At 40.1% G+C, this 144,179-nt stretch overlaps 3 protein-coding genes across 5 annotated transcripts; 1 reads left to right on the top strand and 2 right to left on the bottom strand.

Moving 5' to 3' along the window:
• Positions 1-45,118: 45,118 nt before the first annotated feature.
• GCNT3 (glucosaminyl (N-acetyl) transferase 3, mucin type) lies at positions 45,119-46,450 on the top strand (the record flags this gene model as incomplete). Its single annotated transcript, XM_080674233.1, has 1 exon — positions 45,119-46,450. One exon carries the CDS (start codon positions 45,119-45,121, stop codon positions 46,448-46,450), a length of 1,332 nt encoding a protein of 443 aa, XP_080530359.1.
• A 9,067-nt stretch (positions 46,451-55,517) lies between these two features.
• On the bottom strand, positions 55,518-73,571 carry GTF2A2 (general transcription factor IIA subunit 2). Of its 2 annotated transcripts, XM_080645184.1 has the most exons (5): positions 73,416-73,571; positions 60,628-60,746; positions 59,444-59,548; positions 58,402-58,528; positions 55,518-55,813 (listed from the first exon to the last, which is right to left on the bottom strand). In XM_080645184.1, the coding sequence occupies exons 2-5, from the start codon at positions 60,697-60,699 to the stop codon at positions 55,788-55,790; spliced, it is 330 nt and encodes a 109-aa protein (XP_080501310.1). In that variant the 5' UTR covers positions 60,700-60,746; positions 73,416-73,571; the 3' UTR covers positions 55,518-55,787. The 2 variants fall into 2 exon arrangements, with proteins under 2 accessions (XP_080501310.1, XP_080501309.1); XM_080645183.1 differs by lacking the exon at positions 55,518-55,813 and having other exon boundaries at positions 58,219-58,528.
• A 1,264-nt stretch (positions 73,572-74,835) lies between these two features.
• BNIP2 (BCL2 interacting protein 2) lies at positions 74,836-97,275 on the bottom strand. 2 transcript variants are annotated; one of them, XM_080645161.1, is made up of 11 exons: positions 97,078-97,238; positions 92,698-92,804; positions 91,557-91,624; positions 90,959-91,135; positions 89,130-89,306; positions 85,724-85,826; positions 84,793-84,924; positions 83,573-83,659; positions 83,354-83,452; positions 82,246-82,281; positions 76,811-79,538 (listed from the first exon to the last, which is right to left on the bottom strand). In XM_080645161.1, exons 2-11 carry the CDS (start codon positions 92,745-92,747, stop codon positions 79,487-79,489), a joined length of 981 nt encoding a protein of 326 aa, XP_080501287.1. In that variant the 5' UTR covers positions 92,748-92,804; positions 97,078-97,238; the 3' UTR covers positions 76,811-79,486. The 2 variants fall into 2 exon arrangements, with proteins under 2 accessions (XP_080501286.1, XP_080501287.1); XM_080645160.1 differs by lacking the exon at positions 82,246-82,281 and having other exon boundaries at positions 74,836-79,538; positions 97,078-97,275.
• Between the last annotated feature and the right edge of the window lie 46,904 nt (positions 97,276-144,179).

Below are 144,179 nucleotides of genomic sequence, written 5' to 3'. Positions count from 1 at the left end.
TTGTAAAACCATCACCACAATCAAGATTATGAACATATTCACCATCCCCTGAGTTTTCTTCCTGTTCCTTTGTATTCCCTTCCTCCTTTCCCCCTCACCCCTCATCTCCCCGCCCTAAGCAGCCAAGGATCTGTTTTCTGTCACTATAGATTAGCTGGCATTTTCTATTTGTTTATCCACTTACCTGTTGATAGACACTTGGGTTTCCAGTTTGTTTGTTTTTCACACTGTTAGAAAGACTATTATACACATTCACACACAAGTCATTTTATGGACATGTATTTCCCTTTCTCTTGGGTAAATACCTAGGAGTAAAATGGCTACATTACATTGTAGGTGTATAACTTTTTAAGAAAAACGCCAAATTGTTTTTCAAAGTAGTTGTACTATTTTTTATTCCCACTAGCAGAGTATGAAAATTCCAATTTCTCCACATTCTTAGCAATACCTGGTATGGCCAATCTTTTTAATTTTGGCCATTTTATTAGGTGTGTAGTGGTATCTTGTGGTTTTAATTTACATTTCTCTAATGACTAATGATGTTGATCATCTTTTCATGTGCTTTATTTTTGCTACTCATATATCTTTTTTTTCATGAAGTGTCTATTTGAATTTTTAACCCACTTTTAAATTGTATTGTTTATTTTCTAATTGCTGAGTTTTGCGACTTTTTTATATTTCCTGAATATAAGTTCTTTTCAAATATAATCTTCGTAAAGATTTCTGTCTGGTCTGTGGCTTGTCTTCTCATTCTCTTAACAGTGTCTTGTAAAAAGCAGGAATATTTAATTTTTATGAAGTCCAATTTATCTTTTTTTAAAATTTATACATTGTGTTTTCAATGCCATATTTAAGAAGTTATTGTGTTAGGCAAGGTGACAAAGATTTTCTTTCATGATTTGCTCTGAACATGATAGTTTTAGATTATTCTTTTAGTTCTATGATTGATTTTTTGAGTTAATTTGAGGTAGGTGTTCAAGTTTTTGTGTTTTTTCTTTATATGGATCTTTAATTGTCTCAGGACCATTAATTTAAAAGATGTTCCTTTCTTCAGTGCATTGGCTTGGCACATTGTATTTTTTAAAATCAGTTTGTATGTATGTTGGTTTTTCTGGACTCTATCCTGTTCCATTGATCTTCTTGTCTATCTTTATGCCATATTATGCTGTTCTGACTAGTTTCATAAGTCTTGAAATAAGATAGTGTTAGCACTTCAACTTTGTTCTTCTTTTTCAAAGTTGTTTTGGCTAATATGAGTCTATTGCATGAATTTTAGAATCAGTTTGATAATTTCTACAAAAAAGGCAGTTACAATTTAGGTTAGGATTGATTGCATTGATTCTACATATCAATTTGGAAAGCTAATGTTAATTGGTGCTTTTATTCTTTTGCTGATAATCTTAGGACCTTGAGGTTCTTTGAGTTCATTTACATTCCACCTGTTTAACTGCAATTGTTATCAAATAATTTAGTTCCATGTGTATTTTAACCCCCACAAGGCATTGCTGTTATGTGTTTTATATTCTTAGACTTATTGTTTTGTTTTTGTTCTTTCCTTCATATCTGCACTTCTACATGGGGCCCGTTTCTCCAGCCTGAAGACCACTCTTTAATGTTTCCTTTAGTGCAGTTGGCCAGTAACATTCTTAGTTTTCGTCTAAAAATTGTTTTACTTTCATTCTTGAAGGTAATTTCACTAGTTATAGAATTCTAGGTTGGCAGTTGATTCTTTCAGAAGTATGATGATATCTTTTCATCATCTTCTGGTTTCTATTATTTAGGTTGAAATGTTAGCTCTTAGTCTAATTGTTGTTTGAAAATTGTTGTCTTCTTGCTGCTTCTGGATTTTAGGATTTCTCCTTACCTTTAGTCCTCTGCAGTTTTCCTACCATATGTCTAGGAAAGGTGTCTCTTTACTTATTCTGCTTAGGGTTGACAAGACTTCTCAAATCTGTAGATTAATGTCTTTTATCAGTTTTGGAGGATTTCAGGTAATTTCTTGGTGAAGTTTGCTTCAACCCCATTGTCTCTCTCCTCTCCCTCTGGGATTACAATTAAAAATATGAGACCTTTTCACTGTATCCTTTTTTCTCTTATCTCTCATCTGCATTTTTCATCTTCTGTCTCTGTACTTCAATGCAGACATTTTCTTCAGAATTGGTGGTGTTCTGGAGCCTGCTCACACCACTTACAAGAACCTATTACATTTTGTGTAAAGAAAATTTGTGAGCTGATTGTTAAACCATCGATAAGTTTAAATGGGCTATGATAGGAGTATTTATACCAGGAAAATTGGCAAGCTCTATTGGAAGTTATCCTATTAATTTCTACTTGGTGTATAGCATTGTTAATACAGTAATCTCTTTATACAAAAAGGTTAGAAAACCAGATGTTCTATTTTTTTATATATTTTATTGATATTTTACAGAGAGGAAAGGAGAGGGATAGAGAGCTAGAAACATCAATGAGAGAGAAACATCGATCAGCTGCCTCCTGCACACCTCCCACTGAGGATGTGCCCGCAACCAAGGTACATGCCCTTGACCGGAATCGAACCCGGGACTCTTCAGTCCGCAGGCTGACGCTCTATCCACTGAGCCAAACTGGTTTTGGCCAGATGTTCTATTTAATGGAAATTTTCTATGTTTACTACACATAGATTATTTATTTTTTTCAATTATAGTTGACATACAGCCAAACTAGTTTGGCTCAGTGGATAGAGCGTCGGCCTGCAGACTGAAAGGTCCCGGGTTCGATTCCGGTCAAGGGCATGTACCTTGGTTGCGGACACATCCCCGGTGGGGGGTGTGCAGGAGGCAGCTGATCGATGTTTCTCTCTCATCGATGTTTCTAACTCTCTATCCCTCTCCCTTCCTCTCTGTGAAATATCAATAAAATATATTTAAAAAAAATAGTTGACATACAATATTATATTAGTTTCAGGTGTACAACACAGTGATTAGACATTATATAACTTACTAAGTGATCATCCTGATAAATCTAATAACCATCTGACATCAAACATAGTTATTAGAATATTATTGACTATATTCCTTATGCTGTACTTTACATCCCCATGACTATTCTGTAACTACCAATTTGTACCTTTTATTTATTTATTTATTTATTTATTTATTTATTTATTTATATTTAATCTTTATTGTTCAGATTATTACAATTGTTCCTCTTTTTCCCCCCTATAGCTCCCCTCCACCCGGTTCCCACCCCACCCTCTGCCCTTACCTGCCCACCCCCAACTGTCCCCATTCATAGGTGTACGATTTTTGTCCAGTCTCTTCCCACACCCCCCACACGCCTTTCCTCCCCCAGTCCATTCCCTTTCTATGCCCCTGATTCTATTGTATTCACCAGTTTATTCTGTTCATCAGATTTTTTATTCACTTGATTTTTAGATTCACTTGTTGATAGATATGTATTCGTTGTTCATAATTTTTATCTTTACCTTTTTCTTCTTCTTCCTCTTCTTAAAGAATACCTTTCAGCATTTCATATAATACTGGTTTGGTGGTGATGAACTCCTTTAGCTTTTTCTTATCTGTGAAGCTCTTTATCTGACCTTCAATTCTGAATGATAGCTTTGCTGGGTAGAGTAATCTTGGTTGTAGGTTCTTGCTATTCATCACTTTGAATATTTCTTGCCACTCCCGTCTGGCCTGCATAGTTTCTGTTGAGAAATCAGCTGACAATCATATGGGTGCTCCTTTGTAGGTAACTAACTGTTTTTCTCTTGCTGCTTTTAATATTCTCTCTTTGTCTTTTGCTCTTGGCATTTTAATTATGATGTGTCTTGGTGTGGTCCTCTTTGGGTTCCTTTTGTTTGGGGTTCTCTGTGCTTCCTGGACTTGTAAGTCTATTTCTTTCACCAGGTGGGGGAAGTTTTCTGTGGATTATTTCTTCAAATAGGTTTTCAATATTTTGCTCTCTCTCTTCTTCTGGCACCCCCATAATTCGGATGTTGGTACGCTTGAAGTTGTCCCAGAGTCTTCTTACACTATCTTCATATTTTTGGATTCTTTTTTCTTTTGCTTTACCAGTTGGGTGTTTTTTGCTTCTTTGTATTTCAAAACTTTGACTTGATTCTTGTGATCCTCTTGTCTGCTGTTGGATCTCTGTATATTATTTTTTATTTCAGTCAGTGTATGTTTAATTTCTAGTTGGTCCTTTTTTATATCCTCGAGGGTCTCGCTAAATTTATCGGCCTTTTCTAGAAAATTCTTGAAAGACCTTATAACCATGGTTTTGAACTCTATATCCAGTCGTTTGATTTCTTCCATTTCTTTCATTTGTGACCTGTTTTTTTGTCTCTGCATTTTGGCAGCTTCCCTGAGTTGATAGAGTAGCTTTGTGTGCCAGGTGTCCTATAGGGCCCAGTGGCTCAGCCTCCCCAGTTACCTGAGGTAGACACTCTTGGTGCACCCCTTTGTGGGCTGTGTGCACAGTCTTGTTGTAGTTAAGCCTTGATTGTTGTTGATATCACTGGGAGGAATTGACCTCCAGGCCAATTGGCTGTGAGGATCAGCTGTGTCTATGCTGGGAGAACTTCTGTGCTGGAGATACCCTTATGAGACAAGACTTGCAAAAGCCTCTGTGCTCAGCTTGGATGGGGTGGAGTCTCAGGGTGGAGCAGACAGCATTGGCTTCCCATCAACCCTGCCCTAAGAGGCCCCTGGGTCTCAGTGTCCTGCAGTAATCACTGCAAGCACCTCTGAGAGAAAGCCGCCCTCAAGTTCCGCCTGCTGCCAGACAGTGCAGTTTCTCCCCGAATGAGTCTGGGTCCCCAGAGTCTCGCCCGGAACTGGAGTTTAGCGCAGTCGGGAGCTTTTGTCTCCCTCCCGCTTGAGAAAGTCAGCTGTGTACTCAGTTGCCCACCCTCTCCGCGCACGCCTCAGTACCTCTGCCTTCCGCAGCTCCTCTGAGTCTCAAGGTGCTTTTCTCTTTCCTGATAGTCCAGTTTCACCCTGTATGAGTCTGGGTCCCCAGAGTCTCACCTGGAACTGGAGTTCAGAGCAGTCGGGAGCTTGTGTCTCCCTCCGGCTTGAAAAAGCCAGCCGCATACTCAGTTGCCAGCCCTCTTCAAGCACATGTCTCCATACCTCTGCCTTCTGCAGCTCTTCTGAGTCTCAGTGTGCTTTTCTCTTTTCTTCTAGTGGTAGAATTTCCACTCAGCCAGCCTTCCTGTGGTCCTGGATGATGTCCGTTTTGTCTTTTAGTTGTAGTTTTGAAATTGTTGTGCGAGGCAGCAGTTTAGGTGTTTACCTATGCCGCCATCTTGATTCCCCCCCCCGCCGCCAATTTGTACCTTTTAATCCTTTCACTTTCACCTTCCCTGCACCCCCCTTCCATTTGGCAATCATCAAATGGATAATTAAGCAATAAACTCATATCTATGGAATAAAATTACACTAAAATTACATGTCATATAACTTATCTTTCTTTGAGCTTGATTATGTGCCATAATCTTGATGATTAGCATCATTGTAAAAGCTGTAGTATATGGAAATGGTGTAGGAAATTGGGTGAATGAATTTTGACCTAATAACATAACTGGATTTTTAAAAAATGTATAGAAAAGTTCCTATGTCACCTTCCCATTTGTTGTAGCTTGAAAAAAGGAAGAAAGAATATGTTTAAGATTGAAAATGCAGTGGGGGGAGGAAATGTTACCTTTAATTTTATTCTAGATAAATGAGACTGTGCCAACTTAAATCAATATTATATTGCTACTGAGTTGATAATGACTCTCATAATAATAAAAAGCTGATTATTGCCATGCTACGGGTATCACTGATGGAAAATTAACTCCAGATGTTGTAATAAACCTCAAACTGGACAATTGCAAGAAGTTAGAAAATAAATCATTTGCTTTATGTATTGGCAACATTTCAAATCAAATGAATATCTTTGGGAAGTAACTTATCCTGATTCAATAAAAACAGGCATAGGACTTTTCCCCCCACTTAATTTTTATTTATTTTTTGCTCTCTAAGGACTCTTTCAATTGTCTGAACTTATTAAAAAGTGCCAACCTTATTTAACATTCTTACTGTTTGTTAAAAATATAAAAATCACTCAAGCCCGGCTGGTGTGGCTCAGTGGTTGAGCATTGAATCATGAACCAGGAGGTCATAGTTTGATTTCTGGTCAAGGCATATTTCTGGTTTGTGGCCTCCATCCCCAGTAGGAGGCATTCAGGAGGCACACCAGGTAATTGATGTTTCTATCTCTTTCTCCCTCTTCCTTCATCTCTCTGAAATCAATAAAAACATGTTTTAAAAAATCAAATCACTCAAAAGTCACCTGCCATTGTTTAGTAATATTTTTTTTACTGATTAGATGTATGTGTGCACAAATGTGCATAAGTACACTGATATGCTTGCATGGGCCTAGTGCTTGCACATTAAATGTACCTATTCTAAATAGTAGCATACACTTACTTGTATAATTACAAGTCTAAGGTTTTTAAATAGTCAGAGCCTAAAGATGCTTCTAATTCATGTTCAGCCATTCACAGCCTACCAGGGGTGGGCAAACTTTTTGACTCGAGGGCCACAATGGGTTCTTAAACTGGACCGGAGGGCCGGAACAAAAGCATGGATGGAGTGTTTGTGTGAACTAATATAAATTCAAAGTAAAGGAGCAGAGGGGAGAGCAAGAGAACCGGATAGAACAGCTGGATCCGGCCCGCGGGCCGTAGTTTGCCCACAGCTGGTAGGCTGTCACATCTCCCCACCCCGAACATGTGCTTGCAATCTCTATCTTTTTAACACCTTTATGAATTGAAAGTATAATTCTAAGGAACATAGAAAAGCATTTTCTATTTGATTTAACTCATAGATCTGGTTTTTATCCCTAGCTGAGTTATATAATGCTAGAAATTAAATGTATTCTCTTGGAAGTCTCCCAGATCCTTTGAACTGAGTGACAAGCCCTTCAAAATCCCTGAGTAGTCTTTCCAACTCCTCCAGTCTGAGAAGAATAGGCAATTTCTACTGTTTGCATTGCTGGGTAACCTTTTGTGTATCCAACAGATTTTCATTTTAAAACAGTATCATTACCGAGCAGAGCACACCCTCACTTTTGTGCTCCTAATGCAACACCTGATGTGCATCCAAATGATGAGGAGACTTCAGACATAATCCAAGGTAAGGGACATTCTACAAAATTCCGCCAGCCTCTCCCAACATAATCAGTGTCATTAAATGCAGAGACTGAGGAAATGTTTAAGATTGAAGGGGGATGAAAGAGCTGTGGCAACTAAATGCAGTGCATAATCTAGAATTTTCTTTTGCTAAGGACTTAATTAGGACAACTGGCAAAATGTAAATAAGATCTATAGATTAGATCATAAACATTTGAATCTTGACTTGTTCTCTTTTCGGATTGGTTGGTGGGGGTGCATTTTACCTGCACACAGACCAAGCCCTTTCTCCTCACTGAGCCCATCTCCATACTAGACCTCAGCCACATCAGACCCCACTCTGGGAGGGGCTGGACTGGGCCACAGCCAGCGTTATGTGTTACCCTGTCTACCCCTGGAGCTTGTGTCCTCACACCATGACACAGTAGCCTCTTGACGGTGTTGCCTGTTGACAGTGTAATACTCTGCTTAGCCACCAACTTTTGTATCCAAAATATAGAGTTGAGCAAACTTCCGAGAAACACCATCCGAAGGATGTAAAGTTCCAGTACGGTGATAAACGTGTCCGTGTATTCTAAAACAGTATGGCCCATATCCTGATGGCGATGCAATATTTGCACCCATTGAAGCAAAAGCAAAATAACTATTTATGGATCGAATATTTTCCCTGAAATTTTTACTGTCAGAATCTTCGTTTGTCATTAATCTTTTTAAATATGCCGGGTAATCGGGAAAATGTATATCATTTGGACAGACTTTCCTTTTGCTACAACATTGAGTAAATTTCCCATCGGATGGTTTTTCATCAGAGAAATTCAGTGATAGGCAAAATTGACATCTAACAGTCATTCCACCAGAACTATATTTGAGAATTGCATCCTCATGTGCTCCATTTTCACTGAGAAGGCAGTTCCTACCAGTATTGCTAGTACTTGTTGATGACTGTTCTCTAGGCATATTCTGTCTTCGCCACCGCCTTCTTTCAACTTCAAAGGCACGTTGGTCTTTAGACATTTTCTGTCGATGATGCCTGTGTTTTTCGGCTTCAGAGCAACGTTTTTCCAATAGCTGCTCTTCAGGTACATTCTGTCGCAGGCGTTGCCTTCTTTCAAGATCAGACGCACGTTGCTCTTCGGACATTTTCTGTTGATAATGTCGGCATCTTTCTGCTGCAGAGCTACATTGTATCAACAGTTTTTCTTTAGACATAGTCCCACCTCTCTACTGTCACGGTCTGAGATACAGGTGAATGAGAGTCCTGGCTGTCAGGCCTTTGAGAGCTGTGTGACCAATGGCTGATTCTGTGGGGGTGGGACTTCCTCCTACCTGTTGTCAGTTTCCACAGCTGGGATGAGGAAGCTGGGGCTCCAGAGGGAGCAATGCCCTCTAAGCCGCCAGCTTTCTCACTCTGCTGGACCCCACGGGCGGGCCTTGGCAGGCGTTGCCCGGGTCCCTGCAGCTTGGACCTGGCCGGTGGCATCGGGCACTGCCCCTGCCGCCTGCCCGGGTCCAAGCCACGATTGCCCCCGCCGCCTGCCCAGGTCCCCAATAGCGGCTTGGATCCAGCCGGCGGGTGGGGAGCTGCCTGCGCCGCCTGTGTATGCAAATTTACCCACCATCTTTGTTGGGTTAATTTGCATATCACTCCTAATTGGCTGTGGGCATAGCGGAGGTATGGTCAATTAGCATCTTTCTCTTTTATTAGTGTAGATACTTAATAATTACTATTATTTTAAAATACGAAGTTATTTGATATATAACCATATATAATTAAAACCGGTTTTTAGCTTCTTCCTTTGTATATTAGCACAGACTGGTCAGCTAGCTCCAGAAATAGGAAGAGTATGATATCCACATTGACAATGGCTGTAGTCCAACAATAAGTGGTACCAGGAGCAACAAAGTAGGAGGGCAATGCAGTTTTGAATCTAGTCCCAGGAAAAAAATGGATTAATCAGGGTAACTCTTAAAAGGAACAGTGTCAATAAATTGGTGGACTTAAGCACCAGATTTCAGAAAGTCTTAAGAAGGAATAGAAGGTGGAGAAATGGAGACAGTGGATGAAGAAAACATGCTGGAGAAGTTTAGTGAAGAAAGGAAGAAGAGAGGATGGCCAGAAGCTAGAGGGGAAGCTGAAGAGGAAATCCTGAGGAGAGAAATATCTGAGGCCACTGCCTCTCAGAACGGAGGCCTGGTGCCTGGGCAGGAAGGAGGGTGAACCGAATGGTGGTTGGTGCACAGGTAATGAAAACCAGGCAGCAGGCAATTGTGGTAGACTTTACAAATCTTAGTCATAAGGACAAAATAGGGGTGGCTAAGTTGACTCTTCCGTCCATTGGAGAAATGTGTTTGTAGGGAAACTATCTTTCAGTTTTCATATGCAAGAAAGAGGAAACCAAATTTCTCAGTCTCTCTAATGTCCATGACTAGATTAGTGCATCCCTGGAGAAGGGCATGGGCGTGCATTCATTCGTTCATCCATTCACTCAATAAACATTCCCTGAGGACCTGCTATATGATACATACACATCTATAGTAATAAAAGGCCTGTGGCTGTGACACCATAACACGGGACGACCAAAGACTGGTCACCAGGAGGCTGTGTGTGCGGTGAGGTGCACACAGGCGGGCAGAGCTGTGTGCATGGGTGGGCGGGGACTTGACTCTGGGTCCCGCATCCCACCCAGCACAGCGGGAGTCAGTCTGGGTCTCGCCTCCCACCTGGTGCGGTGGGAGTCAGTTTGGGTCCCACTGGCGTGGGGGGTCTGGGTCTCGCGTGATATCACGCACTGGGCCTCTAGTATATGTATAATATGTTTATGTGTGTAGAATATTTTAATATTAACAGTACTGATGCTAATGTGGTTAGTATCAGGAATAATACCTAATATTTACTAAACACTTACCATATGCCAGGCTCTGAAACCACATTTCACTTAATAGCTACAAAACCCTATATGAAGTAAATGGTATTATCATCCTGTTTTAGAGGTGCAGGTACTGGAACTTACAGAAATGATGTGATTTACTGGGGAGCTGGGAAGTGATGGAGCTAGGACCAGTGCAGAGTTGCATTGGAGACTCAAACTGCTTATAAACACTACTCAACATGGCCTCCTTGCAGCCTGTTAGGATGGGGTGGGTGGGTGAGGGGGAGTAATCCTATATAATAAAGACAGAATATGCAAATTGACTGTCACTCCGCCACAAAGATGGAGGCGACCATAGCCACAAGATGGCAGCGCCAAGTCCCCTCAGCCTCGCCGGAGTCATCCTTTTAGCCCTTGCCGCAGTGAGGGGCAAGCAGGCCCCTGCAGAGAGCAGACACCAGGGCCCTGCTTGCCCCTGGCCGAGAGCAGACACCAGGGCCCTGCTTGCCCCTGGCCACAGCGGCAAGCCAGAGAGCAGACAGGCAGGCAGGTCCACAGAGAGCAGAGAACCATGGGGAGCAGGCCTTAGCCATCAGCAGGACATCCTCTGAGGGCTCCCAGATTGGAGAGGGTGCAGGTCGGGCTGAGAGACTCACCCCTCACCCCCCCATCCCCTCACCCCCATGCACGAATTTCGTGCACCGGACCTCTAGTAAGGAAGTAAAAGGAAGAAAAATGAATGAGTTGCTTGAGAATAACTGGTTTTTAGATTCTTTCCTTATGAGAATTTTTCCTCACCAACATTTCCCTGTTAGTAGTTAATTTACCAAGAACCTCTGCCCAGCCAAGGGGCCACCTATCATGTAGCAATTGTCCAGGTATGCCCAATTATTACCTCGGGGGAGACCATTCCTTATTGGACACCTGTTATTACTTGAAAGATCTTCTATAGAGTTCAAACCTGTTATTTTAACCCAGAAAGTGAGCATTGGAGGACCTTTGGGCAAAGAGAACGATGCCACCACTGAAATCCCGTAACTTGAGAAAAACTTCAAGAGGAAACCTCAGGTTGACGTTTCAGGTAGGAGAGGGGGGTGCTATGAGGCTCAGAGGTGTTCAAGGCTCAGGGGAGCGCCTTTGCTTGAGCAGCCTGACTCCCTCACCCAACCTGACTCCCACCCCTTGCACTGGGAAGTCCTTGCTGTTATCATTGTCCTCACTCTTTCTTGTGGGCTCAGCCTTTTTTTTTTTTTCTTTGTAACATCCCTTCCCACAGCCTCACAGTTCCTGCATGCTGGTGCCAGGAGAATGTACCACCTCTCTACTCTCCATTTCTGCTTGCAGACAGTGATTGGGTTGCCCCCTCGTAAGCCTTCACCAGCCAGCCACACTGCCTGCTGTGTATATCTCCAGATGCCTTGAGCATCTTGGCCCCTGAATCTGAGGCTTGCCTAGCACTCTGTCCCTGGTGGTCATCTGGGTTGTCTCCAGTGTCCAGATGAGTTACTTCTCCAGCATCTGGCCTCACTGTGTCTTCCTCCTCTCCACTTCAGCAACCCACTTGGACAGGTCCTGTTGCAGAACTGAAATTACAAACCCTGAAGTTCTTTTCTCTGACAGTGACTTTTTACCTTTGTTTTCTATCCTCTTTCCTTGTACACCTGCTCTGCAATAGCATTTCAATTTCTGGTTCCTCAACTCTTCCTTATTCTCTCAATGCCTTGGTCCATACTGGCTTCATTGTTTCTCTAACCAGTGTGGACCTCGTGTTCAACCATTTCTCTGCTCTCATAAATTTCCTCCCTTCTTCTCACCCTTGATTTTCTTTTCAGGAGCTTAGTCTATTTCCCATCTCAAGTTAATCTAGCTCTAAATTTCCTGTACATGTGCCCACACACTGTGTAAATAGTGCTGGAAAACAAAAACATTGAACCAGGTTGCTTGACTTTTTTACAAAGTTGTATAATCAGTCTTTGGCTGAACCCTAAATGCTATTTGATGGTGTGTTTTTTTAATTTACCCTCACTATTTTATTCTTTTCAGCTGTGTGGAATTATTTTTATTTGCACCCTCATTCTTACAAACTCATTCTTCCCTGCACCACCTATTCTTCTATTTCTCTGGGAAGACTGTGACATCAATTTTCCTGTCTGCTGGAAGCTACCCATTGTCTACACCAGTGGTCAGCAAACTGCGGCTCGCGAGCCACATGCAACCGACACCCCCACTTCTTCTAACGCCACTTCTTCAAAATAGACTCGCTCAGGCTGAAAACCGACTTCTGCACATGAGCCATGAAGTTTCAATCGCACTGTACGTGCGCGCCTGCACGTGGTATTTTGTGGAAGAGCCACACTCAAGGAGCCAAAGAGCTGCATGTGGCTCGCGAGCTGTGGCTTGCCACCACTGGTCTACACTATCATGAAAGTGCAGCAGGGAACACAGAAGGCTGATGGACCTTGGGCTTTAGCAAGGGCTAAAAGCTATGCACCAATTGTTCTGTCAAGACATTGGTGGCTCAAGGCAATCCCCTAACCTGATCATCTTTTTCTGTTTTACCAAACCTTACCTTTGATATGCATGTTTGCTTTGCTAAAGGGCAAATGTATATTCTAGTAAATAAAAAGCTATGGGTCTGGACATTCAGGGAGCCACTCCACTAGAAAGTTGGTCTCCGCCTGGTTCCCCCATGCCTTCTAAATTTATATTTCTTGTCTAGTATATCCATTTGTGCACAGCCCCTTCTCCAGATCCTGAATCCTCACTGCAAAAGGTTGCGGCACCTGTCCCTCAGTAAGATGTCACCACATCCGCCTGCATTCTCTTCAGCTCATACCTCCATGTCTCAAAGGAGGATGTCGTCTCTCCTTTTGCCTGAGACTGCCCTGTCCACCCAAGACCTCGCTACCATCCTTTTCACCAGTAATCGTGCCTTTTCTATTGTATCTTCCATTCCTTTCACACCCCTTGGTCTATCACAGTTTAATCCAAGCATCCTTATCCTTAAACACAAACCAATAAAACCAATGGTCCTCTCCTCTCAATGTACCTTTCCACAACACATTGCTTGGACTTCCATTGAGCATCTATTTCCTTCTGACTTATCATAAGCTGGTTTTATGATTTGAATCTCCTACTATAACTTATTGGGTGCAAGGATTTTTAATCAGTTTTGTCTATTTCTCTCCCCCTGCCCTGGACTAGATGACGGAAATAGCAGTTATCCTTCTTTCTGAATCACTGGCCCATGTAGTGTGGCCCCGAGGTAAAACCATCAGGTCACTGTGTCCTGCTGGAACCTGCTGAACTTCCTTTTGAGACCTGCCCATTGTGTTATGACAGGGTGGCAGGACAGCTTCATGTTTCAGTGGAAATCATCGCAGGAAACTTCAATGAAGTGCCACTTTCGCCCTGAATCATCACAGGACAGGAATGCTGAGGCGTGACTCGCTAACAGTTGTCAAATTGCTAGAGTTTCTGTACTGACTGCTTTTATCATCCATTAACCAGGAGAAAGAGGAATAAATGTGTTGCCATAGTATTTGGTGCAAATGCTCGCTGCACAAGAGTTGTTGAGACAGAGGAGTCTTAGTGGTGGGAATAATCAATTTTAGCACATTGGGAAAGGATGAATCTTTAAATGCTTCTGGGAGGCAGGTGTACCGAGCTGGTGGAATGGAAATATATATCACAGGGCATGTATTTCACCAAATCAAGAAATGTAGATATCCTGGATAAACAGTTGTATTTATTGTGAGAATCAAATGGAGTAATTAATCCTCTGATTCAACAGATTATTACTTGAGTTCCTATTATGGGTAGGGTGCTGTTCTGGGCATTTTGCAAAAGCAAAACAGAGTCCTTGCCCTTACGGTCAATGAAGGCCTGGCTGAGGCAGGACATTGGAGGAGAGATCTGAATGACACAGGGGATCAAGTGTGAGGGCATATGTGGGTCAAGGGCATCCAAAGGAAGGAAATGCATGTGCAAGTGTGCCGCATCCAGCATGGCTAGGGTTCAGGATCTGAAGAAGGGGCCGTGCACAAATGAAAACACTAGACACGAAATATGAATTTAGAAGGCATGAGGAGACAGGTGAAAACCTCTCTCTAGAGAAGAAGCTCACTGAAATCCTGGACCTGTCAGCTTTTATTTAGTTTTAGATACACATCTTGCCCTCGGCAAACAGGTAGCAGACAGACTATCTCAAAGGTCAGTAAAAGATCGGTAAAGATTTACTTTGAGGCTATTAGGTCAGGAAATTGCTTTGAGCCATCGCTATCTCAACACAGAACAATCGGTGCATAGCTTTTAGCCCTGCTAAAGCTCAAGGTTCATCAGCCTTCCGAGTTCCTTGATACTCTCATGATAGCATTGACAGTGGATGTCTTCCTGCACAAGTGTCCTAAGGCAGGAGAGTTGGAGTATTTGAGGAACAGCAAGGAAGCTAGCAAGCAAGGAGCAGGAAGAGGGAGAGAAAGAGAGTTGGTGAGGATACAGTCTGAGAGAGGTAGCTAGAGACCGGACTGAGGGCACCATGGATGTGAAAATGCTTTGAAAGCCCCAGTTATTGCTGAAAGGACTTAAATAGGATTAACATATTAACTTATATAATGATTTAATTAATTTAAATAAAATTGATTTATCTCTCTTACATATCCACTCAAATAAGAGGTTGCTTTCCCACAACCCCTGTACCCACCTGCTGAGCTACTGTGGGCAGGTCATGGGACATATCTCTGCACATTTCAGCAGGACATGACAACCTTTCACTGTCACACAGAAGCACTCTGCTATTAGGAATACTAAGTGAACATTCTCTCTGGATTACTGTTTGCCATTCAAATTTGCTTGTGGTGTCTATTGCCATACTGAAACGTTTTTATACAATTATATCTCAGAGATTTTAAACATTTTATTTATAGCCTCTGTGTTTTTTTATCTTGCTTTAAAAGATCACATTTATCCTTAAGCAATACAGATATTATCCTCCATTTCCTAGTATATTTTTATTTGTACACTCATATTTATAGCATCACTAGGGGCCCAGTGCATGAATTTGTGCACCTTGAAAGGAACTGTGGGCCGTGAGGCTGCCGTGGGCACAGGGGCGAGTCTTGGCCCATCCTCTGTGCCCCCTCCCAGCCCCTCCCACCCTGGCCCCTGCTCCCCTGTCTGCTGGCAGTCCCGCTCCCACCACTGCTGCTCCCTTGTGCTGACAGCGCTGGTCCTGTTCACACCTGCTGATGGCGCGGAGCGATTGGGGCCGGCACCAGCAGCGGGTACGAGCGGGGCTGGCACTGTCAGTGGGTGCGAGCGGTGGGCTGCTGCCACAATCGCCCCTCAGGAGCAGGGGAGGTGGAGAAGCCCTCGGGGGCAATCAGGGCCAGCAGCCGTGGCTCGCACCCGCTGACAGCACCGGGTGATCAGGGCCGGTGTCGGGTGCCGGCAGCTTGTGCAAGTGGTAGCTCAGGTGTTGGCAGTGGGTGTGAGCGGAGCCGGCGCCAGCAGCAGGTGCGAGCACCTGGCAGGACCATGGCATGTGGGAACAAAGAATTTTCAATAACCACCAGAGGCTTGCCCTGATGACAACGACTGGCACCCACCTTGGTCTGGCGCCCCCACTCACCTGCTCCACCATCCCGCTGTGGCCAACACCCACCATGTTCTGCGCACACCCCCAGGTGGTCAGAGCACATCATAGTGACCAGTTGTTCAGTTGTTCTACCGTTCAGTCTATTTGCATATTAGGGTTTTATATATATAGACTATAGACCCGGTGCATGAAATTCGTGCACAGGGGGGGTGTCCCTCAGCCCAGCCTGCACCCTCTCCAATCTGGGACCCCTTGAGGGATGTCCGACTGCCCGTTTAGGCCCAATCCTACCGGGAAGTCGAACATCCCTCTCACAATCCAGGACTGCTGGCTCCCAGCTGCTCACCTGCCTGCCTTCCTGATTGCCCCTAACCGCTTCAGCCTGCCAGCCTGATCACCCCCTAACCACTCCCCTGCCAGCCTGGTTGATGCCTAATTGCTCCCTGCCAGCCTGATTGCCCGTAACTGCCCTCCCCTGCTGGCCTGGTCACCCCTAACTTCCCTCCTCTGCTGGCCTGGTCACCCCTAACTGCCCTCCCTTGCAGGCTTGGTCCCTCCCAACTGCCCTCCCCTGCTGGCCATCTTGTGGCGACCATCTTATGTTCACATGGGGGCAGCCATCTTTGACCACATGGGGGCAGCCATCTTGTATGTTGGAGTGATGGTCAATCTGCATATTACTCTTTTATTAGATAGGATTATTCACGATAGCCAAAAAGTGGAAATAGTCCAAATATCCATCAATAGATGAATAAATAAGCCAAGTGTTGCATATACATACAATGAAATGGTAGTCAGCCTAAAAAGGGAAAGAAATCCTTGGTATAACAGGTCCTCTTTTTGGTCCCTTTGTTCAATATCATTTCTTTATGTCATCGATGAGGGGGGAAACATAGATTCCTGGTCAGGGACATTGTCTGGGTGGAGTTTGCACATTCTCCCTATGTCTGCCTGGGTTCCCTCCTACATCCCAAATTGTCCCAGTCTGTGTGTGTGTGTGTGTGTGTGTGTGTGTGTGTGTGTGTGTCTGTGATGGAAGGGTGTCCTGTCCAGGGTGGGTTCCCACCTTGCACCCTGAGCTGCCAGGATAGGCTCTGGCCCCCTGCAGCCCCAAACTAGAATAAGCAGGTCTGGAAAGATTTATCTTACTTGTTTTTATTAATCTTTCTTAGATGTATGTATAGCTCACATTTATTTCAATGTTTAATATTAGAAGTGTTTTAGGTCTTTATTTAGAAATTTGGTGATCTTTGTGTGACTGGAAATATATTTTCCTAATATTTTCAAATTTTAGCCCTGGCTGGATAGCTCAGTTGGTTAGAGCCTCATCCTGATAATGCCAAGGTTGCAGGTTTAATCCCAGGTCAGGGCATATACAAGAATCAACCAATGAATGCATAACTGGGAGAAACAACAAATCAATGATGTCTATCTCTCTAAAGTCAATCAACTAAAAATGTTTAAAAGCCAAATTTTAATTGATATGAAATTTATTTTCTATATGGCATGAGGTACAGATCTAACTTTATTTCTTCCAAGTGGATAGCCAATTATGCTACAACTATTAAATAAGTCTCTTACTAGATATATCAATGTGTGTTATTCAGAAACAAAAATAATAAAGTTTGGGTTTTCTTAAATGTCAAATTATCTGCACACTAATAAACCAATCACTCCAGAAATACTTCTGAGAGCTTACTAACTACCAAGCTCTGTGAATGACACCAACAGGAATTCAGCATGCTGCTGGAGGCTAATTCCAGCAGGTCATAAATGCAAGAAGTTTCATCAAAAGTTTGATGGAATCTTGGGACTTCAGCAGATCTGAATACTTATTACCTGCTGCTGGAATAGCATTTCCCCAAACCTGAAAATCTACATGTTATTGCCTGCTACTGAGACAACTGAAGGCAGTTTCTCCCAAAACTGACAATGCCTACTGTATACTAAATCTTACCTTTGATAGGGCAAAATGTGGGAATAAAAAGAGCCTTGGGTCCAGAGATAGAGAGACCTTAGCTACTACAGCTAAGCTTCCTCTGGCTCCCCCATGGATTACAAATTTTTATTATACTAGGAGCCCAGCGCACAATTCGAAATCGCACGGCGCCGCCCACCCACCTGCAGTCCTGCCTTGACACCTGAATCTGTCCATGCAGAGCTCCAGCGCACCTGGCCCAGTCCCAAACCCTCTGGCCTTCTCTGGCCGCTTCAAGCCCCGCCCTCAGTCCCTCAAGTCGCCTCGGGCTGGTCCCACCTTCTCCGGTTGCCTCCCGGCTTCTGCCCGTCTCCAGAGCAATTCGGCTGCCCCATCAGGGTGCCAGAGGAGAGCGCAGAAGCCTCCTGCCATCAGAAAACACAGATATTTACATTACAATTCATAACAGTAGCAAAATTACAGTTATGAAGTAGCAACGAAAATAATTTTATGGTTGGGGGTCACCACAACATGAGGAACTGTATTAAAGGGTCATGACATTAGGAAGGTTGAGAACCACTGGTCTACACTATCATGAAAGTGCAGCAGGGAACACAGAAGGCTGATGGACCTTGGGCTTTAGCAAGGGCTAAAAGCTATGCACTGATTGTTCTGTCGAGACAATGGTGGCTCAAGGCAAACCCCTAACCTGATAATCTTTTAGTGTTTACCAAACCTTACTTTTTGATATGTGTGTTTGCTTTGCTAAAGGGCAAATGTGTATTCTAGTAAATAAAAAGCTGATAGGTCCAGAGATTTGGGGAACCTTTCCGCTAGAGAGTAAGGTCTCCGCCTGGCTCCCCCCATGCCTTCTAAATTTATATTTTTTGTCTAGTATATCTGTTTGTGCACAGCCCCTTCTCCAGACCTTGAACCCCTAGCCATGCCGGTCACGGTGGTCACATCAAATTCCTTAATTCTCTATTGAACCTACCTGAGTTACCTGTAGTCAACTTTACCTTTTTCATAGTCTCTCCTGTCACAATGTAGGAGCTATTCAGGGCTGTCACATCAACAAAACCAAAACTCTTCTTCATGTTACATATCTTTCCCTCCTCCACGACACAGCCAACCTTTTCTATGGAGTTTTCTACACACACTCTCTCTACTTCTCTATGTTGCTTCAACCCCTTAACCTACTCCCAATAATTCACTGCATCTGCTCTTCTTAAGATCAACCATAGACCTTTCAGACTTTCTCTACTGTGACTTCCCAGCAGCATTTGCCAGTATTGATCATCTCCTCCTTCCTGAAATGCCCTCTTTGGGCTTCCATTACATCACATTATGTTGACTTTCTTACCTTCTCAGAAGTTTCTTCCAAATGCCTTTTGAAGTTCTCTTTTTCAACCCTTCTTCAAATGTTAGCATTCCTCAGGGTTCTACCTAATGACTTTATCGCTATTCTCACTCACACTCTCCCTGGGCATTCTTACCCAGTGGCTCCTGTTTCTGTCATTCCTGTCCAAGTCTGTCACCTGGACTCTGAAACTGAATGCTCAGCTGCTTACTGAACATCTCCACTAGTATTTTCTAGTCATCTTAGATGCATGTCCAAAGCTGCTCATTGTCTCCCTCCACAGATGTTGACTGTCTTCTACACATCTTTGCTCAGTGAAAGGCATTATCATCTAACCTTTACCCAAGCTAGAAATTTGGGAGTCATTCTTGACTCTTCCCTTTCTCATACCCAATTGACCACAAAAATTCTATTAATTTTGCCTAGAAACTGTCTCTGAAATCTGTTGCCCATTTTTTTTTCTATCTTCAGGAGAGGACATGTAATGGTTAAGAACACAGTGAGTGAATTCTGACTCTGTCTTTGCTGCTATATGGACAAGTTGTCCAACTTCTCTCTGCCTCAAATGTAAAATGAAAATAGTAATCGCATTTTTCTCACGGGCTCCCTGTGGGGGGCGTAAATGATTAATAGGTGTGGAGTGCTTGGAGCTATGCACGTGTCAGTGTCAGGCCAGTGCTGACACTGTTGCTCTCCCAGGTCATTTTCTCTCCCTGTGAGCTAGTCTAAGACACTCCTGCCTGGTTCCCTTGTCTCTAGTCTTACTCTAGTCTAGACCCTACCCAGCCAACAGGCAGATGTCCTAAAGCTTACAGTGTATTACTCTCCTCCTAAATGTACTCAGCAGGTAGCTGAGGGGAGGAGGGGGATGGGGAGATGTGAAGGGAGGATGGGGGGCAGGGTCCAAACTCCTTATTTTAGCTTATAAAGGTTCTTCATAAACTGGCCAGTATTCACCTTTCCATCTTATGTGTTGTCTCAAGTTGAGATCTGCAATTTCCTGTAATCTGTCTTATTGGAAGCTCCACTTTCTCTTCTCACCTTCAAAGCTTTCCATGTGCTGTCCCTCTGTCTAGAAAACTCTTCCCCTTTTCTCCTTTACCCAGTCAATGCTTCAGGTCTCTGCTTAGGTCATTTTCCTTCGAAAGTCTTCCCAGACCTCCCCATTCTTCCAAATAAAAGCTGAGTTGCCTATAAAGCTTGAGTGGGCAACACAGGTTCTTGTCTGTCCAGGGGAACACCACCTTCTCACCTCAGTCAATGTTGTACCTGAAAGGGTGAGAATAGAACAGATATGTGCTGGAGAGCTACTTTAGGGATGATTTTAACCTTCTTGCTCTTTGTTTGTTCTTTTCTGTTTTCTTCTAGAACTTTTCAACAGGACCAGATTATTTCTTGCAATTAACTGGACACTCCTTAGAGACTCACTCTCTTATGGGAGTCTGTTTGGGGTTTCCTCCCAACAGTCCAGCATATTTATCAGTCTTATACTGCTACATGAGGTCCACTCACCAGCTGGCTTGGTGGTCAAGTCTAAAGCTGAAGCTCAGACACCCTGGAGATGCCTCTTCCTTCTGTCAGTTTCTTGAGCCCAAACTCAGCTTGGCTTAGGGGTTATCCTAGGGATGTCTATCTCTTCCAAGTATAGGGGTAGATCTGCTTACTTGGGTTACGTTTTTGTTGCCTTCTCTGAGTTAGAGATTGTGTGCATTAGATCAATTGATGGAGGCCAGTCAAGGGAGACTAAGTTATGGTAGCCAAATATGCATATCAAGCCCAAGATCTGTAATGGGGCCAGTGCCTCTCTCCTATACCCTAGAAACACATGGCCTGAAGCTGGTGCTCAGTCCCTGATTTAGACATTGGGGAGGGTCAAGGTTGGGCAACAAAGGCAGCACTAATGATGTCATTGAGTCCCTGCTTGTTCTAAAGGTAGTACTCCCAGGTCAAAGGGAGCATCTGTATTAGAGTCATTGGCAGGAAATAGGACTAGAGAATGGACCTGCTGATGCAGAAAGAGAGCATGCAAGTGCATCTCCTGGCCGGTGCTCTCTGAGTTGGGGTTGGTACTTGCAAGCTCTGTGGACAGGTCTCAAAGATGTTTCCAAGATAGGAGAAGCAGCCAGAATTAGGGCCCAACCTTGCTCTCTCCCATCTTACTACCACCCTCATCCTCAATCAAGTAGTTAAATTAGGTAAAAACAAAAAAATTAATTGCTTGCAGAATAGTGTCTGCATTTATTATATTGCCATGTAAAGTTAACATTCAAAGTTTGGCTGTAAGTTACTTAATTGATTTATAAAAAACAAACAAACCATCCCACAAAATGATTTTGTTATTGCTAATGTTCTTGAATATGCCCTTTTTTTCCCCCATTGGAAGAAGGAGTACAAAGAGTTTTATTATTCTTTTCTCTCTCCCAACTTAGATCAAGTAGGGTTATGTAATGAGAAAAACTCAATATTATATTAACATCTTAAAAAAGGTTCAGAGCAAGAGAATAATATTGCCTCTTAGCATAATTATACCAGGCTCCTGAAAGGGTGAAATCGTGTATTACAGAGATTGCTGTATGTTAGGTTGCTGAAGGAGGAACGCATGAGACCAAAGGGATTATAAACTTATTAGTTCATCTGGATACCAGTTGGGCTGAGCCCCAAAATGGCACCAGCACCCAGGGATGGGGAGTCAGTGGTTTTAAAGAACTCTAGGTAGGCTTTTTCTGGGCAGAGAACCTCTGGGCAGGTCTGGATCCTGGAAAGGTCCTGAGGGGAAGGATAATGATTTTAGCAAGTGGAATGTGGTCTTGTAACTGGACAATCTATAGGTCCATGCTGCCTGTCACTACTTGAGCCAATTAAGCAGAGACAGGGTTGAATCACATGAGCATTTATTCTAATACTGCTGGCAGTATGGGAGAGCAGCAGTTCATCCACAAAAATCTGCTCTGCAGCCCCCCATAAACCAGCTGCTCATATAGGACTAGGGGCCCAGTGCACAAATTTTTGCACAGGTGGGGTCCAGCTGGCCCGGCCCCAATCAGGGTGGATTGGGGACGGGCCTATCGGGAGGAGGAGATGGCAAGAGATTGGCCGGCCAGCCCACCCTGATTGGGGCCCGATCAGGGCCTGGCTGGCTGGGGGTAGAGGCTGAGGGCGATTGGCCGGTGGGCCCTGCCCCTGATTGGGGTGGGGGGGCCAATTGGGGATGGGGCCAGCTGTGATGAGGGGCTGCAGGAGGTGGGCCAGCCTGCCCACCCCTGATGGGCCCCTACCACCCCGATCGGCCTGCAGCCCTCCCCTGGCCCCACCCCTGATTGCCCCCCCAATAGGGGGCAGGGCCGGCTGGCCCACTGCCCACAGCCCCTCCCCATGGCCTGCCCCACCCCCAATCAGCCCCCACCACCCTGATGGGCATGTGGCTCCTCCCCCAAGCCAGCTCCGCCCCTCTATCGCCCCCCCCCCCACCAATCGGGGGTGGGGCTGGCCGGCCAACCTCCCACAGCCCTTCCCCTGGCCACTGGCCCCTGCTCAGCCCCTCCACCCCATTCAGGGTAGGGTGGGGGTGATCAGGGGTATGGCCAGTCAGGGGGAGGGGCTGCAGGCCGATCAGGGTGGTGGGGGCCCATCGGGGGCAGGGCCGGATGGATGGGGCTGAAAGAGGTTGTCCGGCCAGCCCCACCCCAAATTGGGGTGGGGGGGCAATCAGGGGCCGCAGGAGGTTGGCTGGCTGGCCTGACCCCCGGATCGGGCCAGTTTGCTGGGCGTCATAGCAACTGGTTGTTCTGGCCGTTCTGGCATTCCGTTGGCTTTTTATATATATATAGACCAGTAGCCCAGTGCATGAAATTCGTGCACGGGGGTGGGGGGTGTCCCTTAGCCCAGCCTGCACCCTCCCCAATCTGGGACCCCGCGGGGGATGTCTGACTGCCGATTTAGGCCCGATCCCACAGGGACATCCTAAACCAGCAGTTGGACATCCCTCTCACAATCCGGGACCGCTGGCTCCTAACCGCTCACCTGCCTGCCTGCCTGATTGCCCCTAACCACTCTGCCTGGTGGCCTGATCATCCCCAACTGCCCTCTCCTGTGGGCCCGGTTGCCCCCAACTGCTCCCCAGCTGGCCTGATTGTCCCCAACTGCCCCACCCTGATGGCCTGCTCACTCCCAACTGCCCCCCACTGGCCTGCTCGCCCCCAACTGGCCCCCTGCCAGCCTGCTCACTCCAAACTGCCCCCCCCCCCCGCCGGCCTGCTCACCCCAAACTGCCCCCCCGCCAGCCTGCTTGCCCCCAACTGCCCCCGCCCTGCTGGCCTGCTTGCCCCTAACTGCCTCTGCCTCAGCCCCACCACCATGGCTTTGTCCGGAAGGATGTCTGGAGGTCTCCTGGAAGTTCTCCTGGTCTAATTAGCATATTACCCTTTTATTAGTATAGATAGGACAAGGATTACATGGGGAAGTAGGAATTACAGGCATGGGGAAGTAAAAGGCTAGGGTGAGACTCCATTGTTTGGGCAAAAAGGTTGTTAATCTTTCCATGATAATAGGTAGTTCTTGAATGAGAATGGTTCCAAGGTTGATTCCCAGGTCCAAGTTTGACTCCCAGGTCCTGGGTTGACTCCCAGGTCCTGGGGGCATACAACTCCCAGCCAGGTCAGAATGTCCTTTCTTTAAGCAACAAAAGGCAATCATGGTTAACAGAGCATCTATACCAGCTGTGGGCAAACTACGGCCCTCGGGCCGGATCCGGCCCGTTTGGCTGTTCTATCCGGCCCGCGGAGCCGAAAGAGCGGAGGGTTCTCTTGCTCTCCCCTCCGCTCCTTTACTTTGAATTTATATTAGTTCACACAAACACTCCATCCATGCTTTTGTTCCGGCCCTCCGGTCCAGTTTAAGAACCCCTTGTGGCCCTCGAGTCAAAAAGTTTGCCCACCCCTGATCTATACTAATAAAAGGGTAATATGCTAATTAGACTGGATAGACCGGATGTCTTCTGGACATCATTCTGGACATCCTTCCTGACAAAGTTGGGGCCTGGGCGAAGCCGCCCAGGGTCCCGGGTGCCTACAGCTGGCCCAGGCGAAGCCGGCCCGGGTCCTGGGTGCCTGTGGCCGGCCAAAGAGAGGGAAGCCCGGGTCCCAGTTTCCTACAGTGGGCCTGAGGAGGGAAGCCTGGGTCCCAGGTGCAGGGGCCACGGCAGAGGTGGATAGGGGTGATCAAACAGGCAGGTGAGCAGTTAGGGGCCATCAGGCAGGCAGGCGAGCAGTTAGAGACATCGGGCAGGCAGGCAGAGTGGTTAGGGGTGATCAGGCAGGCAGGCAGGCGAGCAGTTAGGAGCCAGCGGTGCCGGATTGTGAGAGGGTGCAGGCCGGGCTGAGGGACCCCCCGCCTTCTGTACATGAATTTCATGCAACGGGCCTCTAGTCCTATATAATAAAAGCCTAATATGCAAATAGTGTCCTGGACCAGGAGTTCAAGCGTGAGTTCGACCGCTCACTATGATGTGCACTGACCACCAGGGGGGCAGCGTGGAACATGGTGGGCATTGGCGATGCAGCACTGGTGATGCAGCGCTGGCAGCAGGTGGCAGTGGAGGCACTGCCAGCCTCAATGGGCCCCGACGGGAGCGGGACCGTGGCTGGATGTGGAGCAGGTGAGCAGGTGGTGCCAGACCAAGGTGGGTGCAAACAGGGGCCCAATTGCCCCGCTGATTGTCCCGCAGACAGCAACCAGTGGCAGCGGCGGGGAGTGGGGCCACCACCTGGCTCCCAGGCCCTGAGGCCTTGATTGATCACTCTATAGGCGGGATGGTGGAGCAGGTGAGGGGGTGGTGCCAGGCCAAGGTGGTGCCAGGCGGGGCTGCAGGGTTGCAAGGCTGGGGTTGCAACCTGGGGCCCGATCCCCGCAGGCCACCCCGAGGGATCCCACCTGTGCACAAATTCATGCACTGGGCCTGTAGAGATTAATATTTCCCATTACCAAAGCTAGTTCCCAATATTCTATTTTTGCCCCTAACAGTCTTAGCAATTGGAATGTGGTCTATGTGAAAGGGAATGTGGGCTGTGAAGTGGTCTAAAGGTCAGTCCCCAGGGAGGGATTATGAATTCAAATATTTGATCAGACCTAACACTGTACCCTTACCCTGGGAGACATTTTTGTATCTGATGATGAACTGGGTAGTTAATGACTGCGATGCTACCGTGTTTCCCCGAAAATAAGACAGTGTCTTATATTAATTTTTGCCCCCAAAGACACGCTAGGTCTTATTTTCAGGGGATGTCTTATTTTTCCATGAAGAAGAACATGGTACACATTTATTGTTAAATGAAAATAAAGGAAATTTATTACCTGTATACGGTACGGTAGTATGGTAGTTGTCAACACAAACTAGACAAACTGTGAATCCTACAGTATCAAGAATTTACTCATTTATTCAATGACAATCATGTCATCATCTTCTGGAACATCATCATAACAATCCAATTCATGAATTTCCTGGTGAATTCCTTGTGACTCCATTTCTTTCAGAATCAGTGGACCAAATCTCTCATGTTTAGCAATAGCACTGTCTTTAAATGAGTACTTCTTGTCAAGGTAGCCTGCTCGCAGTGCATTTGCAATGCAACTGTCAGTGATTTTCTCCCATGAATTCTTCACCCAAGTCACAACTTCTTGCAGTTTAGGTTTCACAAAGTTTCCACGCTGATTTCTCTCCATTCTATTTTCAATGTAGTCATTAATTTCCATGCGCAAATTGTCTTTGAATGGCTTGTTTATTGCAATATCAAGAGTCTGGAGATAGGCCGGCATTCCTGTGGGAATCATTATCTGATCTATTTTTCTTTCGTGAAGAAATGTCTTCATGTCTTTAGCGCGGTGAGTGCTGGCTCCATCCCAGACTAGCAGACCTCTTTGACTCCCTCGCATAACAGGCGGCAGCATTAAATCGACCCACTTCCTTATAACTGCTTGTGTGGCCCAGGCTTTTTCAGTTTCAAGAATAAAAACGCCCAAAACACGTTCAATCTTTTCCTTCCTGCCCTTAGAAATGATTAAAGGTGGGATTTTAGCGCCATCCAGACGAATTGCCAAAATACAGGAAACATGTGCACTTTCGTAAGCAGTGGAGGGAATGTATGCTAAGGAGGCACCCCGCTGTTCAATTGTTGTTTGAGATGATTGGCCCATAAACTCTGCAGTTTCATCCATAGCAATCATGTTGGAAAGATTGTATTTAGAGAAGTCAGCATCATCAATAAAGGACTTGAATGCAAGTGCTCGCTTAATAACTTGAGTATCTTCCAACCTAAACAATGTTGTAGATCTTCTTAAAGACAGTTCACTTCGCTGAAGGAAATTATCCAGCCAGTGTTGTGATGCTTTGAAGTCTTCAGGGGCTATGTCAAACTGTGGTGCCATTGCAAGGGCAAATTCTTGAATCTGAGCCCTATTCACAACCAAAGCCTTTGCTCTCCTGTCAACAACCCATTCACAGATCAGGTCTTCCAGCTCGGAAAATAATGGTTGCCGACCTGATCCACACTTGCGCTTTTTAGCATTTCCCTTGTCCACTTGTTCAATGAGGTTACCATACTCTGCTCGCCATTTTCGGACCAATCGGATACTCAACATCTTCTCTTTGCAGAAAGCAGTAAGATTTTGGCCCCAAGAGTCTTCCACGATTCCTTTCTTGTACTCCACGGAGTAGCTTTTTCTTTTTGTGCTCATTTCTAGGGGTAAAAAAAAAGGAATTGGGGTATCAAGGTGGGGGGAGGGGGATCACTCAAAATGACACAGGGGGGATCAGAGGGGAGAATCAAAATGGCACAGGAGAATCAGAGGGGGGATTACCATTTTAGTAACCCCTTTTGATCCTCCTGTGTCATTTTGATTGTCCCCTCTGATCCTCCTGTGTCATTTTGATTGTCCCCTCTGATCCTCCTTTGTCATTTTGATTGCCCCCTCTGATCCTCCTGTGTCATTTTAAGTGATCCCCCTCCCCCCACCCCTGTGCCACTGAACACCTTCACCAGACATTCCCCCTACCCCTTTATCAGACATTTACCCCCTGGGGCCTGCCTGGGGACTGTCACTGGGCTTGCTGGGGCCTGGATCTGGGCTGGAGCAGGGTCTGCCACTGACTGAGAACCTTCAGTCATCATGAAGGTGGCCGCGAGCATCAGGTAGTGTCACCAGAGACAGACCAGCACTCACAACCTTCGCCGCGTCCTGTCCGCTCTAATCCTCCTGTTCTTCTACACACATCTGCGAAAGTCTCCTCCTCTCTCCCGCCCTGTGCTCACCGCTCACTCCGACCTCCGCTCCGCCTCCACACAGCAGTGACGTCAGGACTCCGCGTAACGTCACTGGTTGCTAGACGCCAGTCGGGGCGGCCCTAGCGACCAGTTTACGGTAAATTAATTTTCATTCTGAGACAGAGCCTGGGTGCCTTATTTTCGGGGGATGCCTTATATTTCACTCAGAAGGAAACCTGTAAGTAGGTCTTATTTTCAAAGGATGTTTTATTTTCGGGGAAACACGATAGCTACATGCCTGTACCTTTTGACTTTTATGATTGTATTGTTGTAAAGAATCTGTGTTCGAGCCCTAACCGGTTTGGCTCAGTGGATAGAGCGTTGGCCTGCGGACTGAAAGGTCCCAGGTTCGATTCCAGTCTAAGGGCATGTACCTTGGTTGTGGGCACATCCCCAGTAGGAGGTGTGCAGGAGGCAGCTGATCAATGTTTCTCTCTCACTGATGTTTCTAACTCTCTATCCCTCTCCCTTCCTCTCTGTAAAAAATCAATAAAATATATTAAAAAAAAAAATCTGTGTTCGAAGACCAAGGTGTAGACTGCAATATTGTGTTTTATAAGAAATATATATTTGGTCATTCAGATAACCAAATATATGTTTCTCATATATATTTGGTCTCTGTTCACAATTCCTGACTCACAGCTCCTGGAATTCTTGGAATTTCCTAAGTGTTGAGAGTGAAAAAGGTGTCTTTTGTGATGTTAATGAGGTGACTTTTGAAAGGACCTAAGGACAGGGCTGGTTGCCAGTGGAAACAAGCCAGAAATTAGAAAGTTGGAACTTTGTCCCACTCCCCCAGACACTCCAGGGAAGGGAGAGGGGCTGGAGGGTGGATCAGACACTAAAGGCTAATGATTTCATCCCATCGTGACTACTTAATGAAGTTTCTGTAACACCCAAGAGGATGGGGCTACAAGAGCTTCTGGGTTCATGAACTCCTGGAGATGCATGGAGAGTGGCATACCTGAATCAGACATGGAAACTTTGGGCCCCTTCCCATATATCTTTCCCTGTGCATCTCTTCCATCTAGCTGTTCTGAATTATATCCTTTTACAGCAAACCAGTGACCTAGTAAGTAACATGCTTCTCTGAGTCCTTCCAGCAAATCAATTGAACCCAAGGCGGTTGTGGGAACCTGTGGTTTATAGCCAGTCAGTTAGAAATGCAGGTAATAACCTGGACTTGCAATTGGCATTCTGAGTTGGGGACCTTTGGACCTCCAGTCTGTAGCCAGTTGGTCAGAACAGGCAGCCTGCACTTGCTGCTGAAGTGTGTGTTTTGGGGGATGGGCAGAGGAGGAACAGTCTTGTAGGACTGGACCCCTGAACCTGTGGAATCTAATGGCAGATTAATTCTCAGACACTGCTGCTGTTTGAGAATTGTTTGTGGGAATGGGGAACCCCCCTTCCACGGTGAAATTAGGTCCAGGAACCCAATTTACTTTAAATGTTAAAAAGTCACAAAATTCATTTTCCTAAATGAAAAAGCAATGAAAAACCTATTAAAATTGTGTCACAGAAGGCATGTTGTAGGTGATCATAAATTATCCTCTCATGCTAGAAATACTCATTTTGGAGCCAGTGAATATTGATCTAGCATGACAGATCTATTGATTGCTGCTTTTTGATACCTGCAGATGAGGGAGCTGTCAAAAAATGAACATGCAAGGAGAAAGGACAGGGTCGTGGGAAAGCCTGCCATCTGCCCTGGAAGCGGGAAGGGGGCAGGTGCTTTCCGGGACGAGTTAGCCTGGGAGTTAAGTATGAAGGCGCCTCACTGCAGATCTTGTCTGTAGAGATGCAAATGTTTCTGCCCAGGAGAAGAGCTGTCCCTAAGTGTTATGGCTTTGTATCATCTTGTAGGGCACGAACCAGTTATTTTATCTGACTTGGGAACTTGACTAACATTCCTTTATAAATGTCTCCACATAGCCAGTTTCTCAAGATGCCCTCTCAGCCAACTTTACCATCTTACTGCTTTCTCTCCTTGAATAGTGAGTCAATAAATTTTCCACACGTGTTCAGTGTATTTTGTGGAGAGATGCTTCCTAATGCCCCAGGGACAGAAGGAAGGCACGAAAGGCTGGAAATGAAGAGGCCAGTAGGAGGGATATTGCAGTGGCCCCAGTGCCAATGAGGGCCCCACCAGGTCAGTGACAATAGGGAGAAGAGGGGAGGGCTGTGAGAGACGGGAAGGATTTAAAAGTGATAGGGTTAACTGGAGAACACAAGGCTTGAGCCTTACAAAAATCTAACAAATGTCAAAGGGAAACTCATTTTGCAAGCCTGAGCCTTGTAAAACCATGTTTCCCTTGAGCGTATATCTTACAGGAACTTCTGAGACCACAACTCTTGTACAGCCCAGGTACAGAAGCCACCTGCAGCCCAGCCCAGATATAGTGCAGTTATCAAGAAGCCGCCTGCAGCACAGTCCAGATGGGAGTGTCAGCGGAAGCCTGCAGCTCTCCCTGGGCACATCAAAAGCCTGCTCCCTCCCCATTCGGTGCTGACTTCTTTCTCGAACTCAGCCCATCTGCACTCAGATGCCTTGAATAAATATCATTTTGATAACACTGAGCCTTGAGTCGGTTCTATGTGACCCCGGCCCAACTCGGAACCTTTCAGAAAGCACCACTGGGATAGATTTAAGGAGGCTTGGAAACCAGTCTGAAAGCCAGGAGCCTTCTGACCCAACATTCACCATGGGGACCCCAGACTAGGCCAGCCCAGAAAGGAAAAATCAATCTTGCTAAAGTGTAATTTCCACAAAATTAAAAACACGACTCTCCACAAATGCACGTAAGGATTCTTGAACATGATGCTGGCATGTTGCCTCCCAGGACAAAGACGCCCCACAGCAGGGTCACAGAATTTCTGAACTGAAAAAGCTGTTATTTTTTCCAGATTTAGGGGTAAGGGTTAATAAAGGGCCTCCTATATACTGAAGCCCAGAGAAGCCAAGGAACTTATGGAAGTCACACAGAGTGGGAGTATTTTTTTTTTTTTCAGAGTGGGAGTATTTTTAAAAGACATTGGTAATCAGGTTGAATGTACCCTGAACAAGGACTCTGTACATAAATCCCGAATATTATCCTGTTCCCTCCTCATTTCCATGGCAAAGTGCAGGGCAGAAAACATTTCCATTAATAGGCACGGAGAAGGGAATGCCAATTCATTCAAGCTTTTCTGGCTTCATTCAACACATTCCCAGAGCAGTCCCCATCTGCTTTCCTTTGGTGTTAGTGTCTTGCCTGCCTTAGCCCCAGAGAGCTCTGGCTTCTGTATTCTGCCATTCATTTGACATGTGGCAGATTTTTCCTCAAACTCTCATAATTAATTCTGTACACTTCCGTCTTCTTTCACAACTAACCCCTCCTTTTTTGGGGGGGTGGGGGTGGGAGGTGGGGGGCTCTAACAGAGCACCAAAAAGTGAGTTAGTCCCTTAATTGAAAAAAATTTCCCCATGTTATAATTGGATCACGTTGGCGTTAAATGCCATTTATCTTTGCAGGCTTGCACAGACCAAAATATGTATTATATCTGATTGTGAACAGGAACCTGTTTAGTTAAATAGCACTCGAGGTAATGGACTCTGCCACTCATAATGTGGCCAAGATTAGAATGTGGCTTTCTAATAGAGGTAATGAAATCTCCTGTGTAATACCAATTAAGATTTGGCTTGTTTTCTCTTCTATGAATTAGGTTCTGGTTGACCCCACAAAATCACTGACTGGTATCTACATATCCAAAATCAAATGTATTTTTGGAACTTAGTGACACGTTTTCTCAGCAGCTGTTCGTTTAGGTTCCGTACCCATTCCCCATTTCCCCCAGTTTTACTGATATTTGGCATTTTCCCAAAGCGCCAAGCTAAAAGGTTAAAAGCTTTTTTTTCAAAGCACAGCTGTTTGATCCTAGCAAAAGCATTGGCTTCCTACTTCATTCTTTACATCAAAATATATTCCAGGTGGATCCAAAATTTAAATGTAAAAAAAAAAAAACCCATAAAATTTTACCAATCTCAGGAGCTAAAGGAAAAATATAGATAAATTTGATCACATCAAATAGTTGCAAACTTTTATATAGTAGCATTAAGCCTAGGGAAAAAACAAACCATAAAACCTATTCAAAGTCAAACAACAGACTAGGATAAAATATCTACGCCAGAATGAAGGGCAAATAACTGATAAATTCAAAAGGCTCTTATGAATTAAAAACAACAACGAATAATCCCATAAAAATAGGTAGAAATAATCAACAAAAAGGAAATTTAAGAAGCGCAGATGGCCAAAAACATGAAAAATGGGGCTCAAACTTACTAATCATAAAATAAATGCAGGTGAAAACCATAGTGAGGTATCATTTTCCATCTATTGATTGTGGAAAAGGCAAAAACAAAAGATAATTTTAGGTGATGACAAAGGGGAAACAGGTACTTTTGTAGTGAGCAGGTAAATCCTTGTGGGTAGAGTTGTTGTGGCAGAATGCACGGGAGAACGATTAGCCAGCACTCTGAGGGAGGAAAGCTTAACCTTTATTTCACAGATCTGCTAGTCCAGGGGAATTCCGGATCCAAAGCCTGAACTGAACTCATGGGTAGGCTCTGACCTATATATCTCCTCCTGTGGCGGGCCACTGAGGGTCCCTGCAGCTCCGCCCAAGTCAGCTGTGGTGGGTCCCTGGGGTTAGGTTCTGCAGTTCAGCCCAAGTCAGTCAGAGTGCGGAAGTAAGACTACAGTTTTAACCAGATACTGAACTAGGTTGCAAGCCTACCCCCACCCCCATTTTCCTTCTCAGTGTCAGTGAAAAACTCTAAAGCTGCATAATTTGTGACCGAGAAATTATACTTCTAATAATCTATACTAATAAAAGCCAAGGTGGCCCTCATGCCCTCACGTCATCACAAGGTGGCTGCCACAAGATGGCTGCCCCACGTTATCACAAGATGGCCACCACAAGATGGCCACCCCCACATTGTCACAAGATGGCCACCCCCATGCTGTCACAGGATGGCTGGCAGGGGAGGGCAGTTGTGGGTGATCAGGCCAGCAGGGGAGGGCAGTTAGGGGTGACTAGGCCAGCAGAGGAGGGTAGTTGGGGAAGACCGGGCCAGCAGAGGAGGGCAGTTGGGGGAGACCGGGCCAGCAGGGGCGGGGGCAGTTGGGGGCCATCGGACTGGCAGGGGAGGGCAGTTGGGGGTGACTAGGCAGGCAGGGGAGAGCAGTTGGGGGCAACTGGGCTGGGAGGGGGGACAGTGGGGGCCATTGGGCCGGCAGGGGAGAGCAGTTGGGGGCGACTGGGCCAGTAGGGGAGGGCAGTTGGGGGCTATTGGGCTGGCAGGGGAGCAGTTAGGAGGTGATCAGGCTGGCAGGCAGAAGCGGTTAGGGGCAATCAGGCAGGCAGTCAGGTGAGTGGCTAGGAGCCAGCAGTCCCAGATTGTGAGAGGGATCCCAGATTGGAGAGGGTGCAGGCTGGGCTGAGGGACAACCTCCACACACACCCAGTGCATGAATTTCATGCACCGGGCCTCTAGTTTATTCTATAAAAAACAGTTACACAAATGCACAAAGATATATGTAGTTTTTAAAATGTAGCATTTTTATAATTAAAACTAGTGGCCCAGTGCACATTAAAAGTGGATTAATTAGAGGAAATATTTTAATATTGCTATTTGCCCTTTCTCTATAATAGAAGTGTCAGAGATGAAAGAAAATTATTAAAATGTATATGAAAATCTTCCTCCTGCCAGAGTCTGGGGTGCACCATGGGACCCAGAGTCAAGTCCCTGCCCATCCACATGCGCTTCAAAATTGCACAAGACCCAGACCCGGTCAGCCCCCCTCCCATTGGGCTAGATCCAGACCCAGCTGGTCTCACCCTTGTCAAGCCCCACTGGGCGGGGGGTGCAGCCTCAGGTCCCCTGGCCTGGCGCCAGGAGGAGGGCCCAGCCTCAGGTCCCCTGTCAAGCCCCATTGGGTGGGGGGCATCGCCTGAGGTCCCCTGGCTGCGAGGGGAGCAGCCTGAGGTCCCTTGGCCTGGTGCCGGGGCAGGGGCGTGGCCTGAGGTCCCCCGGCCCAGCACTGGGGCAGGGGGCACACCTTGAGGTCCCCCATCAAGCCCCACAGGGGCAGGGAGGGGTGCAGCTTCAGGTCCCTGTTGACTGCTTGTTAAGGCTCGTTACGGGAGCTCGGCCTCCACTGTGGGCACAGCCATCTTGTGTTACGGAAACCCCCTGCCTCCCCTATGGGCGCTGCCATCTTTGTGGCATAGTGATGGTCAATTTGCATATTTCCTCTTTATTATATAGGATGCATTGGAGAGAACTTGTTTTACATTCATAAAAATGTACTAAGTGTGAATGGCTTTCAATATATATTGTAAAGAGGAAAAGCAAGTTTCAAAAGGGCAGGTAAAATATCTAATTTTTTAAAAAAATATTTTTATTGTTGTCAGGAAGGGAGGAGAGGGAGATAGAAACATCAATGATGAGGGAGAATCATTGATTGGCTGCATCCTGCATATCCCCTTCTGGGGATCGAGCCTGCAACCCGGGCATGTGCCCTGACTGGGAATTGAACCATGACTTCCTGGTTCATAGGTTGACGTTCAACCACTGAGCCAACCACCAGGCTATTTAATTTTTTGCAAAATAATATTTGTTGACCCACCATTGATATATGTTCTGGAAATTTTCTAGGAGGATACATAGGTAGACAGATTAATATTTTAGAATTGAGTGATTCTCCTTTTCTCCAGGGCTGGGGAGGGTTCATCCATTCATCCACTTGCTCACTCACTCCACAAACACTGTGTACCCCAGACGATGAGTGTGAGGTTAAACAAACTGACTCTGAACCGGGGTTGCCTGAGGTGAGCACATCGCATGGCACTCTTACACTTGATCTGCTCTATCTCCCATTTTGGGTGGAGAAAGGCCCAGTGAAGAAACAGGCTGCATCCTAGGTGGCTTTCCAGCCAGGAAGAAGCCAAAGCAGACCTAGAATTGTGCCAGGAGAGTTGGCCTGTCAAGGAAAGTACTCCAATTGTGCCAGGACAGGCCACCTCTCCTGGCACAATTGGACAGTTGGAGTGGTGTGGACAGTTGGAGTGGTGTGGACAGTTGGAGTGGAGTGGACAGTTGGAGTGGAGTGGACAGTTGGAGTGGAGTGGAGTGAACAGGGAGTGCGAGTGGAGCCAGACCGCCAGGGTATAGATTGTGTCCCTATCAGAATTTAAGTAAGTTACTTCTAGGAGTTGTTGTGAGGATTCAATGTAAAGGGCTTAAGACAGTGCCTGACACACAATGAGTCTTAGTGTATGCTATTATTTGTGAAGCACTAAAGATTAATAAGTGGACAAGAAAGCACAGTCCTTGTCCTGATGAAGGAGCTTATAACATAGTGGAGAATAGAGTGTGGGAACGTTCAGGAGGTTATGAAAGCTAGGAAAAGGGCGTCTGGCAGACTGTCCAGGGGAAATCAGAGCCGAGCCGAGACCTGGAGGAGGCAGGCTGGGCATCACCTCTGGGCAGATGGGATAGCCTGAGTCCGAGTCCAGAAGTGAGGGAGAGCCCTCTTGTTTCCTGGCCTTTCCCTCTAACCGTATTATTTGCCTGACCGACTGTTCATCTATAAGGTATTGGCCTAAATGCCACCGCCTGCAGGATGTCTTCCAGGAACCCCACCTTCAGGTCTACTTGCTATAGGTCCCCTTGGAACTTTTCACACATGATTGTTACTGCTTGTTTGTTGCTCTTCCCTACCAACCCGTGAGCTCCTACATGGCTGCATTTGCATGGTTCCAGTTATGGATGAAATAACAGAGACAGGAAGAGGACCCCAGAGCTTCCCAAGGATAAAGGGAGCTAGAATTTTCACCCGGGCCCTTGAATTCCACAACCGTTTCATCATGGGCTCTAGTCCACTATCGATTATCTGAAGCAGATACATACCCAGGCTCGATCCGGGCTATAGCTGCAGAACGCCCCTGGCCACGGCCACAGACAGGAAATATGCTCAGAGATATAGCCCCCTCTGATGAGCTGAAACTGCAGTATTTGAGGACTGAAAGGTCCTGGGGGCCAAGTTCAGTCGGTGAGGCCTCCCACCTGCTCAGGACTCCACTCTCTGGTTCCTACAGTCCTGCACTCACCCGCCTCACCTTTGCTCTGCTCCCCACCAGGGAAGGCAGTCTCTCTCAGCCCAGGGCCCAGCACATTGCCTCACTGCTCTAGGCCTGAAAGACGGCAGTGACCCCATAACTACACACATAAAACTTTTGGGGTCCAGAGTATGCACAGTTCATAAGACCTTATGGGTGAGGACAGCACAGAGAGGGCCCCAGAAATACTTTCCTCATTTGCTACCCAAAAAGGATAGCATGAAGAGCCTGCAGTTATTTTTGTTTTGTTTTTTAAGATTAAGAAAATAGAACTGAAATGTGTTGTGTATTGTCATTTAATGCATGTTTGTGTTTTCCTATATTGGCATGTGGTCTATTCCTTGAAAAGATGAGTGGATGAAGTGACATTCTGTGAGTGTTAGGTGATGCCAATGTTATTTAGATTAAGTTGCTGTCATTATAACATCCAACTTTACATTCATAAAAAGTTATTTCCACTAGTATCCGGTTAGACATAAATGTACACCACACACACACACATACACACACACACACACACACACACACACAATCTACTTTCTCCAATAAAATAAAGACCAGATCTGTTCACACAGGTCTGCAAAGAGGCGAAAAAGAAAAAGCATAGTTAACTTCTGAAGTCAAAGAGAGCTTTCTTTATTTTGTTTCTTCAGATGATTCTAAGATAACTTTTTTTAAAAAGCATATGCATTTTAGATAAATTATAAAACTGAGGAGATAAAAAGGGGAAACTGAAGACCAGGAGCAATCACACAACCCTGAATACTGTGCTTAATGTTTTAGTGCATTTCTTTACTCACTTTCCCCTGAAATGTGTTTTTAAATCACAAGCAAAACATGGTGGTGTGGAGATGGGAGAGGTGGCGGTGGAGAGAAGGGAAGTAGAGCTCCAAGCTGAGCTCCAAGCTGTCTTCATAGCAGTGTTTCTTTACTCCCCTCAAACATGTGCCTTTTTCATACTTATGATTCTTTGATTTTTTTAAAGATATTTAAATGGTTTTTAGAGAGAGAGCAAGGGAGAAGGAGAAGGGAGAGAGAGAGATAGAAACATTGCTGTAAGAGAAAAACATCGATTGGCTGCCTCCTGCAGACCCCCTACCAGAGACCAAGCCCGAAATCTGGGCATGTGCCCTGACTGGGAATTGAACCATGACTTCCTGGTTCATACGTGGATGCTCAACCCTTGAGCCAGGCTGGGGACATTTTTTTTTAAAAATATATTTTATTGATATTTTACAGAGAGGAAGGGAGAGGGATAGAGAGCTAGAAACATCTATGAGAGAGAAACATCGATCAGCTGCCTCCTGCACACCTCCCACTGGGGATGTGCCCGCAACCAAGGTACATGCCCTTGACCGGAATCGAACCTGGGACCCCTCAGTCCGCAGGCTGACGCTCTATCCACTGAGCCAAACCGGTTTCGGCTAGGCTGGGGACATTTTTTAAAAAATTGGTATTTGTTCCTCTTGTAACCACTAGCTAAGACCCTTCTCCTTTGTTGGCACTTGTATTTCTAACCATTCCCTTTATAGTTTCAACTTCTGGGCTTCCATTACATCCAATGCATACCTCTTTTTGCACTGATGGCATTATTATAATCTATTTTCAAATATTTCTCCCACACAAGACTGTGAGCACCCTGAGAGTAGGGACTGTCTTAGTCAACTTTGTATCTCTAGCTTTTAAAACTTAGCAGCTTCCTCCATCAACACTTGCTAAATGGAATGAATGCATAAAATGCTGCCAAGTTACATACCATTTGTTATTGGTTCCATTTAGAAAGTTACTTCCTAGTGACACCATGGGAGGCACCTTAATCTCATTATTGACAGGCTTCCAAATCTCATTCTTGGGAGGTTCCTTCTGAGGAAGTTTCCGAAGCAAAATTAATCCCTTTAGTGCTGTTTGGATTTCAATTAGCTTCAACTCTTGTCATTGTATTTTCACCTCAGGGAGCCTCTAGGCGTTTCTTCCAGTAAATATTATTAGCTGTGGTTCCAAGACTCCAGGACGCAGAGGACCCTCCCGGGAACTGAGGCAGCTGATCATTCAGGAAATATTCCTGGTGAATCTACCACCTTCAAGTTCTCATCTAGCTCCTGTGGAAGGCAAAGCAGAGTCAGACACGGGCTTTGCCCTCGTGACACAATGAGGACAAATGCATTTCCGCCAGTCTGTGAGGTGGTACAAATACATGGCTGTTGTTGCCCTCTCTGCTGTAGAACAAGTTGCATGACTTCATCTGTAAAGATTGTTGCCTTGCCTGCTTTCAGAATTTTCCTTTGTAATAATTACTTATACCGTGAATTGAGTTCTGTGGGGTTTCTTTCTGTTTTCTCTGCTTCTTTGAATATCTTCTCTTTTACTCCAGGTCACTCGGAGTGTGTCCGGGGGAGGGAGAGCGCTGGGTGCACAGAGCGAGTGGAGTTCTGAGGAGGGGCTGCAGAGCACCCCTTCCAGCCAGAAACCACAGCTGACCATGAGCTTCATCTTATCACCTGATTGGAAACAAAGTTGATCATGTTGGATTTTTTAAATCCTTACCTAAGGATATTTTTTCCATTGATTTTCAGACAGAATGGAAGGGAAGGAGGAATGGGGGAGAGAGAGAGAAAAAAAACACACAAACATCGTTGTGAGAGAGACACATCAATTGGTTGCCTCCTGCACATGCCCTGGCTGGGGCCAGGGATCAAACCTACAACTGAGGTACATGTCCTTGACCAGGTGTTGAACCTGTAATCCTTTGATCCGAGGGCCAACACTCTAACCACGGAGAAATACCAGCCAGGGCATATTAGATCTTTTCTTTTTTAAAATTTAAATTCTTTATTGTTGAAAGTATTACATATGTCTTCTTTTTTCCCCCATTGATCTCTCCCCAGCCGCTCCCACCTCCCGGCACATGCCCTCGCTCCCTTAGTGTCTGTGTCCATTGGTTATGCTTATATGCATCCATACAGGTCCTTTGGTTGATCTCTTACCCACTCTCCCCACCCTGCCCCGCCTTCCCTCTGAGGTTTGACAGTCTGTTCGATGTTTCTCTGTCTCTGGAACTATTTTTGTTCATCAGTTTATGTTGTTCATTATATTCCACAAATGAGTGAGATCATGTGATATTTATCTTTCTCTGCCTGGCTTACTCCGCTTAGTGTAATGCTCTCCATGTCCATCCATGCTGTTGCGAATGGTAAGAGTTCTTTCTTTTTTACATCAGCATAGTGTTCCATTGTATGATGTGTCACAGTTTTTAATCCACTCATCTGCTGATGGGCACTTAGGCTGTTTCCAAATCTTAGCTATTGTAAATTGTGCTGCTATGAACATAGGGGTGCATATGTCCTTTCTGATTGGTGTTTCTGATTTCTTGGGATATATTCCTAGAAGGGGGATTACTGGGTCATATGGGAGTTCCATTTTTAATTTTTTGAAGAAACTCCATACTGTTTTCCACAGTGGCTGCACCAGTCTGCATTCCCACCAGCAGAGCACGAAGGTTCCTTTTTCTCCACATCCTCACCAGCACTTGTCTTTTGTTGATTTGTTGATGATAGCCATTCTGACAGGTGTGAGATGGTACCTCATTGTTGTTTTGATTTGCATCTCTCGGATGATTAGTGTTTGAGCATGTTTTCATATGTCTCTTGGCCTTGTGTATGTTTACTTTCGAGAAGTGTCTATTTAGGTCCTTTGCCCATTTTTTATTAGATTGTTTATCTTCCTTTTGTTAAGTTGTGTGAGTTCCCTATAAATTTTGGAGATTAAACCCTTATCAGATGTCACATTGGCAAATATGTTCTCCCACGCAGTGGACTTTCTTGTTATTTTGTTGATGGTTTCTTTTATGGTACAGAAGCTTTTTATTTTGATGTAGTCCCATTTGTTTATTTTTTCCTTAGTTTCCATTGTCCTAGGTCAGTGGTCGGCAAACTCATTAGTCAACAGAGCCAAATATCAACAGTACAACGATTGAAATTTCTTTTGAGAGCCAAATTTTTTAAACTTAAACTTCTTCTAATGCCACTTCTTAAAAATAGACTCACCCAGGCTGTGGTATTTTGTGGAAGAGCCACACTCAAGGGGCCAAAGAGCCGCATGTGGCTCGCGAGCTGCAGTTTGCCGACCACGGTCCTAGGAGCTGTGCCAGTAAAGATATTCTATGAGAGATGTCTGAGGTTTTGCTGCCTATGGTTTCTTCTAGGATTTTTATGGTTTCCGAGGGCCGAAAGCTCTAACCACTGAGCTACCAACTGGGACATATTAGATCTTTTAACCACTTCTCATAGCCCCATCTTCACTATGAGCTCACTAACAATTATCATTAAATAAAGTTAGGGACTAAAGAACCACCTATTCCTCTTCCTCTTTGGTCTCTTTCAAACCCCAGCTTCAGCCCATTCATTAATACATTAACTTAGTTTGTGCCTGCTTATCTATTTTCACTTCTTGCCTCTCTGAGTCATGTCTCTTTTCTGGTCTGTGGTACTGTCCTTGCTATCCATGACCTTTCTCTTCTGGGAAGCCTTGGAATTCTGCCAATATCTATCCCTGCTGCTGAGATAAAGACAGAGATAAAGACAGCTGAGAGGGCAAAGCTGACACCAGATATAAATGCCTCCAAAGTAAAGTAAGTAAAAGGGTGCATATGTCAATTTGTAAATTCTGCTTACAGTGGTTGGATCCCTGCTATCTGGGCCCTCCTCTGACCCTGTTGTTGGGACTGTAGGGTATCCTATATAATAAACAGGTAATATGCAAATTGACCCTAACGGTGGGACAACCAGGAATGACTGATTGCTATGATACACACTGACCACCAGGGGGGCAGACGCTCAAGAAGGAGCTGCCCCTTGGTGGTCAGTGCACTTCCACAGGGGAAGCACCACTCAGCCAGAAGCCAGCTCATGGCTGGCCAGTGCAGCAGCGGTGGTGGGAGCCTCTCTCACCTCTGTGGAAACACTGAGGATGTCTGACTAATGGCTTAGGCCTGCTCCCTGCAGGGAATGGCCTAAGCCATTAGTCGGACATCCCTCAAAGGCTCCTGGGCTGCCAGAGGGATGTCTGACTGCCAGCTTAGGCCCGATTCCCCAGGGAGCGGGCCTAAGTCGGCAGGTGGACATCTCCCAAGGGGTCCCAGACTGCGAGAGGCTGCAAGTTGGGCTGAGGGCCCCGCCCGAGTGCATGAATTTTCGTGCACTGGGCCGCTAGTGATATTGTGATAGATTAGAGAGTTAATGAACCCCATCGAAGTTAACATTAAACTCCACTGGATTCTTCCAGATCCACCCCAGTGAGCCTGGCTTAGTTTCTCTGTTCTCCACTGCTGGAACTCTTAGACCCTCCAACAAACATACAGGGCTTATAATTCAAAACTCAAGGGATGCAGACAAAGTTATTGGCCTAATGATTTGGAGAAAAGGACTGAGGGATCTGGGCGGGAAGAGTTTGCTGTTTTAAAAACAGCACCATAGTAGTGAGGCAGGAAAAGTGGAACAGGTAAACTGAGACAGATAGCTGAAGGAGCAGGTCAGGCAATTTACAGCCAGATACAGGTCACCTTCCTAGAGATAACATCTAGCCTCAGTTGTATTTCAGCTCCAGGCCCAGAAAAGCAGCAAAACCACTGAGGCACACTAGGACCAGCTGCAATGACTAACCACCCCCACCCAGTCACTGACCAATCAGTAGAGACCAAGACCCTGAAGAAGCACACCTGGAAAACTGATGAATATTCTGTTAAAACCCTCCTCTAAGATCTCTCCTAAGATTACAACCTGCAAGAGAGCGAGAGAATCCTGAAGACAAAGAACCCAGCACACGCTCTCCCTCTGGGGAGCATGCCTACACCATTCCCTTTTCCCTCTTCTTCCCCCACTTCTTCCCAAAAAGACACAAATCTTCTAAACTCTAAGTGACTCCATGAGACTTGCAACCAGGGGAGCAATGGGCAGTGACAGCTCGTCTCAGGTTAACCCCCTGGCCCTGTTCCCAAGGCCCCCTTTTCACTGACTTTCCAATGAGCTAAAGCAGCCCAGCCTAGGCTCTCTCCTTTTGCTTCTTCTGTGCTAAGACCTTTCTTGTTTCACTGTCCCTAGCTTTAATAAACATACCGTCATAGTCACCTGGACTCATGTTGTGAAATCTTTCCTGCACCTCTGTCCTGCCAAAGCCCAGGTGTGCCCCTAATACTACTTACTTGGTGTTACTAACATATAGGTTATCTCAACAAAACATACACCATTTGTTAATGTTATGTTAGCATATTTAGCAATTAAGATGGGATACCTCTTTTGATTACCTTATAAATCAAATATTCAAAATGTTTTCTCTTTATTGAGAGACTCTGTGATGTGTGGTTTTTATGGGAAAGAAGGTGGGACGTTGAAGAGAGCATCAAAGAAAAGTCAGATATAAAGAAATGGGAGAGATTTTTCTATATTCAGATACTGGAGCAGGTGTTTATCCTTGAATCATTTTTGCCTCAGAGATTTTACAGCTCAACAGAAAATTGCTAAGAATTGGAGTGACTGAAGCTGGCAGAGGAGTGGGGCCAATAAAAGTGTGGTACAGATGACTCTATATGGCTCCCTGCCTTGGCCTGTCCTCATCTACAGTTAGAAACACACAAGGGAGATAAAAAAAAAAAAAAAAAAAAGAAAGAAAGAAAGGAAGAAGAAAGAAAGAAAGAAAGAAAGAAAGAAAGAAAGAAAGAAAGAAAGAAAGAAAGAAAGAAAGAAAGAAACCCCCACCCCCTATGCTATATTTGGGTCTGCATAAATAGTTCTTGTAGGAAGACAGCAACACTTGGTCATTAAGCTATTGCCTTCAGAGGAAGTCCAGCCCTGTGGACTAGGTTTGCGGTGCAGAGATGGGGACTCTTGTGCTTTGCTAGCAGCCAACTAATAGGCTCTGCCAACAGGGGGCGCTGGAGGGAGACGGTGAGGCTGAAGGCGGGACTTCCTGTTTACTTCCTATCTACTTCCTGCCTCTGAGCATCACCATGCCTACGCTTTGGAGTGATGGTTTGTGAACTCAGCCAACAGAGACACCAGCCACCTCATAAGAGGTCTGGATCTCAGCCTAGGGGGCCTTCCTCTGAGCTCAGTGCAGCAATAGTAGTACAGTCCCCATCAAAGCTCTGAGTTTCAGCTTGTTGGCACCTTTTTTTCTCAAATTCTAAGTTTAATAATTCCCATTTTTTTCCTTCATTCGTTCAGCCTCGGGTGGTAGCTACTTCCAGCAACTGCTACTTCCCTAATAATTTAGTGCTCTCTCCCTCTCCCACCACACACACCTTTTCAGTTATTAACTTTATACCTAGTTAAGTTCTTTATATTAAATTCGCTATTTCAAATATTTTGGCCAGGATGCTACATTTTTGGAGGGCTGGTTAGGGGGTGAGAAGATGGGGCAAATAGTGACAATGCCAGTGGCTTTGAAAAAGGCATTTTCCATCCCCAAGATCAGCTCATGGGGCTCTCACTGAGGTCCAACTGCCCAGAGTGTTTTCCATTCTTCAGACTATAATGAACCCTAGACTCACAGGTATTAATGAGGGAGATCTACAATCTGGAACCCTGTGGCTATTTCTAGTGCGCAGGTTATTAACAGTCATGAAAAGACAGGCAAATGAATTTTTTCAAGTAGTTGCCATCTGAAGAATACATTCTGGTTTTCATTGACTTTTTTTTTTTTTTTTTTTTTTAAAGTGAAAGCAAAAAACAAAAGAAACAATCCTTGTCTTTTTATTGCTTTACTCTTTTAATGTTCAGGGAACATAAGAGGAGCCACACTTGGACTCCAGGCTACAAGAAAGCAGAGGAAATACCTGTGTGCTTCTATGATTCTTTGTTAGGTGGGGGTGGAGATGGAGGTGGGGAAGCTTTCGAGTTCTTATATGAGCCATTGACAGGTTTTTATGAATTGTTTTCTGGCAGGAGAGCATGGATATAAACTGGGCTGTCCTGGTTGAAATAATTGCTTGCCTTGCCTTCTCAGATAGTGACAGCATTTTTTCCTGCCTTACTCACCTCCCTGAATGACTCGAGACTATGCTCCTGAATGACATATCTGCGAGCAGGAAACTGAAAGGTGAATGATAAAGCCACTTGCTACTCTCTACTCTGCAGAAATTAAGGAGGGTGGAGACAGTTTCTTGGACGCCCTGTGCATATCAGAAAGTATATTTTGGAGGGGTTAAAAGAAGACCAAGGGATATTTGCTTCCATGGAACCCAACCAATCTTCCCTGGGAAACAGAAACAAACTGTGGCAAGAGATCTACCCTAAGTAAGAAAGAAGCTATTAAAGGTGAGAATTTTCTTAATCTTTCATCATGTCTTCCTCTTAGATTCCCAAAAAATCATTACTAAAGAGGACACAAAACTTATGCTTAGAAAGAGGATGCAAAAGGGGGAAAACAATCATTGCTGGATGTGTTACATTTTGTTTCTCTTTCTTTCCTTTTAGGGATTTTTTATCTAGAGTATCTGGTTTTCTTTGAATGGTACTCAGTTCCCTGTATTGTTTTTGAAAAGTAGCTGTGGTTTGGAGGAATAAGTATTAAGCTTATAGACAAAAAAATGAGGGTGTGTGTGTGTGGGGGGGGGGGGGAGAGTGAGGGAGTCCCAGATATGCTTCTTAATATGTTATATTTGCAAGTTATTTAGCGTCTGTTTTCCTGTCTAGAAAAGGCCTAATAATATTTCATTTTAGATATGTTGTGAAGATTAAATGAAACAATGTAAAAAAATATTTCTGGCATATAGAAAGAACTCATTAAATATTTTATATGAATAGCTCTGTGTGTGTCTGTGTGTAAAAACATTTTAAATTTTGATAGATTGTTATCTACATGAATGATTAAATACATATTTGGATTATATACAATTTTGTAAGAACATTTTTATTTAAAAAATAATTTTATCTATTGATTGATTTGAGAGAGATAGGGAGGGATGGGGGAGAGAGCAAAAGTGAGAGAGAGAGAGGGATTGAAGTTGAGATTGATTTGTTTTTACAATTATTTTTGCAATTATTGGTTAATTTTTGTATGTGTCCTGACTGGGGATTGAACTTGCAACCTATCCTCAGCATATTGGGATGGTGCTCTAACCAACTGAGCTACTTGGCCAGGGTAAAGGAATATTTTTATAAAAGGGTGGTTAGATATTACATCTAATCAATGACTTATAGATGGTGAAAGCATCCTAACATATAAATTGCCAAATAACAGCAAGAAATGTACTTGAAAGGACTTTTGAATTTCTACAACTGATACTGAGAGCCTGAAATTCATGGATTTTCTCTCTAGACCTATCAGAAATTCTAGGTCCCAATAAGAGCTATGCTAGAAACAGCGTGGTAAGGGGTGGAGGGAAGAATGGGGAATAAAGGGTAGGGACTTCCTCTTACTAATTCCACCTCTACATCAGCAGGTCCTCAGTTCCATTTCCCTTTCTCCTGGGGTAGAGGTGGAGCTAGGTCCTTACTGTAGCATGAGCAGCTAGTTTGTAGGGTCAGGTTATAGACCTCCATTAGTAACCCAAGCGTAAGAAGTTCCTAGGTAGGTCTTGACTGAGGATATTTGTCTAGAGAAGAAATATATTTTGCCATCACTTTGGAGTTGGACTTGCTGTTCCTGGGAACACATTCAGGGTTAGTTTGTAATCGAAGGCATTTTGTTCTGTCCAAGGATTCCAACCTTCTCTTCCTTTCCTGGGCCCACACTCTATTGATACCATGAAGATGATTTGGTGGAAGAAGAAACTCTGCAGGCAGCATTACCTGTGGGCCCTGGGCTGCTATTTGCTGCTGGCCATTGTTGCTCTGAGATTCTCTTTCAGATTGAAATGTGACTTTGATTCCCTGGATCTGGAGTCCATGGACTTTCGAAGCAAGCACTGTAGGGACATCTTGTACAAGTCCCTGCAGTTGACAGCAAGGAGATCCATAAACTGTTCCAGAATCATCCAAGGGGATAAGGAAGCAGTGATTGAGGCTCTCCTGGACAGGCTGGAGGTCAAGAAGAAGCGGGAGCCTTTCACAGACACTGACTACATCAACATGACCAGAGACTGCGAGTACTTTAAGGCCAAAAGGAAGTTCATACAGTACCCACTCAGCAAGGAGGAGTTAGACTTTCCTATTGCATACTCTATGGTGGTCCATGAGAAGATTGAAAACTTTGAAAGGCTGCTGAGAGCTGTGTATGCCCCTCAGAACATATATTGTGTCCACGTGGATGAGAAGTCCCCAGACACTTTCAAAGAGGCAGTCAGGGCAATTATTTCATGCTTCCCAAATGTCTTCCTGGCCAGTAAGTTGGTTCAGGTGGTTTATGCCTCCTGGTCCAGGGTGCAGGCGGACCTGAATTGTATGGAAGACTTGATCCAGAGCTCAGTGCCCTGGAAATACTTCCTGAATACATGCGGAACAGACTTTCCTATAAAGACCAATGCCGAGATGGTCCTGGCCCTCAAGATGTTGAATGGGAAGAACAGTATGGAGTCCGAGATACCTACTGAGTACAAAAGATCTCGCTGGCAATATCACTATGAGGTAACAGACACAATATACATAACTAACAAGAGGAAAGACCCTCCCCCTAATAATGTACCTGTGTTCACGGGGAATGCCTACATTGTGGCCTCCCGAGGCTTTGTCCAGCAGGTCTTCGAGAACCCCAAAGCCCGGCAACTGATTGAGTGGGCAAAAGATACCTATAGCCCCGATGAACACCTCTGGGCCACACTTCAGCGTACTCCATGGATGCCTGGCTCTGTTCCCTACCACCCCAAGTTTCACATGTCAGACATGGCTGCCATTGCCAGGCTGGTAAAATGGCAGGGTCATGAAGGAGACATCAGCATGGGGGCCCCTTATGCACCTTGCTCTGGAACCCACCAGCGGTCTATCTGTATTTACGGCATTGGGGACCTTCACTGGATTCTTCAGAACCATCACTTGTTGGCCAACAAGTTCGACCCAAAGGTGGATGATAATGTTCTTCAGTGCTTAGAAGAATACTTACGGTATAAGGCCATCTATAGACTGAACTCTGAGATACACTGAGAGAACTGCTACCTCAGATTGAAATGTGGGGCAAGAACATGTGCAAACATGCCCAGATTGTGCTGGGACAGTGTGGGGTGGGAGACCAGGTCTCTGGAATTCACAGCATCCCACGGGGTTAGGGGGCTGCTATTGGAGTGTGGGTAAGTAGATCTGTTGCCTTGCAAATTGCTATCCTGGATGAACACTGACTTAGGTCACCCCACTCCCAGTAGCCCCTGCACTGACTTTCTCACAGAGTGAGCATAAGAACTAGTTATTTGGGAGAGCCAAGGAGGGAAGTGTGACAGGGGACCCTGGACTTTAGTTGAATGCTTGGTGTCCAGCTTTTCCATTCTGTGGAGATGCCATTCCTAATAATTCTAGGCTTGGTAGGGGGAAGGGGGAGTTTGATGGAAATAGGGCCTTCTCTTGTACTATTAACTTAAAAATAAATAGCTCCTAATTCAAACCTCTACCTCCGCTTTCTGTTTGGGAAGCCAGAAATAAGATAAAAGTGTGATACTTTTTTTCATTACTATTGGTGGCATTTAAAATCCCTCGAGGCTGGCCAGAGACTCCCCATTATTCCAAAATGATCATGGCAGGCTGTATAAACAGCAAATTAAAAAAAAAAAAATAGAGGTACAGAGCTGATGCTTTCATTGTTGAAAGCCCTCCTCATGTTGTTTACATTGCCAGATTCGTGACTCTTCTGTATGGGAAAAGGTAGGGTGATTTAACTAATCTGACCACCGTATCTTTATGGGAAAATTACAACCCTAATTTAGCTGGCTTCACAGCCAACATTCCATAACAAAGATAATAGCTAGTTTAGGTAAGGTCACCATATAATTTATTGTCCAAACTGGAACACTTTTACAGGAGGGAGGGTGGCTGTACTATTAAAATTATGTGGGAAAACAAGAATAAACTAGGACTGTTTATATAAACCAGGAAATCGGGTTATTTCACATTTAGGCCTTTTGAGTGAAAACTCTGAAGTATGTGAATGGAAGAGTCACTATTTGGGGTTCTTTGGCTTATACATTTCCTCATGGGGAGACAATTTTGTGTGTGTGTATTTGCCTCCACTTCCCGTAAATGTTACCCAGTGAAACAATGATCTCTGAAGCTCCAGAAATAATTGTCATAGAGTTATGGAAGGCTATTGGCTATTGATCTTCTGCATACAATATACTTTGGAAAAATGATTTAAATACAAATTAATTTGTGTAATTTGAATGATGTTCCCATTAATATGTCATGATATTGTTTCTTCATTTCTGATTATGACTCAATCAAGTGTTTCTCTCATAATCAACTCTCCCTGTAACCCATATACTCTGATGTAGTTATCACTGTCTGACAGTGAACTTTCTATTTATAGTGACTGCTTTTGGTAAAGTTGTACTTTTTGCCACTACCAACTTACCTGCATCATACTATTGAGTCTTCTTCACCTTGACCCCAGTCCCGCCTCCAAGATGGCTGACAGATAGTCATGGGCTCCGCAGATGAGTCTCCATAAGGCCTCTTCCCAGCAGCGGAGCTGACGGACACCCTCAATGCTGTGGGAAGTGGACAGAAAAGCTTCCCGGAATGCACGCATTCTGAGGAAAGAACCTGGCTGGGTCTTTGGCCTCATAGTTGACTTCCTCTGTATATTTTCATGTGAAATAAATTATCTTCTTTATGTAAATAAACTAAATTGTGAACTTGTCATTTTGGGGGAAGAAGTTTCTGGAATTTTCCAAGTACTGACATTTTTTTTTTCCTTGAAATACATTCAAGTGCATAGAAAGTGCTCTTTATTTAATAACATAAGGTCTTCCTATCTGAAGGATCTAATTTCTCCCTCATTTGTGTAGTTTATTTTAGAAATCATATAATTAAGTGAACACATTTGTTGATTTTTTTCTTCCCTCTAAGTAATATTTGTTTTCTTAACCTCTCTCTGGAAAGGAAAAATCTTATAAATGAATCGAGCAACTAGGGCATGTATTACTTCTTAAGGTTTGAATTACTTCTTTAGTTTTGATTTGTGGACTATTGGTAAACTCTGTTTTAATAACTGTTTTGATGCACACTCTGCCTATTATAATTTTTGTTCTCTTGATTGAATGAATTCTTTTTAAGAAAGGAAGAAAAGGCAGTTAATCTTGTTTGGGAACAGACAACATAACTTATTTGGGGAAACTACATATTTGGATTAAAAATGGAAAGAACTGCTAGTTTGGCTCAGTGGATAGAGCATCAGCCTATGGACTGAAGGGTCCCAGGTTCGATTTCAGTCAAGGGCACATGCCCGGGGTTGTGGGCTCGGTCCCCAGTAGGGGCCGCACAGGAGGCAGCCCATCAATGATTCTCTCTCATCATTAATGTTTCTCTCTCTTCTCCTCTCTGAATAAATAAATAAATAAATAAATATATATATATATATATATATATATATATATAGTAATATTTTTTGGTGGAAAGAACCATTAAATACATTATATGCCTTAAGTACCTTATTGAACTGAAGATTTATTCTTCCATTTAGTGAATCATTTATTCATTCCACAACTATTAACTAAGTTCTTACTAGGCATTGTCCTTGACCCTGGGGATATATAGCAATCAACAAAGCAGACAAATATTTCCACTCTCATGTTCTTTACATACTAGCTTGAAATGGACTATAAACTAGTAAATTGTGTGTGTGTTAGAAGACAAGTGCTAGAGAAACTGAAGGAAGTGCCAGAGACGAGTGTGTGTGTGTGTGTGTGTGTGTGTGTGTGTGCGTGTGTTTGTGTTAGAAGACAAGTGCTAGAGAGAAATTGAAGTGCTAGAAACCTTAGGAGAGTGGGGTGGGGAGAGAGGATGCTTAAATTTTTAAATAGTGTGGTCAGGGATGCCATTCATGAAACAGTGACATTTGAGTAAATATCTGAAGGAGACGAAGGAATGATCCATGAGGACCCATGTGGGGAGAGCATTCTAGGCCAAGAGGAGAGACTTGGCAAGGCCCTGAAGCAGGAATACACCTGCCATGTTTGAGGAATAGCAAGGAAGCCAGTGTACATGGAACAGAGTAAAGGGTGGGGGTCGGGGGGGGGGTGTGGGAGGGGAGAGGGAAGAAAAGTACAGAGCACAGGGGAACAGGGCTGCTGGGAAGGCCTCTGTAACCCATTACATGGCCTTCATCTTGTCCAAGTGCCTTAGGCCACTGGAAGGCTTTGAACAGGGGTCTGGCATGATCTGATTAACATTTTCATGCTGCATTGAGTACAGACTGATGGGGAGGTGATGGTGGATACAGGGAGGCCAGTTAGGAGGCTGGGGCAATAATCATGACACTAGCCATAGCAGCTTGGACCAGGATAGCACAGCAGCAATAGAAAGGGATGTAGTCAGATCCTGGAAATGTTTTGGAGGTTCAATTTGAGGATTTGCTAACAGATTGAGTTTATTTATGAGTCAAGAATGACTCCAAATGTTTTATCTTGACGGTGAGTTGGAAGGATAGTTACTATTAACCAAGACAGGAAAACTGTGAAAGTGGATTTTTAGGGGAAGATCAGGAGTTTGATTCCAAACATATAAAAATGGAGATGCCTATTAGACCTCTGAATAGTAGAGATGTGGAGATAAATATGACAGGAATCTGAGGCCAGGAGAGAACTGAAGATGTTTAGCTGGTGTTCGTTAGCTTATGGATTGTGTAAAGCCATGAAACTGGAGAATTCCAACGGAGTGGACAGCCATAGAAAAGAGGCCCCCAGATGAATTCTGGGGGTCTGCAAAACACAGAGCCACTGAGATAAGGAGGAACTACCAAGAGAAAGTTGGAAAGGAGCAGCAGGTGTGGTAGAAGGGAAATGAGGTAGGTAGTGTTCTGGAAGCTTGGATGAGAAAGTGCTTCAGGAAAGAGATTGATGACTGTGTCTAGAGCTGCTGAAAGTCACTGAAGATGTGTGTAACCCAAGAACCAGCTCAGAATCCTATCTGTTGGCTATTTATGTTGTCTTTGGAAAAATGTCAATTCAGGTCTTCTGCCCCTATTTTTTTTTTGCTATTGAGTTATATATACACATATGTTATATGAGTTCTTTATATTTTACTAGAGGCCCAGTGCATGAAATTCATGCACAGGGGGGTGGGGAGTGAGGGGGTGTGTCCCTCAGCCCAGCCTGCACCCTCTCCAATCTGGGACCCCTCGAGGGATGTTGGACTGCCCGTTTAGGCCTGATCCCAGTGGGACATCCCTTGCACAATCCAGGACTGCTGGCTCCCAACCACTTGCCTGCCTAATTGCCCCTAACCACTTCTGCCTGCCAGCCTGATCACCCCCTAACTGCCTTCCCCTGCAGGCCTGGTCCCCCCTGCCCCCAAATGCCCTCCCCTGCCGGTCTGGGTCCCTCCCAAATGCCCTCCCCTGCTGGCCATCTTGTGTCCACATGGGGTGGCCATCTTGTGTGTTGGAGTGATGGTCAATTTGCATATTACTTTTATTAGATAGGATAATATTCACCTCTTACCAGATATGACTTGCAAATGTTCTCTCCCATTCCATAGGTTGCATTTTCATTTTGTTGGTTTCCTTTGCTGTGCTTTTTAGTTAGATGTTGTCTTCCTTACTTTTGCTTTTGTTGTCAAATTCAAAAAATCATTGCCAAGACTGAATGTCAAGGAGCTTACCCCATTTTCTGTTTTATGGTTTCAGGTCTTACCTTCATTTTTAATCCCTTTTGAGTTGATTTTTGTGTATGGTATAAGATAGCAACTTTCACTCAGCAACATGGCTGTCCAGTTTCCCTACCACTGTTTACTGAAGAGGCTATCCTTTCCCCACTATATATCCTTGGCTCCTTTGTTATAAATTTGTCATAAAGTAATTGACCACATAGTGTGGGTTGATTTTTGGCCTCTATTCTGTTTCATTGACCTATGTGTCTGTTTTTATGCCAACATGATGCTGTTTGATTACTGTAGCTTTGTAATAGAGTTTGAAATCAGGAAGCATGATGACCCTGCTTTGTTCCTTCTATTTCAGGATTGCTCTAGCTATTTGGGGTCTTTTGTGGTTCATCTGGGGGAATAAAATGAGTAAAAGCAGAGGGAGAAAAGCACAGAGTATGTGTTCAGTCTCTTAATTCAGAAAAGGGATCAGTGCTGTCCATGCATGTCCAGAAATGGTAAGAACAATCTCAGTTCTCTATCCAGGGGCAAAAGAACCAGTTTTGAAGCCAATTTCTCTTGTAACAGAACTTTAGGAAGTTCACAGAATCAAAAGAATGAGTAGAGCATTCAAGAGAGAATACTGATAGTCTTTCTGCACAATGCTCTTTTAAACTAATCCCACTAAATCTTGGTATGTCAAGGTGAAATGCTTTGCTCCACACCCCATGCAAATTCTACACCTACCTATGCACTAGGAAAATAATAGATTCCATTATTATTATAGCACAGTGAGGGAGGGCGGTCCCCTCAATCCAGCCTGCACTCTCTCCAATCTGGGACCCCTCGGGGGATGTCTGACTGCCGATTTAGGCCCGATCCCTGGCAGTCGGACATCCCTCTCACAATCCTGGACCACTGGCTCCTAACTGCTCACCTGCCTGGGCACCCCTAACTGCCCCCCCCCCCCGCCAGTGTGGTTGCCCCCAACTGCCCCCCCCCCCCCACAGGCCTGGTTGCCCCACACAGCCTGCTGTTTGGTCATCTGGTCACCCCTCACTAACCCCCCTGCCGGCCTGGTCGCCCTACGTAGCCTGTTTGGTTGCGATGGTCGCATAGGCTTTTATATATATAGATATGAAAAAGAGCTGGCCCTGGCAGTGTGGCTCAGTTGGTTAGGTGCTGTCTAGTGCACTGAAAGTTTGCTGGTTCGATTGCTGGCACATGCCTGGTTTGTGGGTTCAATCCCAGGTCGGGAGCATGCACGTGGCAGCCAATCCATGTTTCTTTTCCTTCCTCTCTCTCTCTCTAAAAATTCATTTAAAAATATTAAAATAAAAAAGCTGGATGAACAAATTAGAATACATTTTTAGAATGGATTGATAAAGCAAAGGCTGCACATTCTTCTATATTTGTACCTTCTCTTATCCTGCAGTTTTACTGAGTCCAAATTTTATAACTATGCTACAAATTGCTTCCCCAGTTGAAATATATACTTATATATATTTTAAAATCTCAAAATTTTATTAGTGATTTAATTATGACTCACAAAAAATGATGGTAGCACACCTTATGACACTGTGATTATGTCTACCAAGAAATAAAATTAGCTGAAGATAGCTCACAATAAACAAGCCTAACAATGACCAGTCTGGCATTAAACCCAGAGGCTATTCTTTGCCCACTATTTGGGTGTTAAAATAGCATTTAGTAATGCATGTGGAGAGGACCGCGCTTCATTACAAAAAGCCCAGCTTGTACTTAGTCCTGACAGTAGACAATTGATGGATTTTCTCTTCTTCCACACTAACAGGCAAGTAAGCTTATCACTGGAGCCTGTGGTCAGGTGGGAGAGCACCAAGTGGTGTGAACTCTTGCTGTCACTCTTTTCTGTAATCTTAGTAAAGTCCGAGTGTCACTGTGGGAAATTAGCTCTACATCACAATACAAGTGTCAGCTGTGTGATGTGTACACAAGTAATTAGAACTGACAGGAGGAAATGCCTGGCTAGGACTCTGCACTCCCACCCAGCCCAAAGCAGGGGTGGGTATGGGGCTAACCCGTCTCAGAACCAGTTACATCTGATGGAATGCAGTATAAACCCTGGGCATTACATACCAGTTACCTGTATGAGTACCTGAGTACTGGGACCGACCCAACTTCTTCCTGTCCTTTGTTGTGTTTTCTTTCGTGTATATAAATAATTTCTTCGTATGAGGTCAACAGCAAAGAGATCAATGCGGGGGACAGATACAACTGGGTTTCAGTTTTGAAGCATGGGTAGGGTTTTGATTCTGAAAGGCATGAAAAATGTAGGAAACTGCATAGCCAAAGACAAAAGTAAAACTCAGATCTGACTTTGTTTCTTTTTCAAACTTAACTGGAGCTGACCATGTGATGGCTGGTAAAGAAGGTTAGGATGAGAATACTGGAATAGAGGACACAGAATGAGCTGCAAGGATGAGTTTTAATGTGTCAAGGACTACACTATGATGCTGAGGTAACACCGCAGGAGCGCCCAGAGAATGGCTTAAGTCACTGTTACTATTAGTAGGTCAAGCCAGGCAACCCTATCTTACAAGAAACTCCTCACCCAGGGTCAATGTGCTGCTTCTCCAGCTGAGATTGTCAATAGATTGTAAGCGCAATCTACAAACATCATTCACAGGATTTTAAATCCCCAAACAGGAATACAAACTCCAGCCCTATACTTCTGTAAGATCTCAGTGATTATTTTTTTTTAATATATTTTTTATTGATTTCAGAGAGGAAGGAAGAGGGAGAGAGAGAGACAGAAACATCCATGATGAGAGAGAATCATGGATCAGCTGCCTCCTGCAAGTCCCCCACTGGGGATCGAGCCCACAACCTGGACATGTGCCCCTGACCGGAATCGAACCCGGGACCCTTCAGTTCGCAGGCCAACACTCTATCCACTGAGCCAAACCTGCTAGGGCTCAGTGATTATTAATAACGGAAAAGTTTAAACCATAACTTATTCCTTAAGAAATAGGAATTTTAAGTTTACTATAACATACCTATCTCCTAAATACGATGTTGAGCCTCCAAAGTAAAAGACCTTGATTTTGACCAATTGCAATTAAGAAAATCCTAATTATTGTAACCTTTTGTAACTTAAGTTTCGATTTCAAAATCTGTAAAAAGGGAACAAAGTTCTTTCAGGTTTGTGAGGATTATCCAGGAGAATATATCTAACATTATAGCACTTGGTCTGACCCAAATAATGTAATGTTGGCTACTATCTTATAAGTAAAGAGTCTTATTTCTGTGCTGCTATATGGATCAGATTTGAGCAGTTTGCTTAAAAATACATCTATTGCCCTGGCTGGTGTGGCTCAGGTGGTCATCCCGTACACCAAAAAGTTGGTAGGTTCATTTCCTGGTCAGGCACATACCCAGGTTGCAGGTTCGATCCCCAGTTTGGGGGTGTGCAGGAGACAACCGATAAATGTTTTCCTATCACATCAATGTTTCTCTCTCTGTAATGAATTAATAAATAAATAAAAAATAGAAAAAACGCACATCTATTACAGAGCATGCTTCTACAACTGAAAATAGGGGGACTATGTCTACTATAAAGAACTATTTAACATTTTAACACGTTTATGAAAAGTCATTTTGCTGAAGATTACTGCTATTATTCTCAGCTGGAGAAAAGTGAGTTTTCATCTCTATGTGGTAGCTTCAGCACATTGAAGTAGAGTTGAATTGGGGTTCACTACAGGATGCAGGGCAGTCAAGAGTCTACTCTAAGTATTAAACAGGGCCAGGTCTTTATTAAAAAGTTGATCCAAAAAACAATAAAAAAAAGTTGATCTTGATTCACCTGTAGGCAGCTGCTAAATGCTAGTTGCTCAGCTACCTTGTGCAACATTCTCCCTCTGTGATATTTCAGAAATGCCACAGTCTTCATTTATATAGTCCTAGATTGACAAACAAGAGAAACTTTTCCTCTTCGTATTAAGTCTAATACCTAGCAAAATGTAGATCAGTTAAAAATGTATATAACTTGACCAATATGGCCAGTTCAAGAAATATTTTACATGTCTTGTGGAGACTATTTTATGTTTGGAAATAAGTTTCTTGGTTTTGTTTTGGCTATGGAAGCTGTTTAACGATTATCTAACTCTTCCTAATTCAGTTGTACTTAGTATTTTTTTTTTTACAGTGATTACACTTGGTTTGTACTTTTAGAAAAGAGATTTTCTAAGTAAAATTCCAATTCAGAATTTGGTTTTGCTCCTGCTGATGCTTTTTCAGCTGTTAAAATTGATAAAACTAACCTGACTTTATTGAAATGAATGCATTTCCTAACCTCCTTTGCAAGGAACATGGTGCTCTTTCAAAATGCTTATCTAATATCTTCATATTTCTAGCTTAATAGCTCTACCAGTTATTACCCACATTGAGTTTTAAAATGAATTTATTAAAGAATATTATTAGGAAGGCAACGACGTTTGATTTGTCATTAAAAAAAAGTCTGTTTCTTCATGCTGTAGAATAAAGGTAATGTAAGAGGCTACAGAGTTATAAGCGTCTTGCTACTGGATTCTCTGATAGTATAGCACAGTGTAGTCGTTTCTGCAATGCTAGAATAAATAAAGTCTCTTCTATGCTTCTCTTTAAAAAGTGATGAATAATAACAGAAGATGGCATAAAAGAGCCATTTTTCTATTCATTCTGTAGTATTGGAGCCAGTATCTAGGAAACAGAGGAGAGAAAGAGTAAATTCAAGGAGCAATTTAATTTTTAAAATAATACCTTAAAAATAAAACAAGAACTAATCGTGGTGATGGTTTGAGGGGTAGGGAAGAAGAGGGGAAGCTGACCATGGAAATACCTAGAGGACTTAAAAGAACATTCCCTTTAAGACAGAAGTAAAACAAAATGCTTAGCTCTCCATATTATGCTAGAGAAAAACCACATACTACATTTGATTTATTAACTGCTAATAACCATATTTTTTTTTTTCCAGGTCCTTTACTATACCAAAATTTTATACCACAAGGGCTATAACATATAGTCAGAAGAGAATTATGTAACTTAGCTCCTGGTGAGAAACAGACCAAAATTCTAGCCACCATCACTTTTTTCTGCTGTTCTATTAGGAACTTAACTTTACTTCAGAAAGCTGACTTTTAGGAAAAATGAGCTTATTTCATAGTAGCACCACATATATCTGATACTTAAGGAATGGTATATTTTCTTAATTACTTAAACTTCAACTTCTGAATGCCAAACCATTTGCTTTAATTTTGGAAATAAAATTTCTAAAATTGTATTATTTTCTGCTGACACAGAGTAATGGCACACAATCTAAGCTTCTCTTGAATACTCAACAAGGTTTCCTTGGAAGATTACTACAATGTGTTGTAGAAGGGCAAGCTCCTCAGGAGCCACTGCAATAGTTGAGGCTGATCTGCTTCTTTTCATCCAGTTAAGTTTGAAAAAAACAGATAACTTGTATCTTTAAACAGGAGTAATATACTTGACCACCACAAACTGGGAGCCCCTGTAAGTAAAATACATTTTTACTCAGAGGCCTTCTTTACTGACTTTGTGGTTTGTCCCTATGTTTCTAATGATTTAAAACGACACTTTACTAGTCTACATCTGTGCTGTCCAATATGATAGCCACTGGCTAGCCACCTACAGCTATTCAAATTACTTAAAAGTTAACTAATAAAGTTAAAGAAAAATTAAAGCATTCGATTTCTCAGTTGCCCTAACAAAATTACAGACAATGATCATTTCCATCAGTACAAAAGTTATACAGAACAGTATTGGGCTACCTAATTTTGATAGATCTAGGAGTTATAAATTAATGCCTAAATTCTAGTAAAAACTTAAAAACCTAAAGGTTATGCTATACTATTAGCCTAAATTATATAAAAAAAATGAAAAATATACATTATCTGAAATATAGAAATGTTATCTTGTGATCCAGTAACTATAAAATAATATTGTTCCTTGCTGAAATGACAAAAAAGATGTATTTGATGACTATATTAAAAAGTCATATGCTTTTAAAGTTTGTAATTGGCTAGAAAGGTACAAGTCATTGTAACATTGCTAGTTTCAGAGGCTTTCTGACATCTGGAAGAGACCATTTCTTTCAAAAGGGCTAAAGGTATAATTTCATGCAGCCATTAAAAACCAGGTTTAAGAGAAGAGTTACAAACTATGTTTGAAAATGATTTGCAAATGTGTATACGTACATACGTATATTACTGTAAAAATATAAGACTAGGTTATACAAGAAATCATTAAAAATGTTATCTTCAGATAACATCAAATGTTGTTACAAATGTTTTTCTTCTGCATGCTTTTACTGTCTCTACATTTTTTTTCAGTGATTATTTCTTTAAAAACCCCAAGTATACAGAAAAAACCCCAACCCATAACCTGAGAAATGTAGGGTATTACTTTCTACATATTTATGTTTCTCTTGCTCCCCCCCCCTTTCTTTATTGATTAAGGTATTACATATGTGTCCTTATCTCCCCATTGCCCCCCCCCCCCCCCCGTGCTTGGTGTCTGTGTCCATTGGTTATGCTTATTTGCACACATACGAGTCCTTTGGTTGATCTCTCCCCCTTACCCCCACCCTCCCCTACCTTCCCTCTGAGGTCTCTTGCTTTTTAAAATTCCCCTTCTTGGACAGTTTTCTCTATTTAATTTCAGAAATAGCTGCTTTAAACGAATGGTTCAGATGATAAAGTAAAATTAAGTATATATTTAAAATACAATTAGCCAAAAGGAAAACTAATCATGGAACAGAAAGCAGAGATGTATACTTTTTGAAGCATTGAAGGACCTGAACAAGTCCCTTGGTTGGCTGTGGAAAATACACCAGCACAGATTAGAAATGGATACTTACTATTATAATTGACAAGGTTCTTATCATTAATTAAAATCTTAAATAACCATTTTTTAAATATAAAATGTACAGTTATCCAGCAACACAGAAACCATAGGATAAATTGTCAAAATTAAATGCTTCCTTAAATAGGTGGTGGTGAAAAAGCCTGATAAATACTTCAAATCTGTAGCTGAAATCCCCCCACACCTCCAACTCAATCTTGAAGTAGTCTGTGTGTCACATGAAATATCTATACTAAAGTTAATTTGAAATCTGGAATTCAGAATCTAGCTGAGAAGCCAGGTCTCTTCCTAGGAGTGGATCATTGACAGTTTTCCACCTTAGTTTCAGATGAAGATTTTCTGAAGACTCATAAAAACAAGATTTCAAGTAGCTTTGCTTTCACAGTAATTAGGTGAACACTTACTTTTACCATCACAGGCTACAATTTTCACTTTATCCACTTTAATAAGTTCTGTCACCTCTCTGAATTCAACATCATTCAATACAAAAGTCCACACATTATCGCAGAATCTGTATGTATTTAGAGAGCCCTTTAAAACAAAACATTTAGACATAATATGAAGTCATTTTTCCTCACATTTTCCTCCAAAGCAATTTGAGACTCAGCCACCAAGTACAAAATTCTTAAAATAGTATAATTCTTTAATATTTACCTTGCTTAATATTTTCCTTAATTTTCATCCTAACAATTAAAAAAAAAAAATCCCTAGATAAATTTGCCAAGGGAAGAGTTTAAATTTTCTGTGAGCAGAAAATAGTGAGCAGACTATTTTCAGCACTGTAAGTCTGTAAATTGCTTACCTGAAATCTGAAGATAGCTGTATTGCCTACTTGAACTCTTAAGAAAATTTGAATCTGTATTTCTACTGCCCTCATGTGGCTAAATTTGAAAGTTCATTTGAATTTTTATGTAAACACTGTTTAAAAGAACATATATTATTGTGTATGTTAATTCTCCACAACTATACAAAACATTAATTTTAACTCTGTGACTTAGCTCAGGGAATTACTGTATTAGCCACTACAATAAGACTACAATATTATTAAAATGAGTTTTTTTTTTTTTTTTTTTTTTTAGGAGCAGGAGTTTGATAAACATAACCTTAATGGATTACTCTGTTACTTACCTTCAAACCTGCAGATAATATTTTAGGCATTTGAAATCTCACTAATTCTTCAGGGAAGGTAGCCAAACATACATAGGTTAATTTGTGAAACAATGGAATAAAAAAATCTAAAATAAACTTTGGATCTCACATTAAATGGATGAACTTTAGTATCAAGGTACTAAGTAAAAATATAATTTTGTTATTATAAAACATGCCACAAAATTTGACTGAGCCATTTCTTCCTTTCATGACTAATAAATATGTAGGGGTCCTAAAAAACACTGTTGAAACAACCTTTGGTACAGGCTACTAGGTTTTGGAAAAAAATATCCTTACCCTGAAATTGACTCTGTTCCTGACCCTTTGTGCCAATGCTGAATTTATAGCCTTATCAAATTGAAGTAGAACTTGAAGGGCAAGTTGGGGAGTGATCTGTTGAGACTGAGGAAAAGTAAAGGTCATACATCAGAAGAGCATTAAAGACAAAATAAACAAAAACACGAATTATCATGAAAAAATTTCACTGAGGCTAACCAGAGTCTCTAAGCTCACACCCCTTATTTTCCTTTGCCATAACTGACAATTAGGCAATCAGCCTGACAGTATTTTCTTGCATTATCTTGACACAACATAATTTTTTTTTAAAAAAATGCAATGATGTTACAATGCCGGTACAAAACTTTGACTATCATTCCTTATAGTATCTGGTAAGAGGCATTTGATAAACTGAACCACTTTTCATTTAAATAAAAAACATACGACCAATAATACATTTTAAAAAACCTAATAAATCTCATTAAAGCTCATTAAATATATAAAAGCAAATGGAAATAATGTTCTTAGATGAGAGATTAGTATAAAAATTCTCTTGAAATTAAAATTAAAATTTCTAATTTAAATCTCAAAAAACTTTAAAAAATTGTTCAAATTTATCTTAAAGCTACATAGAATATGTCTTTCTTATATATGTGAGAAGAAAACCAACACATTAATCTTTAACAAAAATATTTGAAAATTCAGATATATGCAAGTATATCATTCAATCATTACATTTTATGATCCACAGTAGGATGGTATAAATGCACAGGAATTTGAGATTATTAATCTGAATACTGATTTACTGGGCCAAATAATCTATGATATTGAACCTCTTTGCCTGGAATCCTATATAATAAAGATGTAATATGCAAATGGTCATTACGCCGTGAAGTGTAATGACCGACTGCATAACCACCAGATCATGGATCAGCAGGAGGGTGGGGCAGCAAGCTACAAGCAGGCAGCGGAGAGCTACAGGAGGGCGGCAGTGAGCTACTGGCTTCAAGCAGGTGGCAGAGAGCTACAGGAGAGGGCAGGGCAGCAAGCTATGAGGGGTGAGGTGAGGGAAGGAGGGCGGGTGGAGCTATAGGGAGGTGGGGCAGCGGGCAGCGAGCTACTGGTGCATGGATTCGTGCACAGGGCTACTAACAAGAATTATTATAGACCCTTTTAAATAAAAATGCTGATTTTTAGTCTCTTACCTGTATGAGTTCATCGAGGCTTTCCTGAAGACTATTTCCCAAAGTGGTATTTCTATATAATTGATATGCCATGGCTTAGAAGGAAGGAACTTTTTCTTATTCAGTCTTGCATTGATGTCCTAAAAATTTAATATAAAAGTATTAAAAAAAGAAAACACTATAAATTATGTATGTAAAGTCTATACATTCTAACATATATGACCAGAACTCTTAGAAATTGAAAATTACTATATAATAATTTTAGAATTACAAGGAATAGTTAAAAATGATTTTCCAAATTATGTTATTTTGACATAGGCATTTATATTCTTTTATACAAAGTATAGATATTACAATTATTAAAATGTACACATTTATCATTTCTTTCAAAAGTTTACCTTTTGACTTAGCCTAGAATTTACCATGTACCATTCTTTCTTCTTACTGTCAAGTCACTGATTCAGACAATATTCAGATCACATTTGCATGCCTTCCCCTTCATTTTCCTGTTCTCTTAAAATCTGATATTTATAGAGCACTTACCAAGAAGAGATAGCACTGTGATAGGTACTAGGGAGAGGAAGATAAATATACATTTCTGACCTTAAAAATTATACTCTAAGAGACATATAAAAAAGTTAAATTCAAAAGAGAGTAAGAACTGTGCTACAGATATACAATGTACTATGGACTGAATGAGTTGGTTCACAAAAGCCTCCTAATTCAAGCTAGTGTTTAGCCAAGCAAAGGAGGAAAGTCATCCCAGGCTAAAAGAATAGAATGGTTAAAGCCAGAGAGGATAAGATAATATTTTGTAAAGAGAACTATAAATTGTTCTGTATTATTAGGGTACAGGTATGAAGTGGTAAAAGATGAGTTAAAAAAAGATGGCATGGATGGATTTGTTCTATCTGGAGAAGTGCAGGGTTTCATAGCGAAGGTAATGGGGAGCTACTAAAGCATTCTAGTCAGGAAAGGTCATGCAAATTGGCAGCCATATGAAGAATGTATTTGAGTGCAAGATTAGAAAGAGAGGCAGGGCCCTGGCCGGTTTGCTCAGTGGTTAGAGCATCAACCCATAGACCTGAGGGTACATGAAGGGCATGTATTTCGGTTGCAGGCTCCATCTCTGGTCCGAGTCAGGGTGCGAACAAGAGGCAACCAATCAACATGTCTCTCTCACATCAATGTTTCTCTTTCTCCCTTTTCTCCATCCTCTCCTTCCTCACCTCCACTCTCTAAGAAAAAAAAAAAAATCAATAAAAAAATATCCCTAGGAGAGAAATTTATTTATTTATTTTTTTTTAAAAAAGGGAAATATACTACTGCCACCTTCTTCCAAGAAGGAAGAAGGTGGCAGTAGTATATAATCAACAAATATTTACTGAGCTTCTGCTGCATGTCTGGTATAAGATCCCTGACCTCATGGCACTTTCAGTTTAGAGAAGGACAGGAGGAGATATAATCAAGGACTAATCATCAGTCAGAACTCAGCAAAAATGGCCAATTATCAATCTTCACATCACACACCTTGTGAGCATTTGATATACTAGGTCATTTCTGCTTCTTGAAGCCTTTTCTTTATTTATTTGGGGGGAGAGGACCCCACAGTCACTTCTCTCCCCCCACTTCACTGGATACTGTGTATTTCAAGTTTTCTTTTGCTGGTTCCTCCTCAGCAACCCAACTTCTAAGTACCTGAAGGCTGCTTAAGTTTTCCCTATACTTATTGCTTTAGTTTCCCCTTGTTGCTATATATAATAAAATTGCCTACTTGACACTGGACGGAATTATCATATACGTTGGTGACTCAAATTAAATTTGTCAAAACCAAATTCCTGATACTACCGCTCCAAACCTTTCTGCCTTCAATTTGCCCACCTCAGTCAACAGTAGACAGCTCCAAAGCCTTATAATCCACTTTAACTTCCCTCTTTCTCTGAATTCCATGTCAGCCAATCCTTTCAGTTCTTCCTTTTACTAGTAAATATAGCCAAACCTGACAACTTTTACCGTCTCCACTGCTAGCACTAAGTCATCATCATCTGTCACTATGATTACTGTCATAGCCCAGTAAGGAGTCTCCCTGTTCCTACCCCACCTCCCACCCCCAGAGCACCCACACTGGGCCTTTTAAGTCATAAATCAAACCACATCACTCATTTATTAAAAAATCCCAATGCTGGTCACTGTCTCTCCATCAGAAGAGGGCAGAGGTCCATCCGGCCCCAGCTTTTCTTTCTATCTCTGTGTCTTGTCTCTTTCTTTTATTTCTCAATCCCCAGCCGCCTCTACGCAGGAATTGGACCCACACTCTAGCCGTGCTGGATGCGGAAAAGAGAGAAAATAGTTACATCTGGCACCCACGTGGTCTAGCTGAGTACAGAGGCAAGAGGCGAGGGGGTCGCTCCAAGAAGTGTGTGCACCACAGAATAAGGACCATGCCATATTGAAGGGGAAAGTGGATATTATCGGAAGCCTGAAAATCTACAACTACAGCACCCACCAAACAGCTGCGAACCCAAGAACACCGGTCCCCAATTGGAGCAAACACGCGGATTCACAGGAGCTCTACACTCCACTATGAAAAGGAGAGCAAGAACTACATAACCAGACACCTGGAGAAGAGAAACCATGGGGAGACAAAGGAACAGCCTGCATATGAAAGAAAAGCAGGCATCACCAGAAAAGGAAGTAAATGAAATGGAGGCAAGCGACCTATCAGAGAAAGAATTCAGAGAAATGGTCATAAGGTGGCTGAAAAGAATGGAAGACAAATTCGACAATGAGTAACAACCAAGAGGAAATGAAGAACCAAGAAGAAATGAAAAATGACATCGCTGCTGTAAAGATCTCAATAGAAAGCATCAAGAGTAGACTAGAAGAAGCAGAGGACTGCATCAGTGAGCTAGAAGACAAGGTAGGAAAAAATACCCAAGTAGAGCAGCTTCTAGAAAAAAAAAATTAAAAAGCAGGAGGAGAGCGTAAGGGAACTTTGGGACAACACCAAACAAAACAACATCCGCATAATAGGAGTTCCAGAAGGAGAGGAAACTGAGCAAGGAATAGAAAACCTGTTTCAAGAAATAATGACAGAAAACTTCCCTGATATAGGGAAGAAAAAACACATACAAATCTAAGAAGCTCACAGAGTCCCAAGCAAAATGAACCCCAAAAGACTGACACCAAGGCACATTATAATTAAATTGGCAAACACCAACGACAAAGTAAGAATCTTAAAAGCGGCAAGAGAGAGACAGAAAGTTACCTACAAAGGAACCCCCATCAGACTAGCGACTGATTTCTCAACAGAAACTCATCAGGCCAGAAGGGAATGGAATGAAATATACAAAGTCATGCAAAGGAAGGGTCTGAATCCAAGAATACTATACCCAGCAAGGCTATCAATCAAAACTGAAGGTGAAATCAGGAGCTTCCAGACAAAAAAGGACTAAGGGAATTTATTACCACCAAACCAGCAATGCAAAAAATGCTAAAGGGTCTGCTGTAAAAAAAAAAAAAAAAAAAAAAAAAAAAAAAAAAAAAAAAAAAAAAAAAAAAAGGAAGCCAAGAAAAAACACAGGGGTAAAGAATAAAAATGGTGCCAAAACCGGTTTGGCTCAGTGGATAGAGCGTCGGCCTGCAGACTGAGGGGTCCCGGGTTCGATTCCGGTCAGGGGCATGTACCTTGGTTGCGGGCAAATCCCCAGTGGGGGTTGTGCAGGAGGCAGCTGATCGATGTTTCTCTCTCATCGATGTTTCCGACTCTATCCCTCTCCCTTTCTCTCTGTAAAATATCAATAAAATATATATATATATAAAAAAAAAGAATAAAAATGGCGACAAATAAGTACCTATCAATAATAACTTTAAATGCAAATGGATTAAATGACCCAATCAAAAGACATAGGGTAACAGATTGGATAAGAAAACATGACCCATATATCTGCTGTCTACAAGAAACTCACCTCAAAAAAAAAAGACACACCCAGACTGAGGGTGAAGGGATGGAAAAAGGTTTTTCAGGTGAATGGAAATGAAAAAAAAAGCTCGGGTAGCAATACTTATATCTGACAAATCAGATCTCAAAGTGAAGGACATAAAAAGAAATAAGGAAGGCCACTTCATAATACTAAAGGGAGCAATCCAACAAGAAGAAATAACTCTGGTAAACATATATGCACCCAATACAGGAGCACCCAAATACATAAAAAAACTCCTGGAGGATATCAAGGGAGAGATTGACAGCAATACAATCATAGTAGGAGACTTTAATACCCCACTATCACCACTGGACAAATCCTCTAAACAAAAAAATCACAAAGAAACATCAATCCTAAATGACTCACTACACCAGATGGAATTGACATCTTCAGAACATTTCACCCCAAAGCCACAGAATAGACATTCTTCTCAAGTGCACATGAGTCATTTTCAAAGACAGACCATATATTGGGTCATAGGCAAAGTCTCTTCAAATTCAAGAAGATAGAAATCATATCAAGTATCTTCTCAGACCACAGTGGCATAAAACTGGAAATCAACTACAATAAAAAAAATCCAAAAAAAAAAATCAAACACATGGAGACTAAACAGCATGCTATTAAACAATGACTGGGTTACCAGAGAGATCAAGGAAGAAATAAAAAACATCATGGCAACAAATGACAATGAAAACACAACAATCCAAAATCTACGGGACACAGCGAAAGCAGTCTTGAGAGGGAAGTTTATAGCTCTACAAGCCTACTGCAAAAAACAAGAAACAATGGTAATAAATTACCTAACCCAACAACTCAAAGAGTTAGAAAAAGAGCAACAAGAAAAGCCCAGTGTAAGCAGAAGGAAGGAAATAATAAAGATCAGAGCAGAGATAAACGACATAGAGACCAAAGAAACAATACAAAAGACCAACAAAACCAAGAGCTGGTTCTTTGAAAGGATAAACAAGATTGATGAACCTCTAGCTAAGCTCACCAAGAAGCAAAGAGAAAGGACCCAAATAAACAAAATCAGAAATGAAAGAGGTGAAATAACAACAGACCCCACCAAAATACAAAGGATTGTTAAAAAATACTATGAACAACTCTATTCCAACAAACTGGACAACCTGGAGGAAATGGACATATTCCTAGAAAAATATAACCTTCCAAAACTCAATCAGGAAGATTCTAAAAATCTCAATAGGCTAATAACTATGGAAGAAATTGAAGCAGTCATCAAAAAGCTCCCAGCAAACAAAAGCCCGGGGCCAGACGGCTTCACAGGGGGAGTTTTACCAAACATTCAAGGAAGAACTAAAACCTATCCTTCTCAGACTATTCCAAAAAATTCAAGAGGAAGGAACACTTCCAAGCTAATTTTATGAAGCCAGTATCACCCTAATACCAAAACCAGATAAAGACAACACAATGAAGGAGAATTACAGGCCAATATCCCTCATGAATGTAGATGCCAAAATCCTCAACAAAATTCTAGCAAATCGGATCCAGCAGTACATCAGAAAGATCATACACCATGACCAAGTAGGGTTTATCCAAGGAATGCAAGGATGGTACAATACCTGCAAATCAATAAACGTGATACATCACATAAACAAATTGAGAGATAAAAATCACATAGTCATATCAATTGATGCAGAAAAAGCATTTGACAAAATCCAACACCCTTTCTTGATAAAAACTCTCAACAAGGTGGGAATAGAAGGATCATACCTCAACATAATAAAAGCCATATATGATAAACCGACAGCTAACATCATACTCAATGGACAAAAACTAAAACCATTTCCCCTAAGAACAGGATCAAGACAGGGATGCCCACTCTCACCACTCCTGTTCGACATAGTACTGGAAGTATTAGCCATTGCAATTAGACAAGAAGAAGAAATAAAAGGCACCCAAATTGGAAAAGAAGTAAAGCTGTCCTTATTTGCAGATGACATGATATTGTACATAAAAAACCTGAAAGACTCCATCAAAAAACTAACAGACTTAATAAATGAATTTGGCAATGTAGCAGGATACAAAATTAATGCCAAGAAATCTATGGCATTTCTATACACCAATAGTGAACTTTCAGAAAGAGAGACTAAAAAAGCCATCCCATTTACCATCGCACCAAAAAAATTAAGATACCTAGGAGTAAACTTAACTAAGGATGTAAAAGACCTGTACACAGAAAACTACAGGACACTGAAAAAAGAGATAGAGGAAGACGTAAACAGATGGAAGAACATACCATGTTCATGGATTGGGAGAATCAACATCATTAAAATGTCCATAATACCCAATGCAATCTATAGATTCAATGCATTCCCCATTAAAATACCAATGGCATATTTCACAGACCTAGAAAGAACTCTCCAAAAATTCATCTGGAATAAAAAAAGACCCCGAATAGCCACAGCAATCCTGAGAAAGAGGAACAAAGTAGGTGGGATCTCAATACCAGATTTCAAGCTGTATTACAAAGCCACTGTTCTCAAAACAGCCTGGTACTGGTACAAGAACAGACATATAGACCAATGAAATAGAATAGAGAACCCAGAAATTGACCCAAAGCACTATGCTCAATTAATATTTGACAAAGGAGGCATGAACATACAATGGAATCAAGACAGTCTCTTCAATAAATGGTGTTGGGAAAATTGGACAGATACATGCAAAAAAATGAAACTAGACCACCAACTTACACCATACACAAAAATAAACTCAAAATGGATACAGGACTTAAACATAAGACGGGAAACCATAAAAATACTAGAGGAATCCACAGGCAGAGAAATCTCTGACATATGCCGAAGCAATTTCTTCACCGATACTGCTCCTAGGGCAATGGAAGCTAAAGAGAAAATAAACAAATGGGCTACATCAAAATAAAAAGCTTTTTCACAGCAAGAGAAACCATCAACAAAACAACCAGAAAGCCCACTGTATGGGAGAACATATTTGCAAATGGTATCACTGATAAAGGTTTAATCTCCAACATCTACAGGGAACTTAAACAACTTAATAAAAAGAAAATAAATGATCCAATAAAAAAATGGGCAACGGACCTAAACAGAATCTTTTCGAAAGAAGACAGAAGGAAGGCCAAGAGACACATGAAAACATGATCAAAGTCACTAATTATTCCAGAGATGCAAATCAAAACGACAATGCGGTACCATCTCACACCTGTCAGAATGGCAATCATCAACAAATCAACAAACGACAAGTGCTGGTGAGGATGCGGAGAAAAAGGAACCCTCGTGCACTGCTGGTGGGAATGCAGACTGGTGCAGCCACTGTGGAGTACAGTATGGAGTTTCCTCAAAAAACTAAAAATGGAACTCCCATTTGACCCAGTAATCCCACTTCTAGGAATATATCCCAAGAAACTAGAAATACCAATCAGAAAGGATATATGCACCCCTATGTTCATGTTCATAGCACCACAATTCACCATAGCTAAGATTTGGAAACAGCCTAAATGCCCATCAGGCAGATGAGTGGATTAGAAAACTATGGTACATCTATACAATGGAATACTACAGTGCTATAAAAAAGAAGGGATTCTTACCATTTGCAGCAGCATGGATGGACCTGGAGAGCATTATGTTAAGTGAAATTAGCTAGGCAATGAAATAAAAATACCACATGATCTCACTCATTTATGGAAAATAAAGAACATTATAACCTGATGAATAAAAAGATAGATACAGAGGCAGTAAAGCACCCAGCAGACTGTCAAATTACAGCGGGAAGGCTGGGGAGTGTTGGGGAGGGGGGGGAAATAGATCAACCAAAGGACTTGTATGCATGCATATAAGCACACCAATGGACACAACACACTGCGGGGGTGGGATGAGGGCATGTAACCGGGGATAGGGGGTAGGGGAGGCTGGGGGAAGGGCAATGGGGAAAATAAAGGAGATATATGTACTAATATATGTAATACTTTAAACAATAAAAATAAAATAAAATCTGAAATAAAAAAGACAAAGATTCTTAAGTGAAAAAAAAAAATCCCAATGCCAGCATCTTATCTCAGAGTAAAAAAGTTCTTTTAATGTATAGCAAAACCTACATGATCTGGGCCCTCTTCCACTAACTCTCTGAACTTTTCTTTTTCCACTTCCTCATTTACTGGCTCCAGGCTGGTCCTTTGTTGTTCTTCAATATAGGAAGATGTTCCTGCTTTAAGACCTCTGCACTGGCTGTTTTCTTTGCTTTGAATGGTATTCTCAGGTTCCTGCATTGTTCACTCCCTCATTTGATTCTGAGTGCTGCCCAAATGTCACTTCATCAGAAAGGACTTCTTTGACCAACCAAAGGATTATCTCCCTGCCTGCTTATGCTATTTTATTCTTATTCATATCATTAATTGAGGCTGACATTTTAAATGTTTATTCTGTTTCCATCCACAAACATAGATTTTCCATGAAGTTTTATTTATATATATATATATATATATATATATATATATATATATATATATATATTTATCATCTAGAACAGTGGTTCTCAACCTTTCTAATGCCGCGACCCTTTAATACAGTTCATGTTGTGGTGACCCCCAACCATAAAATTATTTTTGTTGCTACTTCATAACTGTAATTCTGCTGCTGTTAATGAATCGAAATGTAAATACCTGTGTATGAGAACCGCTGCTGTAGAGCCTAAGACCATCAGAAAACACAGATATTTACATTACGATTCATTAACAGCAGCAGAATTACAGTTGACCCACACGTTGAGAACCGCTGCTGTAGAGCCTAAGACCATCGGAAAACACAGATATTTACATTACGATTCATTAACAGCAGCAGAATTAAAGTTATGAAGTAGCAATGAAAGTAATTTTATGGTTGGTGGTCACCACAACATGAGGAACTGTATTAAAGGGTCGTGGCATTAGAAAGGTTGAGAACCACTGTCTTAGATTGTCAAGTAAAAAAAAACAAAAACAAAAAATGACAACAGTCAACACAATAGCTGTCTGGTGTGAATGAATAAAAATTATACCTGGGGGGAAAAAAGAGGAACAATTGTAATAATCTGAACAATAAATATTAAAAAAAAATTATATCTATTTTTTTGATAGATCAGCAAAAAATATATATATTTTTGGTGTGCTATTGAATTTTACTAATTCGTTTATGTGTGCCATGAGATGAAAAAGGTTGAAAATTGCTGCCACAGATGAAACAGAAATCAAGATTTCAGGAATAAACCCAAACCTATATAGTCAATTAATCTATGACAGGCAAGAATGAATATACAATGGTATAAAGACAGTGTTGTCCGTGAATTTTGGTAAAACTGGACAGATACATGCAAAAGAATGAAACTGGATCACTTTCTTACACCATATATAAGAATACACTCAAAATGAATTAAAGACTTAAATATAAGACCCGAAAACATAAAACTCCTAGAAAAAAAACAGGCAGTAAACTCTTTGGCATCACTCTTAGTAATAAGAGTGTGTGTGTGTGTGTGTGTGTGTGTGTGTGTGTATGATATGTGTCCTTGGCCAAGGGAAATAGAAAATAAAGAAATGGGACTACATCAGCCTAAAGAGTTTTTGCACAGAAAAGGAAACCATCAACAAAATGAAAAAAACAACATGAAAAGGAGAAAATATTTGCCAATTATACATCCTACTAGAGGCCTGATGCATGAAAATTCATGCACTGGAGGGGGGGTCCCTCAGCCTGGCCTGCCCCTTCTCACAGTTCGGGAGCCTACAGGGGCAGGAGGCAACTCAGCAATCAGGGGAAGGCGGTGCCCCCATCACACCTCTGCTGCTGCCACTGCCGGCAGCGCAAGCCTCGGCCAGCCCTGGTTACCTGAGCCTCGGGCAGCCCTGGGAGGCTGGGCAGCCACCATCCGAGGCTTGCCTGCACCTCGGGCTGGCCCTGGGTGGCTGGGGGGCTAAGGGGACTGGGGGACTCCGGAGGCAAGCGCATGGCAAGCCCGGGCCCGCCTGGGTGCTGCCATCTTTGAGGACAGGGCAGTCAATTAGCATATTCCCTCTTTATTAGATAGGATAAGGGGTTAATATAAAAAAAACATAAGGAACTCATGCAACTTAACACCCCAAACCCAAATAATCCAATTAAAAATGAGCAGAGAACCTAAATAAACATTTCTCCAAAGAGGATGTACATATGACCAATAGACATATGCAAAGATGCCCAGCATTACTGATCATCAGGGAAATACAAATTAAAACCACAATGAGGTATTACCTCTCACCTGTGAGAATGGCTATCACCAATAAATCAATAAATAACAAGTGCTGGTGAGGATCTGGAGAAAAGGGAATCCTCACTTACTGTTGGTAGATAGTAAACTGGTGCAGCCACTATGAAAAAAGTGTGCAAGTTCCTAAAAAATTAAATAGAACCACCATATGACCCAGCAATTCCACTTCTGAGTATTTATATAAAAAAATACAAAACACCAATTCCAAAAAAATTTATGCACCCTATGTGCATTGCAGCATTATTTACAATAGCCAAGTTATGGAAGCAACCTAAGTGTTCATCAGTAGGCAAATGGGTAAAGAAGATGTGTATATGTATATGTACAATGGAATATTACTCAGCCATAAAAAATGAAATCTTGCCATTTGTAACAACATGGATTGACCTATAGGGTATTGTGCTAAGTGAAATAAGTCAGACAGAGAAAGACAAATACCATTTAATTTCACTTATATGTGGATTCTAAAAAAACAAATGAACAAAACAGAAACAGACTCATACAGAGAACTGAAAGTTGCCAGATGGAAGAGGGGTTAGAGGGCTGAGTGAAAAAGGGTGAAGGGATTAAAATGTACAGATTACCAGTTATAAAAACAGTCATGGGGATGGATGTAAAGTACAATATATGAAATATAGTCAGTAATATTGTAATAGCAGTGTCTGGTGTCACATGAGCGTTAGACTTTCTGAGGTGATAACTCTGTAAGTTATATAAGTGTCTAATCACTATGTTATAGACCTGAAACTAATATATTATTGTATGTCAACTGTAATTAAAATAAAATTATAAAAACAATCTTGAAAAAGAGTTGAAGGTATCAAGCTTCTTGATCTATATTACAAATCAATTGTAATCAAATTGCACAGTATTGGCATTAGAAAAAACATAACGGCTATTTCTAGTCACAAAACATCACCAGTTCACAGGTGGCAAGAGCCTATCCAGCAGCTTGGGGTGCAAAGTGGGAACCCACCATGGACAGGACACCCTTCCATGTAGGGTGCAATCACACACACACACACACACACACACACACACACACACACTCAGATTGGGACAATGTAGGCAGGCCAATTCACCTAACGTGCACATCTGTGGGATGAGGGAGGAAACCTGAGCACCTGGAGAAACCCATGCAGACATGGGGAGAACATGTTAACTCCACACAAATAGTGGTGTTGGCTTGGAATCAATTTTTTTCATCAACATTATAATCAAACGATTTTATTTGAGGTCCTGAAGTATACACAATAAAATACTTACTATTCAGCCATAACATAAGGCTAAAACCTTGCCATTTGCGACATGATGGACCTTGAGGGCATTATGATAAGTAAGTCAGAGAGAGACATATGATCTCACTTATATATGGAATCTAAAACCCCAAAACAAGCAAACTAAGCTCAGATACACGCAACAGAGTGATGGTTTGGGGGGGGGGGGGGGGGACGGGGGACTCTCCTAAGGTTACAAACTTCCATTTATAAAGTAAGTCCTGGGGATATAATACATAGCAGCGATTTTCAACTCTTTTCATCTCATGGCACACATAAACTAATTACTAAAATTGTGCGGCACACTGGTTGAAAATCATTAATATATAGCATGCTGACTAGTTAAGAATACTGTATTGCATATTTGAAAGTTGCTAAGAGAGATCTTAAAAGTCATCACAAAGAAAAACAAATTTAGCCCTAGCCGGTTTGGCTCGGTGGATAGAGCGTCGGCCTGTGGAATGAAGGGTCCCAAGTTCCATTCCGGTCGGGGGCACATGCCTGGGTTGTGGGCTCGGTCCCCAGTGTGGGGCGTGCAGGAGGCAGCCAATCAGTGATTCTCTCTCATCATTGATGTTTCTATCTCTCTTTCCCTCTTCCTTCCTCTCTGAAATCAATAAAAATATATTTTAAAAAAAGAAAAACAAATTTAAACTATGGTGATGGTGATCATTTCTGTAATATATACCATTACTTGCTTTAATGATTTTAGATCTTAAAAATTCCTTTGCAATGTTGAAATATTTTAGATATGTTATCAGCCATACAAATCTACTACTCTGTCATTTTGCAGTTTAAGGAAAATTAAATTAGAAGGTCCCTCATTTGGAAGTAACTCAAAGTCCTAGTCCTTGATCAAACTATCCAGTTAAATTCACTCCTTTCCCGAAGTTCGCATGAAGTTGGAAGGCGGGCTTCACAAGAATGAGCGAAGCAGCAAAAGAATGAGGGAACCCGTTTCCGGATTTGGCCCTCAACCCCCAAACCCTGGATGCTGTAAGACATTCACCTGGCCACACCAGGCCAAAACTCGGCGCGGGGCTGGGCGCAGGCCTCCCCTAGCACCTTTCGGCGGGCGCCGGGGGGAGAACAAGCCTCCCGCCGCCTTCCTCCCGGGTACCCACCGCAGGGCCATCCCGGCACTGAAGTTGGTAACAGGTCGACCCACGGCTCGGGAGCGAAGGGCCTCACCCTCCATGCAGCCCTCGGAAAAGACCCACACGACCGCAGCCCCGGCAGTGGGAGCGGGGCAGGGAGCGCGGGCACGGCTCACTCGTACCTGTGGGGAAGGCGCTTCCCGCCGCGGAGCAGACAGAATCAGCACCGCCAGGAGCCCAGAAGGAGGCTCTTACCACCTCTTCCCCACCACCTCTTTAGCCGCAGCAGAAACCGCAGAACTAGGCCAACGACCCGGAAGTGCTCGCAGAACCTGGAAGTGGCGTCACGGCGAGGCCAGGAAGGCCCCGCCCACCAACTCCTCCTATGCGCTACTCAAGTTTTGCGAGGGGCGGGCGCAGTTGTGGAGAGAGGAGGGGCGTGAGGGCCCATGGACAGGTAACCGTTTCCAGTAATTCACCAGGTTTACTAAATCGTTCATAAGGGAATTATAACTTTTAAGATTAGTCTTTTCCACTGTAAGATGCACAATTAGGAAATGCAAGGCAGTCATATTTTATGTCTGAGATGTGTTCAGGGTTAACACTGTTTAAAACCTTGCAATGCTAAATTTAAGACAAATTCTTAAAATTATACCAGGAATTTATTTACCATTCAAAATAGGGCTGCAATTAATTTAGCCCAGAAAGCTTTCAGTTTGTGATTCATGAAGAACTTTAGTTTGGGAGAATTTGTATTTAATATTTGTTCCCAATGCAAGACAAATACTCTTATATAGGGTGTCCCCCCAAAATGTATACACTTAACAACTGATAGCTCAATTGATGTTTCTTTTTAGATTTAATCCATTGGAATTAATAATTATTCAAGGTGTGTATACATTTTTGGGGACACCCTGTATTTTGAGTCTATATAATCCTAAATGCTGTCCTATGGAATAAAAGCATCAGTAATGTGCACAGCTGTCTGCCATTAAGTGGCTGACTAGTGATTAAGGAGTAAATGCAAAATAAGTGCTACTAGATGGATCCTCCAAGCAGGTCTATAAGCTATACAGGTTGTCATTTGTACCATGTTTTCAGCCACTTACTGATTTCATCGTTGGATTGCCCACTAACTGAAAGAATTCTAAACTATGAAACACAAAGTTTGGTTATAGTTAAGATAACATTTAACGGGGGAACAATGTGTAAAATAGATGATTATCTAACCACTATACTGTGCACCTGAAACTAATACAAAATAATGTTGGATGCAAACTGTAATTGAAAAATAAAATAAAAAAAACTTCATTACAGAATTATAATACCCACTTGGGATTCAATTTAATCAGATCTTGTCAATCTTTATAAAAGATCTTAAAGAATTTTAATAAAATCTGGGAATTTATTTAAAAAAACAAACACAAAAAAGATAGTATTAAAATTAAAAGCACCCCCGTGGACAATAAATATGAAGCAGCACCAGATTATAGGAAGAGAATCAAGAGTTACGGTCTAAAACGATTTGAAAGACAAGATAACTCAGTGTAAAAATTCAGTAGCATAATGGAAGACGAAAAAAATGTGATGAGACAAAAACAAACTTTCCAATTAATTTATTTAAATTCATTAACGTTGCAAAAATACGATGTGCAACACATCAGGACACAAGTTACTGTATTCCTAAATAAAATATTACATCTCCTTAGTAAATCAATACCAACCCTAGTATTTCTAACAGGGACCACATAAACATCTTGCACACACAACCATCAATCAGAACTGAATTTCTCAAACACTGTAAAATGAAAGCACTAAGCTAGGCAAAAGCATCTGAATAGTAGTAAAATGATCACAGTACATTAATTTAGTTTAAATGGCAACATGTGAACCAATGATAAGAAAAATATTTGAATTTTTGAAATACATGTCAAAGTGTGTTAGTATCGAACAAACCCTGAATTTTGTTCTATTTGAATAATGCCCCAAGGGCTATGCAAATTAGTGGCCTTGAACAGCACCAATATTTACTAGCTAGGTGTATGTAAATAAACTGTTTAAGGGGCAAACTTTAGAAAGTTCATATACAAAAAGTGCAGTGGAGTAGCTAATTTATGTTTTCCAAGTTCCTCCTTATCCACAACGAATATGGAAACAAAATTGTTAAATGCAAATGTCTTAGCTTCTTGTAGAATGTCTTATAAGACAGAATCAGACAGCTATCTGAAATGGACAGCTTACTGTAATTCTTTAATTTGAAAGCATTAAACCTTGATTTTCATCTGGTGTTTGATTTATTAAGTGCTTCATGTGAACTTTTTGTAGCATTTTTTAAAGTAGTTCTCAAAACGTAAGAAATTAAGTAGCTGTCATATACAACAAAGTTACAGTTCTGTTCAAATTTTAGTGTCACTTCTTACTGCTCAACACATTATCTTATTTTCAATTACTATTTAGAACTTTAATGGAAAACTGCTTTACAGGGACTCACCACTGGTCTAACTCGAATTCATTCAGAATCTTTGGACAGGAAGAGGGGAGTTAAAGGCCAGTGGGTAATTCTTCTGTGCTTAGAACATTGAGTAATAGTCTCCTACTTCCCTATCCTGCTGACTTTCTATGCAAGTCTAAATTCTTGACTCACTCAGCAGCTCAAATTACATAATTCCTATTCCCTATGACAAGATAAAATCTAATAGAATTGGTCTATTACTGTAAGTACAGTAATTCCTCTATCCATCCTTCTGAGAATTATCCATTTCTCAAAAATCTGAATATGAAGGGGAAAATATAGGCATGAAAACAAAGAATGGGGTAGCAATCTCTTATTTTTAGTCTAACCCCTCCTCCCTTCTGGTTGAACCATATTAGCAATTTTCCATATGACACAGGAAAAGGGAATGAAGCTGCTGTCACATTATATACAACCTTACCAATCTCATTAGGAAACTGGCCTGTTCTATCCGACATATCCTAATGCTAATTTATCTATCAATTGAAGAAATCTAAAAAGCCACTGCTTGCATTAAATCACTTTCAAATTCCCTGAGCACTCATATAAAAACAGCTAAATAGCAACACTATAGAGCCATTTACAAAGTCTCTATCAAAAACCAGACCTCTTACTTTTTTATTCTGGAGTTACAGTTGAAGAATTCCTATCTAACAAAACATACTTGTCAATCAGCAGATTTCAGTATTCAGTGCAGTTACTAAATAGTGATGTCTATTTTGGAAGACTACATTAATATTTACCAACCATGACATATGATAAATAACCTAGTCCTATACTTTAACTTGCACCCTATAAATTGCTGACCCTCTTTGTTCAAACTTGCTTCTGTATGAAGGGACATAGCAGAAGAAAATATGATTTATCACTATAAGTATTATCAGCCTTTCCCCCCTTCACATATTCTGTGTGTAGCATGCAGGTTTTCCTGCTGGATACACAAAATGGTACCAACAGCTGCCAGTACTTCCTGTAACAGGGACACATTCAGTGGCATCTTAGATAACAGCTAACTCTACCCCTTCATAGTTTTCTTTCTTTTACTTCCTTGTTTTGTTATCTTTTCCAACTACCTGCTGTGCTCTACTTAGAATCATATTTCTTTATTACCTATCCCCCGATTTCCAGAGTTAAAGACTATTAAGCTTAAACTATGGGGTCAATATAGCATCTTTCCTTCGTGGTACTTAGGAATATAACCAAGTAGAACACAAATTACTTTATATGAGAAACTAGTGACTAAAAAAAGGCACTCAGAGCCCAAGTATAACACAAAAAGTGAAAGATTCATCAAATTAAACCAGTTAAGTTAGATCCATAACCCTAGCAGAAAGATAAAATAATATAAATATATGTACTTTGATCTTGATCAGCAGTGTAAAATTAAAATTGAGTGCTTTGGGGGAAATGTTAACATCGCTACAAATTACAAATTTAATAAATGCTTTTCTTCTAACCTACTTAAGTCTTAAGTCTTAAAATTATGAAACATTTATTATGGGGCATGTCCCTATACCAGATTCCATTAAGGTAGAGGTTAGAGCAGGTATCCTTTGAATCTAGTGATTCACAGCACATCCCTTTTTTTATATTCCAGTGTTATCACTGTACCCTCTGAATCTTAAGATAAAGCTGAAACTGAACTGGGTACTTGATGTGGAGGAAAAGCACCCATTTTAATAAAGCTAAGCCCATTTTGAGCCAGATGAAGACTTGTAGATAAAAGACTACTTAAAGCACTCTACAAATATAGACTCTAATCACAATTAAATTCAATGTTATCCTTTATTCATAATCCTTATATAGTGAAGTCAGAAGGAATACCTAAATTAATGTTAATTTGGTGTTTCAGTACAAAGTGTTTCTAACATTTGAGCAAGTAATAAGGGTTTGATTTTATTCACTATAGTGACATTAGTTTGGGATCTGCCTATAGCTGCTGGATCCAAGTCAAGTCAGGAGGCAACTGAGGGCATCTCATCCTGGGAATCCTCCAGCATCCCCCTTAATTGGACTTAAGTTAGCATGCAAGTTTATGACTGAAGAGGACAAAAAAATAAAGAAAAATTCCCTTTTGTAATAGGAACTTTATACTGAAAGTGGAAATGGTAAAAACCCCGTGTCTTCAGTCCAGGACAGAATAAATCTTTAAAGTTTAGCTCTCATCCAATTATGCCACTCCAGGACACTCTTGTAAATTACTTTATAAGAAGGACTGGAATGTGATGTGACCCTCAAATTAGGAGTTTACTAAATGTATGAGTCACACAAGTATATGACAAGAACATTAGACCAATTGGCTCTTTTAGGATGACTTTGTGGGTAAATTTAGTTTTTTTTGGAGACATAAATACAATTGATTTCAATGTAGAGTCAAGGTATTTACCAAATCAAACAAGGAGTTTATATGCTAATTCAAATGTGTCATCCAAAACTGTATAATACAATGATGCTCTAAGATTTAGAAAATAGCTTAACTCAGTGATCGGCAAACTCATTAGTCAACAGAGCCAAATATCAACAGTACAACATTGAAATTTCTTTTGAGAGCCAAATTTTTTAAACTTAAACTTCTTCTAATGCCACTTCTTCAAAACAGACTCGCCCAGGCCATGGTATTTTGTGGAAGAGCCACACTCAAGGGGCCAAAGAGCCGCATGTGGCTCGCGAGCCGCAGTTTGCTGACCACTGGCTTGGCTTATAGGAAATGTGAAAACACACTGTATCTGACTACCTACTAAGTCCAAATAACTGATATGAAAGTATTTTGGTAAAGTGCCCACATTGGGAGCAATTAAAAAAGCAGCTCCTGTTTTCTACAAAAAAGTAGTGACAGTGAATAACTCATCATGTTCTCCGAATAGTACACTGCACCCACACAAATTCATAACAGTGATACCCTGGACACAGCTTATTTCACATTAGTGAACGAATGTAAGATTTTTATAAAGGTCTGTCTTTTGGCCAGAAAATAAAATGTCCCATATATACATATATGTACAAACCTCAATTCTTAGCCTCTTAAATTCTCCAGTTCTAAAACTGGCTTTTAAAGTTGTCTTTAAATTTAAAAAGGAAAAAGTGTGCATTACACTTATAATTGTGCTTCTGAATTAAGGAACAATATATGTTAAGTGATTTAAAAAGCTTAGGATGGTACTAATCTACTTAGATTATATGCATGACCTTTGGGTATTCATGAGAACCAGTTTAACTGTCCCTAACCTTATGAGCCACTTCCTTTTTTTAAGTTACCCAAGAAATGTAGTTAGCCATTTATAAAATACAAAAATTCTAACATGCACTTTACAAAATCATGGTCTTATTTATCTGCATATTCTTCCAAAAGACAGGTATACATTAAAAAATATTGCTCAAAACATAAAAATATATATTATCTCTTTCCTTGACCAATTAGGCATATAAATATTTTACTGAAGAAGACGCATCATTCAATAAACAAATGCAAAAACCACTTTATATAAAGTGTGGTTCTCTGCTTTAAGCAATATAAAATATAAAATGATTACAATATCATTAGCTAGTAAAGAGCTAAATTCAAGAGATTTGCAAACCAAAACAGTAGTGAACAGTCCCTTATACAAAAGTCCATTGAGAAAAAGTCAAGTCGATTTTGTAACAGGTTACATAAAAATCAGGCCAGTAAATGCATTATAAATGCAAAAAAGAGCACTGCTTCATCAGCACATTCTTCAGTCTTGTTTGGACTACATGCCAAACTTACTGTTCACTTTTTGGTTCATCTTGTTTTCCATTAAGCTCTTGATCAACTCTGTTTAATGAAAAACAATATAGATAATAAAACACTGCAACTGAGTAATTTTCTTCTTAAAAATAATGATTACTTTTAGCATAGAATATTATTCTGTTAAAAACAAAGCTTTGCCAAGAAGCAGACACAGTGAAAAGGTTACCAAACATTTCCCCAACAAGGAAAGATAATTTTTAAAGTCAAGAGAATACTGACAAGAAACCTGTTGTTTCTTTAAAAATTATAAAATACTTATGTACAAATGCACATAACTTTTATTAAAAGTTCAAATTACTGAACTTCACATTCTGAACAACAGTGCATACTGAAATGTTGGACTGTAACATAGCTGGGGCAAGGATCTAAGTAAAAAGCGAGTGGTAGGAAAAACAATTATTTCAAAAATGATTTTGTTAAGTGGTATATTAAAATGCCACTACAGTCATGCGCCAGGTAACGATGTTTCAGTAAAGGATGGACCACGTAATGACAACTGTCCCACAAGATTGTAGTGGAGCTAAAAATTCCTGTCGCCTCGTGACCCTGTAAGGCCATATCACACACGAGACAGTCATGTCCTAGTCCTTCACATTCACTCACCACTTACTCATTTCCAGTCCTGCAAGCTCCGTTCATGACAGCTGACCTGTACAGGTATACCATTTTTTATCTTTTACACTATATTTTTACTGTACCTTTTCTGTTTGGAATTATTGAGACAAACAAGCATTTACCACTGTGTTACAATTACCCATAGTATGTTCAGTATCAGTACAGCAATATGCTGTACAGGTTTATAGCCTAGAAGCAATAGGCTATACCAGTGGTCGGCAAACTCATTAGTCAACAGAGCCAAATATCAACAGTACAACAATTGAAATTTCTTTTGAGAGCCAAATTTTTTAAACTTAAACTTCTTCTAACTCCACTTCTTCAAAATAGACATGCCCAGGCTGTGGTATTTTGTGGAAGAGCCACACTCAAGGGGCCAAAGAGCCGCATGTGGCTCGCGAGCTGCAGTTTGCCGACCACTGGGCCGCTATACCATATAGCCTAGATGTGCAGTAGGCTGTACCATCTAGGTTTGTGGATGTCCACACAATGACAAAATAGCCTAATGACACATTTTTCAGAACACATCCCTCCCGATCGTTAAGTGACGCATGACTGTATTTCAATGCTCAGTTTTGTACTGTCCTTTTCATCAGTACTCACTCATCATAGAGATTTCACTTTAAGTAAGCTACCCCACATTAAAACTTTTGGTTTTAAAAACATGCCCCTCTATTTTTAAAACTTGAATGTTATTTTCAAGCTAACACGGATTTATGAATTTTTTAAGGTTAAACTTTATATAAAAACTAGTAAGTGCCTAAAAGATATACATAATGATTCTATTAAGGTTAAACAAAAGTAAAAAAAAAAAAGAGAACATAAAAAAACCCCACAACAACCAACAAGATAAAATAGTAGTGTTAGGTTCCAAACAATACATTTAAATAAAAAGTACAGTTCCACTTCTTTTTTCTGATGCCTAAATCACTTGATAACTAAATACTAAGAACTTGGTAAAAAGGCACAATACAGCAGATTTCATCAATAAAGGCAATTCATTTTGAAATCCATGAAGCAGCTGGCTTCAAAATATTCTACAATTACAGATTATATTTTTAATTTCAGCCCATTATCTAGCAAATGTACACCAATGCCTAGAAAGGAACGAGAAATTAGCAAGATCTAAAAATCACTGCCCATATCTCTGTTAAACTATTTGATAAACTGTAAAGTGTTATATAGGAATGTAAAGCTATTATCCTAACACGTGGTCAACTGAATTTTTGCTCATCAACAGAGACAAAATATGTCCCAAGTTAAGAATGTTCCAGTTCCAGTTACTTACAATTGGTTCTTTAGAATGGTCAAAATGATAACTACATAAATCTCTCACCTTAACTCTTAAGAAAGATTGCATTAAACTGTATTGCTAATTTAATTATCAATATTTTAAGTCCATTAACAAGTTAGATCCAAATCCTACACTTTTAAAAATTACTATAAAATGTCACTGTTTTATACCCTTGCCTTTCATCTTCTATGCCAAGGTATTAATAGATAATAGTTTGTTATGCTCAAAGCAGAAGTATTCAAAATTAAACTTAAGATGGAAAGCGGGGTGTTTAACTATTAAATGGTACATTGATCTTTTAGGTATTTTATCACATGTAGAATCTGACTGGTTAGCAGGCCATTTAAGCATACAAAGAAATCAATGTTGGTTAGTCAAAGAATATGTGCATTTTAAATATAATCATTAACCCCAGAAAAGTAAAATAACTTCTTTAAAAAGTGCACAAATAATTTGAAAACACAAGTTACAGATTAAAAAAATATGGTAAAAAAGATAAAATATTAAAAATAATTGATTTTTCAAATTGTATTCTTAGTAATTCCTCTGGTTTACTATCAGTATTTATACCCAAAAGAAGGGAGCACAGGCTGTGGCCTTTAATTACTAATTGGCAATATATATGCTGTTAAAACAGAGTAAATCCAAGCCACAGGCAGCATCAGGAACTTTGGATTCACTCTGCATTTAGATTCTGGGGTGTATTTATATTTACAAATGCTATTATCTTTGTCTACAAGCTAACCAACCAGTAAGGAAGAGTTAGTCTGTGCAATGCAAATGGACTAGTCTAGATGCAACCCAGTCAAGGTGTGCATATACCTTTTTTGTTTCTTTTTTAACTTTTCTTCTTCATACCTTGGTAGGGAAGAGTTATTTGAGTAAATACACATGTTATAAAGGTAAACAAAAACTCAAAAAAGGCACTTAAAATAAAATCATTTAGGTTTGCAGGCAAAACAAAAAAATATTTAATACAGTAATATACAAAATTGCAAGTGACTTAAGAATTCTGGCTTTGACACATTCAACAGACTAAAATCTCAGATTAACAGAACAAAGACACTTTTCCTACATTATAGCATTGTGATACTCAAGTACTTTACATTAAAAGCCTCTACCAAGCCCTTTTAAAAGTTAGATAAAAGTTAATTTGGTAAACAGAATAAATTCTAGTCACTGGAAAGTATTAAGGCTATGCTGATCTAAATAACATTTTATTTCTCTAATAATATTATTCAATGTCATGATAAGCTTTTACTCAAATTAGGAGAGCAGCATGCCCAAATTTGGAGAATGTTCTTTAGCACTGACCAATCAGGAAATCATCTCTTAGACTGTAAGCCAGTCTTTACAAATATAAATTAATCATAACCAGAAATAATTCTTCCTATTTCTTCAACTGACAGACTGAAGAAAATGGTGAATTATGGGGAAGATGCTCAGAAATGGCTTCTTCTTCTTTTGTTTTGTTAATCCTCACCCAAGGATATTTTTTTCTACTGATTTTTAGAGAGTGGAAGGGAGGGAGAGAGAAGGGTAGTGAGAGAGAGAGAGAGAGAGAGAGAGAGAGAGAGAGAGAGAGAGAGAGAGAGAGAGAAAGAGAGAGAGAAACACATCAATTGGTTGCCTTTTGCACCCACCCTGACCAAGGATGGGGATTGAACCTGCAACCCAGGTAAACCCAGGTATGTGTCCTTGACCGGGAATCGAACTGGAGACCCTTCAGTGCTCGGGCCAGCACTCTTAACTGCTAAGCAACACTGGCCAGGGCTAGCTTGTTCTTCTCTTATTTTGTTACAAAAACAAGAGAAGTTACAAAATACTTACAATCTATGAAATGAGAAAAAAATGAGTATTAAAAATATTTACCTCTTGCACATCAAAATATAAAGATCCAATACAATTAAAGAAAGAAAACAAAACATACTGTTTTATGCATTCTGGTATGCCAACATATTCCATGGGGACAAGTTCCGCTAGTTCTGCCAAATTAAAGACGTATCTAATTTTTTGGCTGAATTTTGAGCTATGGAAGAAAATAAAAATAATTACCTCAATATTTCTGACCAACAGCACTGACAAGAATTTCATACAAGGAGTTTGTGTTCCTGCTTTTTGAAAGTATCAATGGCATTCAAAAAATTACCTAATAAATGGTCTTGTAACAGCCAGAAGTGTTCTGATAAACCAAGAGGGATGTACGATGATTAGAGATTTTAGGTTTTTCCGTAACCTGAAGTTAAAAAGAAGAAAAATTTAAGAAGCTTTGCAAATTCTAATGTTAGAAGTTAAGCAATCAGCAAGTATATGGAAGTTTAAACAAAAATTAATTGAAAATCCCTCACCTAAGTGTTCTCATTTAGATATGATAGTCCTTCAAATACAAGATAATGCACTCATGAATTGTGATGGTCCCTCCTACTGGTATGAAATAAACTTTACTTCATTTGGCTACATTTATGTATAGCACTTGTCTTCAGGACTCTGCCACCCAATGGTAGAGGCTAATACTGAATACAGAAGTAAACTGTTCAGATTTTTCAGGACTGGGGAGAAACTGGTACTAATTTCCTCAACACCATGAAAGGCACTGTGCAAGCAAAAAGTTGGGGGTGGAGATCACCACAGTAATGGGCAGCATAAATTAGATCTCATGCGTTCTTACAAAGTCTAAAATTTTTATTAAAAATGAAAGGCATTATTCTAGACAATTTAAAATGAGCAAATAAATTTTATCACACGTATTTCGCACTTAAATAAAGTGATTGTTATGGATCTTTTTTGAAATTACAAGAACTAGTCCATGTCATGGTTAGGTACGAAGAGAAATCTATTAGTGGGTCTCAGCTGATTAAACTAGCTCGAATTAGTTATGGTCAAATCAAACCAATCAGAGGAACAAAGTTCCTTCCATTAGCATGGATGACTGACTAACTTCCAATAGAATGCACTTCTAGAGCTCATGCCAAAGAAAGATTACAGCTAAATAAGCACTGCAACATAAAATATGCTAACATAAGTTAGGCAAAACTCAGAATGTAATAAAATAGAAAATGTACCAAGTTCTCTATCCTTTCCCAAAAACATAAATTACTGGAAAATGTTCAGCATGGTATAAGGAGAAATAAAGAGCTATTATATAAATCTGTTTTAAGGACTTAAAGTTATTCTGTATAAAACAGATCAAAACTAACTTCCTTCATAACACTTAAAAATACTGTATTGAGAAAATAGAAACTTTCTATGAAATTAATAAATGTAATTTAGGAAGTGTATACATGGTGCCTTTAAGTGCCAACAGAAAATAATCTAATAAGGCCATTATAAAAATTATTCAGACTAGCTTTCAACTTGTATTTATAGTACCTTCTATCAATTTGCTGATAGCATTTCCTGAGCCATCCCAGACTAGGCATTTTCCTTCGAGTCGTTGCACCATTTAAATAAACTATCATGTAGTTTTCTGCTACTAATAGTTCCAAAGTGCCAATAACATACCTGTAAAAGCAAATTAAAACCTTAAATAACAGTTTTGTGAACCAAACTAGGTTATCCAAATTATACAGTTCCCTTCCCTCCCCTCAATGATAGAAAAACCAATTAAAGTTTTAACAGTGTTAGTTAGTATAATGATTATGTTTTTAAAGTTATCTTCAGTTTATTTTTAAAATTAATTACATTTATTGAGATAACATTGGTTGAGTTACCTTTTAGAAATACACATTGAAATGTTGATAGATGAAATGATATGATGTCTGGGATTTGCTTCAAAATTATACAGCGGGGCAAGTTTGAATTGTGGGAATGAAGTCTAAATTGATGACTGTGGAATTGAGTGATTGGTACACAAGATTCAATACACTGCTCTTTACTTTTGTATATGTTTGAAATTTTCCACAACAAAGTTTTTAAAAAACTGAACTAATTGGAGAAATAGAATGACTTTGTGGAAATACAATAGAACTGAGTCAGCTTAGTTACATTTGGTTTTTCAGGGCTAAATGTAATTTAGTCATGTTTGAAATTTAAAAAAAATCACTTCTTTACCCTCAATGTGTCCTCAACTATAAAATAGAGAAGCTGGAACAGATCATCTGAAATATTCCTTCCAGTTTTAAAATAATTTTTTTTAGTCAAGTTGAAAAACAAATAGTTTCATAATTCTAAAGAATAAGTACTTAAAAACAACAAGACTTGGGATATTTATAATTTTTACCCAGTGAAACTTCACTTCCTTAAATTGGACATCTAATTAACTCGGAATTCTGTCCAAACATTTTTGTGAAGATATACATACTTAAAGAGATTGTCCATCAGGTATCTATAGTTAGGTTGACCACTTTCAGGCATAAAACAGACAGCAAACACAACAATGGCATTTAATCCATCCCCATAATATCCTGAAAAGAAACCAAAGATAAAATCACCAGCCTGATTTTACTCTGAAGATTTTTCAGAGGACATCTGTATGGTTGTTAGAGTATAAGTGGTTTACCTACCACAAAATTTTGGATCAAAAAGTTGTGGTTTTTTTAGATCTTTAAATACCCTCTTGTCAAAAAGACAACAATAACATTTGAAGAGGAAAGGGTGGGCATAAAAAACAGAAACCCACTTAAACCAGCATAATCAGAAAGCCAGACTTGTTTTAACAATTTAACAAAAATAATGATATAACCCAAGCAGACACAATACAACAATATCTGCAATAAAACATTCTTATGCAACTTAGGTTAGAGTGGGTACTTTATTTTTTTTTTTTAAGTCTTTAAAAAATATATATGTTTTTATTGATTCAGAGAGAGGAAGGGAGAGGGAGATAGAAACACTGAAGAGATAAACATCGATCAGTTGCCTCCTGCAGGCCCCGTATTGGGGTCTGAACCTGCAACCTGGGCGTGTGCCCTGATTGGGAACTGAACCAGCAACCTCCTGGTGCATGGGATGACGCTCATCCATGAGCCACAGCAACTGAGCTACAGTGGATGCTTTTTAAAAGAGAGTTATGTTCACCCTAGCTGGTTTGAGCGTCAGCCTGTGGACCGAAGGGTCCCGGGTTTGATTCCAGTCAAGGGCACGTACCTCGGGTGCAGGCTCCTCCTCGGCCTGGGCCCTGGTCAGGGCTCATGCAGGAGGCAACCAATCAATGTGTTCCTTTCATATCAATATTTCTATCTGTCTTTCCCTCTCTCTTCCATGCACTCTAAAAATCAATGGAAAAATATCCTTGGGTGAGAATGTAAAAAACAAAAACAAAATAAATAAAAGAGTTATGTTCAACATTGCTTAATGTTTTGAAGATTTTAGGGTATTAATACCTAAGAAAACATCACATCTCTGACATAATTCTAGAAAAACAGAGCTAAAATGTGTATTTTTGAATTGTAATCTCTAGATATTAAGTGTATCCAATAACAAATAGTTTTGCTTTAACTTTCTTTTCTATTGTTCACAAACATGCACTAAAAAGATTTGAACATTTCAAATACATTAAAACCTTATCTTTCTTCATCCCTTAGTCACAAATATAGTGATAAATTCAGTAGGATACAATAGCCCTAATTATTTCCTGTAAGAAAAATCAAGTATTATTTCTGAAAAATACTGTGTTTAAGCCATGAGCTAGGTCTCACAACCTGCTTCCTATGAACTATCTGAATTAATATGTCTGTGGACTTCCTGATCCAGATTATCCTGTGGTGGTTTTTTTTTCTTCTTCATCTGAGTAAGATTAAATTAGGAAGGATAATGTAACTTCAAATATTCAAGTGATTTGCTCTCAGATGAATGAAGACTATACAAATAAGCAAGGAGGTGCCTTTGGCGGAGAATAAATTAAGTGGAAATAATTCTACGTGATAAAAACCTATCAGCTTGACCTATGTGGCTCCCTGCCTGCATGAGGAGGATTTCAGGTAACATGACATGCTCTACAGAGTGAGTTGCATTTTGGCTAGTGCTAACGTTCTAGCACTGTTTGCACAATGCCAAGGTAAACTTCTATATACAGCAAAGACAGACTGACAGAAGTTAAAATTGTCTTCATAGCTTTACCTATTTGACTTGTAAATTTCTTAGGGGAAGGGACAAAAAGCCTTATATTTTTGTATATCCCACAAATATGTAAAGTAGAACCTACATAAAAATGTGGAATGAACTGTTTTTCTACTTTGTAGTAAAGATGAATGATTTGTTCAGGGTTTTTTTTTGTTTTTTTTTTTAAAATACATTTTTATTGATTTTAGAGAGGGAGAGGGAAAGACAGGTAGCAACATCAATGAGGAGAGAGAATCGTGGATTGGCTGCCTCCAGCACGCCCCCCACTGGGAATCAAGCCTGCAACCCTGGCATGTGCCCTTGACCGGAATCGAACCCGGGACCCTTCAGTCCGCAGGGAGATGCTCTATCCACTGAGCCAAACCAGCTAGGACTTGTTCAGGGTTTTAAGGTAAATTAAGAATCATAGTTTAAAAAGCCAGGTTTTACTTATATCCACAAAAGACTGTATAAGAATGTTCATGGCAGTTTTAATAATGATAGCTCAAATTTGAAACTAACATGTCCATCAAAAGAAGAATAGATAAGCAAACTGTGGCTTATCCATGCAAGGGAAAGTCACTCAGCAGTAAGAAACAAACTATGGATGCATGCAACTACATGGATGAAGCTCAAAAACATTATGCTGAACAAAAGAAGTAGACCAAAGAGTATACACCATATGACTCCAGTTACATAAAATTCTATTAACAGGTACAACTAACCAGGGGGTAGACATTAGAATAGTGGTTACTGGAGAGGTAATCCTTGGGAGGGAGTCTGAAAATGTTCTATATATCTAGGGGTGTAGGCTATAGGGGTATATATGGTTATATGGGTATTTGTGAAAACTCATTGAACTGTACACTGAAGATTAGAACATTTTTAAGTGAAATAAGTCAGACAGAATAAAAACAAATATGATATTACTTATATGTGGAATCTTAAAAAAAAACCAAACTCAGAAAAAAAGACTGGAATGGTGGTTACTATGGGCTGCGGGAGAAGGAGAGATGTGTCAAAGAGTACAAATTTCCAGTTTAAAAATGAGTAAGTTCTGAGGATCTAATGTATAGCATGGTGAAGAGTTAGTAATTCTGTTATGTATTTGAAAGTTGCTAAGATTTCAAAATGTTCTTACCACAAAAAAGAAATAGTAATTATGTAATATGATGCAGGTGTTAGCTAAGGCTATGGTGGTGATCACTTTACAATATACAAGTTTATCATATCAACATGCTATACATCTTAAACTTATAATACAATGTTGTATGTCCATTATATCTCAATGAAGCTGGAAAAATATATGCAAATGCTACAAAATGGAATGCAGTGAAATGGTTTAGAACATTTCACTGCATATAAATTATAAATGGATACAAAAGGGGAGAAAGTCTCAGTTTTGGGGATGGTGTCAAGGGATAGGGTGGGAGGGAGAATTTTCGTTGCATATTCTTATAACTTTTGAACTTACTATAGTGCATGCATTAATGATTTTTAAATGTTGTTTTTATTCTTTTAGTTCAAACCTGTTATGTTACTAAAATGACATGATAAATATTTATTATTTTTTCAAAATTACATAATATCTGAAGGGAGAGTTTCTTTAAGCAATTAGGTTTCTGATGTTGCATTAAAAAATCTGAACAATCTTAGGTAACTCTTACCTCCATGACTGATAACTTTTTTATAGGGTTCAATGGCCTTCATATCAACTCTGTGGTCCTGTTCTCCAATTCTGAACATACGCCAGCGTCGTCCATCTTCTTTTTCCTCCTCTGCTGTGTATTCGGTAATTGAACCTTTCCTAATAACTTCAGTAGTTTTGGGTTTTGGAAGATCATCTGTCAAAATAAAAGGTTTTTGAATTCCAAATGTTACTTACACAACAAAATAAAATTACATGTTAACCACTCTGCTATCTAATTAGAATGTTTGGAGACGTTTTCATTATACTTTCTGTGGAATATTAAATATTTCTTTCATAATAGAAGGAAAGGCTTGCTCTTCAGATGAAGTCATTTTATGCTTTTGGAAATCATGGTTTTTTCTTTTTTTGTATTGCCTAATTCAGAAAGCACTAATCACAGTACAAGGTATATCTGTAAGTTCAGAAAAGATAATTCATACAGACACCAAAATCTTAGTACACTGGCCCTACAATGCCTTTCCAGATTCTGTTTATAACAAGACTGTCCTTGACAGTTATCAACACTATAGGTTACTTAATTATCTGGGAGCTAATCATTTTTTGTTGTTATTGAGCACATAAATTATTCCCCAAACATTGTATCAGTAGAAAGTGGTTAACTAGTCAATGATTATTGCTCATTTGATCAGTTTTTTAAAGCAGAAATTTATTGATAATATTCTTAAGTATACATGCAAAAGTATATTTTAAATTGACATTAGACAAAGCATAAGCACCAATGATTAGGTGTAATTTATATTTCAAGATTGTATTTTAGATGATTTTTAATGCTGTAATAATTTTCAAAATTTTAGTATCATAGTCCTTACCAAAAGATGGGGGGAGGGGAAACCTACTGCATGTTAGTTGTTTGTTTCCAAGATAAAGCAGTTAACGGAAAATATCCTTCCAGGAAATGACTAGAGATGCATTAAAGAAAGAAGAAACAAAACACATAGGCAGAAAACTATTTCAGTATCTTTATAAAATATTGCTTCTAACTGGACTTATTGAACCAATAAACAGGGAAGAAAAAAGGAACAAAAGGTACAGCACATCAAGGATCTTACCCTTCACTGTAGATAATATACTTAGTGCTAAATACTGCTTTGAAGTAAAAATAATTTTAAAGATGGTATATACCTATAAATTGTTAACAATACAAAGACACTGTAGCCAACAATTATCTAATTAAAGAAAGCACGCGAAGCAAAACACATGCAAATGCCTTTGGATTTCAAATAACAAATGAGAGGAATATAAAACTGAAGCTAGAGTATACATTAATTCAAGCTGGTTGTTTACAAAGTGCAGCAATATCAGCAAACCTATTTTTTTTTTAAAAAAATCATCCTCAAAAAACTCCCTTTAGGAATCTCTCTCTGCAAACCCTTAACTACTTTTAGCACATCTCCTAAATTATATGTCTCTTCAAAGCTTTTTTTTTTTAGTGGACATAAGAGTATGCCATAATTATCAAGCAATGTTTTGGGAGCGACCATGTAAAAAATGTAACTTCACAGCAACTGAGGAAAAAAAAAAGCCACCTGTGTAATCTACTAAAAATAGTTTGAAAGCCTTGAGAATATTCAGTATTAGCAAAATTTCATACCTTAGTAAAAAAGGTGAAAAAAAGAACTTTATAAAAAATAACATATTTCAACAAAATCCCTTAATCATTAATTTTAACTGTCAAGTTTCAAGTTTTTCCAATTATCCTATGAGAATGCCATTACAAAAAACACGCATGTATATAAAGACAAACATTCATTAATAAAAGTTAGATAAAAACAATGAAATATTTACCTTCCCACTCAAATTCATTACTATTCTCTGATGGTGTATCTAAGCCATCTAAGTCAATCTCCCCACTTTCATCCAAATCATCTGACAACACAGAGCCATCACTAGGATCCAGGGTCAGGCTAATGTCTGGAGCCATTAGTTTCTTTCTTACTTTATTTCCATTAACTTCTAGTGAGCCTGGAATGGGTAAACCAAGTGAAAGATGTATTAGAAGGAATGTTTAAATGTCCACCACTTCATCCTGAGGAAAAATAAAATTAAACACAATCTCAAAGCACTAATTTACAACTTTGGATTTTGATCACGGCTATTTCTACATCATGGCAAGATGGTATATCCCAGCAAAGATACATCTTTTTAAATAGAGGCAGATCTCACAGTCACCTCTACTACTAAAAGTGATCTACTCTCATCCCGTTAGTGAAGAAATTTCCAAAAACCTCCAAAGTATTCCAAAAATTCTTTCCTCAACGCTCAACTTATCTTTTGTTCCCTATGATGAAACAAACACAAAGTATATTTTTTCCTTGACAAAGAAATGTGTTCAAAAATAGCACACTCTATCCTTTTACTGAAACTAAAAGTGTCAAGTTCTTACCAGGCTGGTTCTCTGGTTCAGTTACAGCTAATATATCTGCTTCGATACTATCATCTTCTGGTAATGGTCTAGAAGACAAAGACATACTTTTAAGTAAGAAATTAAAAAATTTTTTTTCAAGTCCCAAGTTCTATTAAAAATAGCTTATGGCCCTAGTCGGTGTGGCTCAGTGGATAGAGCATTGGCCCTCGGACTGAACGTTCCTGGGTTTGATTCCGATCAAGGACATACCTGGTTTGCAGGTTCCATCCCCAGCCCTAGTGGGGGCTCGTGTGGAAGGCAACTAATTGATGTGTCTCTCTCACTTGATGTTTTTCTCTCTGTCTCTCCCCCTCCCTCCCACTCTCTCTAAAAATCAATGGAAAAATATCCTCAGGTGAAGATTAAAAAAAAAAAAAGCTTATAAAAACAATTATGTAGAAAATTGACTTTATAAAACACTTTTAAAGAAAATATTTTCAGATTGTCAGAGTTGACTTACATATTTATATCAGTAACACAAAAGTAAATATAAATTCCTTATGTAACTGCCCTTAAATACAACTATAAAACAAATATAAAAATTATAAACGTACAAAACAAATATAATTCAAATACATGAATTTAATGTGATACATGATACAATGTATGATGAAGCTAAATCATTGCTCACAATAGGACTATGGTAATTGCTTTGAGTATTAGCATTTTCACACTACTATTATCATCATGTAGTATGCAATGACTCAGTCTCACCAGTCCCTTTCAACTGCTAAGGAACCTTACTATGCACTAGATGGTTTTCTAACCAGGATGGCATGGAAACATCACTTAAACATAAGATCTGCGAACCATCATCTGTCTGTCTTAAACTTAGAGTGATGTATGTCAATTATTTCTCAATAAAATTGGAAAGAAAAAGGTTTGCCTTTGCTCTTTTTCTATCAACTCTATTGGTGCCAATACAAATGTAAATACAAATGCAAATCTGTCAAGGTAGCCAGTCACATTGTCTGAGAAAGCCTTGCTTATTTATTTAATACATTTTTAAAAAGATTAAAAGCAGAACATTAAGCCCAATAGTCATTTAATAGGTGACATCAGAATAAAGAAAGTTTGAAGTTTTGTTCTACATTTATTTTCTTTTATAAGCACTGCTCACATTGGAAAATCTTCATCTTGCCATTCTTCCTTAAGTTCTACACCTTCCATCCTCAGCTTGGACTCAATGTCAACTACAAACTCCCGATAATCCAGAGAGCCAATGTCCTGTGAAAAGAGAAAAATTTATAACAACTTGTCATTTTACTTTTTATTGGCTGAAAAGGTACAATAATCTTATATTTTAGCTCACACCTCTAGCTTTAGCTCAATGGTCTTGTCATAAAATCAATTTACTGGATTGCAACTACCATTTAAAAAGAAATTTGAATAGAAAATAATCAGAGTGTACATATATATTTTCATATTTGTTTTTAGTTGCAAAAATGCATGTGTCCCAAACTGTGTCTTTTAGCTGTGTTACCCCTTGAACAATTGTATCATTAGAAAATAGCCCCTCTAAATACAGAGAGCCTGAGTATTTCAGCTCTCTTAGTCAATTCATTCAATTTTTATTTTAATGTCATATTGAATCATGTGATGTTAATACAGCAGAGTGTATAAATGTGGCTATTTAGTTTGGGTTGGAGAGAGAAGGATATATTCACTCTTAAACATTTCGTCACAAACTTTAGGAGGAAAAGTACAGTAGGTAGATAAAAACAGTTGAAACAATTGAGAGAAACTGTTCTTGGAAGCACTTTATCAGCAGCTCTAATAACAGGAAACAAACAAGAAAGGAGCAATATAAGCACAAACACTGAAGGATATTGCTGACTTAGACGTTAACTGGCTGCTTCCCATTTTTGTAAATTAGAATGAGGGGAAAAAGGAATGAGGAAATAATACTTTAAGAGACTATTTGTTAAAATAACCCAATGCAGCCCTAGCTGGTTTGCCTCAGTGGATAGAGCGCTGGACTGCAGACTGAAGGGTCCTGGGTTCGATTCCGGTAAGGGCACATGCCCAGGTTACAGGCTCATCCCCAGGAGGGGGCATGCAGGAGGCAGCCAGCCGGTCAATGATTCTCTGTCATCATTAATGTTTCTATCTCTCTCTATCCCTCTCCCTTGCTCTCTGGAATCAATAAAAATATGTTTTAAAAAATAAAAATAAAATAACCCAAAGCAACAGAAATAACCTGATTTCTCAAAACACTTATGGTAGTTGTGCATTTCATTACTTTTGCCAGCTATGAGTGGAGGTCATAGAGATAAGTTAAAAACAATCGTTCACTTTAGTGAGGTTAAAAATCAAGGAGATAATGGATTTCCTCCTTTACGACCAAGAAGGGGATTTCCCCAGTGCAACTTAGCAGTATAAGCAAAAATTAAATATTAAGATCATATTTAGAACTGTCTGAATTATAATTTTACATGGTAACTTTACTATTATGTAGTTCAACACTGCTGCTGAAATAGGTACTAGTAACCACATCTATGCTGAAATTAATTACAGTTGGCAGAAGGAAATGCCCAGGCAAGCTTTTCACTTCCTCATTTAAATGAAAGGGATTCATTCTAAATATTTATGTTCACTTTTCCTATGAGTTTGGCAACACTGTTAGCATTACAGGAAAATAATTTAGGCCATCCTATGTGTTTATGAAGATCACCAAGCACTCCTGGAAAAATCCTATATGCTTTCTTGTCATTGCTTCCTTGAAAGCAAGGTCACATAGGTTTTTTAGAATAAAATGACACAATGTCACCTCACACCTGTAAGAGTGACATAGTACAAAAAAGACAAGAAATAACAAGTGCTGGGGAGGACGTAGAGAAAAAAGAATCCTTATACACTGTTGGTGAGAATGTAAATTGGTGCAGCTACCTGGAAAACAGTATAAAGGTTCCTTAAAAAATTAAAAGTAGAACCACCATATGAATTGGCAATTCCACTTCTGGGTATTTAGCCCAAGGAAATGAAATCTACTATTTCAAAAAGATATGTGCATTTCCATATTTATTGCAGCATTATTTATAATAGTCAAATATGGATACCGCTTAAGTGCTCATTAATGGATGAATGGATAAAATGTGGTATGTGTATATGTGAATGTACACATGTACAAACACACACACACACACACACAAACAGGAATATTATTCAGCACATAAAAGAAGATCTTGCCATTTGCAACAAAATGGATGGACCTCGAGGGCACTATGCTAAGTGAAGGACAAAAACTGTATGACCTCACCTACATGTGGAAATCTAAAAAGCAACACAAAAACAAAAAATTAAAACTGAGCTCACAGATACAGAGAACAGATTGATGGAAATGGGATGGTGGGCAAAATGAGTGAAGAAGGCCAAAAAACACAAATTTCTAGTTATAAAATAAATTCTGGGGATGTAATGTATAGCATGGTGACTACAATTTATAATACTGTATTATATATTTGAAAGTTGCTATGAGAGATCTTAAAAGTTCTCAGCACAAGAAAAAAAATTTTGTAACTGTGTGGTGATGGATATTAACTAGACTTAATTATGGTGAACATTTCACAATATATACAGATATCAAATCATGTACACCTGAAACTAATATGTTCTATGTCAATGACATGTCCATTAAAAAAAAGAATGAAATGAGATACTCTATCAGGAATGTTAACACAACATTTAAGAAAAATTATAATGGTGCTGACCTTTTTTAAAATTGTGAAAATAAAGCAAAGGATAATTATCCCACCTATAAAACACACATGCTGAGACCTTTAAAAGGATTAAAGTCTAATAACTGATTTCTAACACTTTCTTATAGTTACAAATACTATAATTTTGGAATATTACTATCATCATATTATGGTAGTATTCTGCTTTACAGAAGGTAAGATTAAAAAGACGTCTTTCAATCCACTGCCAGCCAAAGTTAATTTATCAGATCTGGCTAAATATACTACTACTTCCTTTCTTAAACGCTTTCCTTCCTCACTGTTCCTTCTACCAGCATTACTCCTGATGGAACGAACGCTTTCCCAAAGACTGCTTTTCACATTTACTAACCACTTGCACATTCATCATTTCATATGTTCCAACCAACAATTTTGTGAGGTATAAAACACCGGTGTTATTATCCTAGATTTATCACATATATGAGGCAAATGACACTACATCCTGGTTCCCAGACCTAGACTGTTTCTAACACAGCAGTGTCTCCAGTTCACTGGCAACTTTATACAGAATAAGCCTGTAATGCCAGATTTGGTTACACTTGGCTTCAAAGGTCTTGTAATGCCTAACGACTTCAACAATACTGACATGTTTGCAGAAGTGGACCTGTAATGCTTCCAGTCTAAGCCCAACAATAGTAGGCTGCAATAGAGAAGATTATGAAGACTAATAATTAGAGTTCAGAGAAAATGTAAAATGACAAGAAATAAGGAGTGTAAGATCATCAAGAATATAGTCAACAGGGTAACTAAATTGGGTAGCTTCAGTTACAATTTTGAGGAATCTTACCATTTACAAATTGCGAATTACAAACTATCAGAGAAAGAATACATTTAATTTAAAAATTAAGAAGTTAAGCATTAGGAGAAATAGAGCTCTTAAAAAAAGGTGAGGATGAAAAATGCAATCAAACACTTCAACTATGTAGAAGGCGCTATGACCACCTCCAAGGGTGGGGAACGTCTGGCCAGGGAAATCATTTGGCCTGACCCTGCCAAGGCATTAGGGGTGAGTTAATTAAATGTATAACCAAATACAGCTGGCTAATTTTTAAGTTGACAATTTTGTGTGGCCCTCGAATGATGTTATAAATATCCAAATAGCTCTTGGCAGAAAAAAGAGCTCCCGGAACAGACAAGGGAAGTTTCAAAGCAACGCAATGGAACCAAATAAAGTTTTCATTTAACATGAGTTGACCTAGATCTCCAGTGGCATCAAATGCACCCAGGACACCAAAACCATTTTTCGCCAGATATTTAGGCAAAAGATAGCGTCCGAATGCACGCAGAAACCCGGCTTTTCAAGTAGGAGGGTCTATTAAAGCTCTGATTACAGATGCCGCTTCCGTGTTTCCTCTCCGAAGGTAGGAGGCACATCAGAAGTCTAAGTTTCTTTGTTCTGCACCGGGACGAGGCTGGTCACAAATAGGGGACAGACGTGGCCCAGTCACCGCACTCAGATCGGGGTGTGTGCAGGGGGGGCCTAGGATGGGGTAGGTTCCAGCCGGTGCACAACCCCACAAACGGAAAAGGGGGTGGAGGTGCAAGATGGCAAAAGCAAACAGGAGCCGAGCCAAGGGCGGGGGCCGACGCTGGGCGGGATCCGGGAAGCGCCACCGGGCAGGTTCTATGGCACCCCCCACAAAGGGTAGCCCTCCGGGCTTCCTCTCTTTGGCCCTCCGGGGGCACGCGACCCTCGGACGCTCGCCCCCACGCATGTTCCCAGCCCGGACCCACCATGCCTAGCTCTCCCGGGCCGCACTCACCCCGGAGGAAGCCTTGGCCCCCTCGTCTTCTTCGCCCCTCCAGGCCGGCGACGTGGGGCTGACGGCCAGGTCGCAGAAGGTAGCGCCGAGCGGAGCCCGCTCCCCTCGGACCGCAGTGTAGACTCGAGCCCAGGACCCCGGCCACAGAAGCAGCTGTAGCGGTAGCGGCGTAGCTGACCCGGATGCAGAAGGCAGCCCCGGCGGAAGTGACTACCTGCCGACCTTCTTGCAGGCGCCGCACCCGGTGGAGGAGGAGGCGCAGGCGCAGGCGTGGCATTATCTTGAAACCCATGAGTCCCGCCCCCTACCCTCTCTGCATTCAGGGAGGAAGCCTGCGCATGCGCCGCGCGGCCGGCCTATCTTACTGCCGGGCTAGCGGGGCTCCTTTTGTGGGGCCCTTCCGAGGCTGTGTAGGCGCAACCTTGACCTGCGCTGGGACGCAGCCTAGCGTCTCAAAGAGTCATTTTTATATTCATGTTGGCATTATTGATCGCTACAATAACTATATTATAAAATGGATAAAATGAGGGAAGAAAAGTATCTGAGGCCTCATTTTGGGGAACTAGCCCTCAGAAGAATCCAGAGTTTGGTAAAACTCGAGGGTGAACAGCCTTAAAAGAGTAAATTCTCAAACTGTAATGTAGGAAGCGATCAATTCTTCTTTCTTTTTTTTTTTTTTTTAATTTTCAATTAGTTGTGGACCATGCTTTGGTAAGATAAAAATAAGATAAACATTTTATCATTAGAGCCAGTACCCATCAATTACCTGTTTAATTTCCATAAAGGTTTCTAAATGCTTACTCTCAATTTCTGTACTATTCTTGCTGCAGACCAATTAACAAACAGTTCTCTAAAGGGTCCAGGTCTGTGGATCATTCTTTGAGTAGCAAACCTGCTCTACAACTTCAAGGAAATAGGATTAGTTTGGAGAACATCATAATCCCTCTCAGAAAAATCACTAAATCCCTACAAAGGCCCAGCAGTCTATTATTTGGGCAAAGCATTAGGGAGTGGTGGGGCATAGAGTAACTGAAAAGCTCAAAAATTTAAATCATTGATCCCAAATGCAGCTCTTGGGTTTGCACTGCTTTAACATTTACTCACTGTTGGTAGGTGGTTAAACTCTCTGTGTCTCATTGATAAAATGGGGGGGGGTGGGGTAGGGGAGGGAGATAATAACTACTTAGTAGGGTTTTTGTGAGATAAAGTCATATATATATATATATATATGTATACAGGGGTGAACAAAAGTAGGTTTACAGTTGTTCATATGGCAAATAATACAAAAATAATAATGCAAGAATAAACTGTCTTGCATACTCACAACTGTAAACTTACTTTAGCTACCCTGTATATGAGAACAGTACTTGGTATATTGTAATCATATATGTATTAGGTATTATTATCGTCCTCCTATTCTAGAAATTTTGTTAAATAGCTGGCAGAGAAAACAAAACTGATCAAATGATGAACAGTTTTAACTAAACAACTTCTTGGGCCGTGCTCCTGTAACTTCATCTGCATTTATAGACTTTTCATGGTTCCAGATTTTGCTTATTTCAATCCTGCAATGATCAGTATTCTCCACAGGGTGGCAGGAAATAATTTGAAATCATATACAATGATTTCACAATCTAGTTTATTTTTCATTTCAGTAACTTTATTGTTTAATAAGCTTAATCAGTGTTGGCTTTGGTTTTGAATAAGGCCTTCTACTCTTTGTCTTCTTATCCCCATTTTATAAATTATCTATACTTATAGTTGAAATGTTAGAAACTTACAGATACTAGGTATACTGGTTAATAATGCGGATTTTTTTCAATAGATGGAGTTACACATATGCTGATATATATGCGATTTGATATGTATGCTATTTTGTTGTATTGCTCCTTCAGATTACCACTTGTTCCAATCGATGGCACATGCACTTTCTGAGCAGCAATTCAAAATGTACGAAGAAGTGGAAAATTGGGTCTCTGAATGGTTTGCCTCAAAACAAGAAAAATTCTATTGGGATGGTATCCACAAATTACCTCAAAGATGGGGGAAATGTGTAGCTAGTGATGGACATTACTTGGAATAAAGCACTTTTGATGTTTCTCTTAAAATTATCATGTTTTGATTACAAAGTTAATAATGCAGATTAACTATTAACTGATTAAAATGCAGATTAATTATTAACCAGTTAATGGTGCAGACTATCTATTAACTGGTTAATAATGCGGTTTAATTATTAATAGGTTAAAAATGTGGGTTAACTATTGATCGGTTAAAATGCAGATTAATTATTAGCCAGTTAATAGTGCAGATTAACTATTAACTGGTTAATAATGTGGATTAATTAGCTATTAACCGGTTAATAATATGAATTTTGTAATAAAAGAAAACACAATAATTTCAAGAGAAACATCAAAAGTGCTTTATTCAAAGTAATGTCCATCACTAGCTACACATTTCCCCCATCTTTCAGGTAATTTGTGGATACCGTCCCAATAGAATTTTCCTTGATTTGAGGCAAACCATTCAGAGACCCAATTTTCCACTTCATACATTTTGAAGTGCTGCTCAGAAAGTGCGTGTGCCATCAATCTGAACACATGGTAATCTGAAGGAGCAAGGTCTGGTGAATACAGTGGGTGGGTTAATACTTCCCAGGCAAGATCTTTCAGCTTGTCTTTAATTGGTTTTGAAGTGTGTGATGGTGCGTCATCATGAAGCAAAATTACTTTGCCGTGTCTTCTGTCACATTCTGGTCGTTTTACGTTCAAAGTGTGGTTCAAATTGATTATTTGTTGTCGGTAGCAATCAGTATTAACGGTTTCACCTGGTTTTAGAAGCTTATAATAGACACACTTTTCTGATCCCACCAAACGCAGAGCATTGTCTTCTTTCCGAAGTGATTTGGCCTTTCAGTCGATGTTGATGGTTGACCTGGATCAACCCATGATTTTGTGCATTTGGGATTCTCAAAATAAATCCACTTTTCATTGCCAGTCACAATTTGATGCAAAAAAGACTTTTGTGTTGTTGAAGCAACATTTTACTGATGACTTTTTGGTTTTCCATTTGTCTTTCATTCAGTTGATGTGGCACCCATTTTCCTTCCTTTAAAATATCTCCCATTGCTTGTAAACAATCGGAAATTGTTTGCTGAGCAATGTTTAATCTTTCTGCAAGTTTTTGAGTTTGACATGCATCTTAATCCAATAATGCTTGTAATTGTTTTTTTTATTATTAATTTTTTAATTTATTTTTTATTATTTTTTTTTCAAAAAAATTTTTTATTAAGGTATTATATGTGTACATATCTTACCATTGCCCCCCCCACTCCCATACATGCCCTCACCCCCCAATGTTTTGCATCCGTTGGTTACTCTTATATGCATGCATACAAGTCCTTCAGTTGATCTCTTATTTCCCCCACCTCTCCCTAACCTTACCACTGTAATTTGACAGTCTGTTTGATGCTTTACTGCCTCTGTATCTATCTTTTTGTTCATCAGTTTATAATGTTTTTCATTATCCCCAAATGAGTGAGATCATGTGGTATTTTTCTTTCATTGACTGGCTTATTTCACTTAGCATAATGTTCTCTAATTCCATCCAGGTGCCTACAAATGGTAGTAATTCCTTCTTTTTTATGGCAGCATAGTATTCCATTGTGTAGGTGTACCATAGTTTTCTGATCCAGTCATCTGCTGACGGGCACCTAGGCTGTTTCCAAATCTTAGCTATTGTAAATTGTGCTGCTATGAACATAGGGGTGCATATATCCTTTCTGATTGGTGTTTCTGGTTTCTTAGGATATATTCCTAGGAGTGGGATTACTGGGTCAAATGGGAGTTCCATTTTCAGTTTTTTGAGGAAACTACATACTGTTCTCCACAGTGGCTGCACCAGTCTGCATTCCCACCAGCAGTGCACGAGGGTTCCTTTTTCTCCCCATCCTCGCCAACACTTGTCGTTTGTTGATTTGTTGATGATAGCCATTCTGACAGGTGTGAGATGGTATCGCATTGTCGTTTTGATTTGCATCTCTCGGATAATTAGTGACTTTGAGCATGTTTTCATGTGTCTCTTGGCCTTCCTTCTGTCTTCTTTCGAAAAGATTCTATTTAGGTCCGTTGCCCATTTTTTTATTGGATCATTGATCTTCCTTTTATTAAGTTGTATAAGCTGCCTGTAGATGTTGGAAATTAAACCTTTATCAGTGATAACATTTGCAAATATGTTCTCCCATACAGTGGGCTTTCTGGTTGTTTTGTTGATGGTTTCTTTTGCTGTACAAAAGCTTTTTATTTTGATGTAGTCCCATTTGTTTATTTTCTCTTTGGCTTCCATTGCCCTAGGGGCAGTATCAGTGAAAAAGTTCTTTTGGCATATGTCTGAGATTTTGCTGCCTATGGATTCCTCTAGTATTTTTATGGTTTCCCGTCTTATATTTAAGTCCTGTATCCATTTTGAGTTTATTTTTTTGTATGGTGTAAGTTGGTGATCTAGTTTCATTTTTTTGCATGTATCTGTCCAATTTTCCCAACACCATTTATTGAAGAGACTGTCTTGACTCCATTGTATGCTCATGCCTCCTTTGTCAAATATTAATTGCGCATATTGGTTAGGATCGATATCTGGATTCTCTATTCTATTCCATTGATCTATATGTCTGTTCTTGTGCCAGTACCAGGCTGTTTTGAGGACAGTGGCTTTGTAATACAGCTTGAAATCTGGTATTGAGATCCCTCCTACTTTATTCTTCTTTCTCAGGATTGCTGTGGCTATTCGGGGTCTTTTTTTATTCCAGATGAATTTTTGGAGAGTTCTTTCTAGGTCTGTGAAATATGCCATTGGTATTTTAATGGGGAATGCATTGAATCTATAGATTGCTTTGGGTAATATGGACATTTTGATGATGTTGATTCTACCAATCCATGAACATGGTATGTTCTTCCATCTATTTACATCTTCCTCTATCTCTTTTTTCAGTGTCCTGTAGTTTTCCGCATATAGGTCTTTTACCTCCTTGGTTAGGTTTATTCCTAAGTATCTTAATTTTTTTGGTGCGATGGAAAATGGGATTGCTTTTTTAGTCTCTCTTTCTGTAAGTTCACTGTTGGTGTATAGAAATGCCATAGATTTCTTGGCGTTAATTTTGTATCCTGCTACATTGCCGAATTCATTTATTAAGTCTGTTAGTTTTTTGATGGAGTATTTCGGATTTTTTATGTACAATATCATGTCATCTGCAAATAAGGACAGCTTTACTTCTTTTCCAATTTGGATGCCTTTTATTTCTTCTTCTTGTCTAATTGCAATGGCTAATACTTCCAGTACTATGTCAAACAGGAGTGGTGAGAGTGGGCATCCTTGTCTTGTTCCTGTTCTTAGGGGAAATGGTTTTAGTTTTTGTCCATTGAGTATGATGTTAGCTGTGGGTTTATCATATATAGCTTTTATTATGTTGAGGTATGATCCTTCTATTCCCACCTTGTTGAGAGTTTTTATCAAGAAAGGGTGTTGGATTTTGTCAAATGCTTTTTCTGCATCAATTGATATGACTATGTGATTTTTATCTCTCAATTTGTTTATGTGATGTATCACATTTATTGATTTGAGGATATTGTACCATTCTTGCATTCCTGGGATAAACCCTACTTGGTCATGGTGTATGATCTTTCTGATGTACTGCTGGATCCGATTTGCTAGAATTTTGTTGAGGATTTTGGCATCTACATTCATGAGGGATATTGGCCTGTAATTCTCTTTCATTGTGTTGTCTTTATCTGGTTTTGGTATTAGGGTGATGCTGGCTTCATAGAAGGAGCTTGGAAGTGTTCCTTCCTCTTGAATTTTTTGGAATAGTCTGAGGAGGATAGGTTTTAGTCCTTCCTTGAATGTTTGGTAAAACTCTCCTGTGAAGCCGTCTGGCCCCGGGCTTTTGTTTGCCAGAAGCTCTTTGATGACTGCTTCAATTTTTTCCATAGTTACTGGCATATTGAGCTGTTTAGATTCTTCTTGATTGAGTTTTGGAAGGTTATATTTTTCTAGGAATATGTTTATTTCCTCCAGGTTGTCCAGTTTTTTGGAATAGTGTTGTTCGTAGTATTTTTTAACAATCCTTTGTATTTCGGCGGAATCTGTTGTTATTTCTCCTCTTTCATTTCTGATTTTGTTTATTTGGGTCCTCTCTCTTTGCTTCTTGGTAAGCTTGGCTAGAGGTTCATTAATCTTGTTTATCCTTTCAAAGAACCAGCTCTTGGTTTTGTTGATCTTTTGTATTGTTTCTTTGGTCTCTATGTCATTTATCTGTGCTCTGATCTTTATTATTTCCTTCCTTCTGCTTACACTGGGCTTTTCTTGTTGCTCTTTTTCTAACTCTTTGAGTTGTTGGGTTAGGTAATTTATTACCATTGTTTCTTGTTTTTTGCAGTAGGCTTGTAGAGCTATGAACTTCCCTCTCAAGACTGCTTTCGCTGTGTCCCATAGATTTTGGATTGTAGTGTTTTCATTGTCATTTGTTGCCATGATGTTTTTTATTTCTTCTTTGATCTCTCTGGTAACCCAGTCATGGTTTAATAGCATGCTGTTTAGCCTCCATGTGTTTGATTTCTTTGGGTTGTTTTTATTGTAGTTGATTTCCAGTTTTATGCCACTGTGGTCTGAGAAGATGCTTGATATGATTTCTATCTTCTTGAATTTGAAGAGACTTTGCCTATGTCCCAACATATGGTCTATCTTTGAAAATGACCCATGTGCACTTGAGAAGAATGTATATTCTGTGGCTTTGGGGTGAAATGTTCTGAAGATGTCAATTAATTCCATCTGGTCTTGTGAGTCATTTAGGATTGATGTTTCTTTGCTGATTTTTTGTTTAGAGGATTTGTCCAATGGTGATAGTGGGGTATTAAAGTCTCCTACTATGATTGTATTGCTGTCAATCTCTCCCTTGATATCCTCCAGGAGTTTTTTCTATGTATTTGGGTGCTCCTGTATTGGGTGCATATACGTGTACCAGAGTTATTTCTTCTTGTTAGATTGCTCCCTTTAGTATTATGAAGTGGCCTTCCTTATCTCTTGTTATGTCATTCAGTTTGAGATCTAATTTGTCAGATATAAGTATTGCTACCCCAGTTTTTTTTTCAGTTCCATTTGCCTGGAAAACCTTTTTCCATCCCTTCACCCTCAGTCTGTGTGCGTCTTTTTTTCTGAGGTGGATTTCTTGTAGATAGCAGATATATGGGTCATGTTTTCTTATCCAATCTGTTACCCTATGTCTTTTGATTGGGGCATTTAATCCGTTTACATTTAAAGTTATTATTGATAGGTACTTATTTGTTGCCATTCCTATTCTTTACACCTGTGTTCCTTCTTCGCTTCCAATTTCTTCTTTTTTTTTTTACAGCAGACCCTTTAGCATTTCTTGCATTGCTGGTTTGGTGGTAATAAATTCCCTTAGTCCTTTTTTGTCTGTGAAGCTCCTGATTTCACCTTCAATTTTGATTGATAGCCTTGCTGGGTACAGTATTCTTGGATTCAGACCCTTCCTTTGCATGACTTTGTATATTTCATTCCATTCCCTTCTGGCCTGATGAGTTTCTGTTGAGAAATCAGTTGCTAGTCTGATGGGGGTTCCTTTGTAGGTAACTTTCTGTCTCTCTCTTGCCGCTTTTAAGATTCTTACTTTGTCGTTGGTGTTTGCCAATTTAATTATAATGTGCCTTGGCGTCGGTCTTTTGGGGTTCATTTTGCTTGGGACTCTGTGAGCTTCTTGGATTTGTGTGGGTTTTTTCTTCTCTATATCCGGGAAATTTTCTGTCATTATTTCTTCAAAGAGGTTTTCTATTCCTTGCTCAGCTTCCTTTTCCTTCTGGAACCCCTATTATGCGGATGTTGTTTTGTTTCGTGTTGTCCCAAAGTTCCCTTAGGCTCTCCTCCTGCCTTTTAATTTTTTTTTTCTAGAAGTTGCTCTACTTGGGTATTTTTTCCCATCTTGTCTTCTAGCTCACTGATGCGGTCCTCTGCTTCTTCTAGTCTACTCTTGATGCTTTCTATTGAGTTCTTTACAGCAGCGATGTCATTTTTCATTTCTTCTTGGTTCTTCTTCATTTCCTCTTGGTTCTTGCTCATATTGTCGAATTTGTCTTCCATTCTTTTCAGCCACCTTATGACCATTTCTCTGAATTCTTTTTCTGGAAGGTTGCTTGCCTCCATTTCGTTAACTTCCTTTTCTGGTGATGCCTGTTTTTCTTTCATATGCGGGCTGTTTCTTTGTCTCCCCATGATCTCTCTTCTCTGGGTGTCTGGTTATGTAGTTCTCTCTCTCCTGCGTTGATTTAAAGGCACAAAATACAGCACTACCAGGTACAACACACAAGGCTCTGAACAGAAATGTATTCACGATATTAATAACCTCCAATAAAGGTGGCCACCAGAGAAAGGTAAATTAGGGGATAGGAGAGAAAGAAGAAGAGGAAAAAGAAAGAAAGAAGGAGAAGAAAAAAAAGGAGTGTCAAAATGAAATTGGGAAAAGGGAAAAAAAGAAGAAAAAAAAAGTAAGAGAGATAAGAAAGAGACTAAGAGAGAAAGGGAAACAGACTATATATATTGGGGATAAAACTCCAATAGAACAATCACTTATCCCAGCAAATGCCAGCAACAAGTTCCTGGGTATTAATACAAACTACAACACCAAGTAATATTGAGTGAGGCAAGGGAAAACAGAAGCACTAAACAAACAAAAAAATAAACAAAAGAAGAATAAGCAAAACAATCTCACAAAAAAGCATAAAAATTCGATATAATCTACATTCAAGCGAACAACAACAAAAGGACAGAGAGAAAAACAATTTTTTGGATTGTTAAGACAGCGAAGAGAGAGGTGTGTATGGACTTGGAGCAGGGATTGAAGATTAGATATATAAGTAGGGTGAAATTTTAAAAGGGGGTAAACAGAAAGAATAGGGAAAATCTAAAGCAGGAAAGGGGTAAGATAAACAGGACACTGAAAAGGGAAAAGTGAGGAAGAGAGTGATGGCATAAAGGTAGAGTTGAGATAGAGTAAAATGATGCTAAAGGAAAGATAAAAATAGAATGTAGAACATTAATCCCAAAACAAAATGAAGAGAAAATAAAATGACATTTAAAAAAAAAAAGATAAAATAGCAGTAGTAATAATACGGATTGAAAATAAAAATGTAATAATTAAAAAGGTAAAATCAAGTGAGGAAAAAAGAAAAAAAATTAGTTTCTTGAGTAAAAGATGCAAAAAATGAAAATAAAAAAATAAAAAATAAAAATAAAATGTGGAGTAGTGAAGGTCATTCACTTCCTCTGTTGTTCTGTTTGGCACGCCTGTTTCTCAGTCCGGACAGTATTGCAGTTCCCTGCGTTCCACTGCTCTTCAGTGATGTAAGCCAGTCCTGATTTTAAGCAGGCGGTGTGTCTTAATTTCTCGTATTCCTTTATTTTTGATTACACAAGAGTCAATTTGTGATTCAGCCCCTGGGTGGCAGTGTTTCCGGATTGACTTCCGGGTTTATCTATGGCCTCTCTAGGGAGTGTTAGAGCCTTCTTTCCCTGTGGCACTCACTACCGGTTTGTGGGAGTGGGCTGCCTCAGAGCTGGCTCTCTGATGGTCACTCCCCGCTCCAATCCCCAGGTTCCAAAAAAACAACTTTCCCCTGCAGTCTCCCAGGGTGTCCCCAACTGGGTGATCCTATGTATTGGGCTTAGTAATCAGAATCAAGAATTTCAAGAGGAAAAAGCCCAAGTGTGCGCACTACGTGGCTGCGCGTAAGTCTAGCACACCCCTGAAATTCTTAGGGTGTCCCTGCACGTCAGATCAAAATGGGTTGCTTTTTAGGGAGCGCTTCTGTTAGCAGCTCTGAGTACCCCCTTCCACATTCACAGATCACGCCAGCCCCAACAGCCACGGATTTTTCTAGGCACAGACTTCCCTGGTCCTCCAGCTCCCGCAAAACGCGCGTTCCTCTCTCCCGCCGGGACCAGAGACCTCACCTTATCCCAGGCGAAATCTGACCTTTCCGTGGTGGAGTGTAGAGCTCCTCTGAACCCGTGTGTTTGCGCCAATTGGGGAGCGTTGTTCTGGGGCTCGCAGCTGTTCCGTGGGTGCCGCAGTTGTGGATTCTCAGGCTTCCGATAAGCTCCACTTTCCCGTTCAAGATGGCGCAGACTCCGCGTCCAAACCCGCAGCTCTGGGAGGGGACGCAGTGGGAGCTGCCAGGTCAGGGGAACCCTGTCTAGCAGTCTCCCACCTTCTTCTGGAGTTCAGCTGTCCCCCAACTTGCCAACAAACACTCCTAGTGCGACCCTCAGCTGTTCTTTCTTTCTTCTCCGGGACAAGGCTCGGAACACGTCTGTCTATTCCGCCGCCATTTTTCTGTCTCAATGCTTGTAATTGTTGGTCTTTAAACTTTTTCGGTTGACCTGGACATTCTTTTTTTTTTTTTTCTTTTATATTTTTATTGATTTCAGAGAGGAAGGGAGAGGGTTAGAGAGATAGAAACATCAGTGATGAGAGAGAATCATTGATAGGTTGCCTCCTGCATGCCCCCCACTGGGGATCAAGCCCACAACACAGGCATGTGCCCTTGACTTGAATCGAACCTGGGACCCTTCAGTCCGCAGGCCAATGCTCTATCCACTGAGCCAAACCAGCTAGGGCTCTGGACATTCTTTGTCTTTCACATCAAAATCATCACTTTTAAAGTGTTTAAACCAGTGTTCACAAGTATCTTGAGGTGGAGCATGTTCACCATAAGCTTCCCAAAGTATACAATAACTTTCAGCAGCGCTTTTGTTCAAAATAAAGTAATTAATTAAAATTTCCCACAAATGCTCTTTTTTTTGGCACGAAATTCGACATTTTTAAGCGTAAAAATACCTATGATGTTAACACCAGAAAATTTGACATATGACATTTTGAAGCCTGCTGTCAATACAACAAAATAGCATACATATCAAATCACATAAATATCAACATATGTGTAACTCCATCTACAGTATTGAAAAAAATCTGCATTTTTAACTGGCACACCTAGTAAAGCAAACAAGATAATCAGTATTAAATATGTTTATGTATATCCTTTCAGATTTTTATATACATTTCTACATAAATAGCACATATGTGTTTTTATAAAATTGAAATAATTTGTAACAAATAGTTATTAATTTAATTTTTTCTTTTCATTTCAAAATACTGGTATATCATGAACTTGTTTTCAGGTCATATAAAATTCAATAAAATTTTTAGTATGGATAATTTATGTACTAATAATTCCTTATTGAACATTTAGGTTGCTCCATTTTTTTACAGTTAAATGACACTTAATAGGATATTTAAAAAGTCAGAAACATAGGACTAACATTTCAAACAATATACTAGTTAACATTTTCAAGTAATATGCTCAATATATTTTTCTTCAACACTTAGGTGAAATGCCTCTAAATAACTGGTCCAGCTGTAATCTGATAAAAGTGTAAAAAAGATTATTTTCCCTGTGTTTCCAGATTTTTGGATAATCTTTAGTGTATTTTTAATAATTATTTATTTTTTCCATGTATCTTCTTGAATAGTCAGATATTTAGACTTTTTAAATTTTGGAAAATAATTCAGAGGGAAAAAGAATAGCTTTTATACCCTAAGTAGAAGGTATCATTTGGAAAGTGATAGATTAGTTCAGAGCCACCATTAAACTTATGCTTTGTGGTTTCTGACTTTGGTATTATGTTTAGAATAGGCCTTCCTCACACTAAAATTATAGAATTAGTCATAGTTGTTTCTTGTTTCATCTTTACAAGATATGAACATTAAATCCAATTGGAATTGTGTATATATGCTTATTAGAATGAGGTAGGGAATCTGATTTTACTAAACTGATGAAATAGTTTGCTGATAGCATTTATTAAATATTTCAGTAATTCTTGAACTGTATTAGGTCTCAATCAAATGAATGTTTGCTTCAGAGTTATCTTAACTTACCCACTTCATTCAAATTCCTATTCACAAATCTTATGACAAACCTTTATTTCCATTCACAAGCCATCATTGGACAAACCTTTATTGAACAACACTTGTGAGTCAATACTGTTGGTCCCTGAGGGTACAGATAAAAAAGATACAATGTCTACCTTCAGGGAGCTCACTGACTAGTTAGGGAGAGGTGCAAATGAAGACACTCAACAATTTGGTGGATTGAGGTGACCTTGGTACTTCTAAGGTCCAGTTAAATAGAATGTAGTTAAACAGATTGGGGGGGGATGGGAGGTGGGGTCAGAAAAGATTTTCTAAAGGAAGTGATCTCCAGTAATAAGAGGAGGAGCTTTCAAGCAAAGGGAATGGCATATGCAAATACAAAGAGTATGCTAGGAACTGCGCATTTTTATCATGCCTGGAGCACAAAAAGTGAGAGGATGAGTGGGTATGAAAGGCCAGTAATCTATATATATAAAAGGCTAATATGCTAAGTGTCCCTCCGCCCATCCGACTGGTCACTATGACACACATTGACCATGGGGAAGATGCTCAACACAAGAGCTGCCATGATGTGCACTGGCCATTTACAGAGAAACAGCAGTGTGGACCTGGCACCGACAAAGCAACACTTGGCTTGCCACAAGTGGGACACAGGCCCCACCACCACCCCAGAGCGACAGCCCACTAAATCGCAGGAATGCTGCCAAGACCCCATGGCCAACCCGGAAACGGTGACTGTGGGTGCCGGGTAATGACGCTGGGTAATGACATCATGTAGCAATGCCCAGCTTCCTCTTCCTAGCGACTAGCCTCCTTGGAGTTTCTTCAGCCCAGGAACACAACTTGCTTTATAGCCAGGTGGAAACATTTCACACTTTAACCAATGTCTGTGAAGCATTTTCCAGTGCCTCATCTTATTTGATCCTCACAGAAGTCCTGGAGTAGGTAGATAGGAGACTCAGTGGAATCCTATAATCTTTTCATCAGCCGGAAAATGGAGATTTAGAAAGTTTAGAAACTTGACACAACTGAAAAGAAGTAAGAAATGGTGGGTCTTGAAAATGACTTCAGGTTTTCTCACTGCACAGAATATAGTCAAACACTGCTCCAGTTAAATATTTTACCCTTTGTTCTCCCTGTGTGATCTATAATAATAATCTGCTTCGTGTTGATATTTATTGCTGTGTTGCTGACAATTACCTGAAAGAGAAGTTGGGGTTCTTAACTGGGCTGGAAAAAGTTTAGCTATATCAGAAAGCAAGTCTAATTAAGCAAGTTTATTCTATCTATAATAATCTATACATATAAAAAGCCAGTGACCATAATGCCATAATGACCGTAGACCATTCACTATGACACCCACAGTGGCCAGCAAACTGGCCCGATCAGGGGGTGGGGCCGGCCGGCCAACCTCCCACGGCCCCTCCCCCTGGCCACCTTGCCCCTGATCAGACTTTCCCAACCTGATCAAGGGGGGGGCCGATGGCCAAACGCCCCCCTACCACCCCTGTCCTTCCTCCCTGCCAGCCCACCCCCGATGGGCCCCCACCACCCTGATCGGCCTGCAGCCCCCACCCCTGATTGCCTTCCTCACGCCAATACAGGGTGGGGCCAACCGGCCAACCTACTGCAGCCCCTCCCCCCAGCTGCCCCGCTCCTGATCACACCCCTCACCCAATAGGGGGTGGGGCCGGCTGCCAACCTCCTGCAGCCTCTCCCCCCTGGCTGGCCCTGCCCCCAATGGACCCCCACCACCCTGATTGGCCTGTAGCCCCTCCCTCTGGCCAGCCTCGCCCCTGATCACTCCCCCACTCCTATGGGGGGGGCTGGCCAGCTGGCCAACCTCCTGCAGCCCCTCCCCACAGGGATTGGGCCTAAACTGGCAGTCAAACTTCCCCTGAGGGGTCCCAGATTGTGAGAGGGTGCAGGCCAGGCTGAGGGACCCCCCCCCCCCCATGCACAAACTTCCATGCACCGGGCCTCTAGTATATACATAAAAGGCTAAGTTGACTTGTGCATGCTTGATACATACCAGTATAAAGCTCTTTCTACTGGAGAGGCTGCAGGAGGTTGGCCAATTGCACGCATGTGTTTCAATCTGTCATTGTCGATTTTGAATTTGGTTGACACTTCTATTATAGAGAAAGGGCGAATAGCGATATTAAAATATTTCTTCTAATTAATTTCCTTTCAATGTGCACGAATTCGTGCACTGAGGCACTAGTAAAAAATAAGTAGCCAAAGGCCAGATAATAAGGGATTTTTAAAAATATATATATTTTATTGATTTTTTACAGAGAGAGGAAGGGAGAGGGAGAGTTAGAACCATCGATGAGAGAGAAACATCAATCAGCTGCCTCCTGCACACCCTCTACTGGGGATATGCCCGCAACCAAGGTACATGCCCTTGATCGGAATCAAACCTGGGACCATGCAGTCTGAAGGCTGATGCTCTATTCACTGAGCCAAACCAGTCAGGGCAAGGGATATTTTTTAATGCTAAGAATTTGTTCAGAACCAATATAATGAACAACATGGAAAAGCAATCAACTATTACTTATTAACTGCATTCCAAAAGAAGAGATTGAAACATGTCCTGCATAATGACAGCATCATTAGGGTAAGTACTGAGAGAAGTACTTTTAGAGGAATGACACTCATCTATAATAATAAAAGCGTAATATGCTAATTAGACCGGACAGCCAAACAACCTTCTGGACGTCCTTCCAGATGACCTTCCAGATGAAGCCGGCGCTGCGAGGACTGAAGCAGCTGCCACGGTTGTGAGGGCCGAGCCCCTTGCACAAATTTCATGCATTGGGCCTCTAGTTTGAAAACATTCTTTAGTGTGTGTGTTAAAATCATTCATGTTACTTTGTCATACTTCATACAGCATTCAACCAAAATAGACTTGAAGGGGTGCTGAGTCTGTACCTGCTCCCCAGCTCCACCCCAACCTTAGACCAGAGGTAAGATAAGAGATGATAAAGAAGACAAGAGATGATGAAGAAGACATTTAAGACACCCTGAAGAAAATGCTTGTGTAAGTTTAAGTTTCAGGAGGCATAATGTACATTAAACAAAACTCTTGAATGCCATTACACTCTTCAATGTATAATTTTACAGACAGATTTTTATTCTTTTTACATGGGCTGAATATGTCTTTGCTGGCTGAGCTTGAGGGTAAAACTAGATATAATTATATAGTTATTTAATTATTTATAAGTTGAGTCTGAAATGAATGTACATATATTTTTTCACTTATTCACTTTATAAAATTCAAAATTAACCTAGAAGCAGTTTTGTCTTTGGCATGGTGATGTTTCTTTTCTACAATGAACCAGTATAAAAGAAATTATTCCAGACAGAATTTGTACTTCCATACTTCAGAAAATCAAATTAAACCATATACATATATTACACATCACCTTGTGTAATGCTTCCACATTCCACAGAGTACAAAGAAGGAAGCAGCAGCAAACATTTCTAAGAAATACAGGGTGGGGCAAAAGTAGGTTTACAGTTGTGACTTTATTCTTTATTCTTTATTAATTATTATATTCTTCTCCATACAAACAACTGTAAACCTATTTTTGCCAAACCCTGTACTCCCATATGTACAGTTTGATTTTGGCCATTCAAGGGGGAAAACTAGGCTTATTTGCTGGATAATTTTAGTTCACAGGACTTTAAGGATTCAACTCATTTAGGGAATTACCTAAGTTATGGATTGAAGTCATGTGAGAGCAAGAGTTCAGATTTAAACTAGTCATGTTGATGAGAGATGTGCATTTCATCCACCACATGATAGGAAAGGCTAGTACTACTTCAGATTACTCGTCCAAACTATTAGTGTGGACCAACCATAGAGTCCATTTTCAAGTCCTCTGTGAATACATTTCTGCAATGTCATAAAAGAAATGTCAAATGAGTTTAAAACTGAGGGTATACATTTTATAATATGAAAGCATAAGATTTGACAAAATCATAACAAATACATTGGAGATCATGCTTATCAGTTGGAAAGAAGACAATGGACAGAGATCCATCCTACTTGAATAAGGGTCATTAAAAAAATCATTCCATTTATTAATTAATGTTTTTATAAAAGTACTGAACATAATACATGCATGGCTTATGACTAAAATAAATATTAATTTCAAAGAGGGAAGTAAATTTCACTCTTCTTTAAGATGTGAAATGTTAGTAGCAGTACAATCATATATATTTAGAAACATACAAATTAGTAATAGCCCCCAAATTTTTTTAGGAAAAAACCAGAATTTGATTGATTAATTGATTGCTTTATTGATCACTTTTACCAGTGATAATGCTTTTTAAATTCTTTCTGGGCTGGGTAAATAAAAGCAAGAATTGATAAACTAAGATAAACTATTCTGCAATCAATTATAGTCTCTGCATTTAGATTAACCCAACATTAATTACAACACTGTCATTCGTCAAAGCATGAACCATTTATTCTGCATCTTTAGAGTCAAAATATAATCTTGTTTCAGGAAAACAAGTGCATTTCAAAATACACCAATCATTGTTGGGCTAATTGGGAGTTTCATTCTATTTAACAAAACAAAATGCTAATCCTATCTAATAAAAGAATAACATGCAAATTAACTGTCACTTCGTGATAAAGATGGCCACGCCCACAGCCAATAAGGAGGGAATATACAAATTGATGGGCCAAAATGGCGGTGCCTGCCGGAGACAGGGAGCCTGCAGAGAGCGGGGAGAAGGCTTGGCGTCCTGGGTCACTGGGGAGGGCAGTTGGGAGGACCATGCCTGCAGGGGAGGGCAGTTGGGGGGGGACCAGGCTTGCAGGGGAGGGCAGTTGGGAGGGACCAGGCCTGCAGGGTAGGGCAGTTGGGGGGGACCAGGCCTGTAGGGAGGGCAGTTAGGGGTAATTGGGCCGTCAGGGGAGCAGTTAGGCGTCGATCAGGCTGGCAGGGGAGTGGTTAGGGGGTGATCAGGCTGGCAGACAGAAGCGGTGAGGGGCAATCAGGCAGGCAGGCAGGCGAGCAATTGGGAACCAGCAGTCCTAGATTGTGAGAGGGATGTCCAACTGCCCGTTTAGGCCTGATTCTACTGGGCAGTCGGACATCTCTTGAGGGGTCCCAGATTGGAGAGGGTGCAGGCTGGGCTGAGGGACACACCCCCACTCCTTGTGCACGAATTTCGTGCACCAGGCCTCTAGTATTGATCTATATAAGGCAAATGCATTTTTACTTAATCAAATATAAAAATTAAAAAAATTTACTATTGCAATGGGCTAAATGTTCTGCAAATGTATTTCCAAAGATACTTCATTAGAGTAACTACCTCAACTGAGAGAATCTAGGTGATTATTTATATTTTAAAACATTGGAACTCTGTAGGTAAAATGTACTAATTCAATTATTTTTAATAATTTTCAGTACAAATTAGGAGAAAATATTAATATTACAGCATTATTTTTCATTTACATGGTTCCCCTATGACACTTAAAAAAAGCAAACACTTTCTTATAATTGCTAAAGCACCAAAATATACTTTATAAGAAAACATTTCCAGTTTCAGGGTTTTAATGTAATGAGGAGAGATGAAATGACAAAAGTTTAACATGAGTTGTCATCTTTAAAAGATCTTTAATCTCTAAAATTCTAGATTTAAAGAAAAATTTTATTTTTAAGAATTAAAAAAATTTAAAAGTTGACATACAATATTAGTTGCAGCTATACAACATGGTGAGTAGATATTCATATAACTTATGAAGTGATTACCCTGAAAAGTCTAGTACCCAATCTGATACCATATATAGTTATTAGAATATTATTATTTTTTCATGTAAAAATATTTTTATTGATTTCAGAGAGGAAGGGCGAAGGAGATAGAAATATCAATGATAAGAGAGAATCATTTATTGGCTGCCTCCTGAACAGCCCCTACTGGGGATTAAGCCCACAATTCAGGAATGTGCCCTGACCAGAATCGAACCCTGACCTCCTGGTTCATAGGTCAATGCTCAACCACTGAGCCACACCGACCAGGCTACAATGTTAACTATATTCCTTATGCTGTACTTTATAGATTTTTTAAAGTAGTACTAACTCTTTAGTAGACCACCTATTAATATGAGGGACTTTACATACATATGTATGTAATTTATATAAAATTGAGATACTATTTCATTTAACCATTTTACCCAGGCACTATTTACACAAGTTATAAAAATTGTATATAATATGCCTTGTGTGTTTAGTTTGAGATATGAGAGTGTGAGGGTGAATTTAAATCAATAAGATGACTAATGCCTGAAATTACATTATTAGTATCTCCTTAATTAGCTTATGACACCGATTCATGTTTAAATGCAATTATTTTTCACAGAAGGGTTTAACACATAAACCTTTTGCTAAAATGGAAGGCTGAGACTGGACTGGGATTAAGAGAGTCATTCTAGTCCTTATTCAGCAACAGTCTCTGTGACCTTGAACAAGTTGCATATCTTCACCAAACCTTCAGCAGTTTCCTTGCCAATAACTTATGAGGTGCCAGACTCCTTTTACCTAATTTAGCATTTTGCCTAAAGTGGGGCTTATCATTTTCTTTCCTTAAATTTTAGAATTCAATAAAATGTTATGTGGATCTTAAACATCTGAAAATTACACATCTTACATGTCATCTTTTTAAAAAATGACATAAAAAAGAAGACAATCCATATACACACAAATACCTATGCCAGTATACAATATGCAATATACATATGCAATATGCATTCTCTAAGACTAGGAAACAGGCCATGGCAAAGGGAAAAGGGATAGCAGTCTCAGGGAGTCTCAGGCCATGCCCTAAGCTGATCATTTTTGTTTAAGTTCCATTCTGAAAATGAGGTGTTACTTCAAAGTTTAGTTTATAAGATTGCCTCTTCTTATAATACTCCTTGCTTTAGTTCCTTATCAGACCTGGAGGTATCTATGGAAGACACATGTTGAAATGAAATCACTTAAAACTTATCCTTCTTTTTTCATTTTAATAATTCTTTTTGTGTTTTGGGTATTAAAACGCCATTCCCCAGGAAATCAATTTCTTGGTGTAGCTATATAATATTAAAGTATTAATAAAAATGTATACTATAATTTTATGTTCTTATAGCTAGGGTATATTTTCTAAACATGTCTTAGTGCTTCCAAAATACAAGATCCTTTTGTTAAATTAATAAATCTATCCTAAAATTAGCTTCTCATTTCAATCTACTTTGCGTGAAAAAGTCACAGGTTGTGAAGTTCACTGCCTGTTTCACCCCCACAACCTCATAAATTGGCTTGCTGTTTAATTTTTGATCTAGGAAAGAATAATTTATTTTTCTCTTCATTTAATTTTAATAGTCAAGGAATAGTCTATAAAGATTGAATAAATTTAATCCTTCTGCAATTAGTGTCAAATTAATTCATTCTGGATGTGGATAACTAAAGAAATACAGACCCTCCCACACAAGGGCAGAAACCTTTATCAGGTTTAATATTTTATGTAAATGATCCTACCTGAAAGGAAGGTTGTCTTATTTTTCTCTCATCCCTTTCGGTCCTTGTTTGTTTTTAAACCTAAACTTTCTCTCTGCATTTTATGAGGACTGGAGTCTTCACTGGATCAGCTGTGTGACTTGCCTCCTTTGGGTGGAGAAATTAAATTTTCTCCTTAATAAAGCTCACAACCACATAACTTGTGTGGGATGCTCTTGCAAGGATAATATGATCAGACCTCACGAGGATGATCTGGGTATGTCTTGTGTGCAGCAAGCAAATAGGATTATTGTAACTAGCCATTGGTTTCACACAACACAATCCATCTGTATCACCTGGATCTGTCACCGGAGATGACTTTCCTGAGCAGGAAATGTTGTCCCTACTATGGGAAAGTCTAGACACAGAAAGCTACCTAGCTGGTCAACATCCAAATCATTTACAATATCTTTTCTTCCTTCTTTCCTTAAAAAAAAAAAATCAACATTTGAGGTTATATGATTGATGTGCATATAGATTTTATAATGAACCATCTTAATACTTGAAGAATATAACAATCGAATATACTTTTCTTAATTTCTAGTACAGCTATAAGTGCATACTGGCTATTACTAAACATGATTCATCAAGATTTAAAAAAAAAGATAATTTAGTTATCTCTCGTCAAGTCACTGTTTAATGTTACTTTCTATATTTGCTGTGATAAGCATTAAAATCTCTATATTGGTTGATAAATCATTGTTTAAGAGTGTCTAAAAGGTTCAGTAAATGGTATGAAATTGCCATAGTGTAATAAATGGTTATTTGATAATGAATGAAATTGTTTGAAAATACTGTTAAAATGTCAAGTTTAAACATATAGATCATTACTCAAAAGGAAGGCAAACATGGAAACCACAGTGACATCATAAATATACTGCAATAAACACATTTATTTATACCAGGCAAGTTGTAGGTATTTTGTATAAATGTGCACAAATTGATATATGAAGTTAATTTCAATCTATAAAAGTAATTGCATTGGTTTAACTTATTTAACTCTCCTTACAATAATGTTTATTGCAAAAAAAGAAGGTAAAGAAATAAATGATGATAAATAGATAAAATACATAGGAAATGGGAATTGTTTTACAATTTAATTATGCTGTCACATAAAATTATCACACAGATACACCAACCCGACAGCAGAAATACATTAAAACTCTATTATCCAATGCAGAGGATATTTTTTGTTGGCTTTTATTTTATTTGCATATTTAAAATAATTTTATTTTTTCTATCTGCATAAAATGTCAATGTCAAAAGCAATAAGGGTAAGCTGGGAACAGAAGTTATTTTCTAAAAGAAATTGTCTGCTTTGTAGAACATTGTGAAGATTGACCAACACTCTTAGGGCAACAAAAGCAACCCTTTCCCCTGTGATTGGTATATTGAAGAACTGTAAACTCAGGTACTCACCATAAAAAATGAAGTTAACTGACTTGTTAGACTGGCAGAACTCACCAGATGTGAAAATAATTTAGTAGCTGAACAACTTAAGTGGCATAACATGTTATTTTGGGATAAATAAATATACATGGCAAAGATTCATTTGTGTTACAAACCAATTCAAACATTTATTTCCTAATATTTACTGGGCATATGCTTGATGCAGGGGGCATTACTTTGGCTCTGTCCCAGAAAAGCTAATCAGCTAACAGGGTAAATGAGAAATATTTATGAGAAATAAACATTTATGTCAGGCCTGGTTATTTATTTGTTGATCTATATGTTGGATTATTATGCTCTTAGTTTCTCACCTATAAATTGGGACCAGAGGAGTGTCATAAACTTTCCAATAAAATTCTTAAAACTTGGTATCAATTTCTATTTCTGGTATCTAATCCTAAAACGTTTGCAACTCATTTAATAATAGATATGCATGTACCATACTTGGGTTATTAGGGCAAGAAAAATTTATTAATTCTATAATGGAAAATAGAAAATTTAGTTTTGGAAAAGTAAACATGATAATTAAAATAAACTAGTCAAAGGGAAAAACTAATTTAAGCAATGGGTGAGAATTGCAAATAATTATAGCAGTGAAATGCAATTAGTAATTAAAGTGATTCTAAAACATATCATGCAATTTCTGTATAAGGGTCAAATACTTAACCATGGACAATAAACTAATTTTTTAGGTGATAATTAGTCTTTATGAAACAAAGACATATTTCTCTTTCTCTCTCATTTCTCTCAATACCCATTCCAATGGAAAGTAAACGTGGGCCTTTTATAGTCTGGAGGTTAAATAAGACACTGTAGGAGCTCATAATGCTTGGATCCTAACAAATTGGATTTATTCTTCTGATTTGTTATAAAATTCGTAATGGGGAAACATAAATGATGAGTAAAAAACCAGAAGAAAGTTTTCATGGACTTAATTGATCAGACAAGGGCTTATCTGCTATTAATTATGCTGTTTCTGCCCTGTCTGGTTTGGCTCAGTGGATAGAGCGACAGCCTACAGACTCAAGGGTCCCAGGTTTGATTCCGGTCAAGGGCATGTACCTTGGTTGCGGGCACATCCCCAGTAGGAGGTGTGCAGGAGGCAGCTGATCAATGTTTCTCTCCCATCGATGTTTCTAACTCTCTATCCCTCTCCCTTCCTCTCTGTAAAAAAATCAATAAAATATATTTTTAAAAAATTATGCTATTTCCTAAATGAAAGAAATATCTGATAATTTTCTGATCTTTGGTATGGAAAGAATCTTTAACAGTATACATTTTACAGAGTCATTTTGTAGTATTGTCTGATGACATATATGTGTATATATATTTATTTCCTATTTATAGGATGGGGCAAAAGTATGCTTACAGGTGTTCATTTGGAAAATAATACAATAATAAGTAATGTTACAAGAATAAACTCTGTGATTCGCATACTCACAACTATAAACCTGTTTTTGTCCCACCCTGTTTTTATGTATAGGTTCTATTGCATGTACATCTTTCAACTGGTAGCTTTTTTCTTAAGTAGAACAAGCAGAGGGAATGACAGACTTACAGTTTTACAAGTATTCAAATTATTTAAACATTTTGAAATAATGAAATAAAGTACAGTCACTTTTTAGTATATTTCCATTTTAATTGCTTTAAAGGATTGTTTTTATAAGTCTAATTTAATCATGAGATAAATATGAACATGATTCTTATCAGAGAGCTATATCTGATTTTTCTTAATGGCATGACATATGATAATTAAGTGTGTTTTAAATCTAAGCTCATTTTGACTTCAACTGCTGAATTCATTTATAAAATAAAAGAAGTAGACATTGAAATAGGTAAAATACAATAATAAAAGTAATTCAGACATGACAACGGAAAATGGAGATGCTTAAAAAGAAAATTTAGAGTATCAGATATTGATGAGAGTAGAATCATAAAATATTATTCCTAGAATGGTTTTCATATTCCTATAAATTAAATAAATTGACTTACTCCTGAACGTTAAGGTCTTCAAAATGATATGTATATACTGAAAATATGATCTTTTTTTATTGGCTATGGCTACAGAGAGGGTCATAAGTAATGCCAGCAATTATGAGAATTTAGAAGACATCATTTATTATACTTCAGAATGGCCTATTATATACAATCGTTATTTAAGAAAATATTGAACATGGGATGTAGTTAACTTTTAACATATTGGAAATATTAATTTTAAATTCAAATTCCTCTGTTCTCAAAGGGAGTTATATTTAATCACTTTAAAAATGTATACCCCCCATCTTGAATTTAAAGATAAAACTCAAGGAAGACAACCAATACAGTAAAACAGAAATGCGTACATCTCTGAATATAAGATTCTATCATGCTAAATTAGAACTCTTTTACCTTTCATTTCTAATGTCCTCTTATTATGAATGTTTTCACTAAAACTAGTGCTACTGTTATTATTCCTTCCTTTTCCACCGAGGCACCAACTTCTCATTTGACATGTTTTCCTAAACTGTGACATTCGGGTGCCCCATGGTGGGGGCGCTGTTCGTGTGCTGTTTATGAAATTGCAAGAAGAGAATAAGGTAAACCCTTGTTCTTTTCCTTAAGATTAGAGGTGGGTCTTATAATAGACAATTCCCTCGATTTATACAGAAATTACGTTCAAGTCAGGTTGAGTATAAATAGGAAATTACCAGTTATATCTGCATTTTATATCAATAGAGGTATGAACATGGGAATGCTGCCACAGAACTTCCTAAGGAGTGGCCTGCCATAGGTACTTGCCTATTTTGGCTATCGGCAGAGACCTCTCTAAGATACGGGAAGAAGGGATAAAACTGCCTACAGTCCCATGTTTGGAGTGGGTCTAAACCAGCCGTGGGCAAACTACAGCCCGCGGGCCGGAACCGGCCCGTTCGGCTGTTCTATCTGGCTCGCGGAGCCGAAAGAGCAGAGGGTTCTCTTGCTCTCCCCTCCGCTCCTTCACCAGCAGCAGTGTTAACATGGCAATGTCGGGAAACACGGCCACAGCTCCTTCTTCTGAGTGGGCGGATTTATATCCCCCATTCAGTAGAAGGAACAACCTCTCAATCTTCCAGAGGCTCCTTGTAATGCCTGCGGACGTGTCCCCCGACATCACCCTGGGAATGCGTAGACACGTTATTGTGGTGATGTAGGGAGACACGCCCCTGGAGAGCACAGTATCAGAGCATTAGCTAAAAAGGAGACCAACAACACTGTTCCCACTGAAGTTGATGTTTTAAAGACCAAAAACCTTTCAACCCAGTCTACATTGCCATCTACATCTACCTCCCGGGCATAATTTGGAAGTTGCACTAAAGAAAATGTTTAATTTACTGTTTACACATTTTGTTCTTTTCTATTTGTTTTAGTTTTAAATTATTTTATTATATTTAAGTTTAATTTGAAAGGTTTTTGTACCTTTCCTTTGTTAGGCAATTTTATTTTGCCTTTGCCATCTTCAATATAAGGTATGTTATTGTGCTATGATTCCTCCATTTTTTGAAGTTTCAAATTATAATAATTAGTGTTTACATTCTTCTTGTTAAAATGTTTGAAATGAATAAAACTATTGAAATAATAATAATAAAAAGACCGTACCCTTTTATGTAATGATGTTTACTTTGAATTTATATTAGTTCACACAAACACTCCATCCATGCTTTTGTTCCGGCCCTCCGGTCCAGTTTAAGAACCCATTGTGGCCCTCGAGTCAAAAAGTTTGCCTACCCCTGGTCTAAACTCTTTCAGGATTTAAGCATGCTACATGGCACCAAAGAGAGTGGAGGATGGGAGGATACTACTCGTTGTTGCTAAAAAGAAATTGGAGGCCCTCCAATGAACACACTCACATGAATATGCTGTTTTGGCTTGGCAGCCCCTCCTCATTTTTAGTCCTTTTTCTGGCCCTGAACATGCCCTTTTGACATATTTTCTTTCCCCCTTTAGTATAATAATTGTTGTTTTTGTTGGATTTCTCTTTGTAAAAATAAATTATTTTACTTAATTTAATACATATATACTTTTTACAAAGGATGGGGAGGGGGGTGAGAGATGGGAGAAGGGAGAAGGGAGGATATTATATACTATGCTTTGCCTCTAGCTTTGAAAAGCTCTGAAGTTCTGGGCAAGGTCCTATTACTAGACAGGTAACACATCTATTACAGAAAACATGTCAAACTCAAAGGCTAACACGGGCCAAGTAAACAAGGTTTAAGTTTATGTGGGCTGCATAAAAACAAGAGCTTCAATTTTCATAGAAACGTAGGTTTATTTTGATAGAGACATGCTGAATACAAAGGGCTGAAATAAATGAGTAATCATTAACATAAAATAATAGAACATTTTAATAAAAATTAATATTCTTTCTTGAACATTAACTTACCAGACACTGAATAACTGCACAAATTAATAAGCATAATGCAAATAAACCTATTGTTCTCATTCTCTGAAGGTGAAATATTTCCTGTTGTACACACCAAACAAGTCATTCCAAGACTAATGACATGGCAATTGGCTGCTAAAATATTCGCTGCTAGTATTAGTGGAGAGAAATGGTGTACCTGTGTGTAAGGGATGTAAGGGAAATGAATGCAATAAGATTATAGTAATCAGTCATTAGCAAACATTGTAGTTCGTTATTAATAACTAGAGGCCCGGTGCACGAAATTCGTGCACGGGGGTGTGTGTCCCTCAGCCCAGCCTGCACCCTCTCCAATCTGGGACCCCTCAAGGGATGTCCAATCTCACAATCTAGGACTGCTGGCTCCCAACTGCTTGCCTGCCTGCCTTCCTGATTGCCCCTAACCGCTTCTGCCTGCCAGCCTGATCACCCCCTAACCACTCCCCTGCCAGCCTGATTGATGCCTAACTGCTCCCCTGACAGCCAGTTTGCTCCTAACTGCTCTCCCCTGCAGGCCTGGTCACCCCTAACTGCCCTCCCCTGCAGGCCTGTTCCCCCCAACTGCTCTCCCCTGCAGGCCTGGGTCCCCCCCAACTACCGTCCCCTGCAGGCTTGATCGCCCCCAACTGCCCTCCCTTGCAGGCCTGGTCCCTCCCAACTGCCCTCCCCTGCTGGCCATCTTGTGGTGGCCATCTTGTGTCCACATGTGGGGGCAGCCATCTTTGACCACATGGGGGCAGCCATCTTGTATATTGGAGTAATGGTCAATTTGCATCTTACTCTTTTATTAGATAGGATTATGTGTAAATAGTAAAAGTTCCTTCTTTTTTATAGCAGCATAGTATTCCATTGTGTAGATGTACCATAGTTTTTTAATCCACTCATCTGCAGACAAATGGCAGGGGAGAGGGGGTTAGAAAGCAACCAAAGGACTTGCATGTATGCATATTAGCATAACCAATGGACACAGACACTGGGGCAGTGGGGGCTTACCCGGGGTGGGAATGGCTGTGGGGGGTAGTCAATTGGGGAAAAGGGAGACATATGGAAAACTTTAGACAAAAATAAATAAATAAATAAAAGGCCAAAAGTCAAAACATAAAAAAAAATTATGTGTAACAGGGTAATGTAAAAATTAAGTTATGAAATTTTTATTAAAACATTTCTTACATACCGTTATATTGGCTGCGCCACAAAAATAGTCGTTGTGGGCCGCATGTGGCCTGTGGGCCGCGAGTTTGACATGCTTGTACTACAGAGTGCTTGCTGTTGTATTGCAATTCGTTTTCTTTTTTTTTTTTAAATATATTTTATTGGTATTTTACAGAGAGGAAAGGAGAGGGATAGAGAGCTAGAAACATTGATGAGAGAGAAACATCGATCAGCTGCCTCCTGCACACCTCCCACTGGGGATGTGCCTGCAACCAAGGTACATGCCCTTGACCAGAATCGAACCCGGGACCCTTCAGTCCGCAGGCCGACGCTCTATCCACTGAGCCAAACCGGTTTTGGCGCAATTCGTTTTCTTAACTCAAGCTTATCAAAGTTTAATTTACATACATTAAAATTCACCATGTCTAGATATATAGTTTCATGAATTTTGATAAGTGTATACAGACTTGCAACCATTACCACAAACAAGATATAGAATATTTCTATTATCCTGAGACATTCCCTTTTACCCATCCCCAACTGGAGCCCCTGGCAACCATTGACCTACTCTTTGTCCCTATAGTTTTGAGAATGTCATATAAATGGAACCATACAGCATGTAGCCTTTTCTAAAATTTAAATTTTATTTTTCAACTACAGTTTACATTTAATATTATTTTGTATTAGTTTCAGGTGTACAGAACCTGAAACATTATAGTTTATCTAGCAGTTGATGGATATTTGGGTTTCCATTTGTTGAAGATTTTGAATAAAGCTGCTATAAACATTTAGGTATAGGGAGTTTGTGTTTGTATATGTCTTTAATTTTCTTGGGTAAATACCTAACAGTGGAATTTCTGGGTTTATAATAAGTGTATGTTTAACGTTATAAGAAACTGCCAAACTGTTTTCTAAAGTGGCTATAGCACTTTTCACTTCCCCCTATAATTCATGACAGCTCCACTTGCACTGCATCCTTGTCAGCATTTGATATTGTTAGCTTCTGAATTGAGCCAGTGTAATAGGTGTGTGGTGGAGTATGTTGTAACTTAACTAAATCATTTCACATCTATAACGTTTGATTCCATGAGGGAATTCAGTGAAGTTTAAATAATTCTGTCTGCTAGGAGCGTGTCTTCCAGCTGAGAAGCTAATGCACAAAACCCAAATGGAATATTTCAATAGTAGTTCAATATGGTAGCAGGAAAGATATCAGAATAAAGTTCATGATTGATTTCCAATGAATGGCTCAGTTAGTCATTGCTAGAGTAGTTTACCAAACCTGCATGTTTTGTGGACATCAAGTCTAATGGACTTCCTTCACCATCAGTTACTGGTTTTCATTCCTGTCTTTTTACTGTTAACACCTCAGTTCAGGCCTTTATCATCTCATCCTAGATTACTAGAGTAATTTCTAACTAGTTTTGTGTCCTCTAGATTCTTTCTACTTCAATCAGTCCTAATTAACAGCCATCAAAACAATCGACCTAAAACAGTTTTCTATTGCTGCATAACAAATTACCACAAATTTACTAGCTTAAAGCAGATGGGGAAAGAACTAGATCTTCCTAAATGAGTGTGGTAGTTGTCCAAACCCAGGTGACTACGGTTTGTTGCAGGCCTGACTCCAGATGTAAAGCAAGCAGTTAGAAGGAATTGAGTCTCTAACATTAAGGTCAGAGGTCTAGTGGACCAAGGGTCAGAGCTCCCTAAAAGGATAGGCTGGCTCCTCTAAAATCAAAATGGGTCACTCTAGGCTGGGGTGATAAAGGAGCCCTTGGTATTGGTAATCGATGACTGACTCATTCTAGATCCAACTGAAGCCTCTGTTTCTCTATATTCATTCATTGCCACCTTCTTGCCTGAGTCAGGTTGTGGACAGTCCAGGAGTAGTGCTATCATGCTTCTGTGAGATACCTCTGGTATAATCCTGTTACCTTGGCAGTTAGCTTTGGCATCCACCCCACGAGAAATCAAAAGATAATCCAGATTCATAATCAAAGTGTCATTTAGGGCATATCTCTGTGCATAGAAAGTGAAATCAAATGTTGAGGCAATTATGAGAATTACTCAGGCAAAGACATTCGTTCCTTCCATATATGGATATTTCATGAAAAATTTTTAGGCTTGTCATTAACTAGCTCATTGATTTAATTAACCACTTCATTATGTAAGTGTAGACACAGCCTTAAAATTATTTGTACTGTTTCTTCCTGTGTGTAAATAACTGTGAAGTAAAAATATTAATTTATGAGTGTAATTGTGTAGGTGATCACTCCATATTTACTCAGAACTAGCAATTAGTGCATGCAAATCAGCTAAGACAAGTCTCTCTGATCCTGTTCAGAATACAGGGACAGTTAATTTGCAAGAATGCCTGCGTCTGGCCCGTCTGATTCTCAAAAGTCACGTTCTTGCCTCTGAAAATCAGAAACTGACCGTATTTGTTGTGAGCTTTATGATCACTGTTAATGCCCTTGCAAACACAGAAAATAAAATGCTAACATACCATCATCCATTACCTAATTATATTTACCTAGACAGATAAAGTTGGGGCGGGGGGAAAGAGTGTTTCTCATTTGGCAAACAAAGATGAAATTTATAGCTTAATTATTCTTCATACAAAGCATTTTCTGTTATTCAGACTCAAGTTCTGAGATTTTTCTCCCAAAAAGGCATAAAATGTGTGTTGATTCCCAATTAAATTAGTCTCCCCTCCAGTAGAGATAGTGTTAATGAAATTTAAACATTCCTGAGGTTTCACTGAGGCCCACAGCAGGGCAAATTTGATGCTGACTAAATCTCACTCCTTCAGCAACACAAATATCAACTAATACAGACAAGCGCAACTGCCTTGGACACCTTAATTGCGGAAGTTACTAGAATAAGTCACCCTCATTAAAAATCATGATTGTGATTTTTAATTTAAATAATTGCCTCAATCACTGGACAATATTTGGACATTTATTTCTATGCTATCTATTAAAAAATGTACTGTTCTAAAGTTTTATAAGATGCAGCTATTGGTCTGTATCTTATGAACTGAACTATATCTCCTGGCCACTGTGATCACATAGACTTAACTCTGCATGCTCTGTGGAGGCACTCAGATGCCAATCTCCCTGTGTTGAGGGCTACCTTGAAAAGGCATGGACTGGACTGGCTGGGGAAGATGAAGACAAGTATCCAGTTCACTCTTCATCTACACATGAGTTTTTTCAATTTTTATTCTCTTGCTTAGTGCAATTCCTTGGCAACTCCACCAGAGGGAACAATGTTCATGTTTGGAGAAAAAAAAAAAAGAGAGTAGCCTTACATCGCTACTCACAGCCGTGATAGATACCTTAACTATCACAGGCTGATATCTACGTGCCAACTACCTGCTAGGTATTTTACAACATTTTTTCTTTATTTTTAATCTCTTAAGTTTAAGTTATATTATTTATTTTTAAATAAAAAATTGACAAGTTTCAAAATTTTAGCAATATTAAAACTCCCTGCTACCTTTGTCTCCCAGCCTCTCAGAGACTATTCCCACAGGCACCTAATGTTATAGGTTTCTTGTGATTTTTCATTCCACAGGACTTAATGTCATCAGTTGCTTTAGAGCTCATTTATGGATATATATGCCAATGAGCACAGTCTTTCCTTATAGATAGACTAGAGGCCCAGTGCATGAAATTCGTGCATGGGTACAGTCCCTTGTCCTGGCCTGCAATCAGGGCCATTTTCCCTGGCTGCTGGCAGCTGGCTCTGCCCCCCTTCATCACCCTCCCCCAGTTCCCCGATGGCCCAAATCGGAGCCTGCCGGCCAGGGTGAGGGACCAAGAGATTGGCCAGCAGGCTCTGATCTGGCGATCAAGTCCTGTGGGCTGGGGCAGCTCCTGTTCCTGTGTTGAGCATCTGCCCCCTGGTGGTCAGTGCACATCATAGCTACCAGTCGTTCCGCTGTTTAGTTGATTTGCATATTACCCTTTTATTATATAGGACTAGAGGCCCGATGCATGAAGACTCGTGCAAGAGCCCTAACTGGTTTGGCTCAGTGGATAGAGCGTTGGCCTGTGGACTGAATTCTGGTCAAGGTCATGTACCTTGGTTGCAGGCACATTCCCAGTAGGGGGTGTGCAGGAAGCAGCTGATCGATGTTTCTCTCTCATTGATGTTTCTAACTCTCTATCCTTCTCCCTTTCTCTCTGTAAAGAAAAATCAATAAAATATATTTAAAAAAAAAAGATTCGTGCAAGAATGGGCCTTCCTTCCCCTGGCTGCCGGCAGTGCTTTTGCTCTGGCCGGAGCTGCCTTTCTGCTCCAGCAGGGAGCCGCCTTTCTGCTCCAGCCAGGAGTGCCTTTCCACCTTCCCACACTGCCCAGAGGTGGCTGGGGTGGTGCTTAACGCAAGTGTCCCACCCCGCTCGGTATCTGTGTATGCAAATTAACCTTCCATCTTTGTTGAGTTAATTTGCATACTCCTGATTGGCTGGTGGGTGTCATGAAGGTACGGTCAATTAGCATATTACTCTTTTATTAGGTAGATGATAGTATACCCTACACACAGTTCTGCATTTAACGATATATCTTAGAGATTTTTCCAAAGCAATACAGAATGATCTTCCCCAATCTCTATGATGTCATTGTTTGTATGTACTGTAATTTATTCAATCAGTTCTTTATTCATGGACATATAAGTTATTTTAAATCTTTTGTGATCATAAACAATGCTACAGTGAAGAAACCTATAAATACACTATTTCTTAAGAACACAAGTTAACCTGCAGGATAAATTCTGAGAACTGGAGAACCTGGGTCAAAGAGTATACACAATCATAGGTTATTTCCAACCACAGAGCCATTTCACAAACAAGAAGTTTCAGAGAGGTGAAGTGACTCACTCAGGCACTCACAGTCATTAAACACTGAAGCCAGGATTCAAACATAACTTGGGTTTGAATAAAATATCTACATTGCTCTTTTACTGTCTAATAAGGTTTTCCTTCAATAATAATAACAGAATATTTAATACATATATAGTGTGTGCTAAGTTCTTTGTAAGATACAAAGGAGTAAAGACATAGTCACTCTCCTCAAGGAATTTACAATTGAATAGTTTTAGTAAAATATAAAAGGAAGTGAGTGAAGCTATGGAATATATATATACACCCCATTCTCATTCTCTCTCTCTCTCTAAATATGTATGTGTATATATGTATATATACACATATATATGTATATATAAAAACATATACAAATACATAGTACATATATAAATATATTTACACACATATACACATACTCTGTATATATAACATAAAGTAAATACAAATAATTGATATATTTAAACAGAAAAGAAATTAAGGATTTGTATTTAATGAAAGAATATGCATATTAAATTAGCTTTTAAAATTTTTAAAGTAATACAATGCTATTGCATGGATAAGCATTGAGAAGAAAATAAATATCATTCCTACTTCTATTACCCAGAGATACTACTATTAACTTTGGGCTACATATCCTTCCATTATTCTTATTTACGAAGTAAGCTCCTATTTTAAATATTGCTTTATAATTTATTTTCTCTTAATAATATTTAATAACTATCTTCTCAGATCATTACGTATTCTCCCTTAACATCATTTTCATAGCTTCAGGGTTTTCTATGATATAAATCTATTTAACTATTGTCAGATAAGGTTGTTCCTATGCCCCTCCCCTTTTAACTATGATAAACAATATTAGGATGAACATTTTTATTTTTATTGATTTATTTTAAAATCTTTATTGTTGAAAGTATTACATATGTCCTTCTTTTCCCCCTATTGACCCCTCCCAGCCCACTCCACCCCCCACCTTCACCACACCACTGTCCGTGTCCATGGGTTATGCATATATGCATACATATATGGGATGAACATTTTCGAACTGGACATTTTTTTTTGCCATTCATTATCTAGCACTCCCCTTTCCCCTTTGGCGTCTGGACCTCCCTTTGGTGGGAATACAACACGGTAGCTAGTCTTAGTGAGAAGGCAATTCTCAGCGCTCCCTCCCTCCACATCTCTGACCATGAGCAGAAACGAAGGGGACCTGATCGTCCTGAACTCACTCCTTTGGCACAACCACAGTATGCTCAACAGACACTGTCTCCTGGGAGTTTGGACCCTATCAAAGTGGAGGCACAGACAAAGGGAATGTTGGAGTTCAGATCATTCTCCTGGCAGCGCTGGTGAAGGGCCAGAAAGTTCCCGTGGGGTAATCTTGGTTCACCTGGCTCCCTTGTACTCCAGTTTCAAGCATGATTCTCTAGCCTCCTGTTGATTTGGTGAGATCCCCCAAGATGTTTCCAATCTATTTCCCCTTTGCTTAAGAGAGCCCGCATTGGCCTTGTTTGCTTACAACTGAAAACCCTCACTGATGCAATGGTAATGATATAAATGATCCATAACTTAGGTAAAGAATTTACTTCTGAAAAGAAGGAAAATAGGATTTCTTTAAGTAATAAAATCCTCTCAGGCATTTTGTATAATTGCATCATGTATAGAGTGAAGTACATCTCACCCGGTGTGGCTTGTGGTTCAGGATCATCAACCCATGCACCAAGAGGTCAAAGGTTTGATTCCTGGTCAGGGTACATGTCTGGGTTTAGGGATCCATTCCCAGTAGGGGGTGTGCAGGAGACAGTTGATCGAAGTATCTCTCTCATCAATGTTTCTATCTCTCTCCTCTCCCTTACTCAAATCAATAAAAGCATATTAACAAATAATAAAGTGTTGTACATTTGAATAATTTTAAAATTGTTTATTGACTATCATGTCAATAACCTGTTGGCAACTTAGCAAGCTGTATGTTTGTCAAGAAAGCCCTCTGGGTTCTGGCTAGGTGGCTCAGCTGGTTGGAGAGTCATCTCATACAGCAAAAGGTTGAAGGTTTGATTCCTAGTCAGGGCACATAACCCAGGTTGCAGGTTCGATCCTCGGTCGGGGTGCATATGGGAGGAAATTGATAAATGTTTCTCTCTCACATTGATATTTCTCTCTCTCTCTATCTCAAATCAGTGAAAATATATCCACAGGTGAGGAAAAGAAAGGAAGGAAGGAAGGAAAAAAGGAAGGAAGGAAGGAAGGAAAGAAGGAAGAAAGGAAGGAAGGAAGGAAAGGAAAGGAAGCCTTTTGGTGCTGTTAAGAGGAAATTATATAAAATGAGTTGTGTGTCTAGTTTTAAGTAAACTCAATATGTACATGTTCAAATCTTGGGAGGGATGGGGGGAGAGGGATTCTGTTTTAAAAAATATGTTTTTACTGATTTCAGAAAGGAAGGGAGAAGGAGAGAGAGATAGAAACATCAAGGATGAGAGAGAATCATCAATCAGCTGCCTCCTGCATGCCCCCTATTGAGGATCAAGTCTGCAACCCAGGCATGTTCCCTGGCTGGGAATTGAACTGTTACCTCCTGTTTCATGGGTTGACACTAAACCACTGAATCACACTGGCTGGACAGGACTCTTTTTTAAAAAACATGTTTTTATTGCTTTTCATAGAGGAAGGGAGAGGGAGAGACTGGGAACCGAACTGGTGACCTCCTGGTGCATGGGACAACAATGCTCAACCAACTGAGCCACACTGGTTGGTTGAGGTATTCTTTACCATAGTGACATAAAAAAACCTAGAGTTTGTGCCCATCAAATCCCAGCAGTGTCACTGTGGGTAAGTCACTTGACCTCATGGAATTGCTTCTTGATACATAAAATTGGGGTAATTACAATCCTTACATCAAAAGGTTGCTGCTTGGAATCTAAACTTTAGGACACATGAATACATGTGAAAGTACATTATAATCTGTAAAATGTTGGTAACATTTATTTTATAATTGTAGTACATTAGAATTTCTGTTTGTTTTTTTATGTTTTAAATATATTTTTATTGATTTCAGAGAGGAAGGGAGAGGGAGAGAAAGAGAGAGAAACATCAATGATGAGAGAGAATCATTGATTGGCTGCCTCCTGCATGCCCCACACTAGGGATCGAGCCCACAACCAAGGCATGTGCCCTGACCAGGAATGGAACCGTGACCTCCTGGTTCATAGGTTGAGGCTCAACCACTAAGCTATGCTGGCCAGGCTCTGTTTATTTTATTTCTTTTAGAGCTTGTTCATTGTTTTACACCAACATGCTTACATCAAATGCTAGCTTACATCAAACTCTGAGTGTATTCAAGGTGAATCCATTTATAAAAATTCAGCTTGGAATCCATTAATTACGAAAAAGCCTATTCCGTCTTCCCTCCCTTTCTTCTTCCCTCCCTCCCTCCCCTGTCCCTTCCTTCCATTCATACACGGTTAGTAGTATCAAGGCCATAAAAGTGAAAACAAAGTGACAGCCAGCTATAGTTCCTCAATTAAAACAACTTGACTCAATACTTACTCCCAAACCCATACTGTGGATTGAAAACTGAAAAAAAATTAATAACCAGTTGGTTAGTTTCCACAGTGCCCTGCCGTTGTGTTTTAGAATCAGTTATCCTGATGGTATAACATGAGCTATTAAAGCAGTGAGCAGGCCTTTACAGGTTGCCCTCTAGACAAATAATCAGGAGACAACATGTAAGTAAGTGTTCCTAGAAAGGGGTCAGCCTTGCAGGGCAGATTGCCCACTGGAGAGAAGGGAGCATCTACTCTCACCTTCATATCATTTCCGGGGTCGTGCGGTGGAGAGGGGAGTCCTGGGAAACACCATGCTAAGGATGACAAAAATGGGCAGCAGAGGGGGGTTAGGACCTGGGTCTTTAGGTTCTGAAAGCTGTCATGTGCCCATACTTGTTTTTCTTGTTATCCTTGTAGTAATTTATCAACTGACACTTTTATGACCTTGCTATAGTTTCTCTCTAAAATGTCTCTTGAATCAATTTCATCCCATTCTTACTCTGTGTTTTGCTCACTTCTGTTTCCCCTACAATGCCTAGCTCCTTAAAGACGAGTAATCAATTAGCTTTAAGCTGGTGAATATTCTTAACTTCTTCAGCAGTTGACTAGCTAAGATCTTACTAAGTGGTCAAGTTCAATGACCTGACTAATTTAAAATGGGAGAGATTCAATCAACATGCATATTGAGCATTTACACCACATAGTTAGAATCTATGGGGGATACAGAAGGAATATAAAGCATACTGTTGGTCCTTAAGTGGCTTATTGTTTAATTAGGAATAGAAGATGATTCCATTGACCATAGCATCAGAACCACCTTAGGGTACTTGTTAAAAAACTCTACACAAGACCTCCTGAATCAGAATTTCTAAGGGAGGTGGCTGAGAATCTGCATAATTATCTGAGAAACTTCCAGATAACTTTTATTCTCAGGAAACTTTGAATTAATGAAAGCCCCATTCTTCCTTTCATTCCCAAGATGGTGCAGTTGCCCCTAATTATAGATCCAGTCAAACCTACCAATTCCTAGGAATAATAATAAGTTCTAGATCACATAAAATGACTTAAATCAAATTACCTCTGCAATGAGTCTGGTATCTCATTCATTCATTCATGAAAATGTACAATTTGGATGTTTTTGTATAACCCCGAGTCTTAGGTCTTATTGGTAGTTTCTACCTTGGTCCTGATTCCCAAATTCTCCTCTGTTAACTTCCTAAGAGGGAAGTTTCCCTTCACACTAACGTTTTATTTTGGTGTTCCAGACTGGAGCTCTGCCCTTAGCCCTAGGCCAGTGGCTGGGGCCCAGCTGTTCGTGACAATGTTTTCAGAGGATAAATGCTTACCTGTCTGGTGTCTGGCTTTCTCCTAGTCCAGATCTGGAGTATCAGGTCTACAACCTCTCCCTTATCTTGGCTCATGTTATGTAAAAGGACACATGTTTGTGGCTATTAATATAGCCACATCTTTGAAAGATAGATGAATAGGTGGCATTTTCAATTATAAAGTATTATACAAATGTTAATTATTACCATGAAAAATAGGGCCCCAGGTATAAATGTGAGATATTAACAGCACAGAGGTGCTGGAATACAGATATGTGTGTTCAGGTCACTGAGAACACAGGAGACTGACAAGTCTCCTCATAGTTGCAAAGTTACATAGAAACAAGGTCTCTTAAATGCACCATGTTAAAAAGCATATGAATGGTAACTGGCATGTTTATGTAATGTTTACTTGAAGCTATATAAAAAGTCCAAATATTTTTTAAAAAGTAAAGATTATTATCAATTATTCTGACTGTTAAATTGTCCCAGATTTGGCCAGTGGCAGCCACTGGAAGCTACTTTCCACGTCCTTTTTGACATGTCCCCATTATTCTTTGAGCACTGCCTTTACTTTCTGGAACAAGATGTTCCAGGCCTATTATGTACTTTCCCTTTTCTAGCCCTGGAATCAGGCATCTCTCCATGGAGCTCTGATTCTTTTTAATGGAGAGTGGTATGTAGACACCAGTCCCTAAGAAGTGATATGCTTATTGCTACTGGAGTGTCGATGCTCCAAGGCACTCAGGGTGGACAGAGTTAGGAAATATACATATAGACACACACATAAATAATACACATACATCTATATTTGTTTTTATATTTGTGCATATTGAACACCATGAGTTCACACCAATATCTCCAATTCTAGTCGAACACTGCAGGGTTAAATCTAATCTTCCCTCTTTCCATATCTGTAATTTTTTTTCTCTAACAGTAAGAAATCTGGTTCTCTTAATTCATTGCTCAACCTGCCTCTATGTTACCAATCTCCCAACTTCTGCTGGGTTACCTTTCACCTGATTTTTGTTTAAATGTATTTGTTATTAATTTTTAGAGAGAGAAGGAGAGAGGAACATTGATTGGCTGCTTCCCTCTACTAGGGATTGAGCCTGCAACCTGGACATGTTCCCTGACTGGAATTGAACTAGCAATCTTTTGGTTCATAGGATGACGCCTAACCAAGTGAGCCACACCAGCCAGGTCTAACCTGATTTTTAAAAAACATTTTAATAATATATTATCTTTCCAAGTCATCAAATAATAATCTACAAGACTATTTTTAAAGGCTGACTATTATTCTGCTGAATATATACACGGGCACTTAGGTTGCTTTCAAGTAATGAACGTTCTTTCACCTGAATCTTTACACAATTCATTATTATTTACTGTTCCTAAAAGTGAAATTACTGGGTGAAAGGCAAGCTTATTTTTAAGGCTCTAAATTTATAATGCCACATCTTAAAGTTGAGTAAGACTATATGAATTTGAATTCCACTTACATGGAATTTATAATCATTTTCATGGACTGAACTAAAACTGAACTGTGCACTGGCTAAAAAGAGTGGCAGTTACATTGTAAAATAAAAAATATGAAAGAAATGTTTACTCAAGAGAGCAAATGGTTTTCAAACCCCTTACAACACATTCATCTATTTAGTAGCTAGCTCCTGAACGTCAGCCTTGATCAAGATAGCTTGCTGAGCACTGTAGGTGACATAAGGTAGCACTAGGTGCCAATTCCTTCCTCAAGGGATAGCAAGGAAACCATTAAATCAGTGAATTAAAAATTCTTAATTTATTTATCAAAGGAAAGCCCTCTTAGGGTAGGCCTTCGTTAAGGACCAATTTTCACTATTAAAAAAAAAAATTAAAGGACATTTTAAAAAGTGTATAATGGAGACTAATCCAGAATATCTTTTCCTTTATATCCTGTCCACATTTTTCTTATTGAAATACAATATAGCACATTTTACTATCAAAAAGACTGTGCTTACAAAATGATTGTGAATCAAAATATAAACAATTGATTTTTCAAGTTCTAAGATAGTTTAGTCACTTGAGTTAAAAAATAATTTCTGAAAAATATGAACTTAGTATAAATTGATATACTTTTGGCCTACATGAAGAACTTGGCCTACTTAAGGTAGACTATGCTTAAAAATCCAGACAGTGGCCTAATCTAGGGCTTCTTTTGCAATGGAGGTGATGAATAATGTAGTAACTGGTTTTACTGGATTGGTTACTCCCAACCCCTGAGACACTGAGAATGCGAGCAACACCCTGCCCTCAAGAAAATGGAAAACAAAGACCTACTCTCACAAGAATTTAGCTTATGGCAGGATCCAAGATGGCGGCGTAGGTAAACACCTAAACTGCTGCCTCGCACAACAATTTCAAAACTACAACTAAAAGACAAAACGTCTATCACCTAGAACCATGGGAAAGCTGGCTGAGTGGGAGTTCTACAACTAGAAGAAAAGAGAAAAGAGCATTGAGACGTGCACAAGAGCTGAAAAGTTGAGGTATGGAGGCGCGTGATCCGGGCTGGCGGCAAGCTTTGCTTTTTTCAACCCGAAAGGAGATAAGCTCCCGATTACTCCGAACTCCAGTTTCTGGGGAGACGCGGGGGACCCAAACTCCTACGGGGAGAAGCTGGACTGTCTGCCATCGGGTCAGAAAGTGAGGGTGGCTTGCTTGCAGGGCTGCACGCAGGAATAATTGTTTACTGCGCTGGGGCACGGAACTCGGGGACGCGGTCAGAGACGCAGAGCCGACTAACTGGCAGCCATGGCTCTTTTCCACGCCCTAGCCTAGTGACTCCCTGAGACCCCGCCCCGCACAACCTACAAAGCCACCCAAGCTCCAAGCAGCGGCTTTAGCATATGAATGGCCTGCCCTATCGCAGCTTAACCTAGCAAACTTGCAGCCTGGGTCAGACAGCTCCAAAACCTCCAAACTCCAAGCAAAGAGGAGAAAACTGTAGTTCTCGCTGTAGCTCCTGCTGGGTGGCCTCAGACAGTAGCTGACCTGCACCCCATTGGAGATCCAGAAGCCAGTGTACCTAGTGGTCAGTGTGAGACACCAGATTTCAACTCCTCACACCCATAAGTGACACATTCAAGAGGCAGACTCAGTGAGCACCAAAGCCCCACTGAAACAAGTCCTGCACCATAAGCATGTCTCCAGCACAGCAGTTCTTCCATTATAGACACAGTGGGTCCTCACAGCCAGTTGGCCTGGAGGTCAATTCCTCCCAGTGTACCAACAGCAATCAAGGCTTAACTACACCAAGACTTTGCACTCAGCCCTCAAAGGAATGTACCAAGAGTGTCCACCTCAGGTGATGGGGAGGCTGAGCTACTGGCCCCTATAGGTCACCTACCACACAAAGCCACTCCATCAACACAGGGAAGCAACAAAATGCAGAGACAAAGAAACATGTCACGAATGAAAGAAATGGAGGAAAGCAAACTACTGGATGACATAGAGTTCAGAACCACATTTATAAGGTTACTCAAGAATCTTCTAAAAACTGCTGAGGAACTTAGTGAGACCTTTAAAGATCTTAATGAGAATGCCAAAAAAATGGAAAAGGACCAGTCAGAAATTAAGCATACACTGTCTAAAATAAAGAATATACAGAAACTCAACTGTAGATCAACGTACCTCAAGAATCAAACCAAAGATCTGAAATATGAGGAAACAAAAAACACCCAACCAGAAAAACAAAAAGAAAAAAGAATCCAAAAATATGAAGATAGTGTAAGGAGCCTCTGGGACAACTTTAAGCGTACCAACATCTGAATTTTTGGGGTGCCAGAAGAAGAGAGAGAGCAAAATATTGAAAACCTATTAGAAGAAATAATGACAGAAAACTTTCCCTACCTGGTGAAAGAAATAGACTTACAAGTCCAGGAAGTGCACAGAACCCCATACAAGAGGAATCCAAAGAGGACCACACCAAGACACATCATAATTAAAATGCCAAGGGCAAAAGACAAAGAGAGAATCTTGAAAGCAGCAAGAGAAAAACGGTTAGCTACCTACAAGGGAGTACCCATACAACTGTCAGCTGATTTATCAGCAGAAACTATGCAGGCCAGAAGGGAGTGGCAAGAAATATTCAAAGTGATGAACAGCAAGAACCTACAACCAAGATTACTCTACCTAGCAAAGCTATCATTCAGAGTTGAAGGTCAGATAAAGAGCTTCAAAGACAAGAAAAAGCTAAAGGAGTTCATCACCACCAAACCAGGATTACATGAAATGCTGAAGGGTATTCTTTAAGAAGAGGAAGAAGAAGAAAAAGGTAAAGATAAAAATTATGAACAACAAAATGACATTGAACACATACCTACCAACAAGTGAATCTAAAAATCAAGTGAATAAAAAATCTGAAGAACAGAATGGACTGGTGAATATAATAGAATCAGGGACATAGAAAGGGAGTGGACTGACAATTCTCAGGGGGAAGGAGGTTTGAGGGGTGTGGGAAGAGATTGAATAAAAATCTTACACCTATGGATGAAGACAGTGGTGGGGGGTAAGGGCATGGGGTGGGGTGGGGAATCAGGTGGAGGGGAGCTATGGGAGGGGGAAAAAAAGAGGAACACCTGTAATAATCTGAACAATAAAGATTTATATATATATAAAAAAAGAAAGAATTTAGCTTATCTTTTTAAATGCTCAACCATTGAGTTCTACATTATAAAGTCTGAGAACACCAGTCTAATAAAACTATAGGCCAGGGAGATGAAGCAAGTCCCATGCTCTCCAGCAGATCTTGTAAGGGCTGAAGTCACTGGCAAATGGGTTGGTTTCTTTAAGTATCTCTGCCATAACGTGAGGATGAAGTCACTCTGATGTTAATGTTCTTCTAAAACTTACTCTTTCCCTCTCTCCTTCAAATGTTCTAAGAGTTTCTAATGAAAATTGGCTCTGAGGGGCTCTGATAGGCACACTGCATCTGAACCGTGAATTTTGCTGATTCTCAGTCTGGGGATAAGAGGATCCAACCCTTTGAAAAAGTCTTCTCATTTCTCCAATGAATAGCATGGTGTCCGGTTTCTGCTGGGCCTCATTTGTCATTCCCAAGAAAACACCATGCAGACATGACTCTTTGAGATTTTCCCCCAGGCTCTGGGACTGGAGGCATTGCCCTCTAATCGCCCTTCGGGGAAACTCAGAGGACTCATGATATTTCTTTTGAATGTTTAAAGGCAGACTTCTAGATTTTAAAGACTTAGTGTGATGGTGGCAGACTTCTTTTATTCTGAGTGTGTGAAACTCTGTATGGAGACTCTGAGCTTCCTGTGGGGAAGGGTGCTGTGGCTGACAGGCTGGGGAGAGGGTGGCTGCCCTGTGCCACAAACTTCCCATCCATGACTTAGTGATCCCTTAATGGTGCTTCCCATTCCTTTTTGGAGTAAGGATAGGGCATCAATAATTCAATGTAACAGCCAATGATTCTTTAATTCTGTATCTGATTCCTGTGTTACTGTGACCATCCAGGTAATGTTGTGGTATGCCGGGTTCCAAGGAGAGCTCCTTCAACCAAACTTGGTCTTTCAAGTTCAATCTTAGTGAGTCTCTCAGATTGTACCTGAGATCTCTTTTCATACAGTGGGGGCTGGGGAGTGGGGAGGAGAGGATATCTACCTTCATATGATCTGCACCAGATATTAACAGAGGAAAAATGTCCCATCACTGTCAATGGAATGAATATTCTATCACAATGGCTCTCTCATTCTCCAGGATTGAGATTAACTTTACCTGCTGAAGGCGGTAAAATTTATTTCTGTGGCCTCTGACCACCATCTATCAGCATCCGACCCCTATCTGTATAAAAACAATAAGCATGATCTTAAGGCACTCTTAGGGGCTGTCTAAGAGATGTATATTTGCTGACATACAACCTGACTGAAGCCAAACACCATTACCCCTGTGACTGATTGGAGGGCGGCCATAACCGAACAGTTTTATTTCACTCCAGCAGCTGAGCTCCCTGACCATGCGAGCCGAGCTGACACGGCATTTCAAGTCCTGTTACCAGCTCAATGGTTCTCTTGTAAAAAAAGCACCTCTTCATTTAGCCTCTCCATCTTGATCACTGCTGATGGGCTATCAATAATTTCGAGTTGGATGAGCAGTTGGCTGAAGGTTAAATAAATTCTGCCGGCTGTTTGCATGATTGTACCCGAGCGGAAGGATTCCAATTTGAAGCAGTTTTCTCGCAAGTGCTCCTTGGAAATGTTTCTAGAGTCAAAAAGTTAAGAAATTCAGTTTCGAAGGCCCAAGTGCGCTTGAAAGGGAAGCACCGTCAGGAGCCACAGGAACCCTGACCTTACAAAAATGGGTTTTCCTCTCTTTCAGATTTCCCTCAGAGTAATGTGGAACCCACAGAACACAGGGAATTAATTATTAGCACAGAAAATTCTAAATCCCCTAAAGCACTATTTTGGATGTTGGTATTTGTTTGTAAAAAAATGAACCAAACTATATTTTCAGAGATTCAGCCAATAGCAATAAGAATAGGAAGGTGTATCATGAGCTGTAGCCATGAGTTTTCAGTTGTGAGATAATACTTTAAAAATACTTCATTCACATTCAGGAGATGATTCTCTTTTCTTAACGTAAAAATTGTCCCCCTCCCTCACCCCCAATTGCAAAAATCAGACATCAGAGTTAACTGTTCTCAACATTTGACGCTATGCCTTTCTAGTTTTTTAATGTGTATATATGTATATTTTCTTTCACTAAGATGTGATTTTACTAAATATAAAATGCTACAGCTGTTTTTTTAAAGATGGTAAAAAAGGAGCACATAGATGTTTTAAGGACATGCTCTAGCTTTTGTAAATGATTTAAACTGTTTATTTGATGAGTTGATGCTGTCAGAGCCTCACAACAGGTTCTCCATGAAGCTCTCAACTTGGGTCTTTTCAATGGCATGTTTCTTAATCTGTAATTTTCTAATCTCTGACTCTGACAAGAAAAGTGCATCTGGTTTGCCTGGGTCATAACTAATAGATTTTAGATAAGCTTATGCAAACTTCCAAAGAACTTTAAAGTTACAATATTTTGACATTGCTTTACAAATAAAAAAAGCCCTTAACTTCCTTTAGAAGTTTAGAGAGCACTTTATGTCTCAGGTGATTCTCACTCCCTGTTTTACACTCCAGGGGGCTTTGCCCCGCCCCTTCTGCTTTTCACATAGGAGGCATTTCTATATACACGTGAGCTTCAGTAGTTCCAATATTCTGGAAACTGGCACAGTAGAACTCACAACTGTGATAACACTTGATCCTTACACACTTTCCTAGCTCTGTTTAGGCTTTTACCCTGCCCTTACATTTGCAGTCATTGCCATCCCAAAAGATGAAGGTTAAGTTGTCCTGAGAAAGTGAAGGCTACAGAAGGTATTATCTTGGTTCCTATGGCTTTTCCCTCACTTGTAATTAACTCATCATGTTCTGCTGAGTGACAGGGGAAGATAATGATGAAGTAGAAATAGAAATGAATCCCAGTGATTTAAAGCATTGTTACTCGGCAGGCCAACAGCACTGGCATCATCTGGGAGCTCGTGAGACACACAGAAATCTCTAGAACCACCCAGACCTACTGAATCTGAACTTGCATTTTAACAAGAGTCCCTGGTTATTTGCATTTCTATTAAAGTTTGAGGCAAGCAACTGTCTTCAGGAGTCTTCAAACTTTTTAAACAGGGGGCCAGTTCACTGTCCCTCAGACCATTGGAGAGCTGGACTATAGTTTAAAAAAAAAAACTATGAACAAATTCCTATGCGCACTGCGGGCCCGGGATGAGTCAGCTGCTAAGCAGGACAGGCAGCGGCACCCGGCGGGCCGGATAAATGTCCTCGGTGGGCCGCATGTGGCCCGCGGGCCGTAGTTTGAGGACGCCTGGTCTAGATGAAAGGATTTCATGGGTATAGTTAAAATGTTGAAGTCAGTCATTGGTCATTGAGCATTTAAGTGATATAATGACACAAAGACATTGAAATTATTATGATTTCATAAAAAAACTTCTCAAAGTATTGTACTAGTTTTTTAAACTGCAAAAAGTAGCTGCAGTCTATTCCTTTAGCTTGGTCATTGACATTGATCTCTCATGAATTGGATTAGGGTGAGAATGGTCTTACAAAGGTGAATCAGATGACTTATCAAAGTCTCTTTAAGCTTAAAGTTACTAATAGAGAAGTAATGACTAAGAGCTTCTAGATGACTTACTCTGTGGTAGGCACTGTTCTCAGTGTTTTACCTGAGGTAACTCACTTATTTCTCATACCAATCCTTTAGGATAGATACCAGTATTGTACTTGGAAAGGCTGAGTAATTTACTCACGATTATACAGAAAGTAAGTAGCACAGCTGGGATACTAATTCAGGCTAACTAGCTCCAAAGTGCATTCTCTTAGTCATTCTGCACACAGCTATATAAAAACATAATACATTCACATTTTATATGAATTTGAAATATACTAAATTGAAATCATGTAATAAAAATATAAGTTGACTCTCTCCTTATGTATAAAAATTTAAAGAATGCAAAATATTCCCAAATGAAAAAAAAAAAAAAAGAGATAGTGTCAAGGATCTCATAATTTTGAAGCCATCTGGTTGAATTGTAAAGTGTTTATGCTATCGCCACATGGTGGCACCACACCAACTCAGAAGTAAGTAACCAGTTATCTTTTGCCAGCTTTGTGGGAAAATCAGTCTTGAATTATGCTAGCCTTTGAGACTAACCCTCAAAAAAAAAGGTAACCCCCCAATATTTGACGCTCTTACTGTAGGCCTGGTTCAGACTATCTGGGTTGATTTCAAATGAAAATTTTCAGTTTCCTATATTATCCTTAATGTCATGTTGAGTTGTCCCATTAATCTCAAAGTTTACCTTTCAAAAAAGCAGTGAAGTAGGGAAGAAAGAGCTTGAACATAGACTAATTCAGTAGTAACCCAGTGATTTTGGCTTCTACTACCACATCTCAACCAGACTTTGACTTTGCAATACACAAATAAGAAACATGGCACATCTGTGCTTCCTTTTAGGGGAATGATGCAAATTGTGTCATACTGGACAGTTAGACTGTCCAACTACTTTTTGTTATGGTTGTTGTGAGATTCACACTGTTTATTTTATTAACATCTTATCTCACTCTTAAATGTTCTATATGCGTTTTATTAAAAATTAAAGAGAATTCAAATTAATTTTGCTTTGACACACATACATACATTTAACACATCCTTAAAGATACTGGAAAATACTTTGGAGAGTTGTTAAACCACGTTTGGATATTACTAATACAGGAAACCAGCAAGACCCCTAGTGAATGTTTTCTTGCTTAGAAATTTTATGACTAGTCCTACTTGCTAGAACATGAGATTAACCAAAGAGACTTGTCCAAAGTGGAGTTTCATCAAGAAATGAAATCCAAACAATCTTTCTATTGCTAAGGTGATCATAAGAACATTGACCAAAAAATGGTAGTAAATCATCTAATGCTACAACTCAAAGAATTAGAAAGAGAGCAACAAGAAAAGCCCAGAGTGAGCAGAAGGAAGGAGATAATAAAGATTAGACAGAAATAAATGACATAGAGACCAAAAAAAGAATACAAAAGATCAACAAAACCATGAGCTGGTTCTTTGAAAGGATAAACAAGATTGATGAACCACTAGCCAGGCTCACCAAGAAGCAAAGAGAGAGGACCCAAATAAATAAAATCAGAAATGTAGAGGCGAAATAACAACAGACCCCACAGAAATACAAAGGATTGTTAAAAAATATTATGAACAACTCTATTCCAACAAACCGGACAACCTGGAGGAAATGGACATATTCCTAGAAAAATACAACCTTCCAAAACTCAATCAGGAAGATTCTAAAAATCTCAATAGGCCAATAACTATGGAAGAAATTGAAGCAGTCACCAAAAAGCTTCCAGCAAACAAAAGCCCAGGCCCAGATGGCTTCACAGGATAGTTATACCAAACATTCAAGGAAGAACTAAAACCTATCCTTCTCAGACTATTCCAAAAAATTCAAGAGGAAGGAACACTTCCAAACTCATTCTATGCAGCCAGCATCACCCTAATACCAAAATCAGATAAAGACAACACAATGAAAGAGAATTACAGGCCAATATCCCTCATGAACACAGATGCCAAAATCCTCAACAAAATTCTAGCAAATCAGATCCAGCAGTACATCAGAAAGATCATACACCATGACCAAGCAGGATTTATACCAGGGATGCAAGGATGGTACAATATCTGCAAATCAATAAACATGATACATCACATAAACAAATTGGGGGAGAAAAATCACATAGTCATATCAATTGACGCAGAAAGAGCATTTGACAAAATCCAACACCCTTTCTTGATAAAAACTCTCAGCAAGGTGGGAATAGAAGGATCATACCTCAACATCATAAAAGCTATATATGATAAACCCACAGCCAGCATCACACTCAATGGACAAAAACTAAAACCATTTTCCCTAAGAACGGGAACAAGACAGGGATGCCCTCTCTCACTGCTCCTGTTCGACATACTACTGGAAGTACTAGCCATTGCTATCAGACAAGAAGAAGAAATAAAAGGCATCCAAATTGGAAAAGAAGAAGTAAAACTGTCCTTATTCGCAGATGACAGAATACTGTATGTGGAAAACCCTAAAGACTCCATCAAAAAAATTATTAGACTTAATAAATGAATTTGGCAATGTGGCAGGATATAAAATTAACGCCAAGAAATCTATGGCATTTCTATACAC

This window comes from Plecotus auritus (assembly GCF_963455305.1).
Source record: "Plecotus auritus genome assembly, chromosome: 1".
In the NCBI taxonomy this organism is placed as follows: Eukaryota; Metazoa; Chordata; class Mammalia; order Chiroptera; family Vespertilionidae; genus Plecotus; species Plecotus auritus.
Note: the sequence above shows the minus strand (reverse complement) of the source record. Positions and strands in the feature narration are given on the sequence as shown.

Bases quoted from the DNA above. Each gene is read 5' to 3' on its own strand.
- GTF2A2 (XM_080645183.1), bottom strand. From the start codon at position 60,699: ATGGCATATCAATTATATAGAAATACCACTTTGGGAAATAGTCTTCAG. The intron at 59,549-60,627 runs GTAAGAGACTAA...ACTTTTCCTCAG, and splicing joins GCCTCGATGAACTCATACAG to TCTCAACAGATCACTCCCCA. The intron at 58,529-59,443 runs GTAAGGATATTT...TTTGTTTTAAAG, and splicing joins GGAACAGAGTCAATTTCAGG to GGCTCTCTAAATACATACAG.
- BNIP2 (XM_080645161.1), bottom strand. From the start codon at position 92,747: ATGGAAGGTGTAGAACTTAAGGAAGAATGGCAAGATGAAGATTTTCCA. The intron at 91,136-91,556 runs GTAAGAACTTGA...TACCCATTCCAG, and splicing joins TGAACCAGAGAACCAGCCTG to GCTCACTAGAAGTTAATGGA. The intron at 83,453-83,572 runs GTAATTTTTTGA...TTTCTTCCATAG, and splicing joins GTTACAAGACCATTTATTAG to CTCAAAATTCAGCCAAAAAA.